The sequence below is a fragment of the Oryzias latipes genome, chromosome 21 (genome assembly GCF_002234675.1).
Source record: "Oryzias latipes chromosome 21, ASM223467v1".
In the NCBI taxonomy this organism is placed as follows: Eukaryota; Metazoa; Chordata; class Actinopteri; order Beloniformes; family Adrianichthyidae; genus Oryzias; species Oryzias latipes.
This window is the reverse complement of record NC_019879.2, coordinates 13,986,198-14,114,809: the sequence shown is the minus strand read 5'-3', so window position 1 is coordinate 14,114,809 and position 128,612 is coordinate 13,986,198. Positions and strand designations below refer to the sequence as shown.

The window sequence follows — 128,612 nt, the reverse complement described above, 5'->3', positions numbered from 1 at the left end:
AATCGACCCATACGTTATAAAATCTTTTAAAATTAAATAAATTGATTATAATGCAACTGGAAAATACTATTTGGATTGAGGCACCGTAGGTTCATTTTACTCTAACGTAAAAACGACCAAGTGCATCATAGCAGACAACACACATGTGAGGTCAGCAAAAACCTGATCAGTCCATCTTTCCAGTTCAATGTGTGGAAACACTTTGAATTAACAAAGACATTTGACCATACAGTGTGCTAGAATGTTCTAAGAATGTTCCCTTAGGATTATTTCGATGTGAAAATACAACAGTGGGCTGAACTTTAGGAAACTAAAATGTGAATGGATTTGACATTCATTCTTGTTTACTTGTTTGTTTGGACACATATTTCATTTACACCTGATTATCCTGAAGAAATCTAAGAATCTGGAAGACTTCAGCTGCAATGTTCAGTACCAGGTATTTCTCTCTGAGCACACTGGTTGAAGTTTTGGATAAAGATGTCCCGGATCCATTTTAGGTCAGTAAATCAGATCATTCAAAATGAACTAATATTGACTATGAATCTGATTGGCAGCACAAATTATGATATGAATCAAATCGTTGTTAAAAAGAACCGTTGCACCCTTAATTCCAGCTAAAATCTAAGGTCAGAAAGTGTCAAAAGTATGAGTCTTGTAATGATGATGAGTGTTCCCCACCCCCACCCACCATTGAAGCACAGTTTACATGACTCATTTAAGTCAGACACTTGAACCTGTTGGTGGGAAATGTAAGAAAAAGTTACATAGCTAAAATGAAGACAGAAGAAATTAAACATGTTGAGATTTCTAGATCCACAAAAAAAGCTCACATCTGGAACTCAAAAAACCTATTGGGTGAAAGTTTTCCTCCTGTCTACTGGGGAAATAGTTTAAGAACCACTGGTGTAAAGACACCAGTCCAGACCTGTATGGAGCTCAGGAGCTAAAGTTACAGCTGAGCCAGAGTTCAAGAGATGAAAAGGAGATCAGAGGAAAAAAAGGAATGCTACAGAAAATTGTAAGTAATAGAAAAAGAGGATTAAAAAATTTGAAGAGTCCACAAAAATGGCTTTTTTTCATGTTAAAGTCAAAAGTAGGAGGGAAACATCCAGTTGACATCCTTAAAGGACTACAGTACAGGATATAGTTCAGCTACCTTCAGTGTGTTTGCATGAGTGTCATCAGCTGTAGTGGCAGAGTAGCAGTCCAACCACTAGAGGGAGCAGGTTGAGCAGAAGAAGCCACAGAGTTGTGGTCAGACCAGAAGAACTGGAGCACGGATCTAAAAACAGAACAGTCTCTTTTATGACATTTTTAAATATACAGTTAACATCAGTGGTTCTCATTTGATTAATCTAAAAACAAACTGGACTATGTGGATCTTGTTTTTCAACAAATCTTATTTTAATGTTTAGCTTGTTTTTGGATGCAGTGAGTAGGGATGGGTACCGAGCCCCGGTATTGAACCCGGGGGATTTTTGATCACCGCGGTGACTCTTGCGACCCCCCCAAAACACAAAGTCCTCCAGCGGGCGGCCGTGTCGCGCACTCAAGAACGCATGCAGCTTGTAATGGAAATAAATACGATGGAAACAGTATGCTTAAATTGCATTCCTGGGCATTTCCTTATTCAAATTGTTGTGAATCAGTAGCATCAGGAGAATTTCTAATGAACTCCTGCCGCTCTGCAGAAACTATGTCCTATAAAACAGAAGTTCTTCACCTTTTTGACACCGGAGCCATTTTTCCCAGTACAAAGTTATTCGAGGCCCATTCTAATTCACATGTTTATTTAAATTGATCTATGTCTTGTTTGATTTGTATTTAATAATTAAATCAAGTCATTTTATGGTTTATCAACATAAAACCTTGTGGGGGGGAAATTTGATAAAATGTAATCATCTCAAAAATATTTATTTTCACACGGAACAGGTAAACCAGGGTCGTTATGCTTAACATAAATCGGAATTCCAAAAATATTTATGAGGCATTTTGATCAATAAAGTGGGTATGGGTACCGAGCCCCGGTATTGAACGCACACCCGGGGGATTTTTGATCACCGCGGTGACTCTTGCGACCCCCCCAAAACACAAAGTCCTCCAGCGGGCGGCCGTGTCGCGCACTCAAGAACGCATGCAGCTTGTAATGGAAATAAATACGATGGAAATTCCCAGAAGCCTTTAAAGTTTGAACACAGGACTCGCAGAAAAAGTAAATTATTAGCAAAGATGATTGTGTTTATCATAGTTCAAATCACGCACCATTTGCAGAACTTTCAAAAAAAAAAAAAAAAGAGGAACGTGCGGCTTTCTGTAATCTACCTGCATACTCCACCACGTTGCCCTATGCAACTGTATTTTATTTTAGAGTGAACAGTTTATTTAATTTGTTTTATATTTACATCATGACAGCAATATGTCAAAACATTGCGGTTTATTTTTCTTTAAATAACTTTTTTTTTACGTATTTTACTTTTCAATTTGGTAAAATGTTAAATTAAAATGTTTTGTTAAAAAAAAGCAATGATGTTGCATAATGAGGAAATAAAACACTTTATGTTCTTAATTTGTTATTTATTTATTTTTCGTCCTCAAAAAGTATCGATAAGAGTATCGTTAAAATACCGGATCAATAAGCAGTATCAATAAGCGTAGTAGTACCGTTAAAACTTTAATGATACCCATCCCTAGCAGTGAGGTGGAATGGTAAGTTGGACTGTCACTGACCAATGGGGTTGCTCCTGGAGGTGTTGATGGGCAAAAGCTGGTGTGGGAGTGGGCAGTTGTCACAGAAGTCGGAGCAGGCGGGGCACATCAGGACGCCGTTGTAAACCCAGTCGCTGACTCGAACGCTGACGCTTAGCAGCTGACCCTTGCGTGTGCACGTAAACGAGCGGTCCTGGACGAACACCGCCAGACCTTGAGGCGTGCATGACACCTGCGCGCAAAGAGTGAGACAATCCTCTAAGCTGTGCCACTGCTTTGATGGTTGTTTAGTTTATTCAATAAGTTCCATAACTTTCAGAATTTCGATTTTTTTTTAACACAGGAGAACTTCACTGGGTCTGGCCTTTTAGAAAACTAACACTAGATGACTCTTTATAAAACTTTTGCTGCCATGGAACCATCCTGGATAAATAGGTTTGGAGCTATCTGGAACTACTCTCAAATAACAAACAACTTTAGGGGGTCAGAAACCTTGTAGCATCCCGATCCCCAGTCTGGGTATGTCATCTTGCGGAAGCATTGTTCCATCACAAAGGCGGACTTCTGGTACAGACACACAGAATCTGGTCCGTACTCTTCCGCTCCATAATTCCTCCACCAGTCTGAACACACACAGGAAGAAACAGTATGCTTAAATTGCATTCCTGGGCATTTCCTTATTCAAATTGTTGTGAATCAGTAGCATCAGGAGAATTTCTAATGAACTCCTGCCGCTCTGCAGAAACTATGTCCTATAAAACAGAAGTTCTTCACCTTTTTGACACCGGAGCCATTTTTCCCAGTACAAAGTTATTCGAGGCCCATTCTAATTCACATGTTGATTTAAATTGATCTATGTCTTGTTTGATTTGTATTTAATAATTAAATCAAGTCATTTTATGGTTTATCAACATAAAACCTTGTGGGGGGGAAATTTGATAAAATGTAATCATCTCAAAAATATTTATTTTCACAGGGAACAGGTAAACCAGGGTCGTTATGCTTAACATAAATCGGAATTCCAAAAATATTTATGAGGCATTTTGATCAATAAAGTTTTGTGGTAATAAAACAAGCACACTTAAAAATACAAGTTTCAAAGTTTCGCCTTCAGCCCCTAAGACTCATGGGAAGTGGGGAATCATGGGTGTAAAACCATGAGTGAGGGGGCTATGAGCAGAAATCAGGTCCATGCTGTTTGGGTAATTATGGGTGTGTTCATATAAATAGCTTAACAACTTGAAGGGAGGGGCACGGACAGCTCTACAATGCAGCCAGGTACTCAGCAGCTTAATATTTGTGTCCCCGCTATAGTGATGAACAAGTTTAATCGTTACAATATTAACACATTTTATAAAGTATCTGCTTGCATGCAGTCAATAGTTAAATTTTAAACCAAAAAAAAATGATGACATTTTTTTTACTGAAGGTCAAAATTTATTTATGCTACACACAACTGAAATGCAATGTATGTAATGTGTTTATTGTGAATATGAATTATTCAGACACCAGAAGGATGCTCTGTCCAGATGTTTGTGTATTTGCTGGTGTAAGTGTCATTGAAAGAGGAATGTTGAGATACAAAGAATTACCAGTTAAATGCTGTTGGATAAATGGTGAAATATTCAGTTATTATCATTGTAAATCGGACTTCATAGAAGTCAGTTTCTCAGCAGCCATCAACCTCACTGCATGTCACTAAGTAGTTGTGTGTGTCAGAGAGAGGAAAGAGAAAAGAGTGAGATAGAGCGAGTGTGTGTGTGTGTGTGTCTGTGGAGGGGGTATCTGACCTCCAGGGTAGTCGCTGTGTTAGCTCTGGCTAAGCTGCATTTGATGTGTGTATTGAGGGTGGACACTTTCCTTGAAATAAACACAAGTAAAATACTTGCTGTTGTATTGTAGTGAAAGGAGCGTTTTATGGGTAAATGATACAGCTTTAATTGCACGTTTGTGTGTGTACGTCTTGGCAGGTCAGTATGTGGTGTGGTTCTTTGTCTCTCACTGTGGAAAAAAAAAATCGGCTCTTGGTGTCAAACTTGTTCGCCACCCCTGACCTAGCGGTTGCCCGGGAAACTGCAGCAGCTGGGTCAGCAATACGAGGGGCACGCATGATGGCGCATCCCCCTTCCCCCATTTCACCTGCTCGATGGGAACTAAGGAACTTATAACAGCAGGCAAAGTGGCATTAAAAAAGTCTTATAAAAAACAAGTGGGGATGGTTTTGATAAAGTTTAATTATATACACTTTGTAGTGCTGTCAGAACACAAAATCAAGTGCCCTAGAAATTTCCCAGAAGTCTGCGAAAAACCAGTGTGCATCAATGCTCACTAGATTGGCGAATATAGACCACAATGCATTGTGTTTGAACGATTTTTGCAAAGAAAATGTATTTAAATGTGTTTTTTAAACCATTAACTTTTTGACTTCAGGACATAGTGGATTCATAAATGATCGTCGCAAAAAGCTCATATCAATGACGTTTTTACTCCGTGAAATCAATGACGTCATATTCACCGAAAAAAAAAAAAAAAGTAATTTTCATGGTGTCCGAATTGCTGTTAAAATCCAGGACACTACATAGTCCCACACTATGTCGTTTTTTAGTAGTTAGGGATTAGGGTGGGAATTCGGACACATATATGTTTTTGACTCAGCTACACTGCGTATTGGGGCATGCCACAACACCTGACTGACGCATCACTGCCACCAAGTGGTGGAATGCTGCATTCAGATCCCACAGCACTCGCGGCCCTCTGATTCAGAACAATTTATATTTGCGCCCCACTATTTGATCCTCACGGACCAAGATTGGGCCACGGCCCCATGATTAAGAATCCCTGCTATAAAACGCCGCAGGTTTTTTGATTTTTTTCTGTCTAGAAACAGCATAACGATAACTAAAAGACCACTGAGAACGCTTTTACAATAGGTCAAAAACTGATAGGTGCGGGACTTTAATCTTTAATAAATAAAAATCTTTAAGCTGCACCAACTTTTTACACGAAGATTGAGGTTCCTACCCATTGAAGCGTTTTACTGCATGTTTTAAGGTCATGGGTTCAAAGCTACACTCAAAGTCATGTACTGTCCTTTGAAGGCACTCAGAGGTGAACATAAGTTTTTGAAGGTTCAAAACATTTTTCTTGCTTTAAGTAGGCTGGATACATGAGGAACATTATTAGCTGAACTATCTGAGGCATTCCAGCCAGTTCCCAGAAAAGGAAATGCATATTTCATGCTTCTGCAAAAAAAAAAAAAAGAGGCCATAAATTCCTTTAGAAGGCAGTTACACAGAAAGACCTTTCATGTTTGAGATTGCCGATGCTGCAGCCAAACAGCATGCCTGTTGTTTTTTTCCTACCTGAGGGCTTGAAGTCATTGACTGTATATTATAACCAGACGAATCGCGAGTGATGTCCCCCAAATGAAGTCAATTCCGTTGCCATTTCTCAGCTATATGTCAGTCATTGTGTTGGAACCAGACCTCCTAGTAAGCCGTGATTGGTCCATCTGCATTTCTGTGGCAACCACTGTCTTCAATCAGGAGTGAGCACAATTAGAAGGCCGCAACCCTTCCACTAAAAATGGGCTTGGGAGAATCTGTCAATCAAATGCTTTGAACGTTTGACGCAAGGCCATCTACTTTTATTGACGCATCTGATTGCTCGGTTTATAACTTGAATAACTTACACTACTGCAAAAGTATATTGAAAAAAAATTAAGATCATTCAGAACATGATAATAAAAGGTATCAGATCAAGAATAGTTATTCTGACCAATAGAATGACTGAGTAACAGCTGTTTATTTCTCAATAGAAGTCTATGGGATTTTGCCTTTTTGGGGCCAGCAGGTACTTCCTATTTGGAGGCGACGGTTAGGGGTTGTTCAGTCCAGTCCCTGCTACTGTTAATGTTTGTAACAGCCATAAATTCTTCTGAATAAAAAGGAACATTTAATTCTGGCTGTTTTTTTAAACTGTTCCATAAATTTTCACCAGGATTCTTCCATGTTGGCTGGTTTTAATTGTGCAGATGTCTGTGACGATGTGGATCAACTGTAGAAAAAAGCTGATTTTGGTGACCATGTTGGTTTAATACGAGTAATCTGAAGAACTGAGATTCAAAACACAAAAAAGAAAAAGCTTGGGCAATGAGCCACAAGGCAGAAGATGTTAACAGTCCAAACTGAAAGAAGTCCCAGTGATTCAAATCAAAATGGTGCCTCAACTATGAGTCTCATCTTACTGCGGAATGTAAGCAGAACACATGGACAGTAAATTGAAATCCAACCAAAGTGCTTCATTAATGTGCCATGAACACTACCTGGCTGGTTCTCAGACACTCTGCAGTAGGAGTTTCTCTGGTATTCTCCACTGAGGTGCCAGCTGAACTCCTGGCTGAAGGGACAGTAGTCTGCGATCTCCACAGCCCCCCCATAAAACGAGAGCTGGTCTGCAGCCACATCCGAGATCTGGTCAAAATACTGAGATCAAAGAGACAGACACAAGCACCTTTGTGTTACAGAAAATACACAAACATGCTAGAAGGTATCAGCGGAAGCCTAAAAGGAAGGCTATAGTTTTTACATTTTAACAAGCATCAAACATTTTCAGGTTCGAGATGACAAAAATGAGTTAAAAAGACCTGTCCTTTAGTTTAGAAGAGCACATCTCTTTTTGTCCCAATATAAAAGAAAACACAAAACTGACTTTTTCATGACACTTTCAGGTGTTGCATCTGACCTTACTGACTGTGAAGATACTTGAACATGATGCTGAACAGCGAGGATCATTTGGATTTTGCGGATCTCGGTCTGAAGTTGAGGACAGGAAGGCCAAGTTCAAAGGAAAGCCCAAGTGCTGACCAGAAAGACAAGAGTCTTCCAAAAGAATAACATGAACCACAATCTGAACGCTGCTATAGTAAACATTCCCATATCTTCCCAGCAATGTCAGGGTGCTCATGTAATGACCACAGAAGAATTCAGAAAGACTCTTCACTGAGCAGGAGGCAGATTGAGCCAAGAGCCACTCAGACACCCGTTTTAGTGCATCGTCCTGAAGGTGAAATCTAAAAGGAGTTAAACAGGAAGGACGCGGTCCCAGCAAAAGACACGCTGCTTCAACATGCAACAAAAAACAAAAAGAATCATTTCTTCAGGCTTTTAATTTTTCTTAAACTGTTTTATCACTTGTTTCTTTCTGCATTGTATGCGGAAGTGGCTCAGATGGTAGAGCAGGTAATCTGCCCCAGGGCAGCTGAGACTACATCAGTAGTTATCATCACCAAGTATGAATGAGGAGTGAATGAATAATGGACACATTGTAAGTGCTTTGAGCAACAAGAAAAAGCGCAGATAAATCTAATCCATTATTATCATTGTTATTATTGTTTATGAAAATGTCAGTTTGGCCCTTACTGCACAGTAGTAATAAGCACAAAAAATTCATTTTCTGAATTTTTTTATTATATATTTAAGTTTTTCGCACCTCTGGTGCAAGAATATCACCACAGAAGTAGAAAAAGCACAGGGATTTCTCAAGTTACTGATAATGTTGAGGGCCAAAAACCATGCAGGCTAAAGTTTGATAGAACTGTCAGCTCTTTGGTCACAGAAGTGAGTGAAAATAAAAGACAGATTTTAAAAACCTATGCAGCTGTGGGTGAAGTGATACAATTAAAGTCATTACTTTGGTTCCCTTTTTTTTAACGGAACACGTCAAGATTTCTGCAAAATATTGTTATTACAAATGGGAGTAAAAAAGTGGTAGAAACTGAATGAAAAAACTAATTGATTCATAAGTTTTCTGTGATCTTCAGTTGACTGCATGAGCACAGATGGGCTTGGGTGGTGTACCTGGTACTCCAAAGGCAGCTTCTCTGGGTATTTTTGTAGGTTGCAAACGGCTACAGCCAGCTGGTCCTGTCTGCAGGTGAGCTGCAGAGGGGAGGAGCGCACTGTGTTGCAGTAAGGGGTCACAGCATGTCGCCTAAAGCAAACAGTAAAAACATACAACCGGTTTTTTATAGTTCATTCCAAGTTATTGTGCTAATTGTTTTCAAGTGTAAAAAAAAGTCTAATTGTTTGTTTTTCATTAAACTCATGGATGATATTGTGTCTCTGGGCTCTTTGAATCACTGACATCAATCTTAGATACCTGTGATTATTAGTTTGGCGGGTGAGTTCAATTAAAGGAAAGACTACTAAAGAAGGACGTTCCACATTATTAAGCAGACCAATATTTTCAAGCAATATGGAAAAGAAAAAGGATCTCTGATGCTGAAAACAAGGTATGAAAACCTTTTGATACTTCAGGAAAACATAAATGTGATCATCGTACAATCAACAGACTTGTGGCTAATTCAGAGCACACACGGGTTGCTGCAGATAAAGGCAGAATGAGGAAGGTTTCTGACAGATAAATACATTTTAGAGACTGCTGGTTTCTCTGGAGTCCCACCAACATCAAGGTGTAGGATCCTCCAGAGGCCTGCAGTTCTACGTAGAAACTCAAGTTCAGTGGATGCAAGAATTGTGAAGTTGCTACAAAATAAGGGGTCCTATGTTCATATGTAACTTGAACTTTTAAGAGGTTTTTAATTAAAATAACTTTTTTGATTTCAGTAAATATGACCTCCCAATGCAGCAAATTCAACAAATGATTATTTTCAGTTCTTTAGAATCTATCAAATGATGTGGAACTGTGTGTAATAATGTGGAACAGTGACTTTGAAAGTTTTCTTAGATTTGAATATTTATGTTTGTTCAATAACATTTCATACACATAGACTCTAATGATTAGACTTAAATTATACTGACATTTAAAACATTATTTGCATAATTTAGAACACGCTGAAAATTTTTGCAGGTTTGAGACTAAACTTTTCTTGAAATAGATGTTAAAAGGACCTCTGGCTCTGTTTGTCCATCCATAGCTTGCAGCTCTTCATGACAAAGTCACAGCCGAGGCCCCGCCCCCAGTCTAGTCTCTGAGCTAGACTGTAGTTGGCCCGGTACCAGCCGCTGTCCTCCATGATGGCCAGCGTGAGCCGGGAAAAGACCCGGTTCTGGGTGTGGGAGCCTGTCATGGCCTCGTTCTGACAGAGGAGAATACATTACTAGTTATGAACTTGTTGTTTTTATTAATTTTTTTAAAGCAGGCAGAGTGAATATGTCACAACCTCCAGGAGTCTTTTCTCCCAGTGATTAAGTTCAGTGCCAGCCCCCCCCTGGTTCTCCAGCTCCATTCCCTCCAGGATGGGGCAATTGAAATGATTTCTGGCTTCCTCCTGGGACACAACAATTTGTTTAAGAGTTTATTTCAAAAGGCAGAAAAAAAACAACTTAACAACAACAACACAGGCATCTTTGGAAACATTACCCCAAAATCTCATTAATACCCAAACACCTGTGCCTTTTTCTCAGACATCTGATTAAATTAAAACTTCCTCTTACCACCACCCGAGGGGTGACCATGACGTGCACATGGTGTCGGACCATCACCCCTCCTCGAATGTCCCACAGCCTGCTGACTCTCCGGATCACTGCCTCACTCCACTGGTACAGCCCGAGGCTGATGGACAACAGGTTGAAGACAACAGGTTAGACCTGCAGCATCTGTGCACAGACACTCTGCCTCTGCTGTTGCAAACAGGAGGTTGGGTCGGCCTCAGCTCTGACTTTGAGGTTGTTGAAGGTGACAGAGGGTTGGGGTTGTGGTGAGGGTACAAAAGTAGCCACAAGCCTTTTTCACACCTGCACCACGTTTATTATTGCTTATTCTGAGAGAGATTTTTGTGTATGAAACCATAAAGACTCTGCAAAGTAACTGAGTTTCAAGAACCTTCTAACCATAAATTAAACCGTCTTAATTCAGATTATTGTTCACAATTATGTGCACATTCTATCCTGAGGATAAAAAACAGCTCATTTCAGAGTCATGTTCACATCAATCTGTGCACAATACACAATGCATGCAGGATGGCACCTTGTTCCAAATCGATGTGTGCAACTAAAGAGCGATTAGCATCAAACTAACATTCTTCAGTAGAGTTAAAGCTACCTTTCGTTGAAGGCGGGCAGGCCGCTGGCAAAGCGAGGAGTCAAAGGTTTGCCCTCGTCGTCATGATAGAAAGCGAAAAGCCCGGCGGAAAAACCCTGGTAGACAGAAACAGAAAAACAGAGGTGAAAATCTCATCCAGTGTTCACACCAAAACCAAAGTATACCTGCAAGTATCACTCTCCTTTGCCTTCTCTCTTTAATCATTTTTGAAAATGGAATCTTTAGATTCCCAGAAGCTCGATGGAATCTACAGTGTTTCAGCAGTATTTGATCAGACCAGCATGGATGAGGAAACTCAGTTTAGTCAAGAAAAGAAATGTAAGTCACTAAATTTTAGCTTCCTTTCACACTGCACCTCTAAGAGGGGACTATACAACATGTATGACATACAAGGGTTAAACTTCCCAGAAAGAAAAATAAGCATTAGGGATGAAGAAAACTCATAATTATAACGGCATGAACCTGCTCAATCCTTCACATCTACACACTAGATACTGATTTTTATGCACTTCTCTGGTGTGCAAGTTAACATTTGCATTTACAGGTGTCAAATTATTGTGCCAATTGTGATTTAAATAATTACAGAAAAATGAGCGCATTTTTTTTTTAATCCCGTAAATCTCACTTTTAATTTATAACGGTTGTCATGTTCTCAAATATAAAAAACAAAGGTCCAACTAGGGGCCAGTGTCTGCTGCATTAACGTTTCATTTGAACTCAGCTGAAAACTCCTTACAGTGCATGTCTGAGTGTATGCAGCACGCATCGCGTTGCTGCTGTGACCTCATTAAGAAGTTAGTGGTCAATATTTTTTGGATTGCTCAGAAAAGTTTTTTTTTTTTACAGTTTTTGTGTTAGATTTGAGCACTCTGTACCTGATGTTCTGTTCGTGTTTTATTTTTACCTTAATTGTTTGAGATGGAAAAAAATCCCCCTTGTTGGTGTAAAAGGTAATATTGCAAGTCTGTGTTATCAGGAAAACTTCACTAAGCCACTTTTTATTGTCACGAATATCTCAATGAGGCTTTTCACACCAATTAAGTTAAAAATAAATGTGATCAAATGTGATAATATCAAAAGTTAATTACAGGATGCAGTAATTAATCGCATACAAAAAATTAATCGCTTGATAGCACTATTTGCATTACTCTGGTAGCATTGGTCTGTGCATGTACGCTGTAGTGAACCTCACCAGAGAAAACCTATAACCCCCCCCTTGTTTGGTCTACAAAGTAAGTTTAGGTGAGTTTTCACACAGCTGTAAAAATCCATAGAAATATCTTCTGTTCAGACCAAAGAATTCTGGTCAAAGATCGAGCAAAGTATGAAAAAAACTGGAGAAGATTTGTTTTTGTTTTTTATAGTATATATGTTATGACCCCTGGCAGTGTCTGCTTGTCTTGTGGTGTGTGTATGTGTTTGAAATTCAGCACCTGCAGCAGAAGTCAGCTCCGGCACAGCTGCTGACTCCGCCCCCCCCTGCATAAGCTGATTGAGGCTGCTTCCAATCGCCTGGCTTGGAGGGAAGCTTTAAAAGCTCCCAGGATCCTTTGCTCCAGTGGCGGCTGCATTCCTGATTGGGAATTTGTTTTCCAGCCTGCCCCTGCTGTCTGCCTGGCCTGAGCTTGAGAAAGCCTCTGGTTTCCCCCTTAGTTTGATTCTGGTTTTGTCCTTTTGTTACATTTACTCTTGTGGTCTTTTGTTTCCATTTGGAGTAATTTTCAGTTTTGCCTTTCTGCCATAATTGTATAGCTACAGAGCCTGAAAATTTAAGTTATACCATCATTTATTCCACCTTTGGTCTTTTGTTGTTTATTTTCCTTTAGTTCCCTTTGATTTCTTTATTTGTCACCGAATAAACGGCTGTGTGGTCAACTTTAACCCTGCCCGGTTATCTCAATTTTCTTTGTTACACATTTTCTCCCTCTTCCCTGAAGAGGGACGTATCAACAGACAGTGCTAAAAATCGAGATTAATGTAAAGCAGGGTTATCCAATCCTGGTCTTCATATTTTTGAAAAGTTTATTTCTATGAGAAACCATTTATTTTGCACTTCAGTTTCAAACAAAGCAATAATTTTTGCACCTTAAGATTAAACTATTTATTTTGCACGTTATTATATGTATTGAAAAATGTAAGTTAAAGTCTTAGTATTTGTTCTGACCATTAAAACGCAGTTTCTCTGTTCACAGATGTATGGCAGACTGAAATGGATAATAAAGTGTTTGTACAAACTGTTGTTCAATATATTTGCAGGTAAAATTAGTTCTGCAAATGTGTTGAATACAAAAGAGCCGTTCGCTGTTACTTTGTACTTACTGATATCTTTTCTTTTATTATTTAAAAAAAATATTGTATGAGTATCTCTATCAGCTACAAGAGGCAGGAAAATATCGGGTATCGGTTGTAAAAAGTCATTATCGTGCGTGCGTCACTATCAGGATCAAAGAGATGTTTCTTCTTTTTTTTTTTTTACCAGGGCGTGAATGATCTCATGTTTGACAGTGGAAAGCATCCCTTCAAACTCTTGAGGCTGGGAGGAGATCATGGTAGGACACAGGTTGGCATAGCCTGCAATGGGCCTGCACAAACACACACACACACACACATTTAGCTTCAGTTGATGCTGACAGAATGTGAAGTTCCTCTGTGATCCTCACACCTGTCCAGCTCCGCCTCCAGCTGGCAGTAAGCAGCATAGGCTACTATGTTCTCCTGTCCGCAGCGCTCCGTGGTTATTCCGCTGACGTAGAGCACAAAGTCCGACCCCTCCACCCCGGGGCCATCTGGAGGTCCTGTGGGGCCACACGACTTTCCAAACTCACTGCATACTTTGCATTGCTAAAGAAAAGAAAAACGAGGCAAACTTACTTTCATCCTATCACTTTGATCTAGATAAGATCCTTTTATTTCTCCTTCTTCCTTCATTCCACATTACACGGAGGTGAATGCCAATAAATGCAGCTAAAATCAAAACTGTGTGGCCAGCGTCTGCTGCCTGGTCGGACCTGAAGGTGGTGATGTGGTACGATGACGGGGCCACAGCGGGTGACGTCTGCACAGGATTCCTGGCAGTATCGATGAGGGTCATTTCTCTTCCTCATGTACTGGTTGGTTGCACATAGTCTGAAAAAGACAACCATGTTATGCAGCGTTGTGTACTTTGATTCTAAATTATTTCAGAAGGAAAAACATTTGAAGAACAAGATTCCACCTAAATCAAGTGTCAGACACAAAAAATGATCACCTGGTAGAGAACAAATTATTGAAATAAATTATTGAAATATTTAAGATTTTGTAAGAGAAAATGGAAACATTATAGAAAGAAAACATGAATTTCAGCCAGTTTAAATGCATAAATAATAGCAAACAGAATTTCAATGTCCATTTTGTAATGTTTTTCTAAAATGCAGTAATGATGATCACTTTATGAGGGCAAACAGTAGAAAAGTGTTGTAGAGAACCACAAACCTGCTGAGCAGTATGGGTCCCACCCTGTGCTTTACACTGAAAGCTCTTTGCAAGAAGTCAATGGCCTGAGGAAACAGCTTATCCTGCAGGGAGCAAAACAGTTTATAACATCTCTAATTTTACCCGTCTTGTTTAATTCAGGTGCCAGTCAATGATGACAGATTTCTTTAAGTTAAAGGCAAGTTAATACTGCTGTAAAAACTCAACGCATGTCATTCCAAGATAAGTTTTTGGGGAAATAATCCTCTGAATTCTACTACATTAAACAATATGTTATGGTCACACCACAAAGTGTGTGAAGTTTAGATCATGAGGTCCAACATCTGTGACACCCCCCCTCCCCCAATTAGACTGCAACTGAGGTGTCCATAAAGAATAATCAGGCAGCGGAAGAAAAGTTCAGAGAAATTGACCAAAAAACTGCTTAACGGTAATAGCAAAGTGTTCCCACACTAAACATACATCAAATTATTTTTCAAATCCAAATTCATTGTGACAAGACAAAAGCTTCAACTAAATTTGTGCTGTGCTTTAAAACCTAAGGTATGCATCTTATACTAAAAATGAAACCACAGTCTTAGTGTTTGAGCCTTTGTTGTCCAACGACGACTTCCAAATGCAAAAGATGAAAATACTGTGATGCTTCTTCAAGAAAAAAGATCTTCAACAATCAGACCTGATCAAACCCAGCAGATGACCCAGCCTGGCCTGTTCTAGTATTTTGATTCCGTCTGCCTATGCAACAATTTCTGCTGAGTTCTTGATGATTCAAACCATCTTTGTGACTTTGGTGACCCTTATGGAGTTATGCATGCAAACTTTCTAATGCAAAACCCTGGCTCTTAAAAGAGGCAGCTTGAAGTTTAGCCATTCTCAGCTGATCAGGGGGGTATTCCAGAAAGCAGGTTATGCTAGCTCCCACAGTAAAATTGAGGCTAAAGCAGTGTACAACCACCGCTTTCGGTTCCAAAAACAGAGGTATGTTTCAGGGTATGCTTAGTTCCCCTGGCAACTCATGCTCTGAACATAACCTGGTCTGGAGCAGGTTTAGTTGAAGGTTAGTTTGTTTTCAGAGAGGTGAAAAAGCATGGCGTGTCCATTTGAAGATGATTTAGTGGATGAAGAAGCTCAGATAATACTTTTTCCACCGTGAGAGGGTGATAAGACCACGTATGGATGTTGGACAGATAAACATTTTTACTTTGATCTAACTTAATTATTTGCTTTAGTTAAGATAAATCGTTTTTTTAGTTAAGTCAGCTTAAAAATAACACGTAGTTTTCAGACAGTTATTTTATTTTCATTCAAATTAATTCATTTAAGTAGATGTAACTTTGGTGCTGCTGTTAGATCGGCACCGCAAGGAATTTTGGGATACCATTCCCATTGCCTGTCTGGACGGATTTGGGTTTAAGTGTGGGTTTTTGACCAAATGTGTTTAGTTGTTTAGCTTTTTTACTGTGTTTTGCCGAGTTATTTTTCCTGTTATGTTTAATTCTTTCTGCAACATGAGTGAGAGGGAGGGAGAGGATGATGAGTTTATTTGGCAGCCCTACTGTACAGTGGTGTGATGATAAATTCAGAGATATGGTAAATGGTTACATGATATAAATCCATTTTGTTTCATTCATTTTAATGTTATAAAAATGAGTATTTCTGCAGGCTCAAATTTAGACGTATGAGAGTTCAAGAATTACAATAAATTAAGATGGAAAAACTTTAATTTAATTGGAGTAATATGACATTTATTTAGATAAATATGTTAATTTGAGTTGTAAAAAAAATATTGAGTTAGATAGACGTAAGAAATTAGGTTGAATAAATTTAACCCAATTACCGGTACTTGTTACTAACTGAATTAATTTAAGTTGGATAAGTTATATGTATGCGCCACAATGAAAATAAGATCAGAAACTCATGCGTTTACTTTGTCCGTTCTTTTTCTCCAAGGAGAATCTCTTTCTTTTGCTGATGCAGGCCTGTTACTTTTTTGATGGACGTATAATCTTTATACGCCGTCATTAAAATCTCCGACTCCGTCTCACTGAAGTATAGCGCTCTCTTTTCTTCTCCATGCGTTTCCATGGTGACTCCGGAAATCGAAGATCAATTGAGAATGTCTTCATGTACCTGCTGTGCACGTGCATTAACCCAGGGCTACCAAGTCGAGTGTAATTACGCCAACTCATTTCCAGTCTTTTGGAACAGACATACCCAGAGTAAGCAAGTTCAGGCGGATTTCAGCCAGAGTTCAGGGTTAAAGTCAGGGTAGTTTAAACATGCTTTCTGGAGTACCCCCCTGAAGCCTTTGTCCTGAGAGATTCTGAATCTTAAGAAAGGAATCATTTTAGGTTAAGTCCTTACAAAATAAAAATAGAGAAAAATAACTATGTAAAGTTATGAGTTCCTCTTTACCTTCACCAGCCTCCTCTTGTCAGCTGGAAGTCTATAAAGACAGAGCACACAAGTATGATATAGAAATCTCCTTTTACTGCGTTTCTAATGTCTGAATCCTTAAAAAAAAACCTTTATCAAAGAAAACTGCTAATTCACAGCTGCTTTATGACAGCTGAAGAAAGAAATATATTTTTACTCAAAGGTTTATAGATCTGTTATAGCGACACTGAAATTAACACTGGCAACACAGGCTCTAGCATTACACATTATTCCAGAAGATTTGAGCAAAAACTATACTGTAGACAAGGGGTTGTCAACCTTTCCAGCTCAAAGAGCCATTTGGATCAATGTCCCACAGAAATTCAAACACACCCTTTGGAAACCCGGTGTTTCCAGTGAACTGCATCGTTTCACTTTTTTTTTATGTTTGTGAAGAGATGTTCCTTTTTTTGGGATCCTCTGTCATTTAATGGGTTCTGATGAGAACTATTTCCAGCACTAGCAAATATGTCATAATTAACTAACAGTGAATCCACTTCTCCAATAGATTTTTGTACACAAACAACTTTTTCTCTCATCTCGATCAGGATGTTTTTGGACTAAAGCTGGGTTTTCTTCTGGAATGTTTCGCCACATTTGAGACTTTGTTGTTTGCTATTTCAGATCGATTAATGAATTTTATCAACCAGCCCTAAATTGTGATTTAACATTGGTATAATATACTTTTGCAATAACATAAGTGTTGCAATGGTGCTTACTGGTCAACACTGCTGTCATAGATGATCTTTATTTTAAGCTGCAGGACATCTGGAGAGCTCCTCTTGGTCAAACGCTCAGGCTTCAAATACACATGATGGATGACCTAAAAAAAAAAGAAACAACCAACCTTAAAAAAAATATGAATGACAATTCCATTTAAATCATGTCAGCAAGTATGTTTAACACTGAAACGGCCATTAATGCAAAATGTTATAAACACACAAGAATAACCTTTAAACAGCTTTTACTTTTACTTTGAAGATAAAAACCAGAAACGTTTTAAATTGACATGAACCACAAAGATATACAAAATATAGCGAGTTTATTTAAAAATGAACAGTAAACAAAAGGCTTTTATTTTGAAGTCGTATTTTGGCTCGTGTAGGTCAAACCTGGGTTAAGGGAGACCCTTCAGTTTCATGCGAATTTAACTCTGAAAGACTCAAATTGAAGCAAAAATGTGGACGAATATTTTTAGCTTAACGCCATTCCTCTACAGAAACGGGCTAGCTTTGGCTTAGCCTGTTAGCTCACATTTTATCCCGCTAATTCTTCACAAAACTGAAGAGTTTGGAGCACAAATACGTTACGTTGGGTTTAATTCACCTACATCCACCAACAGTATTTATACAGCGGACGGGTCGTTTCAACCTCAGCCACCGCGTTAGCTTAGTTCGTCTCAGCTGAGATTAGGGCTTTACCTCCGCGGGAGACGGCACTCGGTGATTACAGGAGGAGCCATAACAAATGGCTAACGCGGCCAGGAGAGACAAGAGGACGCCGGGACCGAGGACAACACGGGGGGAAAGCGACTTGCCATCCCCGCTTAGCCTCGACTCCATCCTGGAGCTCCCCGACAGTCGGGGCTTGGCAGCCCGGAGTCAACTGAAGCTCCGCGGCTCTCCGTCCAATCCACTTGGATCTCGTATCATTCATCGCTTTTTGGGTGGATCACAACACGATAACATCCCTGTAGAAACAAAAATGAAGTAAAATAAAAACGGCATTTTTGAGAACAATCAGAAGTGACTGATAGAAACGCCGGCAAAAATAACCAACCTGGAAGCTGCAGCGGTCCTGGTCTGATCAGCTGAGAAGAGAGCGCCGCAAAGATCGTCGAAATGCAAGATGAGCAACACGAATAACACAGGAAGCGCTGCAAAGATCGTCATTCTACCAAGATGTTGAGAAGTAGTAAAAGTGTGCAGACAGATGGCCCAGTTTTTTTAAGCAAACTTTATTAACAAAACTTAATTTACATATTTAGCGTTAGAAGAACACATAAAAGAATGAACGGGGGACCAAAAATTAAAAAAAAAAGTTTTTTGAAAAGAATGGTACAGTAGATGAGAAATAAAATTATGATTACAGATCACATTTGAGTAAATCTATTCCTCATTACATGTCCCGATCTGTCTTTTGTTGGATGATGCTGTTGGAGCAATCTTCACTGATCCTCAATTTCAATTATGGGCACCCAGTGGATTCAAGACAAAAATATTTAATGAAGGAAAGGTCATACATGAGTCTCCTATATTCAGCATCATGTCTGGTGGTTGATCACTCATACTGGTTGTCTGTGTTCTGAGTTGGTGTGTTAGTTTTTTAGGTCATTAGTGTAACAGTCAATGTTAAAAAACTATATTTCTGTTCATCAGTATGTTCTTGTGACTCATGTTTACAGCATGTAGTGTGGCTCTTACAGTTGTTTTCTTCCCCTCCTCTCTTTGTATAACCAGGTGTGTGCATAGAGAACTGGACTAAGCAGGTGTGACATCACCTGTAGAAAATGCCTTACCTCTGGCTCCAGTGAAATGAAGCCAATTCAGATGCCATTTTTCCGCAATGCGGACGTCGCCATATTGGAGATAGACGACAGTGATTGGTCATAGTTGGTCTAAGTCAACATTTCTATGGCAACGAAATCCACACCCCTTTCACTGACAGCGGGCTCAGGAGAATCTGTTAATCAAGAGTTGGTGGTGGGGGCCAGCGGGCACTGTCGCTCTCCGATATCGCAATCAAGAGAAAATATAATTTTAAAAAATTGGAATTAGCAAGAAGATGTTAAGAAAAAGGTATCAGAGCAATAACAGTTATTCTGATAAATAGAATGACCGAGTAACAGCTACTTATTTTGTCTATAGAAATCTATGGAATTTTGGCTTCTTGGAGCCAAAGTGCAATGCAAAGCGTTGGATGCAGTGATGTAAGGCACAACCACTGGATTCTAAGGCAGTGGAGACACCTTCTCTGGAATGATGAATAACGCTTTTCCATCTCGCAATCTGATGAACGAGTCTGGGTTTGGAGGTTGCCAGGAAAAAGATACATTTCGGACTGCAATGTGCCAAGTGTGAAATTTGGTGGATGAGGAATTATGGTGTCCTTAAAGGTCCATAAAGACATGGATGACAGAGTCTGGTGTGGATGAACTTGACCGGCCTGCACAGAGTCCTGACATGACCCTGATAGAACACCTTTGGGATGAATTAGAGCGGAGACTGAGAGCTAGGCCTTCTCCACCAACATCAGTGTGTGACCTCACCAATGCACCTTTGGAAGACTGGTCAAAAATTCCTAGAAACACACTCCTCAACCTTGCGGACAGCCTTCCCAGAAGGCATTTACATGTGAGCCAAGACGAGCCAAGACTTAGGGTAAAATAGCGTACATTTTGTCTCAGTTGACCACAACACTTTTAACCAGTTCTCCCCTGAATCTTTAGCTATTTCTTTAACTGTTGATATTGCGAAATTGCAGGTAATTCGTTTATTTCACAAACTAAAATTCTATTTGAAGTGTTTTTACACAAACAGAAAAAATTAGTGTTACGCACCAGACAGAAGTATACTAGAATTAAAGTTTAAAGTCCCACTCCAATCATCTTTTGATCTATTGTAGCCCTTGTGCTATCCTAGGCACTTTAACATTGGAAGTTAGGTCATCTCGACCCCACAAGACCTTTTTCTTCAATGATTTGTGATCTTCACTGGTGTCCATTACAGGAAATCCTCTTCACGTTTATCCACCTTTGTCATGGTAGGGATAACACGTCAATGTAAGGGTGGGCACAAGGGTTAAGAGCATTTCTAGTGGCATATTATCATGATTGTGCTGTTTTTGGGCAAATTAAAAAACCTGTGTCATTTTCAAGGACATAGCTTCTGCAGAGCAGCACACTTAGTGGGGATTGAGTCTAAAATACAAGTTGAGGTTTTAGGAGGCTTTAATAACTGATGTTATTTCCGCTTGATCCACAGCAGTGAAGCAGTCTAATGTTACAGAAGTTTCTATGGATGCCTTTATTTCTTCCGCTTCCGCCTGCTCTGGGCTGATAGTAGGAATAACTTGATTCAATTTATGTCTAATATTTGAAATTTTACTATCAGAAAATGTAAGAATTTCATCAGAGCTTAAAGTAGCAGGTCCTGAATGTTGATCCTATATAAAGCGGCCCCTTCATTCTTCAACAGCTTAGATCAGGGGTGGGGAAACTTTTTTAATAATGGGCCACTAAGGGTTCTAAAATTTGAGACAAGGGCCGGACCAGGAAGAGATACGTGGAGTGTTTTGGTAATCCAACTCTTTAGAGAAAGAAATAATATGGAATTTGGACAAAAACATGCTTTAATTTGGATTAAAATGAATATTTTAAAATTGAACATTTTTATTTAAAAACTGTGACTTTTGTTCTCATTTTAGTGCTAATTACACCAATGGGTTGATGTCTTGCAGGGAATAGTGCAAACTTAGAGAAATGCTGCGTTCAATAACCTTCTGCACCTTGACAAAGTTAATGTTTTGTAGTACACCATCTATGGGAAGCCACCAGAATTACAGGGAAAATATAACATAAATAAGGATCATCAATATAATTTATTCCAGTTTGGCAAGCCAGAATAAATAGTTCAACGGGTGGCATATGGACCCCAGGCCGTAGTTTGCCCACCCCTGGTTAAGAAGCTACAGCACAAGAGTCAGCAAAGAGTGTGGAAAGGATTTCCCACACTCTTTGTTCTGACACGCCTTCCTGGACGCATCAGCAGAAACTGTCAACAGAGACGTCAGGATGGATGACTTTTTGCACCATATGCACAAAACGCATCAACTATATTATAGTGGAAATCAATTTCAAAATAATGCAAAATGTCAGGAAAATAAAAAAGGTCGGGTTTGTCACACAGAAGCTTCTCAGAGGTTTATCATGAATTATTTGTAGTAAATACAAGCAAGAAAAACAGGATTTTCCACTTAGAAATGCCTGCCCATTGTTACCAGTATTGGACTTTATATAATAATCAGACAAACTGCTCAAACACTAAACGATGACTGCAGGTTTCCACGATCTTAAAGATCTGCTCACAGAATTACAGCAACTCTCATCTGTTCTCTGAATCTTTTCAAAACATCTTTGTGTTCTCCATCAGCATCAGTTTGTTTTTTAATCTTCTTCACCTGTACTTCCTGTTCCTCCAGGTTAGTTAGGCTTTACCTCCTTCCAAATCCAGTCTCTGTCAGGTGATAAAGTCCAGCATTTCCCTTCCAGACAAACAGGAACAATGTTTTTTTTTTCCTTTTTAGTATTTATCCCTGTCTGGAGCTTTATCACTGGGCTATCAGTGTGAACACAGATAGCTACAGGATGGAGGAGGGCTCAGGGTGTGAGAACCAGACTGAACCTGAGGGTCCATAAATACCTCCCAGGCATTTCCCTTTGTTTTTGGTTGAAGGTTGTGGAAGAAAAAGATGAAGAGAGGAACTGATTTCCTAGATTCTTTCTTCTCTCACTCTTGTCGTCCTCCCCCCAGCCCACCGTCCTCGAGCACCGCCTCCTCCTCACTGTGCTGCATGGCGTTGAATCGCTCCACCACGCAGTGGGCCGTCAGCCTTGCCTCCGGGTCGTGATCCCAGCACTCAGTGATGGTGGAGCAGAAGACACTCATCCCCTGCGGACACAACAGAAGCTCCTCAGCAAACGTGGATCTCAATGAGCTCCGCAGACTGCTGCAGAGACAGACTTCCTGCTGTACAACAGCAGAGGGTTTTAATGTGGACCTTTTTTCAGCTTCTGGAATTTGATTGCTATTTTTGAGGTTTCAACCTCAGTACTCCTAATGCTTCAAATGTTTGCACTTAATGTGTAATTCATTCTGGTTGTATTGTGTTTGTGTGAGATCATATATCTCACTGCACTGACTCTGAAGCTTGATTGTGTCCCATTTTATTTTTGTTCTCTCTTGTGTTTCTAACTTGTAGTTGATGTTCTTTTTCAAATGTTGATTCTTTTTGTAAATGTAAATTGTTTGGCTCTATGCGGTTGTTTTTTTTTCACTCTATAAATCAGTGTTTTTTCAAACTTTTTTTAGCCAAGTTACACTTGATACAATCACAAGGCACAAAACGTAAGCAAATACATGAAACTCTGCAACCTTTATTAGCAATAAACGGTTACATGTACATGGTTTATCTTGACTAAGAATCGAATAAACAGCAACACAAAAAAGTATTTCATAATTTTTCTATCTATTCAGTGTGAAACCTGGGCTTGTTTAGATAAACAAAGACTATTCTGCCAATGGTAAATGTTTTTAAAACCAATTAGGTGAAATTGATATATTTCCCAAGGCACACCTCACAGTACACTGGTGTACCACAGCACACTGGTTAAAAAAAATGGACTATCTCGTTCAGGAGCTCCAGTCTCTCACATCCCGTGTTTTCTGGTGTTGTGGTTTTGAATGTTTTTCTACTAGATTACGTAGATCAGGGGTCTCAAACTCGCGGCCCGCTGGCTATTTGCGGCCCCCAAGATGATATTTTGCGGCCCCCGCCTTTATATGAAAGTTCAATGTTAATGCGGCCCGCCAGTCTGAATGACACCTTTTCAGCATTGTGCGTGGAGCTGACGATCCAACCAATCACAGTGGAGTATATGACTCTTGGGGGCGTGGCATTGACCTGGCTTGAAAGCAGGGAAACATTTAATACGGGACCACATTAAGGAGTTCTTTACTTTCCTTTTTAGAACGTGTTTATTCGCTTGTAATTTTCTAAATACATGCAGCCGGTGCTGAACTTTTCTCTGGGCCGCACAGACCCGGAGGAGGGTTAAGGTTATGGTTACGGTTAGGCGCGTGGCGGCGTATAAACCCCGACCAAACGGGTCTCGTGCGCGGCTATCACTGCAGCACACCGCTCGCGCAGGAGATGGGTCGCTGCGGAGAATAAATATCCCTCACCTACATGCGTGACAGCTAACGGGCTTGAACACGTGCGAGCATCAATAAAATTTAGTCTTAGACACGCTGAAAATACGTGAGGAACATGCAACAATAGACGTTTGAGATGAACCAGCGCCGTGCCTGGATCGTTAGCGAGGCCAGGCCAGCCCAAAAGTCATCTGAAAACCGCCAGACTCAGCCAAAAACCGCCCAACAGGGGGGGTTCACGTGACAAGTTTGTGTGTATCAGTGTATCATATATATATATATATATATATATATATATATATATATATATATATATATATATATATATATATATATATAAAATGAGTAAAGTATTTAATATTTCTTCAGTGGACCGCCTTCCGTTCATTTTCTTAACCCGCTCTATCCCCGCTATAACCTGCGTGCGGCGTTTTCATCTTTGTGCTGTGCTGGAGCGCCCCAACTATCGTGTCAACCTGCTGCTATGATGACCGTATTTTGCGCTCTCTGTGTAGAACAGACTGAGGAGCGCAGGGGAAAACAACTCTCAGCTGCAGAGGGTGTGAACAGGTGAACAGGTAGAGAGGCGGGGGAGGGGCTTTGTACGGTGGCCCAGAAGGGTCACAACACAACACATTAACTTTATACACAACACACTAACTTTACACACAACACATTAACTTTACACACAACACACTAACTTTACACACAACACACTAACTTTACACACAACACACTAACTTTACACACAACAGATTAACTTTACACACAACACATTAACTTTACACACAACACATTAACTTAACACACAACACATTAACTCACAACACAACACAATAACTCACAACACAACACATTAACTCACAACACAACACAATAACTCACAACACAACACATTAACTCACAACACAACACAATAAGTCACAACACAACACATTAACTCACAACACAACACAATAACTCACAACACAACACATTAACTCACAACACAACACATTAACTCATGGCCCAGAAGGGTCACAACACAACACATTAACTTACCTCACAACACATTAACTCACAACGGAAGTAAAGCAGCAATTGAGGTGCTTTTATTCAGAAATTTCTACTGGGCTGAGCAGCTAACTACCTAACAGAAAGTAATGTCACAGTGAGCTGTGGAGGGAGCTGCACGCGCGCTCCTCTCCTCTCCTTTTTTCCGCTCCGTCCTCTCACACAGGCACATGCAGTCCCCAACACACACGCACACTCAGGACGGAGCGGAAAAAAGGAGAGGAGAGGAGCGCGTGTGCAGCGACAGAGGGGGTGTCAGAGCGGAGGGAGGAGTGTGTGTTCATATTGTGTGTGTTTAGAGGAAGGAGAACCGTAGTAAAGACAAAGTTTCTGGCAACACTGCTGCTAGCTTCTCTTGTAGCAATAACATGCTCCCTCCACAGCTCACTGTGACATTACTTTCTGTTAGGTAGTTAGCTGCTCAGCCCAGTAGAAATTTCAGAATAAAAGCACTTCAATTGCTGCTTTACTTCCGTTGTGAGTTAATGTGTTGTGAGGTAAGTTAATGTGTTGTGTTGTGACCCTTCTGGGCCATGAGTTAATGTGTTGTGTTGTGAGTTAATGTGTTGTGTTGTGAGTTATTGTGTTGTGTTGTGAGTTAATGTGTTGTGTTGTGAGTTATTGTGTTGTGTTGTGAGTTAATGTGTTGTGAGTTATTGTGTTGTGTGTTAAGTTAATGTGTTGTGTGTTAAGTTAATGTGTTCTGTGTAAAGTTAATGTGTTGTGTATAAAGTTAATGTGTTGTGTGTAAAGTTGGTGTGTTGTGTATAAAGTTAATGTGTTGTGACCCTTCTGGGCCACCGTAGCTTTGGCTTCAGACTCTGTCAGAGATGGAAACACGGGCGTCAGATTAAGACGCAGCTTTCACTACGGAAGTTGAAGCAGAGACTTTCTCTGTGATGATTTTATGAACTCAAACATGGAAACATGATTACCAAATAGAACTCTTCAAAATAATAAACTTGATCTCTCCACATTCTCTGTGTCTACCATGCATTGATATAAACAGACATCGCTCCATGCAGCGATCAGACCATAACCTTAGCTCCGCCCACACGCGACCGCGATATCATCCTTTAAAGAACACAATTTCTAAGAGGAGGGGCGTTGCACACCCCCAACAGGTTCTAATGACAGAGCCCATTATCGTCTCTGCCTGGTGCGTACACGGAGCTTCAGCACATAAGACTCCAACAGGCACACAGCCTAACGTAGTTCGTTATTATATATTCATGAGGGGAAAAACCCGCCGAACCGACCCTAAAACCGCCCAAATTATGCATACCCGCCCAAAGCCATTTTTACCCGCAAATTTAGAACCAAAACCGCCCAATTGGGCAGAAAACCGCCCAATCTCGCAACACTGCCAGGGGTGTGTGTGTGTAGGGGGGGGTGGGGGCAGGGGATGAAGGCGAAGCTGCAGCGACACTGAAGAAGAACAGGAGGTGGTCCTTAATATTCAATTTAGTTTTAGTATGCCTCTCCCCCTTAGTATGATCTGTGTTTATATATGTTTTATATTTATTTGAATGTTTTGTAATCTATGTAGCCTTTTTTTAATCAATAGGTATTTAAAATTATTTTAATTGATCATCAACTACAGAAACCGTCAGGACCCATTTCCCATAATGCAATATGTTTTGTAGTCATTTGCCGGCTTGCAGTCAGTGCAGTACTAAATTTCCAGCTGTGTTTGCTCAGGTTGGGCCCTTGCTCTGCCCCTTTCTGGTGATACTTTTGTGATGATTGACAGGTGAGCAAAAATGTTGCAGCGTTGCGTCCACCTGGGTGATCTCAAACATGCTTATTGTGCATCTTGGCTGCACTTATTTGGTGTCGCCAACATGAATTTCCATCCGTTTTTGAACTTTTCTCTGATCCCAGGTATTAGTAATGATTGTTTTGACCTCCAATGAACAGCACCCGTTTTTTTACAAACTACGGTTTGAATTCAACTATGAAAATGTAGGAGTTGATTACTGGCTGCTGTACAATAACTGCTGATCGGGGTTTAACTGTGCAAAAAGTCATAAGATAGAAAATCCAAAAATGGTTTCTGAATTTTGTTTCTCCTTTACTGATTTGTGGTTTAAAAAGTAAACTTAAAAATATATATATATATATTCAACACAGACTCAAAGGAGCACATACTCTCTGACTTCTCCACCTTAAATTTCAATAAGTTCAAGTCCAGTCCAGATTTACTGTCAATCATCTTCATCCACACTGAGGGTCTCAGCTGTTTGGGAGGAAGTGCTGCCAAGTGTCCAGCAGTAAGAAGAAGACAAGAGAACCGTGTTCTGATGAACCCATTGATGGAGGTAACAGAACTGTAGAATTTGAGTCTTCTTTGGTGTTTAATAGTTATAACTCAACAGTGTTAACTGAACTGTGTTAATAGGGGCGTTTAAATTAGAAAACAGCAGATATAGAAGACTGAATGAACATTAATGTATTACTGATTTATTTACTCATTGATTTTTTATTTATGTATTTTATTTTATTTGAATTAGAGTTTTATAAGTACATTTTGTACAGAAAACAGTTAATAATAGAGTATAGGTAATAGTATAGTACATGTTCCATACAAATTTATTGGCTCTCAGACACACACACACTAGTTGCGTGTGTGTGTGTGTTGAAGTTGCGGCCCTCGCTCAGCTAGACCCTGCCTTCAGTGGCCCCCAGGTAAGTTGAGTTTGAGACCCCTGACGTAGATGCTTTGTGACAGACATCTATCCTTTAATGTTTATTTTTGTTTTATTTATTACTTTTGGTCTACTTTGTTTGGCTTTGTGGTATAAGTTTTATCTCTCTGGTTTTCTAACTTTTTCTCTTTTAAAGTTGAAAAACTATGATGGGAAACAGTCCTCACAGTGAACATGTTCGAGAATCTCTGAACTCATCCAGAACTTCCCTCCCAGATTGTATCAGACCTGGTGCTGCGTCCATGCTGAGGGGATGTCAGGTCGTCCTCGGTCCCTCAGCACCAGGTCCCTCATGCTGTCCACACAGGGCTGCTCACAGACCTTGGAGCCAAAAGCCGGCTGGTAGGCCTTCACCTCTGCACCGACAAAACAAATATCTGCAAGACCTTTTTGACAATTCCATCTATTATAAAATCTTTAGCGGGTATCTGATGATCTCTTTTTTTTTCATAGCAACTACAGAAAGTGATGAAACTAAGTACCAAAAGAACTCTTTGATGACTGAAGCTAATAACCTGGAATTACGAGTCAGATGGACTCCGAGCATGTAGGCCTGAATCTTCTGTCATCTAAAGTAGACCAAAAATGTTTTCCCTTTCTTTAATTAGAGAAACACATAAGATCTTTTACCTTCAATAACATCACAGCGGGAGGCCATCTCCCAAAGGACCAGAGCCATGGAGTAGATATCCATCTGTTTGAAAGCTTCCAGGTCCTCCAGGTTCACCCTGGACTCCAGCACCTCAGGAGCCATGTAACGAGCTGTTCCCACCTTAAAGAGAAAGTTCACACCAAAAAATGGGAAAAATGTCATGAAGCAAAGACTGTTTATGATCCACATCCACAATTCTTCTTCTTATTTTGTAAGAACAAGTCATACCAGATAAATACCATAAAGTAAACCAACAATCTTTGCTTATAAGGTACATTTGGTGTGCTGTAAAAATGCCAGAGTACTATTCTCTTTAGGCAATTGGAAATGATTGCTGTATTTGGACATGAATTATTGTTCAGGTAGTGGCTAAAAAACGTTGATTTGTTGCATTTTGAACAAAATATATACATATCAGTTATTTCAGTTGAAATGTACTGAGAGGATGGTTCAGATGACATGTGCTGGTTTATTTAGGAAGAAGGCGTTCAGAGGTTTCCTGTCAGTAATGTGAAAAAACCTTTTTAAACTCTAAAATATGTTTTATTCCAAAGCATAGCATATTTTGGGTGTAATCATGGTCTCATGGTTAGAGGTCTAAACCTGTGAGCCTTTCACCCTAGTACACATGAGTCAAACTCAAGGTGAGAGCAATAAAGTTTTTAATTCCTTGAAATAAAAAATAAAAATTGGTGTGTATTTATTCATATCTAGGGGGAATCGTGCTTGAAATATCGGATTGGGCAACTATACATTAGGACTTAAACACTGTCCATATAACCCAGAATCAAATTTAAAAGGATTTATGCTAGAGTAACAAGCAAACATATGTTTTCTATGCAACTGCAATTGTCACTTTAAAAATGTATAATAAATAAATAACAACTTACTTAAAATTAATAATACGGTAGTTACATTTATTTTTCACTATATTTAGTTACATTTATAAGTTATATCCGGCCCTTTGAGGACAGCCACTATGGCTGTCCTCAAAGGGCCGGATATAACTGATGTGGCCCTTGATGAAAATGAGTTTGACACCCCTGCTCTGGTAGATCAGCAGTAGTGGAGCTGCTCAGTAAGCATAGGTGAGTCTGCAGGTTGAGCTTGACGGCTCCACACATTAAAAACCTGATTTCAACTTCCATGCCATGAAATGGGACAGGATGTCAGAGCTGACATGAATAGCTAAGAGATTAATAAAAATTGGAAAGTAAAGTCTAACATTGGGCCATAGGATTATTTTTTATTTAAACTTAAGTTTTTTGGTGAAAAGGGGAACTGGGGTGCAGTTTAACTTAAGTAGAAACAGTAAAGGTTTATAGAGGCACTCCAATGAAAATCATGTTTTGGTGTTTTTAACATGTTCCTGTGGCATTTTCTCATGATGGAGGACATATAAAAAGATAATTAAGCTTAAAATTGGATTTCTAACTATTTCTTTATTGAAATCGTTGCAAAAGCTTGAAGGTGTAACGTAGAAGCAACAAATCACAAGCTCCCTGCTCAGCTCCATTCTGATGTGTTCACTTGCAGACAAATGGGGGCATGCTTACTCTGCACAAATAGTCCCAGTTACAAGTCCGAAGCTAATTTCTATTTACCTACTGCTACTCTGCAGAAACTATGTCCTACAAAACGCCACAGGTTTTATTTTAGCTGAAATGGCGTAATCATAATTAAAAGACCACTGGAAAAGCTTTGAAAATAGATCGAAAGATGATCTGAGTGGGACTTTTAACATCTTGGTTTCTCCTACAACTACCTAGTCCTGTCCTCAAGGTCCACCACCCTGCAGTTTTCCTCTTCTCCCTCCACCTGTACATTAGCTTGAATCAGGAGTTTGTCTGTTTTGTCTAACCGAACACAGTTGATCCAGGTAATAAGGAACAAGGCATGCATGGACAGCTGGAAAACAGGCAGAGAGGTACAGATCTTGAGGACCAGGGTCGGGAAGTCCCGGTTTAGGGTGTGCGGCTTACCTGTCCGCTGTTGGCGTAGTCATCAACTGTGAGGGAGATGTCCAGCCTTAATGCCAGACCAAAGTCACACAGCACACACTGCTTCCTGTTCTTTATCAAAATGTTGCTACTCTTCAGGTCTCTGTGAGCAACAGGAACCTTTGGCGAAGGAAAGTAAAAAAAAAATAAGTATGGAAAATGTATTTGGGATGGAAAAATAAGAAAAGAAAACACTGTTATGTTTGTTCAAACTGACCAAAGAAAAATGGATACAAATACACCATATGCTAAGCTGAGCTTACCTTTGGTGCTCCATTCAGCTTTGTTTCACTGTGTAAGTGAGCTAACCCGTTAGCTATGCTACTTGCTAAGGAAACAAGCTCCTCCCAGCTTAGAGTATTTGCTGTGAGGTGGTCCTGCATATTTCCAAGGCTGTAATGGGCCAAAACTATCCAGTAAGTCCTGAGAGTGTCGCTTGGCAGGCTTCTTTCTTCAGCTGCCAGGAACTGAACCAAGTTTTCGTGTTGAAGTGTAGGGTCAGATAGGATGGAGCACTCATTTCTCCATGAGGCATACTCCACATTGGGAAACACCTTTACTGCCACAGTTTCGTAACTGTTAACTCCACCCATGTCGCTCTGCAGCAGGCGAGCCCTCCAGACCTCAGCAAAGCGCCCCCTGCCCACCACGTCCTCCAGCTTGATGGGGAGCAGCTCAGCTATCCTCTTACCGACGGTGATTTTATTTGGACATCTGCCTTTGGTGTTATTGATCACTGGTTCAACTCCAAGAACCACCACACCACCTCCTGCTTCTCCACGTGGATGATCCAAAACTTGGTAGAGTTCAGGGGAGCGCTTTGTGGGCCAATCAGATCGAGAAGCAGGCCCTGGTTTGTCAGGCCGGCGCATTCTGTAGGAGTAGAAGACAGCAGTGGCGACCATGGCAACCAGAAGAGGAGGCACCAAGCTGACGATGACCACCGGGATCACATCTTTACTGTGCAGCCTGGAGAAACCTGAGGTAGGAAAGGAAATGTGTTCTCTATCCATTTTTACTGAGAAAAAGTGGAAAAACAATTCTCTAAAAGAATCAAAGCATCTGTGGGTGTGCAGATCCATCCAATCCATTACATTTCCCCCCTGCTTCCTTTAGCACACGCTCACCACTGACTCCCTTGTCAAAGATGAGTTTGTCGTTGCATTCCTGTTCGCCCTGACAGCCACAGACCATCATCACACCCTCATCTGCCGGCTGTGGGAGCATGTGACACTCTCTGGAGGTAAAATTCAATAACAGGCGAGGGTTGATGCCTTCCAGCGGCAGATTCGGATGGTGACACATCGTGTGCACTGTCATCGTTTCATTGGTCTTCCTCCTGGAACAGCAGAAATTATCATGATAATCAGGGCAGAGCTCACAGCAGATAAAGTGTTTTTGTGATCTCATTATCACATCAGAGATATGAGAAGATCAGCATTTAAAACAAAAACATTTAAAATGCTATGTTTTGGTTTTTGCCGTGGTTCATTTTTTGTGAGATTTCTCTATATTTAATATTATATTATTTAAAATATACTTTTAAGGTTCTGTCATCATGTCTGTGGTTCTACTGCACTGGGTCTGACCAGAGGCTCTGAGATGCATTGAAAGACACTAAAAATCCCACAAATGTTCCAAAGATTTTGAAAAATTTGGCCATGAATGCCATTTGTAGTGATACTGCTTTAACAGCTCTATTAAACTATTGCTCCATTTGAGTATTCCTTCAAAGCCAGCTAATAGGTTAAGGTTGTAAAAGGAGAACAGCACAGCGACATTTTTAATACCTTCAATTCAATTACCCTCATTTACCACAATTACCCAATTTCCCAAGTTCCACACAAACCGATAGAAACCACACATTTATGTACACATGCAGAGTGTGTATTGCAAGTTGTAGTCTTGACCTACTGGAGAAGATTGATCACCAGGTCATTGTGGATCAGAGGAACAGAAAGCAGGATAAGGTAAAGCAGTGTTTTTTGTTGGTCACTAAACCTTAAGGTTTCTGTTCTTTACATCCAGGAAATGTTTGTCATAAAACAGATGAGACTTCCTCACATTACATAGAAACCACTGAACTTGGATGTCCAAACTTTGGAGATTTCTGTCCGTTAGATCTTTTTGTGTGCAGGTTAGACTACAAAGTGTATTGCATCTCAAAGGACCAAGTGGGTCTGAAGGCACTACAGGATTGCAAAACCAAGAGTAAAGATTCTAAAAGAAACCCTGTAGCATGAGATAAAATATCTGTTTCTGCACATGTTTGCAAATAATGACTACAAAAATGTGGGGGAGGGAAACAAACAAAAAAAAAGATTTCTAGAGAGAAGGATTGGTCTCATTCGAAAACACCAAAATGAGAGAACAAATTGAGTATAAAATAAGTTAAAACAGTTACATTACCAACAAAACACAAGAACCGAGTATAAAAAAATATTTAAGGTTGAATCTTTGTGACATGATGTTTCCTTCAAGATATTAAAGCAGGAAGACATTTGAATAAAGATGGCAGTAAAAACATTCATACAAAGGCAGATTTTTAGTGTTGCCAAAAAGTCTAAAAACCTAAAGTTCCTCTTAAAGATGTGGGTGATTGTGTGTGGGGGTTGCTTGAGAGTAAGATGTCTTTACAGCCCCAGTGGCTGCGTGATGGGATACTGGTGGGCTGCAGGACATACTCCGTGTCTCTGAGTTATGCGGGAGTAAACCACTATTGCCCTCTGTTTTTCTTCCTTTTTATCTCTGGTTTCCTGCAGAAAGTTGGGAGGGTAGGCAGGCTGACATAAACAGGAAATGAGAAGTGGTTGGGGTTTTTTTGGGGGGGGGTCCCAGTCAGGACTGTTGTCCAAACAAAGGAACCAATCAGAAGAAAATCTGCTCTTAAGAATGATATCAAGGCTTCAAATTCTCTCTGAAACATTAGAAATGAAGTGAAGCCTTTCATCCAGCGTGAGTAAAAGGAATATTTTTTTCAAACTTGTCATTTTCTTTTACCAACTGATTAAAGCCAGCTGTCAAAAAGTAAGTAAGAAAATATCATTTTTCATGTTTTATAGCTCTCTTATGTAGAAAAATAAATAGGATTTTTCCTTGTCTTAAGAGAGGGATTATGGCGTAAGCACACTGGAATTGAATGTGTATGCATGCAGTTTAACCACAAAGATACACACACAAAGACACACACATTAAACTTCAGAAGGATGGAAAACAAGAGGAATGTGAAGTCATACAAAAACCACAACTGCACAAAAAAGACTGTAAATGCCACAAAATCAGCCTCAATAAACACAAATACAAAGAGTAACCAAATGAACTATGACAATGATTTCTACATGAAACACTCCCAAATGTGACAAAGAAAGACTCCAAGGAACTTTTGGAGGGTTCGATTATAATAATATTTTAGCATCAGGAACAGAAGTGCTTTGTAAAACATTAGAAGTCCAACCATATGGCGATGCAGATCTCCTCTGTGAAGGAACAGTAGGAGGACAGGTTACAGTTGCTGAGGCAGATGTTGTCTTTGCAAACTGGAGTGGATGGTAAACACCATTTACACACGTTGGCTCTTAGGCTGCCGAAGGGCTCGACAACAACCAGGAGACCTGAAGGATGGGAGACAGAAGAGGCTCACATGAGATACGTGGCTTTGAAAAATCTCCCTCCAAGCATAAAGAAAATTCCTTAAAAAGAGTTAAAAGAAAAACACCATCTGCACTGTGTAAAAATAATGATATGATACAAGTATAACAATGCAGGGTTGTTTTTTTAAGTAGCTTCATTGACTCTGGTATGCTCCAAGCCAAATTTGATGTTTTCTTTGGAGCACATAATCCAAAAACAAATAAGTAGAGGGTAAAATGCTCAAGGCTTGAAAACCAACGAGCCCTTATTTATGTGTGTTTATGTGATGTGAAAAAAGTGTGTGTGTGTTAGTGTGTCAATTCTTGCTCCAAAAAGCTTAATTCCACCCAGATGGAACACAAATCAAAATGAGATCAAAGCACTCATTGAAATATTATAATATTACATATACAGTCAGGACCATAAATATTTGGACAGAGGCACATTCTTTCTAATTTTGTTTCTGTACATTACCACAGTGAATTTTAAATAAAATAACACAGATGCCATTGAAGTGCAGACTTTCAGCTTTTATTCCATGGGTTGGATAAAAAGATTGCATTAAAATGTGAAAAACTAAAGCATCTATTAAACACAATCCCTTAATAAAAACGACACACAAGGGTCCCAAAATAAAAAATAAAAAACACAATCCCTTCATTTCATGGGCTCGCAAGTAATTGGACAATTGACTTCCATGCTATTGCATGGGCAGGTGTGGGCAATTCCCTTGTTATGTCATTATGAGTGAAGCAGATAAAAGGCCTGGAGTTGATTAAAGGACTCGTGCTTGCATTTGGAAGATTTTGCTGTGAACAGACAACGTGCGGTCAAAGGAGCTCTCCATGCAGGTGAAAGGAGCCATCATTAAGCTGAGAAAACACAAAAAAAAAAACATGCCAGAAATTGCTACAGTATTAGGAGTGGCAGAATCAACAGTGTGGTACATCCTGAGAAAGAAAGAAAGCACTGGTGAACTCAGCAACGCAAAAAGACCTGGACGTCCGTGGCAGTGGTGGATGATGGCAGAATCATTTCCATGGTGAAGAGGAACCCGTTCACAACAGCCAAACAAGTGAACAACACTCTCCAGGAGGTAGGCGTATCAATATCCAAGTCTACCATAAAAGAAGACTGCGTGAAAGTAGATACAGAGGGTACACTGCAAGATGCAAGCCACTCATAAGCCTCAAGAATAGGAAGGCTAGATTGGACTTTGCTAAAAAAAAGCATCTAAAAAAGCCAGCACAGAAAAACATTCTTTGGACAGATGAAACCAAAATCAACCTCAACCAGAATGATGGCAAGAGAAAAGTATGGCGAAGGCGTGGAGAAGCTCATGATCCAAAGCACACTACATCATCAGTAAAACACTGTGGAGGCAGTGTGATGGTCTGGGCGTGCATGGCTGCTAGTGGCACTGGGACACTAGTGTTTATTGATGACGTGACACAGGACAGAAGCAGCCGAATTAATTCTGAGGTGTTCAGAGACATACTGTCTGCGCAGATCCAGGTGAATGCAGCCAAACTGATTGGGTGGCATTTCATAATACAGATAGACAACAACCCAAAACATTCAGCCAAAGCAACTCAGGAGTTTATTAAAGCAAAGAAGTGGAATATTCTTGAATGGCCAAGTCAGTCACCCGATCTTAACCCAAGTGAGCATGCATTTCACTTGTTGAAGACTAAACTTCAGACAAAAGGTCCACAGATAAACAGCAACTGAAAGCCGCTGCAGTAAAAGCCTGGCAGAGCATTCAGAAGGAGAAAACCCAGCATCTGGTGATGTCCATGAGTTCAAGACTTCAGGCTGTCATTGCCAACAAAGGGTTTTCAACCAAATATTAGTAATGACCATTTTGTTTTCAGTTATTTCATTTGTCCAATGACATACAAGCCCATGAAATGAAGGGATTGTGTTTGAAAAATGCTTTAGTTTTTCACATTTTATGCAATCTTTTTGTTCAACCCATGGAATAAAAGCTGAAAGTCTGCACTTCAATGGAATCTGAGTTGTTTTATTTAAAATTCACTTTGGTAAAGTACAGAAACAAATTTAGAAAGAATGTGTCTCTGTCCAAATATTTATGGTCCTGACTGTATAATATATTGAGCTACTTGTTTTTTTTTATCAAATAAAATGTTTATAAGAACATTATAGTTCCAATGCAACAAACAAGTTGTATTGTAAGCTAAATGAAAGTGTCTTAAAGTGTCAGAATGGAAAACAATCAATAGTTGTGTACACATGCACTCAGTAACAGGCTCAAACCTAAGCAAACCTCCTAACTGTGTGTGTCTGTGCACAAGTTTAGGACTGCAGACAGAAACTCACAGCCCTTCACCAAGTGTGTCTGTCACACAGGCAGAAGCTGTTCCAGATGTTTCTTTCCTCAAACTGAGCTTATGATTTGAGAAGAAGAAGAAAACTGAAAGAGCAGACTGGGAGATCTGTGGGACATGTGAGAAAAGTGAGGGAACCATCCACAACATATTAAGTTTGTTCATGCATTTTTGAATTATATTACAGATCTGCTGGATATCTATTTTATAAATTAACCGACAATCAAAGACCTTAGGTTTGTGGTTGTAGAGCAGTTGCTGAAAATGATTGACTAAGGTCAAAATTCAAAAAGGCAGAGTTCTTTCTTAATGTGTTGGGTATGACAAAACAAAACCCAACGTCTTTATGTTAGCTATGTGAAGCTGGTATACCACTGTGTTTGCTAAGATTATTTCAATAGAAGGAAATTCAACCATTGTCTGTTGTGCAGGTCTTATCAGTCTGCTGGGTTGTGAAACAGCAGCTGCTTCACTGTAAAATTAAGAGTTTAAGTGTGTATTCAGAATGAAAAAGTACTGAAATTTTCATTTGGTCTGTATTTAAACTGCCAACTACCTGAAATTTCTTATTCGAACCAAAGATTGTACAGTAAACCCTATGACTAAAGATCTCTTCAGTCATTGGCCAGGAATTACGAAGGCGAGGCAAACCTACTAAAAGGCAGAAGTTATGGTTTTGAAATGAATGCAAGTCCTACACTTTGAAGTCCTTGTTGGGATGAACATTATATTTTGTAGACCAACTTTGAACGTCTGTATCAAGGTCAGGTACAACACTTTTTACTGCTTCTTTAGTGCGGTGGAGGCATGCTGCAAGGCGGTTGCCAAGGAGACACTGGCTATGAAGGTAGGCTGATAAGTATTTATAATGTATAGATTGTCAGCAAAACAGTTACAAGCAATGTGCATCACGTTAAAAGTTGTTTTAATGAGCTTGTATTCATCCAACCACATTTCAATGAGTTGCTGTGTCTCATCGTTGCTCCGTTGCTCTGTTTACATTGCGCAATTTCCGGTTACGGTGGCCATTTTGGTCCAGTTGTTCCACTCTGAGCAGGGAGCACGATTTGAAACAAACCATTTGGAAACAAACCGAGACCACCTCGAAAGATGGGCCTGAGATTGGTTTCTGGTCCCGGACCAGGGTCCGCTTGGATGTATTCAGACTGACAATTGTTTCCGAATTTTTGCGGGAAACAAACTCTTTAAGCGAACCAAATGTGTCCAGTCTGAATACATCCTTAATTAATGTATCAGCAAAGTTTGAATAGATTAGTATTTCTCTGTAAAATCCACAAGAATCAAATCTAAGCCAACCTCCTATGCTCACATATACTCACCAAATTCTCTGTATTTGGTGAGTATATGTGATCACCTCTGATGTACATTTTAACACAGAAAAAGGAGTTCAATATCAACAAAAACCATACTTGTATCACTTTCATACTTTACTTGAGTATTCTTAAATAATCAAAAACTACACAAAAGGTAATGACATTTTAGGCACCCATTCCTTATATTAAACAGTTATTTGTTTTATTTTTGTTTTATTTTGTTTAGTTGTGTTACCTTGAAGGAATTTGCAAAACTAAGTCATATCTGCATATTATCAGTTTTGGGGCTGAGGGGCTCTGCCAAAATGTTAAATAGATACAATTTCGACTCACATGTTCATGTCAGGATTTGATCTATAATTCACATACATCATTTTATATTTTGATTTCTATGGTAAACCAGTAAGTCTTAGTCACATGCACTGGTGCAGGCGCTCTGGGTTAATGGGTTTTTGGGTCGTCCCTGCCGTCGTGGAGGGCCATAGAGAAGAGTGGCTGCGTCTTAAGGGGAGCGCAGGTTTGTCTTTAAGTTCTCTTGTGGCTCATATGGCCACCTCACCTGAAAATCGAATGTACCATTGTCCCTGCCTGTCGTAAGTGGATCATGAAGTATTTGGAAAAAACATCTAAGCTGCACACACTTATGAAGAAGTTGTGATGCTATTGTACAGTGTGCTAACGCCACACTCTAGTCCAGGGGTCCCCAAACTACGGCCCGCTTGAGCTGCCCCCCCAAATGATACCGGAGAGAGACCCCTTTCTTAATTTTTTTTCATTATTTTTTTAGGCTGGCAACGTGATCAAGACTCATTGTTTCTTCATGTCAATAAAGCTTATTTGATCATAGTAGTAGGTTTAAGGTTGTCATCTGGACTTGGATTTTAAAGTTGAAGAGGTTTTACCTCTTATCCAAAAGACTTTGTCAATTCTGAAGTAGCTGGTAAAAGAGCTGGTTTATATGTACTCATGGGGGGGAGTCAGACCTGAAACTGGAAAATATTGTTTCCGTAGACTACATTGGTCATTAGGAGTCTTTTGTCCTCAGCTGGAGTTGGGGAGACAGTGGCTACCCTCCCCAACCTGGTCATCTCTTTCAGCTGTTAATGACCCAGGTGAAACTGGTTCGGTTTGTTTGGGTTTCAGAACACTGCTGTAGATGCAGTTTCAGGTCTGACTTCTCCCCATTGAGCACATATAAACCAGCTCTTTTACCAGCTACTTCAGAATTGACAAAGTCTTTTGGATAAGAGGTGAAACGTCTTCAACTTTAAAAACCAAATCCAACAACCTTTAAACCTACTACTACTATAAAATCAACCTGGATGAAGGAGAGTCTTCATCGACATGAAATGTGAGCCAAGCAAAAATGTTGCTACTGCAACCTCACTTTGCCCCAACTTGAACGTGCCCCCCCCCTCAAAACAGAAAAATGACAAAAAAGGTTAGTTAAGGGAAACACTGATTCAGAATGCAAGGTACTTAACCTAGGAAGTTGATCAGAGGGAGCAAACAGTGGTGTCTACTAGGCTAGCCTCCTGAAAACCTCCAAAACTGGATTATAAGGAAAGAACACAAAAACAGACTGCTCATATGAGCCATTTAAGAGATTCTGCTCTGACAACTGAAGTTAAATATGTACCTAAGATTGTGCATGGATAACAGAAGCTTTATTTCTGTGAACAACCCACAGAGAGTTATTTGGTTATTATTGATTTTCTAAAATCTAAAATACTGTTACTATATATTTCCTGACGTTTATGTAAAGAACCCAGAGAGGGTTATTTGTTTTTTACTGATTTCATAAAGAGTGTTATTATATATTTGCTGATTATCATCATTTTCTTTTGTGAAGAACCCAGAGAGGATTATTTGATATCAGATTGGGTTATTAATATTTAGTTATGTGTGGCTTTCAGTTTACATTTAGGCACTCCTGCGATGGTCACACTTTTTCTGTTTCAAACAGACTCTGGCCCCCGATTGGAGATTGTAAACGTCATGTGGCCCTCGCTGGAAAAAGTTTGGGGACCCCTGCTCTAGTCGTTTGTAATGTGCAGGCACTGGCTCCTTATTGACCGTCTGCATATGCTGCGCACACGGGTGTGCACATGATGTGTAAGTGCCTGAGGAATGCCAGTAGGACAAACACACAAACTACACTCTGATTGTATAATTTCCTCATTTCTAACAGTCAGGAGCATGCACTTAAACCCTGTCAGTGAAAGAAGCACTAACAGGCTCTTTGCACAGCACACAGGGTTTGGAGGGTTTAGAAAATATAACATCCATGCGACACACCTGGGTCTCACCTACTTCACCCTTACTTACACCCTTGTGTGTCGTTTAAGTGTTCAACTACGTCCTGTCGCTTTCAGCATGTCCCCACAGAAAAAACATGCATTAACATTTTCTTCTACGAGCACACCAAGAAGTCTACGACTTTGATATTTCCTGCAGGGCACCTGCATGCCTCGTACAGGCTTGTGAGTTTTTTGCCTGCAGACAGCCCATATCCACCCATAAGGGCAGTTGTGGCTAAATCTTTTGTTTAGTTAGGTTTTTGATAGCTAGTGTTTTATAGTGGGGAAGTGTGACCCTTTCATTAGAGAAATTCATAACTCTTACATTAAAAACAAACACAAATGTTATTTTTGTCTTTCAAAATACTGGAAATTGTATAAAAGGGCCAATATCATGCAAAATATTTTTTTTAGTTTTTAAGTGTATTATAATGTCCATTCTTCACTAACAAACTTCAGAAGTATTTTGATCCACTTACGCATCTCTGAGTATTCCTTTTAAAAAAAAGCCCTCTGAGCACGAGCCCCTCGGAATCCACAAAAACGAGCACTTCATAACGTGAGAAATGCCCCTCCCAGGAAGAGTCTGTTCTGCCAGCACTGTCCCCAGACTAACACACACACCCACTTCAAGGGGGGGGCTAACCCTAACTTAACCCTAACCCAACCCTAACCCATAACCCTAACCCTTCGCCCTAACCTTAACCTTAACTTAACCTAACCTAACCCTAAGGGGGTGGTTACCGGTGATCGGCAAAAAGGCTTCTCAAATTGTGACATAGACAAGTGAGGAACAACTCCTCCCAGGAAGAGTCTGTACTCCCAGCACTATCCCCAGACTAACACACACACACCCACTTCAAGGGGGGGCTAACCCTAACCCTAACTTAACCCTAACCCAACACTAACCCCTAACCCCTAACCCTTAACCCTAACCCCTAACCCCTAACCCTAACCTAACCTAACCCTAAGGGGGTGGCTACCGGTGATCGGCAAAAAGGCTTCTCAAATTGTGACATAGACAACTGAGGAAAAACCCCTCCCAGGAAGAGTCTGTACTCCCAGCACTGTCCCCAGACTAACACACACACCCACTTCAAAGGGGGGCTAACCATAACTTAACCCCTAACCCAACCCTAACCCCTAACCCTAACCTTAACCCCTAATCCCTAACCTTAACCTAACCTAATCTAACCCTAAGGGGGTGGCTACCGGTGATCGGCAAAAAGGCTTCTCAAATTGTGACATAGACAAGTGAGGAACAACCCCTCCCAGGAAGAGTCTGTACTCCCAGCACTGTCCCCAGACTAACACACACACACACACTTCAAGGGGGGGCTAACCCTAACCCTAACCCTAACTTAACCCTAACCCAACCCTAACCCCTAACCCTTAACCCTAACCCCTAACCCCTAACCCCTAACCTCACCTAACCTAACCTAACCTTACCTAACCTAACCTAACCTTAAGGGGGTGGCTACCGGTGATCGGCAAAAAGGCTTCTTAAATTGTGAAATAGACAAGTGAGGAACAACCCCTTCCAGGAAGAGTCTGCCCTAACAGGCCCATGCTAACACACAAACACACTTTCTCAGCAGAGCTAGCGCTGATCGGCTAAACTCTTTCCTTTTATCTACAATATAGACATCCATTTTTATAGACGTTCTGATGTTGTTTGCTTTTGGGGTAAAAACGCAGACATGCAGGCAAGGCCGGCTCAAGGATGATGTCATAAGAAGGGCGGCACCCACAGGAGCGAAGGGCGGATCCTCAGAGATCGAGTCGTCTTACATGAAAATAACTCGTACTTCATAAAAAATCATTTAGTATGCCAAATCATATATATGGAAATAGTTTACTCCGAAAGGCTTAAAAAAAGCATGATATAGGCTCTTTAAAGAAACATTGATACACTGAATAAATGAACAGACAGCATCTTTTCAGTGGAAATCCTTTCAAATTAATTATGAATTTTTTAACCCAGCTCCTATCAGTGTCCGGTAATGCAATTCAGATAATATGTAACTGATATTTAATAAAAATCTCTATTCCTCATAATACCATCAAATAAAAAACACTTCTCCTGTTTAGTGATTGAGTTATTTTCATCAGAATGGAACTAAACAATTCAAAGATTCTTGTGGACTTGATGACAACTTTGAGTTTTCCTGCTATAGTTTGTTTTTAGGCAACACAATAATGCAAGAGAAGAAGACCACAGCCAGACCCTGTAACAACCAAAGTCTGTGAAACACTAGGTCCTGGTAAAGTGGAGATTTTTGTCCGAAAATCTCTTTAGACAGGCCACTGTGTAAAGTCTGAGGCTGTGCCAGGATGTTTGTGGGGTTTTTTTTCTTAATGCTTTCAATTTTGAGCTTAATTATCGTTATATATGTCCTACATCATCAGAAAAGTGTCACGAGAACACAATTTTCATGGGAGTGGGTTCAAAGTGACTGACAATAAGCAGAAAATAGAACTCACTTGAAGTATTTTTGATTTCTTTTCATGTCTTTCTGCTTTGAATGATTTAAAATGTTTCTAAAAACTGTTAAAAATGTCTTGCAATACTGCATCACAGCAAAACTGTATGACAGAGAGTAAGGCACGAGTTAAAAAAAAAACAGAACTGGCAGACTTTACATCAACACACTGTTTCCATCAGTTAACAATTTTGAAATGTGAATTATTATCCTTTTAGTCATCATCTTGTCAGTGCTGAAGGGAAACTTTTCACACATGGGAATTCCAATTCTGGTTCAAGTTCAGGTTTAGATGACTGATCTAAAACCTCATTGGACCACAGAGAAAGTAGCAGAAAAGTTTGTGTGTGACTTTGTTTTTCACATGGAATAAATTGAATCCAGAAGTGTGCAGCTTAAAGAGCCAAGTTCAGATCCAGCTCTCTACCCTCAAGAGCTCATGGGAAATCTGGCTGGGAGCTCTTCATGGGACAATCTCCCTCTCAGCTGTTGGTTTGTTTAGCAGCTCTTTCCTCAAACAACTTCCATGTCTACCTTTAATTGAACACTGAAATATACTCCTGATCAATAACTGAACCACATCTTATTTTTTTTTGAAACAGTCCAGGGAGTAATTTTAACTTCAATATTACATATATGAGAATACAGTCTATAATTCATGACATGACAGCTTAGAAAGTAGAAATACATTAACTGTTTTCTGCTGATATGGCCTCTAAAAAGCTGACAGTGCAGAAATGGCTATCTGTGACTGTTAATTGTCTTCAAATGAGTCTGTTAACCATCAATAAAGTGCGGCTATCTAAGCTGTGATGGGTCAACTCTGAGCAGAAAGTTCAGAAACAGACAGATGATTTAGATTCAAATGACAGAATAAGAAGATAAGAAATGTTAAGTCTAAATAGTGATGTTGTTGGACTGAATGTAAGAATAATGATGAAATGTTGGAGCACAGACTCTTCCTTTCAGTGCCAGTCTCTCTTTTCTCCAGTGTCTTAACCAGCGCCAAGAGCCTCTGTGTTTGCAGTTACTATTCAGGCTTTTCTCATACACATGCTCTTTGTTACACATGAGATTATAATCTGCCTTTCAGGAGGAACCATGCAGGGAATGATGCTAATACTAAGTCTTCAAGAACTGCACCTCAACACTGGAGTTTTCCACATGAATATTAATGCGCTGTCACTTTTTCCAAAACACATCTGGCTCAAAAAGACTGCTAGAAAAAATGTTAAATGAAAATATGTATGTAACTGGAGCCAGAACAGTTCCCTAGGTAACCACTAGGCGGTAGCTGAATACATAAAAAGTCTGTAGCTTCCCAACAAAAAACATCATGAATCAACAACAAATCATGAATCAGTGGTTCTGCACGTTTTCTTCACCTGTGATGTTAGATTTATTATCCAATGTCAGTTGAATTGGTGCTGATAAAACCTTTAACACACATACTCCAGTAGTGTAATATTGTTTTATTTGGATTGTTTGGAAAAGCCAATGGCTATGTTGCAACATTTATCTGAAATGCTAATTCTACTCTACACAAGTGCAAGGTGCGCAGGCCTGATGCATGGTTACAGACAAACAAACAAATGAATGTTCTCTGGACTTGTTTACAGTCCCACTCCGATCATCTTTTAATCCATTTTCCAATCTCTCCCAGTGGTCTTTTAATTATGATTATGGTGTTTTTAGCCAAAATAAATTAAACTGTTGTTTTCTAGGACTTAGTTTCTGCAGAGCATCAGGAGTTCATTATAAATTCACCTCTAAGTTGTGGGCAAGATTGTTTGTGCGGAGCAAGCTCTCTCCCTCTTCCCATCATCCCTTTGTTCACACCTCTCTCCTGATAGCTTACAGGCCCTCACAAGCCCAACTCAACATTAGCGGAGCAATATTGGAGCCATGGAGCCGTACAGTTTTGATCCAGATTCCAGCTCACACGAGGAAAACAAAAACGTTCATGGATCTATTTGTTTGCAAGTGGATGAATCAGAATGGAGCGGAGCAGGAAGCTGGTCGCCTGCCACGGTTGCTTCTTCTTCACAGACATAAGCTTTTAAATCTGCATTTTTTTGTCTGATCTTGTTTCAGAATGACTTAAAAAAAGAAATTCTTAAAAATGCAATTGAAAGCCTAATTTTCCTAAAATAAGTCCTCCATCATGAGATGAATACCACAATCGCATGTTAAAAACACAAAAAACATTTGAGTGGGTCTTCAAAGAAATATTTTGTAAAAGAGCCGTTTGATAAATTAGTTTAGTAAACAGAAGCTGCATTTTTTCCCCTCAGAATTGAAATTTGAAATTGGACTTAACAAAAATTAAGTTGACAGAATAACAATAAAAAACTTTAGAGGTGACTGTGCTGAGTCAGTCAGGCACTTTGTGGGCAAACCACAACAACTGAGAAAGTTATATTAAATAATTCTTGTCACTAAAAAATAGCTCTAAATTTCTGCCTTTCAAAATAAAATAAGTTCAAAATCTGTATTGATGAGATTATTTGAGAAGGTGAGTCCCATGTTTGTCTAAAAATAGTTTGTTCACACTGCAAATTCTACTTTTTTAAGGTTTGCCAGTAATTCAAACAGTAGAAATAAGACTTATCTTGCCATATTAGGTTGAAAATTAATCTTCTGAGTTGAAAACATATATTTCTTAATTCTACATATTATTTGGTTTTTGACTAAAATAATTATAATTGTAACAATAACCACAATAATAATAATAATAATTCTTGTCTACATTTTTAATAAATTGGCACAATTTTTGCTGAAAAAAGTGTGTTTATGAATTTTCTTTTCACCTTGTTAGGGCCGTGTTGTAAAATTGTAACTTATAATTAATAATATGCATATCAAGCCTCTGTCAGGTTAACCCGCTCTGATCGGAGTTTAAGAGTTATGACTTACAGATGAACTCAAATGTAACATTTTCTACTGTAAACCAGCAGAAACTGTCGTCATTCGATGGAAAAAAGACGCATATAAACTTTTAAAGTCAAACTTGGTTAACTCATTTGTTGTTTCGGCTCCTTCTTTCCCTGTTTTTAACTCCAATGTTTCCGTTACTGAAACTAGTTAGCGAAAAGTCTGTTCTCTCCAAAACAAAGCGTCTCTCCTCCTCGCAGCCGTTAACGTCCGGAGGGCGGAGACCGGCCGCAGGACTCACTGCAAGCGGCGACGAAAGCCGCGGTTCCGCTCCGCGTCATCCTGGGGAGTCCGCCGGGACCCGCACGCGCTCGGTCGGTCCAGATGCCGGTGTCGGTCGGTGTGCGATGTCAGCAGAACCTGTAGGGATGTTTGGTCAGAGAAGTCCAGATGTTTCTCATCCAGATGTGCTTTGGCCCCGCCCACACGCACACATCCACACTGAGCAGCTGCGAGGGGGAGAACCGGGACAGAAAAAAAGGTTATCTGGAAAAACTGCCTCCATTGTTGAGCTCGGTCTGAGGTTTAGAGCATTTTTTCCTCAATTTGACGCAGACTTTTTTTGGGAATATTTGTTCTGGATTAGGAACGCTTCTCAGAGAGGAGGTGAAAAGTCTTCTATAATAGAAATTCACTGCTTTCCCCCCACTATCTTAATGGAACTGGGATAAATGAGAATCGACACAAACATCATGACTCTATGTAGACACACTGGTTTGCGGATTTAAAAAAGGAAAAATAAAACCTAAAGATTTCACCTTTTAAGACCAATATAGTGCATTTATCCCTTAGATCTAGGTTGAAACTCAACCACTCGGCTCTTTTAATAGAAAAAGAGTTTACCCTTCAGTTAGTGTGAAATCAACACATCATCCTCCAGTTTGTTTGATGTTCAAATGCTGATAACTTTTTGGAATGGAGGCAAATTTACTTTACATGATGTTTGCCTGAAAAGGAGTTCAGAAAAGTCAAATTGAGATGAAAGCAGTGTGATCTGAGAAAACAAAAGCAGAGATCATAACATATATGATCAGTCTCTTTCAAGTTAATAGAGGGAAAAGGTGTTGCCCTAATGAGATTGAAGGAAAACTAAACCAACTAAACTATTTTTTTTTGCTCAAAGAAAAACAAACTGGTAGCAAGGACAAAAATACTAATACAGACTTTAATTTTTTTATTAGAAGAAAATGCAATCCTTTTGGACTATAGGCAAAAGGATGTTGCAGGGGTGACTTTTATTTTGAAAATACAGGCACGAAGAAGAAGAAGACACTAAAGTTTGTTGGTTTGGAAAATTAAAAGGAAAAATAAAAGTGTTATATGCGCTAAACGGTTTTTCAGGCAGTGGTTTTATGAGAAAAATGTAATAGTTAAGGACGTTTTTATTACTGAACTGGAGATGTTATTTTAGATTTTGACAAGCAATGTCAAAATAAAACGGGTTCGTTCCAAATACTCGTGTTTACAAAGTTTCATGTGAGATGTTTGAAAGATTCGCAGATTCGTATCCGGTGTATTTTAGACCGCTTTTATTGTGAAGGGCAGTTTCCCCGTTACTTTTCCGGTTATGAAACCATTTTTTGTTTCTTAATTTGACAACAGCACTAATGGGCGTGCTGCGTCGGCAGACAGATCAAAGTTGAGTTTTAATTGACTGCCGTCGGTTTATGGTCGTCAGAAAACCGCAGTCAGCAGCTAACAGTGACCTTTGTCCCGGACCTTTAAACCCGCAGCTGATGCCTGGCGTTTAGTTCGTCTCTTTGCTAACATTTCTCTGAACGACTGCGATGAAGAGGAGGCTCTTGCTGGTGTCCAATTCCACCCTGCACGGCGGCGGATACCTGGACCACTGTCAGCAACAAATCACCGAATTCTTCGGAAAGTAAGTGAAATCGCGAGGAAGCTGCACGCGCACACCGGAAGTACAAGAACAAAATAAAGTTTAAAAGGCCCACTCCAATGATAATTGTATTTTTTGGTGTTTTAAACATGTTCATTTCATTTTCTTATGGGGACATAAAGAAAATAAAGAAATTCATATTAAAATTGCATTTCTGAGTATTTCTTTATTCAAATCGTGAATCAGGAGCAGATGAAAAAATAGTGTTGGAAAAAAGCTGGTAGCTGTTAATTAAACAAGCTCCCTGCTCTGCTCCATTCCGATGCATTGTCCATGACACTTGTCCAAAATAATATTTTTTTCACTGTTGGTGCATAAATCATGTCTGTAAAAATCGCAAAATAAAGCACAAGATGGCAGTTTTGTAAAATGTCTAAATGAGGTTGGTTTGCTGATGACCTGTGTTGTTTCAGGGATGTGAGGAGAGTGCTGTTTGTTCCTTACGCGCTCCATGACAGAGACGCATACACCAAGACAGCCAGGAACAAGTTCCAAACTCTGGGTATTTCCCCCAGAACAACACTTTAATACATTTAAACATACTCTACTTCATTTTTTGTATTATTTCCCTAATGTATTGTTGCTTTTTACAAACATTAAATTTCTCTTATTTTTAAAAATAAAATCTGTTTTTATTAGCTTTGATTTGATTTTTTTTTTTTTTGTAATTTGATTTTTCATCTAAAGCACACAGGAGTTTATTTTCACTTTAATGTAATTTTTTATAAGTATTTTTTGCTAAACAGTGGTATCACTAGGGGGGGAAAAAACTGGATTAAGTAGTTTTCAGTGCACAGTTTGGTAAACTTTGACTTAAAAGTGGAAGCTGTGTCCCCACAGGAATTTGCTGTGTGTGTTTGCTCCTACAGGCTATGAGGTGGACAGCCTCCATGAGGCTGAAGACCCAGTCCGAGCTGTTCGAAAGGCTGAAGGCATCTTTATCGGTGAGGAGCGGCACTGCAGAGCTGCACTGAGGGGAATAATTCTTACTAGCTTGTGCTCAGCTCTTCTTCTGGTCTGTTCCCTTCGCAGTCCTGCAGCTTTTGGATGTTAACCTAAAATGAATTTTCAGGGGGAGGCAACACTTTCCGCCTGCTGAAGAGCCTTTATGACAGCAAGGTGGTGATGGAGATCAGGAAGAGAGTGATGGAGGTGAAGCAAGTAAACTGCAGCGTCATCTGCTGCAATTTAACTCATACTCAGCTTATGCAGAACCTCTTTGTTTTAGGATGGCGTTCCGTACATGGGCTCCAGCGCTGGTACCAACGTAGCTACCATCAGCATCAGCACCACCAACGACATGCCAATCGTCTACCCCCCTACCTTTGCAGCCATCGGTCTTGTCCCCTTCAACATCAACCCTCATTACCTGGACCACGACTCCAGCAGCCGCCACATGGGGGTGAGTCGCTCAGCATCCTATCAGCTCCGATTTCTCCAGACATCTCTCACCGTTGCTGCAGCAAAAATGCAAGAAAGCAGCAGAGCAATCTTTGTAACGTGAGCAGAAAACATGACGATGACTTTGTTGAAAGTAAGTAGGAAGTGGTGTCTGTCCACTAAACAGAAAAAGGCAATGCAGAGGTGAAAATAAAGAGGCAAATTGCATTCTCTAGTGCTGCAAGATATGGGATATAAGATCCATTTTTCCAGTAGCTAGTTGCTCTAGCTGTCCGCTCTCTCTATCTCTCTATCTTTCTGTCTCTCTGTCTGTGTCTGAAGTTTTGTATTTCCTTACTTCTTCAATCAAGTTTTCATCACCTGCAGTGTTAGAAAGACATTTTTCTGGACAGAGTTTGCTCGGTAAGCCCAAAATTGCTTGAAATAAATTCAGATTAAATGGCGCAATTTGCACACGATTGCATTACGGGCGTTAAATTCTAGTCATGGATGATGTCATCAGCAGGTGTCACATTTCCCGGCCATTCTGCTCCGATGACCGTCCGATTGCAAATCACTTTAAAGTTTAAACTGGGCCTAAAGGGTTTATCTAATCCACATATGTCAAACTCGAGGCCCAAATGTGGCCCGCCATACCATGTTATGTGGCCCGCAAGAGCATAAAAGTTTTCAATTTCTTGACATAAAAATTGGTGTGTATTTATTCATATCTAGGGGGAATCGGACTTGAAATATCAAATTGGGCAACTATACATTAGGACTTAAACACTGTCCATATAACCTAACCTGACAGAATCAAACTTAAAAGGATTTATGCCAAAGTAACAAGCTAATGATGTTTTCTATGCAACTGTAATTGTCACTGTTAAAAGTTATAATAAATAAATAATGAGTTACTTAACATTAAGTAGTAGTTACATTTATTTTTAATTACATTTAGTTACATTTATAAGTTATATCCGGCCCTTTGAGGACAGCCACTATGCTGATGTGGCCCTCGGTTAAAATGAGTTTGACACCCTGATCTAATCTAATCTCAGCTCCAAAGTAACTGTGTGTAGCTTGAGCTTTACTCTTAGATTTGGAGTTAATGAACTTGATGCTTTTTTTAGTGCAGAAATGTGCAAAATTGATAAAGTAAATTCAAAGTAGCAGCCAGCCTTAGCGTTTGAAACTGATACCATGAATAAAAATGACTTTTGGAGCATGTGACTATGTAGTTTTTGTATTTTGTTGTCATAATTTTTGAAAAAAGGAAGGAAAAAAACAGGAAAAAGAAATCCAGTCTTTCATTTTACTCTGGCTTGTAATAGTAGAAAAGCGGGTTCTGTAACATTACAGAACCACAACAGACTTTTTTTTGTAGATTAATCTCTATAATTTAGTAATAAAAAGTAGGCAATGAGCTGCTGTGAAGAATGCAAGTCTGTGCAAAGCAGCATGAACAAAGTGAAGTTGCCTTGACGCTGGTACCAACGTAGCTACCATCAGCATCAGCACCACCAACGACATGCCAATCGTCTACCCCCCTACCTTTGCAGCCATCGGTCTTGTCCCCTTCAACATCAACCCTCATTACCTGGACCACGACTCCAGCAGCCGCCACATGGGGGTGAGTCGCTCAGCATCCTATCAGCTCCGATTTCTCCAGACATCTCTCACCGTTGCTGCAGCAAAAATGCAAGAAAGCAGCAGAGCAATCTTTGTAACGTGAGCAGAAAACATGACGATGACTTTGTTGAAAGTAAGTAGGAAGTGGTGTCTGTCCACTAAACAGAAAAAGGCAATGCAGAGGTGAAAATAAAGAGGCAAATTGCATTCTCTAGTGCTGCAAGATATGGGATATAAGATCCATTTTTCCAGTAGCTAGTTGCTCTAGCTGTCCGCTCTCTCTATCTCTCTATCTTTCTGTCTCTCTGTCTGTGTCTGAAGTTTTGTATTTCCTTACTTCTTCAATCAAGTTTTCATCACCTGCAGTGTTAGAAAGACATTTTTCTGGACAGAGTTTGCTCGGTAAGCCCAAAATTGCTTGAAATAAATTCAGATTAAATGGCGCAATTTGCACACGATTGCATTACGGGCGTTAAATTCTAGTCATGGATGATGTCATCAGCAGGTGTCACATTTCCCGGCCATTCTGCTCCGATGACCGTCCGATTGCAAATCACTTTAAAGTTTAAACTGGGCCTAAAGGGTTTATCTAATCCACATATGTCAAACTCGAGGCCCAAATGTGGCCCGCCATACCATGTTATGTGGCCCGCAAGAGCATAAAAGTTTTCAATTTCTTGACATAAAAATTGGTGTGTATTTATTCATATCTAGGGGGAATCGGACTTGAAATATCAAATTGGGCAACTATACATTAGGACTTAAACACTGTCCATATAACCTAACCTGACAGAATCAAACTTAAAAGGATTTATGCCAAAGTAACAAGCTAATGATGTTTTCTATGCAACTGTAATTGTCACTGTTAAAAGTTATAATAAATAAATAATGAGTTACTTAACATTAAGTAGTAGTTACATTTATTTTTAATTACATTTAGTTACATTTATAAGTTATATCCGGCCCTTTGAGGACAGCCACTATGCTGATGTGGCCCTCGGTTAAAATGAGTTTGACACCCTGATCTAATCTAATCTCAGCTCCAAAGTAACTGTGTGTAGCTTGAGCTTTACTCTTAGATTTGGAGTTAATGAACTTGATGCTTTTTTTAGTGCAGAAATGTGCAAAATTGATAAAGTAAATTCAAAGTAGCAGCCAGCCTTAGCGTTTGAAACTGATACCATGAATAAAAATGACTTTTGGAGCATGTGACTATGTAGTTTTTGTATTTTGTTGTCATAATTTTTGAAAAAAGGAAGGAAAAAAACAGGAAAAAGAAATCCAGTCTTTCATTTTACTCTGGCTTGTAATAGTAGAAAAGCGGGTTCTGTAACATTACAGAACCACAACAGACTTTTTTTTGTAGATTAATCTCTATAATTTAGTAATAAAAAGTAGGCAATGAGCTGCTGTGAAGAATGCAAGTCTGTGCAAAGCAGCATGAACAAAGTGAAGTTGCCTTGACTTCCTGTTGAGCTGTGATGCAAAGTTGGTGAAACTGCTGATCTTCACAAAATAAAAGCACTGTCAGCAAACTGCAAGACTCTGATGTTGAATTATCACTCAGTTCTTATTCAACCTTTTCTTTGTACTTGTAAAAAAAACTGGTTCACCTTATCAAAAAGGAAAACAAAGTCTGTAAATGTGTTTGTTTTTGACCAAGAAAAAAATCTGAAACAAATTTCATTGTTGTTTGAGTGCAAAGCTCCTCCTAGTGGCTCTTCTGGGTTACTGCAGCAACACAAATGCCTGCCTCACACAGTAGATGTTTTTTTCTATAGTCAAACTTTTTTTTTTTATGAACAGCATAAAAAAGTAAAATCTTACCCACTGGAAGTCAGTATAAATGTTTCTGTTTGGCTTTTGCAAAGTCAAGCAGAGTTAAAGACTCACTTAAATGACATTCAATATGTTCTTTTCAGATTATTAAGGTCATTTGTTAAAACTGAGCTGAAAAATTCTTTCCTGAGTATTTCTTTATTCAGATCGTCGTAAATCAGGAGCAGACTATGAAACAACTCATGTCTTTTCTACTGTCTTGCTGTTGTGATAAACTGTGGGATAACGTCTGTCAACTGATGAATTTTGGTATCATTAAGAAGTTTGTGGTCAATATTCTTTGGATTGCTCAGAAAAGTTTTCCATCTGTTTTTTGATGTGTTAAATTAGAAAACTCAAGGCCTTAATCTTTTTTAAGCATTTGAGATTGAAAATCAAATCTCCCTTTGTAGTGTAAAAGTAAAGGTTGAAAGTCTGTTGTAATTTTGTTTTTCAGGGACAGCAGAGGACAAATTATTGAAAAAAAAGTCTATTTATGATAAAAAAAACTTTACAAAGCCAACTTTTAAGTTGTATTTGTATCTTTTACTGAGCCACAATGTCACAAATCTGAATGAAAATACTTTGAAATGGGGCTTTTTACAGCAGTTATTGGTTTGGAATAAGCTGCTCAGTTTACACGGATCCTGCTGATGCGGCTGTTTTCCTGCAGGAGACCAGAGAACAGAGGATCACGCAGTACCACGAAGAAGCAGACACTCCAAGTGTGCTGGTGGGTGGAGCCACGGCATGGAGCCGCCGCCGCCGCCACTGCCGTTTCCTCATGATGTGCGTGTTTTCAGGGTCTGAGAGAGGGCTCCATGCTGCTGGTGGAGGGCAACAAAGCCACGCTGCTGGGAACCACAAAGGCTCGGCTTTTCACTAGGTACCACGTTTATAGAGTTTGGGTTCAAGTCCCAGCTGGGTCCTCTTATGTGGCGTTTGCAATGTTCTCCTTGTGCATGCGTGGGTTTCCTCTGGCTTCCTACCACAATCCAACAAAGTGAAGTTAATTGGTGATTGTAAATGGTCTCTGGGAGTTAATGTGTGTGGATTTGTGTGGCAACAGACTGGCGACCTCGTCTTCACCCAAACCCGCATCCCTGAAAGACATTTCCAGGGTTCAGAAAATGGATGGATGGGTGTTACTGCAGTTCCTTCTCTTAATGATGGAATAATCCACCATGGTCCAACTGGAATCTGACAAAGAGGATTCAGAAAACGATTAGAGATGATTTCCTGATCAAACTGAGAATGTCTTCACATTCTTTGGCTGCTCACACAATGACTTATATCGCTAGAGGAGACACGCCCGCTTGAGAAGCCTGGCCGACGGTGGCGGAACGCGGCGCCATCTTGGTGAGGTCAACGGCCCCCACATGACAATGCTTTCTATTGATTTTAGTGGCATCTAAGTAGCTTTATATAATATATATATTTTTATATTTAAATATATTTATACATATATATAAATATATTATATAGATACATCATTTGTCGTTGTTAAATAATAGAAACAGTCAGCCTTAAAAGCTCAAACATCAATGAAAAATGCATAGTTGCAGGACTTCTTACAAATAAAGATTATTACAAAGAATTTTTAAAAATAATTTCTAAACATTTAGAAGTTTTAGACCTTTTTGACATGTAATTTAAATTATTTAGAAAAACCCAACAATAAGTCAATAATAATAAATCAATAGTAAGTCAATAAAAACAATAAGTCAATAAACAATAAAAAATAGGTCTATTAATAATCATAATAATAAAATAAATAGTCAACAAAAAGTCCAAAAGTGAAAAATAGATTTATACTAGAAAAAAAAGAAAACGACAAAGAAAAACAATAGATTTATACTAATTCATGTGAGTGATTAATTTGTATAACACAGATAGGATGGTGTCGGGTCTCAAGCGAACAGTTTGGCCTGTCTATTCAAAATGTGTTTCCACAAAATGTTTCGAACATAGCCAGACTGTATTACTAGTTGGTAACCACAGTGATCCATCTGGATTAGCTCTTTTGATAACTAAGGGCCACTTTTTCCTTAAGTCTGAATCCAACCTGCAAGAAAAGTTCAGTCACTGAGTCAGAAATGTATAAATCTATATTACTACAATAGCCTAGTATACTGTATATAGGTTTAACAAAATAAAGTTTACATTTATGTCGACATCAAATTATACATACATCATGCAGCATGCTGGTAATAGCCCTGCAGCATCATGCATGTGAACATGTGTACTATTAATGATGACCCTGCAGCATTAAAAGAAAAAAATTATAGTACTTATCTGTCAAATGTTCTGCCTTCCTCCTTCACGGACTCATTCCTCCAATTTTGGCAGTTGAAACCCGCACAATGAACTGGCATTTCACAAAAAATGTGTTCACATGCATATGCACTGCAGCAGTTACTTGACCTCACCAAGATGGCGGTGCTCTCCTCCCATGAGGAACCACGTGATGGCTCTTCTAGCGATATAACTCATTGGGCTCACACAACACTGAGGCTTCCCGCGCTTTGTCACACAGTGGAAAGACCTTTTTAACTTTGTTTCTCCTGACTGTGTTTGGTTTCAGGGGGAAGCAGACAGTGGAGTACGACCCAGGCAGCGACCTCAGCTTCCTCCTCACAGACGCACACTGACCAATCACAGAGCAGAAAGTAGCTGAGCTTTTCATGAGTAAACATTTCCTGCTTCGGATTTCCTCCTTCAGCTGTGATCAGGAAAGCACACAGTCAAATGTGAAGAGATCATTTTATTTCATTTGAAAAGGTGAAATCATTTTTTTGAAGTGAAAGACTACAAACATTGGAAATAGCATTTATTCCAGGCAGACGGACAAAGTGAAGTTAATAAAGCCCTCAGTCAAACTGTTCAAAGCTCAGACCAATTTCAGCAGCTCGTCACACACCAACATTACAAAGAAAACTCCAGAAGTTCCAACAGTGCAGTAAACACTGCCCCCCCCCGTTCTAATAAAACAAGATTTCTCTGGACAGGAAGCAGCGAAAACCAGCAACTCTATAAAACCCACAACCCCAACGTTCCTCCACTAAGGTGTTTGCTGGATTTTCTGAGTTTTTTTCCCCAAGGAGAAGCAGGAAATGATCCCAGGACCATTTGATGGCAATTAGATAAAAAAGAAAGCATTCAAACAACTTTCAAAATAGAAGTGCAGTTGTTTGACAGCTTTAAGTTTACAGGAAATTCTCACGCAAGAACATTTGATACAGTAAATAAATGCTTGTTTAAAAAAAAAAAGGCCTAGATCTTTTTTATTTGACATTTACAAGTTTTTTCTCAAATTCTATATTCAAAACAGGTCAGACTTTATGAAATGTTGAAAAAAATCTGTGAAACTTTGTGGTATAGTGGAGAACAGACAAACACAGCTTGTGGTGTGGCTTAGGAATAAGGATCACTCTAATACAGGCAGGTTTGGCCTCAGCGGAAAATGAACACTTTAAAAGTTTTCACAAGAGTGAAAATAACAGAGCTTGGGACTTTTTCCTTTTTTTTTTCAAAGATTCGGAATGATGAAGGATGTGAACATGTTCCAAACCCAATATGGGCAAATAGATATTTCCTCTCTTTCTATCATTTTATTATAATACAAACAAAGTCAATAAACACAGGAAATCAATTTACTGCTGCTGGTGTTTGTTCTTAGTAAAGCTGCCAGTTAGTTGTACTTGAGGAAAGAGACCCCCCCCCCCCTCTGCCCACTATTTGAAGTGGGATAACGGCCACGGCTGCCAGCATTTTAAGACTTCCCTAAAAAAGAAAAAAAGGATGAGCAGCTGACTGATGAGGTTTAGAAAGTGTAAAATGGGGCTAGTAGATGCTTAAGGAGGCATTACAAAACCATTACAGATCATCCAGCATCGAGGTCCAACTCAGTTTCATTGTCTTCTTGTGATTTTACCCACTTTACCTTTTGAAATGTTGAACATTACCACGATTCTTTATTTGTCGAGCAGCAGAAAAGTCATATCAGGGAAAAAATAACTTTCTGCTCACAAAAAAAGTCCATAAGTTTGACCGTTTACTCCTTATTTTATTGTTCACAAATTCCTTTAACTTTAAAAAAAAAAACATGAATTACCTATTTAATAATATAAATATGTACTGAACAAGGCCAGTGGCAGCAAGGAATCGAGCTCTAATTCAGATTGCATCCACAATTAGAATTTTTATCAACTCTGTTTTAAGCAACAGGTGAAAAAAAAACAATATTAATAATAAAATGACTAAACACGCCCGAATCCATTCCAGTTTTGGTGGGTCATAAATTTTGTCGATTGCTGCAGTTCTTATTGTCCGCCTCTAGATGGCATCACGTCTCCTAATCGTGCTGTAAAAGCCCAGAAATTACTTTCAAGTGAAGTTTAACAAACGACCCATCATTTAGGAGAAAATGATCAACCCATCACATTTGCTGGTTTAATACAAACAAAAAGTGTGCTGAAAAAAGTTGGACTCACTTTTGTAACAAGTGTTTCTGTATAAAATAATAAAATGCTTGATCAGAAACCCAAAGCAAACCTCTTCCATTTCAGTTTCAGTCAGAGACACAAAATGCAGAAAGAAGGAGAAGCATGTTACAGTAACACGCAGAACACGTGATCATAATGCAAATAGACTTTAAACCCATTAGTGAGCCTCTATGCTCCCATGTTTTATCTGTGATCAGCTGCTGCAGAGCAGAGATCTTTACTCCAACTCCCACAATCCCCTGCTCCATTTCTGCACAGACCTGGGGATTGCTTATTCTTTAAATTTAATTTTCATGTATTTTTTTTTTTTTAATTATTTCTGTGACAATGTTTCACTAACCATTAAAGTCATTTTGAAAAAGGTTTTACTAACATTTTCAGCAGTTCTGGACTTTTCAAGGCAACACAGCAGCTCAGGAACCCAACAATGTGCAAAGTGGACGACAGGCCGGACAGCGAGTCTCTGAACCGCTGGCTTTTGGATCAAAGCCCCAAACTCTGCTGGTTAAGAAGCTAAAGTCTGAGGGTGGAAATGATTCCTTTCGGATGTGAAGACCGAATCGGAATGAACGCCGATCTGCTGCCTTCAGCTGGAATTTTGAAGGAAACCTAACCTGAACATCCATCTCCGAGGAAGAAAGCAGACCTCAGACTGGATGTTGTGGGTCGGTCAGAGAAAGATTCTTTTATGGTTCTATTTGAAGCCAGTGTTATCCAGATTCTCTTTTGGCACAGATGTAACCAGACTAATGAAACGGGACAGCTAAACTAAAGCAGTATCAGAACCTGCATCCAGCAGTCTGTACAGTGGATTCTCTCAATGCCTTTTACCCTGATATTTCTACTCTCCCTGTGTGTGGACTTCATCAAAGTTCGGCCGCTAAGCTTCAGTGTTTCCGTTCTCCTCTGGCTGCAGTTGCTCCTTTTCGGTGCAGTCCTCCTGCGGGGGGCGCACTCTCTTAAAGAATCCCAGCTGAGAAGGAAAAAGTTCAGAGGAAATATTCGGTGACTGTTAAGCGGAAGGAGACAGCCACTTCCACTAGACTTCAGGGGACTCACCTTGTACATGATGAAGATGAGCAGCGCCAGCAGCAGCAGGCCTGCCAGCACAGCCAGAGCCACCACCCAGGCCGGGACAGGCTGAGGAGTATCAGCCACCCACGTCACCGACAAACTCACCTGACACAGAACACACAAAGGATATCAGTGATGACCGTACCTTCACTTCATGTCTCTCAACACTTTTTGCAGCTTAAAGACCCATTCCCAGGAAAATCATGGTTTTAGTCTTCTTTTAGCATTTTTCTCATGATTTAATGCATCTATAAAGAAATTAACGCTTAAAATGGCATTTCTGAGTCTTTCTCTATTCAAATTGTCGTGAATCAGGAGCAAACAAACAAAATGCTGTTTGAAAAAGCTTGTAGCAGTGATGTAGATGCGGGCCACGAGCTTCCTGCTCTGCTCCATTCTGATGCATCCACTGTCAGACAAATAGATCCATGAACATTTTGTTTTTCTCGTCTGGCTGGAATCTGGATCTAAACTGTATGGCTGGAAGGCTCTGATAATGCACGCCAAGTTTGTTGCACTGCTAATTTTAGCTTGGGGTTCTGAGAGGCTGTAAGCTAAAGGGAGAGGACGTATACAAAGGAATCATGGGAATTAAGTGGAGGCTTACTTCAACGCAAACAGTTCCGCCCACAACTCAGTGGGGATTTTCTGATGAACTATTGCTGCTCTGCAGAAACTAAAGCAACAAAGTTTTTTTTTTGTTCTTAATTTTGGCTAAAAACAGCAAAATCATACTTAAACCACTGGGAACACTTTTACAATAGATCAAAAGATGATCGGAGCGGGACTTTAAATTCTTACCAACAGCAGGCGTTTCATTTTTAGTCTTTCTCAAGGTGGAACGCAGGAACATTCATTTTTCCCTCTTTAACCCTTGTGCTATCTTAGATGACCCCACCCTTACATTGACGTGTTCTCCCTACCATGACTAAAGGTGGATAAAGGTGAAGAGGATTTCATGTAATCCATGGACACCAGTGAAGATCACAAATCATTGAAGAAAAAAGGTTCAGCGCACCGTCTAGTGGGTCTAGATGACCCAACTCCCAATGTTAAAGTATCTAGGATAGCACAAGGGTTACACTGAAGTTGCTGAAGTGTCAGAATTATATGAACATTTTTCCCTACAGCTGCTGCCCTCAGGTGTCACCACACCCCCAACCTGTCCCACCTGGGGTTTTTCTACAATCCATTTCAGATGGATTGTAGAAAAAAATGGATTTGCTTCTGAAAAACCTCCCTTTACTTGGCAGAGATTGGACACAAAAAGGGCAGAGGTTTCCAGACCATCTTGTGCTAGAAGTCTTGCAGAAACCCCTTTCATCACAGAAACAAAATGGATGTGTGTGTGTATGCGTGTGTGTGTGTGTATGCGTGTGTGTCTGTCTTACGGTGGTGCTGTTGGATGGCAGTTCTGTTGACAAGTGCTTGTACGGCATTTCGAAGACACTGAAGGAAGCTGTGGTTTGAACCACATAAGAACGGTTCTGATTTTCCGGCTGCAAAAAACACAGCATAAAAGAAATAGAAATGAAATATAAAAAAACTAGAAAAACACTCAGACTATTAAGCGAGTGACTAAGACTCTTCATCAGGTCTTCTGATGATCATTTCCTCTGATTGATTCATTATTTACCCTGAGGAAGTTTTTGACATCCAGTCTGGAATAGATGAAGAGGATGGCGTTCTTAGTCTTCTCAAGACGACCCACCTGACATTTCAGCTGGAGGCACTCAGCTGTGGTGCAGTCCTGAACACACCCAAACACAGACATACATGCATCACTTGTTGTTAAAATCAGAGAAAAATGGTTCTGTGGATGCTGGAAAAACAGCAGTCACGACATGTGTACATACGTGTGTGTATGTGTGTGTGTGTGTGTGTGTGTGGGTGTGTGTGTACCAGTGTCTGCAAGTTGTTCTCTGCATCTTTGGACTCCAAGTCCCTCTTGACCCGGTTTGGGCTGCGACCTTCTGTCTCTCTGGATGGGCCGGTGCTGGTGTTCTTTTCATTGGCCACAGGATTCTGACAAACACACACATGCACACACACAGAGTTTGATGTAATGCTGTGAAAGGACTTGTCTGTTCACATGAACCTCTTCCAGCTCAGAGGGAACACCAATGGCAGCTTGCCCGCTGACTGTCAGAGGTTGCTGTTCTTCGTTCTCCCGTTCTATAGAACTGTAGCAGCGTTTTCAAACCACTGTTCTCCACCTCAAATGATTCCAAAAGTGGAATAGAAACAGGAATGATTGATCTCACTAATACTAAGTGCAGTTCTGGATGTTAACTAACCCCAACTCAAACTCAGGGTTTCTCTAGAAAAAAAAAAGTTTAAAAAGTTGTATGCCTTTCCTATGCCATTACAGTCAATGTTAATAATTATAACAGTCATTTTATTTTTATTATTACTTGGCCTTTGAATAACTAATTTTGAGGTTGACTGCATTTGTTCCTGGGTTTTTGATCCAGTTCTAAACTGCTCCAATAGGAAAGTTGACTCATTTGTTTTTAGCATCAGAAACATTAAGCTAAAAGCAAACATCTCAGTTTATCTGAAGCCTTTTTCTCTACTAGAAAAAGAAAGATCTTCAAATACTAATGTTAAAAAACTACAATATGATAGATTTCATAAAACAAACCATTTAATTTAAGGTTTTGGACAGCCTTGATTTTCAGGATATCTACAAAAGGACATTTGATGTCCTGAAGAGACCCTGAAATGACCTGGTAACTTGTGAAGACAATGACTCAGCAATATGAAAAAGACTTGAAAATGACACTGCAGTTTCAGCAAAAATTTTGAAAATACACAAGTGTTTTATCGATCTTTGTTTTCATTCAGCTGCTCTGAAAGATTTTTGTGGAAAACTGTTTTGCCAAGTTTGGAGGCAGGTCTCATGGAGATGGGCCGCTGTCATGTTAGCTCTGGACTCTAACAGTAGTGGTTTAAAGAGAAGTTAGGAGTCAGAGGAGGTGAACATGTCTTACAGAGACGTTGAGCGGGTTGATCATCATGTCTGTGGTGCAGTTGATGGGTCCCTGAGTCTCAAAGCTGGTGATGTAGAGCAGAGAGCCGTTTCTGTAGTGGTACGGCCACTCCACCTTCAGCGAGGCTTTGCTAAAGGTGCTGGGCCCGTGGTTCACGAGCTGGAAGAGCAGAACCCTTTTTAGGATTTATTCACAAACAGATGTAGAGACAAAGAACTAAAAACCACATTTTGCAAAGAGAGCTTCCATATTAACGGAAACGACCACCATAAGATTTGAATAAGAAAGTAATGGATGCAGATAGAAAAAATATTCACAACGACTAATCAATGAATCGATTTCTATTCCTAAAATCCAACTAGATCATCTGTATGAGGCAAGTTGTTCATCGAATTGAACTACCATTATAAACTGTTTCAAATCGAGAAATTGATTATATTGCTATTGGCGGACAACACACGTGATGTCAGCAAAAACTGATCAGTACATCTTTCCAGTCCAATGAAAAACTTTGAATTTAGCAAATACATGTGAGCATACAGTGTGCTAGAATGTTCTAAGAATGTTCCCTTTGTGGAAGAACAACAGTGGGCTGAACTTTAGGAAACTAAAATGTGAATGGATTTGACATTCATTCTTGTTTACTTGTTTGTTTGTACATATATTTCATTTACACTTCATTATCTTGAAGAAAAACTCTGGAATCTGGAAAACTTAAGTAACCAGGTTTTTCTTTCTGAGTCACACTGGTTGAAGTTTTGGTTAAAGATGTTTATTTTAGGTTAGTGAATCGGATCTTTCAACCAATATCACAACCCTGATGTTTTTCTAATAAACATCCCCTTCAGGGCCTTTAAGGTCTAATTTCACTGTCCTGGGGAAGTTGGACCCACAGGGGGGTTGAGTCTGTTACAGTCAGTCAGATAAAAAATAAAAAAATAAAATTACATTTGGAGCTTCTGTGTTCCTAGAAAGACTGTAGGTGCTGCTGGACTGGTTACAGAAAGACTGTGGGTGCAAAAACTTTACATAAAAACTGCACATAAAAATATGCTCAGGGGATTTTTCTTATTCTTTTTTTTAAAATGACATGTTAGGGATGCAGCAAATATGTTGAATAGGTCAGGTGGCTCAGTGTAGGACCGTCATGCAAAACAACAAAAAACTAAAAATCTTTTTTTAATTGGCTGAAAAGCAAGTAACAATGAAGCAAAACTTTTCATTTGGTTTATAATAAGCCTGCTGTAATGTAAAGAAAAAATACAAAAGATCCTTAAGTGTACAAGTGCACAATCAGTTACTTCTAAAAAGTTTTCAACTGTCAACTTAATTTTTCTTTATTTCAAACAAAAAATGAAAATAAACACAAGCATTTAAAATAGACAGAAAAAACACCTGATGATTTGGGGGTTTCTATTTACTGTTTTTTCCAAAACATTCTCATTAACTTCTGCACAGCACCTATGCAGAAGTGGCATTTTTTTGTTTTTATTGATCCTTTCTAGCCTTCAAAAGTTTCATCAGTGACATCTCGTAGGTTATTTTGAATACATGTAAAATTTTGGTTTGTTTTAAACCTTCATCCAACCCGTTCCATAAATCCACACCACAATTTTCTTTCTGTCCTTTCACATTTTCTTTTATTTTCTTTCAGTGTGAATGCAAATGCTTTTTGAGGTTCAGCTGATTTCTTAATTCCAAAACCACATCTCTGTCCTTTAACATTTGTTGTATTTTATTGGAAGTGAGCTATTTCTGGCTTTATACATGATGAGTGCTGTTTTAAGTTTAACTAGTTCCAATAATTTCAATAAACCCGACTTTAAAAATAGTGCATTTGTTTGTGTCCCATAATCCACACCATGAATTATTCAAATTGCTTTTTTGTAAGATTTACAAACCCTGTAGATTTGCTTTATAAGTATTTCCCCAAACTTCTACACTGTAAATGTGGTAGTGTTATCGATGAAACAACGTGCTTTGTGAGTGAGTGTATGAAGCGTTTTTCCCAACACTGCTAAGCTTTTAGCAAGTTTAGCTCTGACTTGCTTTATTTGTGGCTTCCAGCTTATTTTGTGGTTTATTCCGAGGAACTCGATTTCATTCTCTCTTTCCAAACATGACTATTAATTGCAACTTTTATTTCTAAATCTGCAGGAATGTGACAATTTCCAAAATATCTTGAATTCAGTTTTGTTAACATTGAGAGAGTTTATTTTTGCAGAACCATTGTTTTAGTTTCCCTGACTCTGTATTTACTATTTGTACTACTTTACTGAGATTCTCCCCATTACATACTATACTTTTGTTGTTGGCATATAAAAAGTATTTTAGTGTATTTGACTCCATGTGTATGTCATTTAGATATAGGATGAACAGTGTTGGACTTAATATTGACCCTTGTGGTACTCCACAGCTTAAATTTAGCAGGGATGATTTACAGTTTTCCAGACGGCAGTTTAAACCCCACCAGCTTTAACTTTATTTTTAATGTTAATTATTTTTTCCCTCCCCCTGGGGTGGGATGTAACAGCTGACTTTAAGTTTTCCATTACAATGAGTTGCACCTTTCTCTCTACGTCTGCCCTCTGTGCAAAGTTTTGCATAGCTGTGGGTCTACCCCACCCCGCTCTAATTGGCGCATTTGGCGCTAACTCATATTGAGCAGAGACGCTGTCACATGGAGCTTAGAAAGAAAAATAAAGTAAGAAAGGGTGAAATACTAAAGAAAAAAGTTGTTTCATTTCATTCTTCCGAAGCCCCACTTCCTCCACGTCTGAATCAAAGGCGTATGCCTGATTTTCTCACCTCATAGACGTGGATGATGGGCGGCCCGATGTCGTCCCCAATCAGCGGGGGCTCTTTAGACTTCCAGTTGGCGATTGGGAGCAGCACCTGACTGGGAGACGAGGAGCTGAAAAGAACACACACTAGTTCAGACCTATATCTCCCCACAGACTACATCCATCAACAAACAGGTTACGAGTCACACAACTTTACACATTTTTGATCGATGGAAAAATAAAAAAAAGGACAGGAAATCACAGGCGTCTGAACAGAAGGGGTTTGAAAAAGAGTTTTACCCTCTGATGGAAACTTTAGCCAGAACAGCCAGGTTGATGGTGCTGGTGACTTTTGCACTGGTGTTGTTAAACTGGTTAGAACTTAAACACAAACACAGGTTAGATTAGGAACAACAGCAAACCCCCTGCTCATCTCAGAGATCTGCAGCCGATCATCCATTCACCACCAGAAGCTTTGTAGCAACTAAAAGTACGAGAGAAAAGTGGAGATCTCCCAGATTCAACAGGGTGAACTGAAAACATACGCAAACCTATATAAAATAATTGTGATCAGCAAAACAAATCCAACGATTCAGAAAATATGAAAATTTCCAGACTTTAACTGCTAACACTACTGTTCCTGTGATGCACTCATAATGAGAGGAAAGGAGGAGGGCAGAAAGAGCAGCTAAAGGCTTTCATGAAGAACCCACCTGTCCATAGGCTCAGAGGAACATGAGGAGATCAGAGGGGCGCGAGGAGCCTCCACAGGGGATGGATGTTCATTTTTTTAAAAAGTCTCATTGTGTAGTAAACATCAAGACAAATGCAGACAAGCCTGTCCTCTCGTTACAATCAGCAATCTTTCTTCAGGCTTGAAAAACATCAATCAGGTGTGGGTCACAAAATGCAATAAATCTTTGCATTTCAATCCTGTCTTTGGTTGAGAGTTCCTGGTTTGTTAGAGAGGAAGCCCTCACCCCATGCAAACTGCTGCAGAATATCCTGCAGCTCTGCCTGCACATGCAGGATAAATGTGGGGGGTCGATGGTCTCTGCCCCACACGGAGGTGACAGAAAAACAAGTAACTCAAGTTCGATTCAATGACGGACTTCAGGGATGCAGCATGAAACGAACAAGCAGTGAAAGAATTGTTTGCTTCTCCAGAACCAGTGAAAACAGAAAAAGACCACCTTTTTGCTCAATCTGTTTAGTGGGCCCTCTGAAACAGCAGCAGGGGCTCTGGATGCAAGAAAGGTCTCACCTAACTATCTGCAGGTCAAACTTGACTTTAGTATCCTCCTCAGACAGCTGATGCACGCTGAACCTCAGCTCAGCAAGGATCTGTCCAGTGACAAGAAACCAATCAGATAGCAGGGATCCATTCACACTCACATGGTTGTAGCTGTTTCATCAAATTCAGACTCACATTGACCATTGAGAAATGTTAAGTAAACCAAACCTGCACACATCAGATCAAGAGGACCTGCTGTTGTTTACTGACCTTGGTTCCTGCCTTCATGGGGTTTCCCAGATCACACACTACAATCTTGGTCTGGTTCTCCTTCTTGTAAGCACAGGACAGCCTGGAGAGAGTCTAGGAAACCCGACCAGAACACAGAACCTTCATACAACAAATCCAGTCCACATTTTTCTGTGTTTATTCTAAAGAAATTGTTTCTAGCTTCACTGCACTTTTTCATTCTAATTGACAGATAAAAACCTTTTTGTACCACAAACTCAACATTTTGTTGGATCATTTCAATCTTTGTTAGCACATAAGCCTGACAAGGTTGCATTCATTTCTGTCCAAAGTCTCCTGTTGAAGATGTGCATCAGTCTGCAGCAAGAGGTTTTGTCCGTACTGAATAAAAACTCAAGTCTGTGTCGTCCTTCATCTGTCATGCAGAAGGTTATCTGCAGTGCAAATAAACCCCCCAAGTATGTTAAGTACATTTTAGTCATCTATGTATTTAAGCTTTTTATTATACTTTTAATGGACTTGAACCTGAGCAATTAAGGGAAACGCACACCTAGGGCTGTGACGATAACCACATCACTGCACTTTTTTTTTTGGAAAGTTTTTTTTTGTGTGAAAGTTCAGCATATGGTGCGTGATTGGAACTATAATAAACACATTAAACACATTAAACACATTCATCTTTGCTGATAATTTGCTTTTTCTGCTAGTCCTGTGTTCAGACTTCAAGGGTTTCTGGGGGAAAACTTTTTATCACTCTTCTCCTTCACTCCCCGCACCCGCCTGCGCAGCGCGCAGCTGTCACTGCCTCTTCTCACACAGACACTTGTGCGGTTTCAGAAACACGCACACATCCTCTTCTACAAAAGAAGTTTCTGAGGAAATACGACAAATTTACTGCGTTCTAATGATTAATTTCCATTGTATTCATTTCCATTACAAGCTGCGTGCGTTCTTGAGTGTGCGACACGGCCGCCCACCGGAGGATTTTGTGTTGGGGGGGGGGGGGGTGAATTACTTTTCTCCTTCACTCTGTAACACCAAACATGAACGCGCACTGTTAGAGTTCGATGAATTTAATATAATATAATATATGATTGTTTGGGAACTATTTTGCGCAGCGCAACGTTACATGTCCGTATAAAAAAAAAGGAGCCTCCTGCCCCGCGTTCTTCATGGGTGTCAGGCTTCATGGCTACCGGAAAGGTGACAAAGTGTCTGCAGTCTTGTTTATTACTGGGCAATATATAAAATTCTGAGAAGATGTCTGTACCAGAGAGCACAGGTGAAGGCTCGCGCGCAGCTCGAGAGCGGTCAGCTGCAGAAGAATCAACACGAACCCCTAAGACACTTGTGTGCACTCCTTCCTCCCAGTCTTACACATGACGCAGGGCGCTCACACACACACATAGTCATTCTACAACACCCACATAGTTAGTTCATTAGTTAGATAAGTAGTAGTTAGTTGTTACTGTCATTTGTTAATAAAGAATAGTACGTTGTTATTGTATTTATTTCCGATGCAGCCGCGGGGGGATTTTGTGTGTTTTTTTTTTTTGTTTTTTTTTTGGGGGGGCTGCAGTTAACCCCGATACCGCGCCCCCTGCTGGTTCATCACCGCGGTGATCAAAAATCCCACACCGTCACAGCTCTAAACACACCATTATACTGCCACCGCCAGCAGACATTACAGGCTCAATGAGATCCTATTAAGCCCACCGCGACAGAACAGAGTAGATTTGGACTCATCAAACAGCAGTTTTCATGTTAAACACACCCATTTCTCATGATGGAGGACATATACAAACGAAATTTGAGAACAAAATGGTGTTTCGTGTATTTCTTTATTTTAAACTATGCTGAATCAGGAGCAGACAAAATGATTTTGGAAAAAGCTTGTAGTTGTGACGTACAAACTACAATGGGTGGTCTACAAGCTCCCTGCTCCGCTCCTTTCTGATCATCTGCTTGCAGACAAATAGATTCATGTCCGTCTTTGTTTTCCTTGTTTGAGCTGGGATCTGGAACAGAACTGTACGGCTGGATAGCTCTGATTTTGCTATACATTTTTGTTGCACGGTTGGGGTCATTACGGGCTGTAAACTAGCGAAAGATCACGTAAACAAATGAATCATGGGAAATGAGCAGAGGCTTACTTCTGCACAAGCGGTCCCAACTTACAACTCAAAGGCTAATTTCTAAAAAAACTACTGCCGGTCTGCAGAATCTATGTCCCAGAAAACAACACTTATTATTTGGGCTAAAAACAGCATAATCATGATTAAAAGACCACGGGGAAAACTTTTACAATAGATCAAAAGATGACTGTAGTGGTATTTAAGCAGCTGCTAAGTTCTGTTATTCTGCCTGAAAAAAATTCAACAACAAATTTAACAAATTTTACCAATTGTAAACAGATTTTTTTTTTTTACTGGATTTTCAAACACAATGTCTGTCATTACAGTGAAACTCTGTCCCTCTCTCTTGTAGCTCTCCACAGCGAGAAGCATCTCCAAACAGCCGGAAAATGAAGCTGTCAGTTAACTGAAACACATTTATTCTAGTTCCATTACTTCTCTATAGACTTTCACTACTATGCCTGGGTTGTGGCAGATTTTCAAACTTTGTTCTGAATGGAATAAGAACCTGCAGCGCCTGAATCGGATGTTACCTGACTGCGGACCACCTCGATGAAGTCGGCCTGCTGCGGTGGGAAGACGTGAAGCTCGGCTTCGTAGGCTCCCTCCCCGTGATTTTCAGCCACGACCTCCAGAGTGAGAGTGTTATCATCCCCGATGTAGATCTCCTCACGGTCACTGCAGCCAATCAGAAAACAGCAAAGAGGTGCATACAAAGAGCTGGTACTAGAGAAATGTTGCGTGGAGATATGTTGTCATCAGAATCTTTTTTAACACCTAGAATTACTCCTGTTATTGTTGAATGGAAACTATGATGGCATTTCCTACCTTTTTACTGACAGGGTGAGGTTAGGTTTGCAAATGTTGTCATCTCCACAGTCCAGCAAGATATGAGCCTAATTAAGGCAAGAAACAACAAAAAATGAAGGAACAAATAGAAAAACTTCAAATAACAACAAACAAAAACGGATTACAATAAAATTATTATACTACCTTATTTTTTTGAACAATTATTTTGTTTTTACATGATTCTATTTTCTTTTATGATTACAATGGTGCTACTGTAACACACAAATTTCCCACATGTGGGATCAATAAAGTACTTCTGATTCGGATTCTAACCCACAGCTGCAACAGTTTAGAGCTCAAAACTCTCAGGCCTCATAAGCCACAATTGACATCCTACTCAACGTCCTTATCAACACCCCAGGTCTTCCAGAACCAACCTGCTTTGTGACGTTGTTGGGCGTGGATGCATCCAGGATGGGCAGCAGTTTGCTCTGGTCTACAGCAGGCTGGTAGTCCAAATTGTATTCCATGGCAACGGAGATGGGAGTGATCTTATCCCGAAACTCCTGTTCATCCTGAAGCAGAAGAAAGAACACAGTGAGGCTTTGATGTGCTTTTTCCTGAAAGGTTGACCTGACTGTGTTGAAAAGATCTTCTCTAAAAATACAAGGATTGTTTGGTTTTGTTTGTAAATGATTATAACACACATAAACTTGTATCACATAAGGTATTTTATGATTTTTACAGAAAAATGAATTCATTTAAATTATAGAGACAATGAGAAGAAATGAGTTATTTTCTATTTTATAGGCAGACTGTGGAGCTTCAGGTAGACGGATTGAGCAGAAGGTTTGTTGCTTCTTTGATACAGAAATGTTCTATAGCCTTTAACTAGTAGACGGTTTTAAATAGAGCGCAATCCCTGTGATAAACAGGAATCAGTGCATCTTTAAAACCAGCAGTATGGAAAAGTTAATGGAAAAGAGAAACATAGTTTGGTGCTTTAAATGTTGTAGATACTGATGAAACCATACATTTCAGCACATTTAAACATTGTGAAAAAGTTTGCAGATTTCAGTTGAGATGAATTGTTCTACTGCAGAACTATGGAAGTTCTTTGTGAGTATAGGGGCTTTCTTTGTCTTTTAATCGTTTCTCTTAATGGATCTCACCTTCAAGAAGACTTCCAGCTCCTCGCAGGATGGGACTTTGTTGCTGCTCACAGTCATGTTCTTGGAGTACTGGAAGGCCTGACTGTGCAGGAAGCGAACGCGCTTCGTAGCCTCTTTTTGCTTCAGGCGGTCCAGCAGGAGGTCAAGGTGGATAGCTGGGCAAGCAATGACAGAACAAAGACTGGAACATGAAAGAGGCTCAAAAGTGCACCACTCCATGTTGGTGCTTTACGTACTCATGCTGTCTGGAGCTCTGTAGCCGCTGGCCTTCAGGCAGTACTTCACCTTAAAACTGAAGAGGGACAGAGTCAACTCCAGAAATTAGATGATTTTATTTTTATCTTTTGTAAAAAATGGGAAGCAAAAGCACTAGTAACAATTAATGTATTATGCTTATTCAAACATCAAGGATCTGTTTAAATTAGTAAAGAAAAATACACATCTATTTCTACAGAAACAAATCAGATGCCTCTGCACTGAACATAAACACTGAACTTTTTGTCTCTACCGGTATTTAAAAACACTGTGATAACCACCATAAAGAACAGTAAAATGTGAAAGCTGAGCTCACCATGACACTGGTGTGTTGGTGACGGGGTGAGTGCAGGCCTTCTCCTTGGGGTTCAGGATCTGTGGAGTGATGTCCAATGTGGCGTTGACGCTGATGACCGGACGGGCTCTGACACACACAGTCACGGGTCAGACACACAGTACTCACATACACTGAAACATGTCTGGTGCCGTACAACCAAGGACATACACGCTTTCACACAACATTTAAGTTCCAGAAAAAACATTTGGATCTCCAGTCCTCTGTGTTGGGATTTATCGGCCACCTAAATTTAACAATGACTTCCTGCATGACTTTGGAGATCTTCTCTCAATGATTGTTTTAGAATATGATCGTATTTTAATTGTTGGTGATTTTAACATTCATGTGTGTTGTGAGTCCAAGCCTCTAACAAAAGAATTTATGGAATTGATTTGTTCTTTTAACTTGAACCAGTTAGTGCATCCTTTAACTCATGTGAAAAGACACACACTGGACTTGATTTTAGATCTTGGTTTATATGCAGAGGTTAAAGAGGGTCATGATTTCGGAATTTCTGATCATTTACCCGTTCTATTTGAGTTCAAACTTTTGAAGTCTGTTGTTTCTAATTGTGTTTTTCTTTAATGTCTAAATGCATTTATCTCACACTGTTATATTTCATTATCTCTACTTGTAATTGTATTTTATCCTACCTGTGCAGCACTTTGGATCTCTAGTGGATGTTAAAGTGCTTTACAAATAAAGTTTTGATTGATTGATTGATTGATTTGGTTGGAGAGGAAAACCACCACTATGGCAATGCTGCAGACTCAGGTGTTTTCTTCAGCTTTAGTGATGCAATATTTAACCTATTAACATGTTTGCTGGGCTGCAGTGTGACACAGTGGTTAATGCTTTGGCCTCAGTGAGAAGGCCCTGATTCAAATTCCAGTTGGATGTAGAGTTTTCATGTTCTCCTCATGCATATGTGGGTTCCTTCTTCTTACAGTCCAAAAACATGCCTCATGGGTTGACTGATTACTCTAAATTGCCCCTTGGAGTGACTGTGAGTGTGTATGGGTGTGTTATTGTGTGCCCTGCGACAGACTTGCGACCTGTTCAGGGTGAACCCCACCTCCACCCAACAGTAGCCAGGTTAGGCTCTGGCAACCTTGTGACCCCGAAAGGGACACATTGTGTAAAAAATAAATGGATGACTGGAAAACTTTTGCCGTTTGAAAACAAGAACCCCATCATTCAGATGGAGTAATCCAACTGCAATAAAACAACAAAATAATGGAAATCAGACGCAGATATTTTGACATATCCGTTTAACATCTTTGTACACAGTATGTCACGTCAGATTTGGATCAAGCAGTAAAAACAGGCAAACTGTGTATAGAGGATTTGGGCCAAAAAATTTTTTTTGGTATTTAAAATCTTTCAAAATCAGAAAAATCTTAGTTTTAAAATTATGTGAATGGAGATGCACACAGAAAAAAATAACACCCAGTCTATAACAGAAAAGTGGACTCAAATGCTTCCACTGAGCGGCACGATCCAGTCCAGACCAGCATGGCATCTTGAGCGTTTCCATTATAAAAAGGACCCATTAAGCCGGATTGAACCATTTTTGGGCCTCTGTTGGTTGTATGGTCCATTCCATAGAAAAATGAAATGGACGAGTTGAGGCAGAGCTGCTGTTGTCACACGATAAAACCTGTTGATTGGCAGAAGGTCGATACAACAATAGAAAGTGGCAAACTATCGTCCATGTTTTTGCCTGTATTCCTCTTCGCAATCTTCTTTCAAACAACATTAAATGCTTTGTATGTAGGGAGAACCAAAAGCCAAGCAACAAAAAAAGAAAAACTGGATGAGCTCCACTGTAGTTGTTGATATCTTAGCTTTTGCTGTGATCGCACTACTATGATGCAAAGCTGCGCAATCGGTCTCCACCCCGCATGCGCCGTGACGATCCAACTTTGAGTGGAAACACTCACCTGAATTGCCTGGACCGTTCTAAACCGGACAGGACCACTCAGTGGAAACGAGGCAAAAACTGACCAGACATCTTTACTTGTAACAGATAAAGTTCTTTGAAAAACAGCTAATTAATTTGTTAGTTCCTGAATTATTTCTTAATTTATTAGTTCAATTTGTTAAAATTGGTATTGATGGAAATCAGAGACAGATGAGGGCATTCATGATTGCAGATGCATTACGTCGTCTTTAATCCGTCGGCTATGAGTCTGTATGGAATTTAAATCCCTTCTTCTGGTGGATGAAGGGGCTTACAGATGACTCATGTAGAGCTTCTCTTTTCTTTGTTCGTTTCTCACTTCACATGTGGCTGAAGATGCTGATGTGAGAACCATTTGGAAGCATGAAAGACCCACAACTATTTCAACGGACATGACATTTTTTTTTTACATATAGTAAATCTGGTGGCGTGCCTGCTACTCCTTTTTGGACTGTTTTCCACCATTTCTGGGTCTTAAGCGTCTGCAAGTGCATCGTTTACGCGATCAACTGTTGCTGCTCGGCAAAAACAAAATGCCGCCAGAGAAGCGACCAGAAATCGCAGGTGAGGCAGAGGAGACTGGGGCCTTCAGAGTTTGCAGGACTCTAAAAGAGTTTTTTTATGATGGCGTTATTGCATCTGGCCTCTCCTACAGAGAAAGCCGGTGGGGGTGGAAGGGGGTGGATGCTCAGACAGGAAGAGGATGAACAAACTGGTATGGAGATCCGGCTTCGTTCTGGAATGTCCCCTAGAGTCTGTGATTGGGGTGAGAGGAGGATGTTACGGAAACTGGAATCCATCATTGATAATCCTCCTCCTCATCATCATCATCTGCACAAGATCATGGGAGAAGTGAGGAGCTCCTTCAGTCAAAGACTGTGGCCCCTCGCTGCAGGAAGGAGCTCTTGGACAGATTCTATTCTATTCTATTCTATTCTATATATATTACATTACATTTACAGCAATAATATTATTTTTTTACTAGTACCAATACATTTAGACTGATTCTGACAAAATCTATTGTTCAAAATAAATACCGGTAAGTGGAATTTGTTTCTAATGCATGTTTTGCTTTATTAAATCAAAATTCTGCTGAATAATCATTTCTTTCAGCATGTTTCCCTTCTGATTACATTTTTAGACCTTTACACACCCTCCACCACTGTGAGTAACTGATGTTTGACAGATGCATATTTTTAAGTATATTTCTAAGTTGTCTTAAATTTGATGCATTCCAAAAAAAAAAAGTGAATGTGTTACATCCTACTTTAGTATTTTTTTTAACAGAAAGGATTTCAAGAAGTGGAGCTGTCTCATACGTGATGCAATCTTTCAAGTTTAGATTTAAAGGAGTGTTTTTTTGGGGTGGATGCAGACAGTCAATATGAGTTTAACCCTCAGTAGGACCATACCCAGAAGGCTCATCTGCTCTGAACAGGTCACGTGTTCTACCAGCATGTGTGAGTCCCGTAGGAGCAGAATGAATGACAGCCAGCAGCTCTTTGATATCACAGGTGGCCTCGCTTGTTAAGCTCTTCAGCTCCAGTCAGCAACATCACACACGTGTGCCCTGCATACGCATACCACACACACTCAAACGCAGCATGTAGGATTGAACTGATTACCTGTATAAAATGGCCTTGTCTGCTCCAAACACACCAACAATTAAATCTGCAGGATACAAACATTACTCAGTGTTTTCACAGCAGCACTTCACCGGCTCCCTGCAGGGCCTCTTCATACTAATCCTGAATGCATGCTGAGGGCGTGTACCTGGATACCCATTCTGGTCTATGTCAGTATTTCCCGTCATGGAGTATCCAAAGCTTGCAGGCATGTAGCTGGACGCCCATTTGCCCTGCAGAACCTAAGAAACAAAGTAAAAATGAAGAATTTTCTGTTTTTACCTTTTTATTTTCTGTCAGCTTTTTTATATTGTGGGAGGATTTAAGGAGGAAGTGGTTTAGTCACAAACAGACAGTCCACCATGACAAAAAATGAAACTGAAAATTGTCTTTTACATCAATTCTGTCCAGATGGAGGTTTAGAGGATAATTGCTTAAGCAGAAAATGTTAATCCATTAGGGTGATCAATCACTTTCTTAGCAGAGCGTCCAAGTTATAAAACAGTCTCCTTGCACCACATTTGAACAGAAGTAAAAAAGGGAGCAAAGATGTGGAAGTGAAGGCAGAGTTTACCTGGGATGGTGATGGGTTGGGCCCCTCAGAGCGGCCGTTATGGATGTAGACCAGGCCGTAGCGGTCGGTGCCTCCGTAAGGAGCAGAGATGGCCACATCTGGAGGGGATACAGCAACATTACACATGACAGAAGGAGGGGTGGAGGTGTTGCTCCACAGGTGTCTGCCACTCATGACAGACAATCAACTTTACCATTTTTTATCCAAAATCCATGATAAAAGCTTTTGTTTTTTGAATCATATCATCATTTGTTTAGGAGTTCTTGATGATTATAGGCTGTAAAGTACAATTACACACATCTGAAGGTGTGCAGATAATTTGCAGTTTTTTTTTCTCAATTAAACAATTGCACTTAAACAAATATCCTTGTACTGTCAAATCTTTCTGAATGAGCCTCTGATCTGTCCCCACAGACAGCTGGGATTGGCTCCAGCAGCCTTCCTGATACTAATCAGGAATAATAAAGTAGTGATGATGGATCGATAACTGAATATTGCTTTATTGGCCCTCCAGTGTTTTCTGAGTTTGGAAGGATTCCAGAATAAAGGAGGAGAAGGATTTTCTTCCTGTTTTTCCTGTTCTGCTGAATATGTTTGTGAAGCACCAACTGAAAATAAATCACTAAAATGTGTTTTGACAGAAACAGCGCTGGCGCTGGCAGTAACACCAGTTTTATAGAATCATATTTGCAAAATGAGAAAAAAATACGTAAACAATGCTGAATTCCAATCATTTCACGGATGAACATTTGGACGATGATCACTGAAAAGCTCATATTGTTAAATAATCATCACCATTCATATTAATGGATTTTAAACGAATGAATTAGACAGCAAAAAAAAAAAAAAAAAAAAATCACAGATTTATCAAACTCATTACAGAATTATTGAAATGATTAAAAAAAAAGAATAAAAGACACACTTAAGTTAGATTTGATTCATTAAATATAGTGATTATTAAATAGGAACTAGTAGAGCTTGTTGTGTATTTGTATTTGGTGCAGCCTGTTAAAGTCTAACTCCGATCATCTATTGATCTATTTAAAATTGTTCCTAGTGGTCTTTTAGTTATGATTATGATGTTTTTAGCCAAAGCTCGTGGAAGTGCAAACAAGTGGAAGTTTGGCTCACCGTTGTATCCATCTCTGTTCAGATCACCTAGCGCTGCGATGGCAGAACCGTATCGGGCATAAACCTCCACTCCGGTCAGCATCTGGGCAGGGCGGAAGGAAAACCCACCTTTTCCCAGGTACACAGACACCTGAAGAGGACACAATACACACTTCTACAGAGCTGCACCAACTTTTTTCTCTTCACGTGTTTTAACGATTAAATTGTTTCAGAAATTCTCTTCTGACCTCAAAACCTGCACTGATCTAGTTTTTTCCTCTTCCTCATCAGTTTATTTTTGAGATTCCTATTTCTGCATCAAACATGTAAGACGGCGTTTTAGGGCCACCAAAAATAAATAAATAAATAAAATCTAAAAAGAAAATTTACGAGATTTGAACTTATACATTTTTATGACCCCCTGATGAAGCCATCGGTCTCCCTGCAGCTGTCCACTTCAACCCTTCTCCCTCCACCAAAGACAAGATCTTAAAATCGGTGTGACGCTTCCCTTCTGAGGAGGCGCACTTTTTGGCAAGGTGACAAATGGACTTCTGGGTATTTAAATAAACAGGGCTGAATAAAGTAGTGGTCATCTACACCCATATATGTCACTGAGCTCTTTATTTTACATATGAAACTCCGCTTTACCAACAGCGAACCCTGGAAAGCCGGCAACACTAACAATAATTTGATTTTGAGTCACCAAAAGGTTCAGAATTTCTTTGTTTTTAAAACCATATCTGGAAATAAAGCTTCACAAAAAGCTCCACATCTTTCATCTTTAAGCAAGACTCCGATAAACAAACAATTTTGGTGTTTTTTCTTTTTAATTCATGAATTTTTTTCTCTTTAACTTTATTTACGTGATTTAACAGTTATCTCCTTTTTCTCCTAAATTTACGTCTTTAAAAATGAAAAGTTTTTGTTTGTAAACTGGCCCTAAAACTCATTCGTAAACACCTGGAACGTTTCCAGAAGAATTAAACATTAAGAATCCACAATGGCAAGAAACACTTGATTTTATACCTAAATGTAAACATGACACTGATCTCTGCTACATATGTGCTTCATAAATCAGCATCTCACCTGTCCCACCTCCCTAAGGTTTCCATCTGAGCCTCTGTCCATGAAAAGAGGAGCTCCAATCATCAAGTCCATCAAACTGATAAGACAAAAGGAGGACAAAAGACATGAACCATCCAAGGATTAAAAATGCAGTCCATTTTGAATCACCATAGATTACAACTACTGAATCTGAATTGTGAGGGGAAGTGAGTGTATCCAAAGAAACGATGTACCTGAAAACTCCTCAAATAAACAGAAAAACAGACAGATGATTGTCTGTTTTCAAGAAGACAACATTTAAACGTCGAAAATTGAACCACTTCCTCTGTAATAAAGACCTTTAAGCAGCTCACACTTATGGTGTCACCAAAGAACATCCTCAGAAGGTGAATCTGGTTTCACTTAAAGACCTTTAAAGTATATAGGAGGCTGAACGGCCGCATGAGAACGTTTGCACAGTATAAATCATTTCCTGAGGCCATAAAGGTTCAAGAACTTCTCATGTCCCTCAGATTCAAGTAGCCTAGGCACTCAGCAACAGGAAGTACCAACAGACAGAAACACACTTACCCGTCATTATTAAGATCTGACGCTGCCACAGAGTGTCCAAAGTAAGCAGCCATCTACGAGACCAAGAACAGAGACACAACAGAGACTTTTACAAATGACAGTCAAAGTTTATGAAGGTCAGATTCAACTGTAGATGAACCAAGAATATGTAGATGAGCGAGATTAGTGAGACTAAAAGGATTTCTATAAATATAAAGTTACTTTCACAAAGAATAGAGTGAAGACAAATAATGCAGTTCGAAGACACACCTACGATGGATTCAAACCCACAATCAGACTTTGCATCAGTGAAGAATTTCAAAATGAATGAAAAAGTTAAGAGGTAGTGAGAAGGACTGGAATGTTTACAGGATCTTCACAGAGATAAACAGGCTGTTAGGTTCAGAGCCTCAGAGGAATTCCCATTACCCTCACAACTCTTCTGTCAGAGTTATTCGGTGCTGTTAAAAACCCACCCCAATCATCTTTTAATTTGTTGTAAAAGTGTTCCCAGTGGTCTTTAACTATTAATTACTAAGAATTATGATTAGGCCAATTTTGGATAAAATCAAAAAACCTTTGTTTCTAGGACAATTTCTGCAGAGCGGCAGGAGTTCATTAGAATTTCACCTCTGAGTTGTGGGTGGGCTACAAGCTTTTTTAAACAGCATTTTTTGTCTGCTCCCTATTCACAACAATTTGAATAAAGAAGTACCCAGAAATGCAATTTTCATCTTATTTTTTTATTTATGAGAAAGCAGGCAGATGAGAAAGGCTGTAAAAAAGCTTTAAATAACACCAGGTATTCAAGCCCAGCCCATTTCCTGTATCTTTTAGCTGTTAGGAGTCTGTTCAGAGTCTGTTAACTCTTTGACACTGGAGATGTCAGCAACGACACCAAGATAACACACACTCGTTGAAGTACCACAACTCTTTGACCATTTACTTGCGCCACTTTTCTCAGCTTCAGAATCCATTGGAATTGGGTTAATTGTGCAAACGGTTGATGGTACTTCAAAGAACGTCAACACTGTAGCTAAAGCCCCAGTGTTAAAGGGTTAAAAGATGTAGTAGTGGTTATAAACCTTTCCTGCAGTTCTGCAGCTCACCTGTGAACCTGTGAAGTTGATCATGGACGCCATGTTCTGACCATTGAAGATATTCACCTGAAATATCCAACACAACAGAAAAGATGAGCTAATTTGATAGTGCATAGCTGTCCTTAAATGAATCGGTTTTCTGCACATTAAGGTTGGACTGGAAGGGCACCTTGAGTTAGGCTGTATTCTCCCACAGAGGATCTCGCACCTGGAACTCAATTCCCACCACAATATGACAACTGACGACTCTGAGCTCATTCAGCAAACAGATAAAATCATGGCTTTTAGACAAACAAAAAATTGCCACCACACACCTGGTGGCAGTTTTGATTCATTTTTTATTCTTTGTCTACTTTTTCTGAAGTTGTTTCTTTTATGTAAATGAATTTACGTTTCTGTTTTTCTATTGACAACCCCGTCTGTGTTGTTTCTGTATCTTTCTATTCTCCTTTCTTTGTTGATTTAACTTGTCTTTTTACTCAGGGACCATCAACCTGTCTATGGGGACTAAAGATGGAGATTCGCCTAAAAGGCTATGATCTTATTTGCATTTTTCTACATTATACTGTAATATCCCTGACACTGTAATGTCCCTGTTTAAAACAAATCATTTTTAAGACAACTCTATCTTTAAAAGGTGTAATTCAACTCTCACTATAAGACAATTATGGTTCAAAAATAAGAATAGTTGGATTGTTTTTGATTTGATTTTTGATTTGAAATGTTTTTTTCAAGCAATCAAGGAATAATGCACAAAACAATACAATAAGCAATAATACATTCATTCACAGACATGTCAAACTTGGGATAATTAGATATTAAATCAAAGGTTGCTTGAAAGGGAGTGGAAGGAAGTAAACTTATAGAATTCTACCGAAACCATTTTATTACATGATTTATCATTATCCGGTTCATGACTTTTCATCTGATATCAATGCCTTCCCAAAACAGTTTCAGGTCATTACGTATCGTCGGATTGTTGTAGTGCTTAAAATATATAAAAGGAAAAGTGTTTAAATAAACTTATTTTAAAGATGTAAAACTATTTTTTGTCACAATACACTCCTTCTTAAGACACTATTTTCAAATACCGGAGCTATATACCTAAATATAAGTGTCTATAGCTAATTGTAAGAGAAGCCATCACAGTTGTTGCTGCCTGTCGTCACAAAATGCTTCGTTATGCCAACAGATGTGCATCTGAGTTATAGTATCACTGACTTACAAGCAAAATCTGATTCTAAAATATGGCAAAAACGATTAAATACGTCAATATTACACAGCAAACAAAAGTCAAAGTGATTTATTTCCTCCTGCACTGCGTTCCAAGTTATTATGCTAATTGTAATTAAGTGTCAAAAAGATCAAATTATTTGTTTTTCAATTACACCCATGAATTATATTGTGTATCTGAGCTCTTTGGATCACTGGCATCAATCTCAAACATGTGATAATTCGTTTGGCAGGTGAGTTCAACTAAAGAAAAACTGCTAAAGAAAAATGTTCCACATTATTAAGCAGACCAACATTTCAAGCAATATGGGAAAGAAATAGGGTCTCTGCTGCTGAAAAGCATGACTGACTGACCACTTGTTTGTGTGTTACAAAAAGAGGAATTATGCTTTCCGTAACAAAATCATCTTCATGAATGACAATACACCATCTCATGCTGCAAGGAATATCTCTGCATCACTGGCTGCTATGGGCATTAAAAGAGATAAACTGATGGTGTGGCCCCCATCCTACACTGACATCCTGCAAAGAAATGTAAGCAGAAACTCTCCAAAAACTCACAAATTCAATGGATGGAAGAATTGTAAGCTGCTACAGAATAAGGAGCCTATGTTCAAATGGAACTTGGTCTATTAAGATGTTTTTTAATAAAATAACTTGATTTCAGTAAATATGACCTCCTAATGCAGAAAATAACCCGGACCAGACCAGCCCAGACTTTATTAATCCCAAAGGAAATTTCAAGTGGCTAACTGCTCACACTTAAAAAACACAATCATTCCTAAAACAAATAAATACACAATAAGTATGGTAGATAAAAAGATACAAAGCAAATAAGAACAATGACCTAAAATCAAGTTTCCAAGAACATTTCAGTCTGATCACAAAAAAAAAGTAAAAGCTCTCTGGTGCTGAGACAGTGTGTTGCAAAGTCTGATGGCTTGTGGGACAAAAGAATCTAAGTCTGTCCGTGGTGCAACATTTAATATATACTCAAAACGTTAGTGGCTTGAAAATGATGCTGACTGTCATTTGCATTGAGGATTTAGAAAAATCATAGAAAAATGTAATTTGCATAAAAATTTAGAATAGCTGTAAAGTGCATCCTTTAAGCAGCCGGATGGCTCAGTTTGCAGGACTGGTACATGGATAACCAGTGTTCAGTTAGTTTCTCAGATGAGCTAAATCCAGTGTGGGTCCTTGAGCAAGACTCTTCATGCCACTGCCAAACTATGTAGCCACAAGCGAGCCCAAATCTGGATCCCGCTGTGCAGGACCCCAGCCCGGATAAAATACATGGTTGTGTCAGGAAGGGCTACTGGTGGAAAGATCACTGCCAAATGTGCAACTGAGTGACAGCTGATTCGCTGTGCCAATGCCTGATTGGATATAGTGAAAGGTGAACCCCTAAAGTGTGTCCTTTAATTTTAGCTGCGCATGGACAACATGATGCAAAGCTCAAGCTCCGGTTTCCAACAATGTTATAGTTTTATTAAAGCCTTGAAAATCTGCTTTGATACTTAATAAAGACTGGGTGAAACTAAATAAGCATCTTTTAGAGTGGAAATTTAAATCAACAACAAACCAAAAATAATAATAATAATAATAATAATAATAATAATAATAATAATAATAATAATAATCTGGACTCTTTGTATCCAAAAGTATACAGAAGTACCGGTAGTTGGGCTGCTCAGTGCAGATGGATCGACTGACTGGCTGAGGTCAGTTTAATGAGAGTCAACACTTACATAACCCAGAGCTTTCTCCCCTCTGGGTACACCCGTAACATAATCTGTGAAGATGACACAAAACAGACAATGAATATTTCTACAGGGAAGAAGTGTTTGATTACATGCTAAAGAAACAATCTATCAAAAACTAAAATGTTTTAGATAAATTCAACACTAGTAGACAGGAAGGAGTCCTTTTTATTTAGAACATTGCCATATTTGACATTTTTTACCATTTTTATCAAGCTGAGTCTCAAATAAGCAATAAGTGGAAGCAATCTTTAGTTTAGAAAATAACACTGATTCTTATTAAACCAGAAGAAGCATTTAATTAAAAAAAACTGTCTTACCTTCCTTCCCGTCATCATTAAAGTCACCAACTGCCACAGAGTATCCTGGAAAACACAGAGGAATTAACCAGAAGCTGTGACTTTCCTTTGACTTGAAAATGCCGAAGGTCTCTGGGTGGAGTTTCTGGACATGATAGTGACATTCAGTTAGAGTTCACAGGATTCAATAATCCCCAAAAATGCCAATAACGCTTCTTTAAGCGAGAAATTGTCCATTTCCAGAAATCAATGGACGACGCGGAGAACTGAACCGTCTGACGCGAGGGGTGGGGGGGGCAATGCTTCCACAAAGTCTTTTACTTTCTGATAATGGACACCTCAAAGGTGCTAACACTTATAACATGGTCACTTACGAAAGAAGGAACAATTAAATCAAATATTTTTACTTTAATCTCATTTTTTTATGTTTAAACCAAATTTAAAAAAGAATTATTTCAAAGAAACAAGTATGGTCCTTTTATTGTGGTGGCCTTTTTGCCATCAATATCCACTATTAACTCTGATCATTAATTGTCTATCAACAAATAAATAATTTATTTCATTAATAAATAATACAATTATTTATAAACATATATTTACTCAGTTTCAAGCAATAAGAATAGCAAGACAGAAAACGAACGATTCAAAATCAAAGGCCACGTTGCCATTGATGCAGATGATACCGTCACGTCCACCATACAGCCACTTGAGGGACAAGAGATTGTTTCTGTTGTCTTCCTGTTGTGATAAACTGTGGAATAAGGTCTGTCCATCTATGTTCCAAATGTCTGTTTTTCCAGTTCCCAACTGATGTTTAGGTCAGTGCAATAATACAGAACATTCAGGCTATGTGACCGGAATGTCTTTTGTAGGTGTCCATTATCACCTTTTAATGGACATCCTGCACCCAACCAGAATAGAGTACCGGTATTCACCCAGACCATTGTATTAACACACGGCATCAGCGTCTAACTGTATAGAAATATCCGTTGCTAATGCTAACTGTGAAAATTACAGTGTGTGTTTATGTAAGGTTACCGAGGTAACTGTCGTCATACTGGGCACCAGCTGATTTGGTAGCGAGGGTGTTCGTGTAGGAGATGAAGTATTCTGTATTGAAACGAGTGAAAATCTCTGAGACGTCATCAGAAATCAGCTGGCCTGAGTGGAAAAGAAGAGAACATCAAAGAACATTAAAGACCGAGGCAGTGAAGAAGAAAGGAACGTTGATCAGTTCAAACAAAAACCCACTAAATGTTTTAGAAACAACAAAGCATGACATTGCAAAAATGTGTTAACATGCCAACACATTTCTGGCTCAGAAAAAAAACACCGTAATTTAATGAGCCACAGGGACATGGTGCTAACATGTGTAATCAAAAGCAGAGCTGTGTGGGTGCTTGTGGTTCAGAGTGTGCAGTTGTGAGTGTTGACTCAACAGGAAACAATAATTAGGCAAACAGAGCACAGAAGAAGCTGCTCCACCAAGAAAAAAAAACATGCAAGACTGACTCAGAGCTCAGGATACAGTCGGGTTCACACCCCATCACCCAGACCATTCCTGCATTACAACACACAGCTGATACACAAACACCGTCTGCAGCTTATCCATCAGCTTCCCCTGATAATTAAACTCTTAAGTGCTGTGCTGACAACCTGCAATCCACAGATGAGGCACAGAGCTGATGCGTGACACACACTACTACATGCAACACACCACAAGGGGGCACGATACAGTGCCTTAATGTGGTGGTCCTAAATCTATGTAGGGGGTTGTGTCAAGAGGGAATCCATTGTTGAAATGGGGCCGATTCAATCAGATAAACCACAAACAGAACTTCTGAATTGATTATAGCCTTAATAAAAAGACAATCATCTAAAGGGTACTTTTGGAAATTGGACTGTTGTTGGTGTAAAAAGGAGAGGCGGAATGTATGCTCTTATACAGAAAGAGAAAAGGAAAGGCAGAAATGTTGAACTTTCAGTAGGAACTTTAAATGTAAGGTCTTTGACAGAAAAAGCAGAGAGATCGTTGACATGATGGAAAGAAGAAAGGTGGATCTCCTGTGTGTTCAAGAGACAAGATGGAAAGAGTAAAAGCATATTAATTAGGAGGATTTTATAAGGAAGTCTGGAGGGACATGGTTGAGTCGTTTGGGACATGTAAGAGAACTTTGAGACATTGGTGAGATGTGTTGTAGGCGTGACAGAGGAGTGGAGGTGGGACTGCATCACCATGACCTCCTTCTTTTTTGCTGTAGTGGACAGACTGACAGAAAAGGTTAGACAGGAATCTCCATGGGTCATGATGTTTGCAGATGACATTCTGATCTACAATGAGAGAAGGGAGCAGGTGGGGGAACATTTGGAGAGTTGGAGCGCTGCTCTAGAAAGGAGAGGAATGAAGGTCAGCTGCAGAAAGACAGAGTGCCTGTGTGTAAATGAAAGGAACTTGAGAGGAACAGCGAGGTTACAAGGACATTGAAGAAGGTGGAAGACTTGAGGGAAGTGGAGGAAGGTGTCAGGTGGGATATGTGACCAAAGAGTGTCATCAAGAATGAAAGGAAAGGTGAAGAGAGCAGCCATGTTGTTGGTTTGTAGACTCTGATGCAGAGACAGGAAGCAACGCTGGAGGTAGCAGAGAGGAAGATATTGAGGTTCTCTTTGGGAGAGACCAGGATGGATCAGGAATGAATCCAGAGGAACAGATCATGGTAGATGTTTTGGAGTTAAATGCAGGGAAGCAGATGGAGATGGTTTGGACACGTTGAGAGGAGGAACAGTGATGATGTTGGTAAAAAGATGCTGAGACTGGTGAGAGGACTAGAGGAAGACCAAAGAGGATGTTTGTGGATGTGGAGAAGGAGGACATGAGGGTGGTTTGTATGAGTGTGGAGGATGCAGAGGATATAGTTTGATCAACTGTGGCGACCTTTAAGGGGAGCAGCCAAAAGAAAAGAGACTTGCAGGAGTTTAAAACAAAATCCATATTTTAAAAAACGCTTATAAAGTGAGGTTGAACAAAAAGTTTTAATACATTTTATAATTACTACAGTAAATTTAATGAAAGTTGAGCCTGAGGGTTTTATAGTGTTTATGTTTGAGCAGATCTAGCAGATTTTTAGACCAAAGAAAATCTTCAAGCCATAGCAGATGGTCACACTTCAGAGGCTGTAAAATGGGTCCTCATTCTGCTTTGTTTTCCTCTGTGATGTTGAGGAAAACATGAGGTAAATCATGGTAAACCTCACACTGCTGGGGAGAAAACTTGATTTCACATCTCCAATGCAATGGGGTAAATGAATGTTAGCAATTATGATTGCTGGAAATAATCTTTAACATATTTTAAAAGAAAATGTGATCCTTAACAAGCAGAGTTATTTCATATACTTTAGAAGAAAACTTAAGTCAATTTCTATTTGAATAGATCAAACTCCTCAGCAAAACCTGAACCGAAAAGAGTAAAGAAAAACGAAGGGAAAAGGCTGAAGTTTCCATTAAACTAGTAACCCTGAAGTTTGAATGCAAGTCTTTAAAAAACAGTTTACATTGTTGTCTCTGAGTCTTATCAGGGAGATTAGAACTACGAGGATGAACTGACCTTCAAATTGTGTGGGAAACCTTCTAATCCAACAGTAGCTGTGTCTCTGAGAATGCCTGCTGGCACCATGTGTGGCTTCAAGGATTCAATTGAACACACATACACACTCACACATACACACTCACTCACACACAGTCTAACACTCACCCTGCCAGTAGTAGCTGCCAGGTCCTCCAACAACAACTTTGTTGTTCTTCTAAAAACCACAACAAAGGAAAGAGAAATACAGTTCTCACTTTTTGTTACTTTCACTTCCTTTTGTGGTCAGAAATTGAGTTGTTTAACGCTCCCTTTGCCGTGCTCTGAACATTCATCAAACACCTTTAATTCCTCCAGGTTCAACAGAATTAGTTTGATTAGAGAACAGTACCTTCAGAAAGTCCACACTGAAGCCAGCCTGGCAGAAACCCTGTCCTTCTGGGGAGTTAGCATCTGGACACACACAAAAACAACACAATAAAAAGCAATGCAAAACCCTTACAACCCTTGTTTCTAATCCTTCAGCATTGGCAGAATGTTGACCTACTTTATAATTAGAGAGAGAACTTATGGTTATGAAAACATACTTGATCTGCAGGGCGAGTACTCCACTATTCTCGCTCCTTTTTTGAGATAACACGTTCCCACAGGCTCGCGCTCAGAATTCCCAAAGGTTGCCCACTGGTATAGAGGGGCACAAGCCTGGGAAACAAAATTTTTACAAAACATATTTGGGAATTTCTCACACATTTTGTAATAGAATTCAAGATTAAAGAGTAGAAGGTTTCAGTAACATGCAACATAACTTTAAACATGTCATTGTTGAGCCTTGAAGCTTCCTCCTCGCTTATATTGTCTATGTTAATTAAAAAATGTATATATTTATTTATTTTCTAAACAAATTTGGCATAAAAGTTATCTGAAGTTTGTAAACTCACCAACTGAAACTCTGGTACAACGATTGTAATACGAACCATTGAAGAGCCTATATCATGCAAAATGTTTTTTATTTACTTTTAAGTGTATTATTATGTCCCTTCCTCACAAAAACATCGGCAAAAAGGCTTTCCTTTTATATGCCCTATATGCTCATCCATCTTTGCAGAAGTTTGAACATTGTTTGTTTTGTGGGCGACACACAAACACGCTGCAGAGGCCAACTCTAAGTTAATGTCATGGAATGGGCGGCACCCACAAGGAGCGAAAGGCGGAGCCTCAGAGTCGTCTTACTTGGGACGATAACTCATATTTAATCTAAAAAAGTCGTTCTTTTGTGAGCCAAAGGTAATATTATTATCATTTACATGGATTTAGCTTACTATAAAAGAATAGCACGATATAGGCCCTTTTAAGGTAAAACTGTGAAATCTGACTATTAAATTTGACAACAAATAAGTCTTTGACATGCAACTTTAGCAGTTTTTTTTAGAGGTTAGATAAACTTTTTCTTTCATGCACAGAATTTTCCCTCTTGACTCATTTCTGAGTCAGATAAGTATTTTTTTTATTTTAAATCACGTCTAGTTTTACAAAAAACACCAATTCAAGCATATATTTCTCCCAACATAATGTCCTAGTTCTTCCAACAAAATACAGTGGAAGGTCTCTATAAGAATGACCACCAGTAGGAAAATATAAATTAATAATTGGGACAATAGTATATTGCTATTCTGTCCAATTCTGATATTTCAGTCAGTAATTTTTTCTTTAACCTAACTGCCTTCACCTTGTCTTTTTTAACTTTTCTCATAGTTCTTGCAAACTAAAAGTCCTGACAACAATAAAAGCCTTTGTTTGTTTGTTTGTTTGTTTTGCTTGGTGCCACTTTTCTTACCAGGATGTGTTCTCCATCAGATCGCACTGAAGCTCCAAACCACTGCTTGGATTTGAATTCCATCTGAAAACCATCTTGGGAAACTCTGTTGTCTGAGGAAAAAAAAACAATTGTTGTTTAATTTTTTAGCCAAAATGTAATAATAAATATTTTTTTTAAACAGGATCAAAATGGAGGACTACAGCAGGAACATTTCAATGTCAAGCAGAAATGAGCTCTGGAGAGAAAACTGATTCTAGATCAGAGACTCACTCAGAAACCAGTCTACTTCCATGGAGAATCAAAATAATACAAGTATGAATTAAGGCAGGGGTCGGGAACCTTTTTGGCCAAGAGAGCCATAAACGCCACATATTTTTAAATGTAATTTCCAAAGAGCCATACATTTATGTAGTGTCCCTTTCCCACACTGAGGCACGGAGACTTAACCTCTTTTAAGGTTCTTTATTCTGGTTACTGCAGACCGCGACAAACGCCGAACAATTAATTCAGCAACTCCTGAATCTCTCCCGCCGAGACGAGACGAGAGCGCGTCTCCCAACTTTATATTCCCCTGCTCCCGCTGCAGCCCTCCCCTTTCCCTTATTCGGCCCATAGCTGAACCCCATTGGTCCAAACTACCTAACAACAGGCTGAGCGACAGAACTGAGAGCCAATCAGATCTCTGCTTGACGCGTTCAATGAACTCCAGAACTTTTAACGCGGCCCAACAGCCATCCAACTCAGTCCGCGACAATATGTTTAAAACTAAAATACAAGTGAATGTGTGCATTTGATGTAATTTCAACCTTTTTAAAGTACAGTAAGTCTGTGGATTCTTTTTAATAACATTGTTATTCTGTTTCTAATAAATGATGAGTATTTCTCGTGGTAGTTTTGTTGATGGTCTAGTCTGGTTTACGTGGTGAGTTTCTGCTTCATGCAGGCGTTGAGACTTTAAACGTGATCTTAGGTTTGTATGAATGTTTTGTAGATGTGAGACAGACTGCTCACATGCGGACCTGGAGCCAAACACACACTCACACGCTGCAGTGAGTGACGGGCAGCGGGTTTTACGTTATTACAATCCCTGCGCGATTCACCTGCTGCCTGTCCCCACAACACCTCAGCCCCACCCTCTGCTTTCTCCCTCACACATCCCGTCCCCGCAACTGCGCGCTCTTTCTCAGAGACGGGAGCGTGCAGTTTTAGGCACGGCAATTCACAGGTTTCCGGGTGGTACAAACTCTGTGAATTAATAGACAATTTTAAACTTATACTAGTGCTGGCGCAGATTTGTCTCTCTAAGCACCGCTACTACTGCGCGCCTCTGCCATCGCATCGCGCACGAGAAAGACTGGTCTAATGAAGAAAAAAAATTTGAATTAAAGATTTGTCTGCGAGCCACATGTGACCATCAAAAGAGCCATATATGGCTCGCGAGCCTTAGGTTCCCGACCCCTGAATTAAGGTGTAAATTAAGAAACAATATGACCTATGTTTTCTAACCCCTCCTCCTGAAACAACAGAAGTCCTTAATAATAATAATGCATTGGATTTATCTACGCTTTTCCTGACGCTCAAAGCGCTTTATGCATTTGTGCATTATTCATTCACCCTTCATTCATACTTGGAGATGGTACAGGCGTGGCTGCCAGTTTGCGCCTACGGGAACATTCATGCTGGTGGGCGTAGTAGCGTTAAGTCTTGCCCAGGACCCAACGTTTATTGCTTGCCATTATTGCCCCCAGTACCATTGTTTATTCCCCTCCAGGAATCGAACCCTGGATTCCTGCGTGGCAGCCCTTTATCTTACCAACTGAGCTACCCTTAAATGCTCATGCCCCTCATGCCCATCCAAACTACATACAACCAAAACAACAGAAACATTTCTACCTTTCCTTGGTTTAAATTGCAGATTAAAAAAACAACAGCAATCTTGTAAACCAATAAGCATTGGTTTTCAATTCGAAACATGAACATAAATTGGATATCAGATTGAATCAGAATTAATTCAAATCATTTTTTCCAACTAGATTGAATTCCTGATTCAGCTCCAACTGTCATTATTTTAATGTTTCAGAGATTGATGATCAAAGCCACTTAGAGCCTGAGACTCACAATGGGCCGTTTACCATTGTAAAACTTTGAGATATTAATTTTTTTCCTTTAAGCACTAAAAATGACAGACGGCCTCATGACACACACACAGCTGAGGTTATAAATACCTGCAGAGCCTCAGCTGTCTGTGGTAAATATACGAAGAATTGTTGTCAGAGAACCAGGAGACAACTAGACTATAACTTCAAACCAATACTGTGTCTAGAGCATGGGTTGGGGGGGGAATGGTCTCCTTCGCAGCTTAACTGACCATTCAGAGATAACTGTGCTCTGACTTGTTTAAAAACTCAGTGTGTCTATAAAATCTGATAATTAGGGATTTTTAACTCAAAATCTTACAGAATTTCAAGGGAGGTTATTCTGGTATCCAGCAGCTTTTTATGGAACATTTAACCAAAATGACAAAAACTTGCAGAAATGCAAAGCTTTTTGAAAAATTTTAAATCCAAGAATGACGGCAATGTCATGCTGACAGACCCAGCCACATTTCATCTGCAATGCCCTTGCTGATGGAAGGAGGTTTTCACTCAGAATCTGACAATACATAGCTCCATCCATTCTTTCCGTTAGACGGAGCAGTTGTCTCTGTCCGTTTGCTGAAAAACGACCCCAAAGTCGGTATGGTGTTCTTTGGATGCAACTCAGCATCGTTTCTCTTTCAAAACCGATGCGTAGAATTCTTACCAAAAAGTTATATTTCGGTTTCATCTGACCATAAGTCATTCTCCGAATCCTCTTTTGGATCATCCAAATGCTCTCTAGCAAACTTTAGACGGGCCTGCACATGTACTGGCTTTAGTGGGTGGACACGTCTGGCACTGCAGAATGTGAGTCCCTGGCAGTGTAGTGTGTTACTGATGGTACCTTTTGTTACTTTGGTCCCAGCTGGTGCAGGTCAACAATTGGTGGTCTTAGTCATATTGGAGTTTGGAGTGTGACTGTTTAAAGGTTGTGGACAGGTGTCTTTTATACAGATAACCAGATCAAACAGGTGCCATTAATACAGGTAACCAGTGAAGGACAGAGGATCCTCTTACAGAAGAAGTTACGGGTCTGTCAGAGCCAGAAATCTTGCTTGTTTGTAGGTGATTAAATACTAATTTCCCCCCAAAATATACAGATACATTCTTTAAAAATCAGACAATGTGATTTCTGGATTTTTTTCTCACTTTGTCTCTCATAGTTGAGGTATAGCTATAATGAAAATGATAGGCCTCTCTCATCTTTTTAAGTGGGAGAACTTGCACAATTGCTGGCTGACTAAATACTATTTTGTTCCTCTGTATCTGTTGCAAAACAAAACAGATTATCTAGATTATGCTGTGAGCAAAATATAACGTGAAAAATTTGGTGATTGTTTTATGATGTCTTCAGCTGCTGGTATGTACTTCCTGCCTCTGATAATGACGAAACGTATGTGTAAATATATATATATAGATAGATAAGTGGAACGTAGCCTCTCAGAGTGCGACTCATTGGAAAATGTTTCTGTTCCCATTTTACAAGAACAATTGTTTTAAAGACTGAAAATCTGAAATGTGAAGCAAACAGCCTGCTTAGTTTAAAACATGACATCATTAATTGTATTCAGTTCTCTACTGTCTTAAGAGCAGAAACAGCGAATGTGCAGAGAGGTCAATGAGTGAGCAGCAAGGCTCGGTCTAATGAGGGTTCATGTTAGAGGAGACACTAGCTGATCTTCTGCTTTCAGCCTGAAAGGCCAAAGCTGCTCTGAGATCCGAGGCTGCACCACAAACATATGAGTCATGAGTCCTGGCTGGAAAACAGACTGAATCAAACATTAATTCCGCGTGTGCAAAGACGTGGTAACATTTGTTGCCAGGCGGGGGCATGACACAGGGCAGGACGTGAGGAAACAACTGGGATTTTCCCCATCACACTGGGAATTCCAGTATGTGGACTTCTGCAATAGTTGAAAGAATAGTTCTTCTATATCTATTGGTCATCTGTACCCCGCTGGATACTTAACATCTTAAAACATGGTAATGGTGGCAAACGTGGTTTGTCAATTAACAAATGAATTCCACATGCAGACAAATTAATCCATGTTTGGAGCAACATGTGAGGAACTGGAAGAACGCCGGGACTGACAGATAAGTGTTCTGTGGTTGGAACCCAGAAAAAGCACAGATGGGAGTGTTCAGTTCTGTGGGTGAGGCTCCACAAAGGACACTGACACACAGGCTCAACCCACAGTTTCCCTCACAATCGTCAAACTTTAGTCTGACAGCAGCTTTTAGAAAGACAGCCTGGAAAATCCTTCTCCCACATTTGTTTGGAACGGTTTTAAGGCTTTTCACAGCAAGCTTAAACAGTCCTCCCTTCAGCTTAACATGCTGGGGTGAAAGTCTTAAGGGCTTTGCAGACCACTCAGGCACTCAGGTGTTCGGTGCTTTGGGGCAAAATAGAAAACAACTCCGGCCCTCATCCATTCTAAAAATAATACCCTTCTAACCTCAGATGAACAATAAAATGTCTTGAACCACACATCATAATAAAACTGTGTAAAGCCACACTACTGCAGTGCTCACACATCTGCCTGGTTCCTTTTATGGTATCAGTTGTGTCTCTCACAGCACTCAACCTGGTTTCCTGTTTCTCAATTTGCTGGCATATTCTGATGGACAACTCACTGGTCCTGTGTTCACTTCTGGACTTCAGGGTTCCGAAAACACTGATCCAGTTCTTGACTATCAGCTAATATTTCCAGATTTCCTTAAGTTCTAAACCAATTTAAAGTCGCACTCCGATTATTTTTTTAATCTATTTTCAAAGCGTTCCCAGTGGTCTATTAATTATGATGATGCTGTTTTTGGCCAAAATCCATAATTCGTTGCCATTTTTTAGGACATAGTTTCTTCAGAGCGGCAGTTCTGTAGAAATTCACCTCGGAGTTGTGGACAGGACTTTTGGCACGAAAGTAAGCCCACCTCTACTTCCCCACATCCATCTGCTTACATACTAGCTTACATCCCCAGTCTAACATTAGTGGTGCAACAAAAATGGTGACCAATAGCAGAGCTATCCAGCCGTACAGTTTAGATCCAGACTCCAGCTCAGACGAGGGAACCAAAGATGGACATGGACTAATTTGTCTACAAGTGGATGGATCAGAATGGAGCAGAGCAGTGAGCTTGTGGCCTGCTGGTTGTATATTTTACGTAACAAACACAACCTTTATCCAAAGTTTCTTTTTTTTTTAAGTCACAACAATTTGAATAAAGAAATATTCAGAAATGCTATTTTAATCTTAATTTTCTTTAAATATGTCCTCCATCATCAGAAAAATGCCAAAGGGACATGTTAAAAAGACAAAAAACTGTTTTCAAAGGTGTAAATGTTCTGAGTGGTCTTGTTTTGATAAAAAGCTTGGTGCTGTGTTTTATCATCTTAATGGTTTCAGAAGTATAAAGGTTTTGCACACACTGACAAACTATTCATTCTTCTTTTTTTTCTTTTGAAAAGCCTTCTCTACCTGGTCTTTTATGATTCCAGTATAACAACAAGTAAGCTTAGAGGTTACAATAGTAATGAAAATAAATTCTGAGAAGCAGTTTTCCATCATTCAATGTTACTTAAAGATTCTCTACGGAAAATATCAGGAGCTTTCAAAAATAATATAAAGTCCCCCAAAAATGAAACTGTGCTTTGTGAACATGAAAGCACAGAACTCACATGAGTGACGGACATGTTTTCAGCTCACTTTCTGCTTCATTCTTCCAAGAAAAGGAAAAGAAAATCCCCACAACCTCACTTTAAAAAGAAAAACACCCTCAACAGGAATACTTAGAAAAATATATATATCTAGGGCCGCCAGAGTGAGATTGAGTCAGTTATGCAACATGAAACACACAACATAGTATTTCTGGTTCAGTGTCTGTTCACTGGCTCTGCAAATCTTTGGTCACCAACCATGCAGGTCAAATGAACAACAAAGCCCTCTTTTGTACAGGAAAACGCACAGGCCATGCATGACTGTGAGGGGCAGCATCAATGATTTCTGTGCCAGTGCACATGCAGGCTTTCCCTGCTGCTGGTGTCCTGCTCAGAGACACTTCAGCAGAACTTGCTTTCACACCGTCAAACCCACCTTGATTCAGCTCGTCGTCAAGCTGTACAGAGGCAGGAAGGTGCATTTGAAAACATGCAGCTGGAGCATCAGCATGCAGCAAACATCTCACCACGGCAGCCAGAGAAAAAGTCCTTATTTGGGAAAAGCGTGTGGAGTATTAAAAAAGGCATTACAACTAGTGTAATGTATTTTTTAATTTTCTATCCTAAGCCTCAAAACTGAAACATTTGTCAGAGCTTCGTTTAGGACTGGAAGCCAGCGGCAGCTTTATTGAAATCAGCACAAGTTAATGAAACACAACACAGCAGCCTTTTACCTCCTTAACCCCCCATAAGCAACCTGTGTGTGTGAGAAGAAATGGCATGTGTTGTACAGTTTCTCCTCATAACTGACAGAGTGGAGAAACACATTCTTGCTGCAAGTCTCCACATCTAAAACTATGCTTCGCTGAAAGGGTGTGCTGGCTTTCTGAGAAGTAGCAGCTCACGGGTTATCCTCAAATGATGAAGAAGAAATGTCCATGAGGGGATTCACCGCATCCAGATTCTGCCAAGAATGATGGCGTTCTCAAAAGGAGACCATCTTTGTGATGAACTCGACTCTGAACTCAACAGTAGTTTGCCTCAAACTGTAGAAACCTCTGCAGACTCAGAGACAGCACAGATTACGTGTCACTGCGTGAACTTTATTGAGCTTGTTGTGCAGCTGAAGGGGGAAGGGAGACCGTGTTTGGTGGTTGAGGCCTCCCACAGAATACCAAACAGAATCCACTTCACACAAAAACGCACTGCACCCTCTTTGCCAACACGCTCCCCGTCTGCTTGGAACGCTCCAGTGCTGTTCTAAAAAGACGAAAGTCCAACACCTGACAACGACAGAAACACTTCTACATGCTGCTGGGCATTCATGACGTCACATGATAGGGGCGCATTAACTATTTCATTTGAGCCTGGTCAGCTCCACCACTTCCTCTGAACCAGACCTCCTTCCACTGACCGTTTCTGAGGCTCTTTGTCTTCTGTTTGGTCCATTTTTGTCACTTTACTTTGCGACAAAGAGAACTAACATCTTTTAGTATTTTTTTATTTCCAAAACATATGAGAGGAGTCAAAACCCACAAACCTAGGATTTGGAAAACTAGAACTTTGTTTTTATGAAGTATCTTCTCAAACCTTTTTTGTTTGAAACTCCAACTGGCATGATGAAGTAAACCACAGAGGAGACCTGCACCAGTTTCAACAGAACTAAAGCCTGCACCTTTTGGGCATGTCTGAGCATTCCCTTCATAATGATGGGGATTGCTGCACTGGGTGAAGTTGGCCTGGAGGAACATTTTGCATTGCATCAACAGCTGCTTCTCTCCTTCCCCCTTTTTCTGCCTTTTCCACCTTTCAGGATCTAAACTCTGAAATCAGGTTTACAGGCATCTTTTTCGACAAAAACTGAAAAGCATTTACTCATGAGGTGAAATTGCTGCTTATTCTTACATGATCTGGGGTGATGAAACTTTTGACAAGAGCAGCACTTTGACAAAACTGTAGCCGATAGGAAAGTGAGTCAGGAACACGCCCAGACAGATGATAAAAGATAGAAATCACACCTTGTATTTTTCCAGGATAAAATCCTTCATATTGTTCTCTGAATTAGCCACTATGCTGAATGAAAGATGAAGATCTTTCAAACTGTCTGCACCAGTCTGAAGATAAGTTGGCTAAAAAAGCGTATTTTGCTCCACAACATCACTTATCCTCAAACTGTCCCAAAGCTACACACTTCCATCCACCATAAACTACTTCCTGCAACAGCAGAAAGTAGTTTATGGTCACCCAGAGTGTAACTCCTACTTTAATGCTCCACCAGAACACCAAGCATGAGCAGAAAGTTCTGGTACCTGAGCTGTCAAAGGGCACCTCCTTGCAGTCTTTGCTGTTCCAGGGGCAGCTGAATACCGCTCCTCTCTCCACCACGCTGCTGGAGGACGAGGTGTTTGCCCGAGGAGCTCCGACGAGAACGTCTGACCTGGACAGACAGACCAGGCATTAGATTCCACAAAAAGGTCACAGAGAGGCAGCAAGACCAAATATACACACATTCAGGACTTCCATGCACTAGATAAAAAGACAAGTTATCTGAACTTTATCTGAACCCACAACATCTGGAGTTAATGAAGATTGTTTATCTCTAAACAGACCACATTAGTCTGACAGATATCACAAATAAACCTCAGAATTCCATGTTTAAGAGAATCCAAATCAGTCTGAGCGCTGAAGAATTTCTGTGCTCCATAGTACCTAATCCAGAGTGGCTACATGACGTCAAACCACCAGAGAGCTCGTTTTTGTGAATTCAACTTGAATAGTAGTGATGGAAAACAGAGTCTGAACTTTCGAGAAAAAAAATCTCCATTCAGCTAAATGGTTCAAACAAAACAAACCAGAGGTGTGATAGAGCTCCTCTGGTTTTTCATTTTGATGCAAGCTGGAGCAGCTTCCAGTTGTGCAGCAGGAGGAGTTTTCAAACAAAGCGTCTTTGTTTGCGGCAGCTTGCTTTTGTTGCAGATTATCCAGAGGTAACCACTCAATGGATTACAAAATACAAAAGAACATTTCTGTATTTGTGTTTGATGATTCTTTCAGACTGCTGCTTCACGGGGCTGGGATGGACAAATGCTGTTTATGGACTGACGTGTCACTTCAGTTTTGGATAGCAGCGTGAAAACAACAAGTTGTTTAGTCATTCAGGGAACATAGCAGCAGTAGCTCATCTTCATCTAATCCTCTAAAACCTGAGCTTTGGCAGCTCAACTGCAAATAAAAACTACCAAAAATATTGAAAGATTCTGGATTATCTTCTTGCCATCTCACTGTAATCCATTTCTTAATCACTTCCTCTTGACTGAGGTAACAATTTTTATGGTAGAAAATCCAACAACAAATAATCAACTTGTCATTTTTGACCTTAAATATTTGATTTACTTGCAAAGCAATAACTTTAACTCCAAGTTTTTCTGTTTTAGTGATGACAACAACCTTGTGCTATCCAAGGCAGCTATTCGTGGGAGTGGGGTCATCTAGAACCCACAAAACAGCAGGCTGAACTTTTTTTCCCCAATGATTTTTGATTTTCACTGGTGTCCATGGCAGACATGAAATCCTATAACACCTTCGTCATGGAATGTAAGGACGAGGTCATCTGGACCCAACTAGATAGCACAAAGGAAAAAATAAGACTTAGATGACCTTACAAGTCACTTTTTTTAATTTATGATGACACAGCCTTTAAATTTCTGAAAACCATCTTCAGGAAGTGTGTGTGAACTAAGATATGTCAAACTGTCTCCTCAGACAGATTCTGAGGGAAAGCAAGCAGGAAAACTTAAGACCAGACTGTCACAATGTTCCAAAGACTCCAGACTATGTGACTAAATGAGTCACCCACATGAATAATCCACAGTGAAGCAGAAGGTTGTGTTCCACCAAGATTTCAACCAGAAAACATGAGAAAGATCAGATTCTTCACTTTTGTTAAAAGTCTAAGCCAAAATAGAGTACAAACAAGCAAGAAAAACTAATGTTAAGATGCACCCAATGAAAACGAAAAAAGAGCTGAAAGTATTTGACATTCAACAAATCTGTAAGATGATCCACTTCAACAGATGAGTTTCCTTAAGTGTGAGAGACAAAGTTTAAAAAATGTTTTATTTTTAAAGGATTTATTTGTGTAATGGAGCAGATCAGTCATCCAGTGTCCTTTGCAGAAAAGCAGCCTGAAACCATGATGCTTCCACCCCCATGCTTTACAGTGGGGTATGGCACTTTTGGGATTCAGCACTCTTTCTCCTCCAAACACAGTGAGTTCCATTTGGTCTCATCTGACCACGACAATCTCACAATCCTTGTCTAGATCATCCAGATACTCTCTGGAGAACTTTGAATGGTTCTGGACATGTTCTGGGGAACCTCTGGAGCTCTACAAGATTTCAATCCATGACGCCGTAGTGTATTACTTTAGTGAACTTTGTTCCCAGCTCTCTTCCGGTCATTAACCAGTTCCCTCATGTAGTTCTGGGTTCTTTCCTCATCCTTCTCAAAATCCTTTGTACCTCACCAGGTGAAATCTTTCATGGAGTGTCAGGTGGAGGGAGATTGTCAGTGATCTAGTATTTCTTACTTTTTCTAATAATTGCTCCAACAGTTGATCTTGTCTTTCAAAGCTGTTTGTTTATTATAGTTTGGTTCATCCAAGTCTTGTTCCACTCTACAATCTTGTCCCTGGTATCCTTTGACAGCTCTTTCGTCTTGATCATTGTGGAGAGGTTGCAGTCTGGCTGTTTAAGAGTGTGGACACATGTCTTTTATGCAAATAATAGTTCAAACTGGTGACATTAATGCAGGTAACCAGTGGGGAATAGAAGAACTTCTTGTAGAAGTAGTAACAGGTCTGTGAGGAACTGAAGTCTTGTATGTTTGTTTGAAGTTGAATATTTATTTTTTGCACCATTTCTCAGATAACTCCCTTATAAATCAAGCAATGTAATTTCCTGGTTTCTATCTTATATTCTGTCTCACAGCTGAAAGGTTTTAATGATGAACACTACAGACCAAACTCCTCTTAGTGAGAACACTTGCATAATCAGTGACTGATAAATACTTGTTTGCCACACTTTATGACATCATTCAATTAAAACATACACTATACCTCAGAATGTTCTGAATGAAACCGAGTCAGCAGACTTAATACTAAGGTGGGTCCTACTTTAACTGGTATTTCATAAACATTATATTACAATAGTACTGAAAATAAATCTGTGTAGTTAACATTAAATCTGTAACAAACAAATGCTTGGGTTTGAAATACTTAAGCCAGAGTATACATTAATCATTTGAGCAAAGATAACCTGCATGTGAGGCATTTAACTTCTCCAACTGCACCAGATGGAGTGAATTCCAACAAGTATAAAAAGGGTTTGCTGATGCATTCAATGGCTGGAGTACACAGTAATTGAAATATTAGGAAGATGAGGACAAAGTGAAAAAACACCATTTTGAATAACTTTTATTATTTGTTTCTTTGAAATGCTAATAGGTACTGTTTGCGCTGGTTTAAGATATGATAGAGAAACAACAACTTATAAAGGTGATTCTGTAAAAGAGCAGCAAACTGGGTCATTTCCATTGGGACTGAACCATTTTACACACCCAGTATCTGATCAGTGTCTGGTCCCTATTGATCAGATCAAGATATTGACAAATGGCAGCTATCTTGTGACAGTCAGGTTATTACATTGAGATTTATAGCACATCTACTGATTTCTTTCTACATGTAAACACATCAATCTGTTTCCTTTCTGTCTTTTATGTTTGAAAATGTTTTTTTAAAAGCAATTTGGCAGGAAAAAAAGTCAGATGTTTAACCATTTACTTAAAATTTATTTTTTCTTCATTAAGGGTAACAGAAACGTCTGAATTGTTTTACAGATTTATAGTAAAAACATTTTTTAAAAATTGTTTCGTTTATGACTACACATCCACTGAATAGCAGTAGTTCATCAGCAATTTACCTCTGACTTGTGGGTGGGACCATTGGGGCAGAGTAAGTTTCCCATCATCCCTTTATTTACACTCTTCCTGCTAGTTTATAGCCCCTCACAACCCCAACCTAATATTAGCAGTGCAACAAAAATGGTAAGGAATATTGCGGCTATCCATATGTACAGTTTAGATCCAAATTCCACCTCAGACGAGGAAAACAAAGACGTACATGGGTCTTTTTGTCTGCAAGTGGATGCATCAGAATGGAGCAGAGCAGGAAGCTGGTGTGTTTTTTACGTCACAAATACAACTGTATTCAACCTGTATTTTGTCGTCTGCTCCTGATTCCCAAGAACTGCAATTTTGAGCTTAAATAATTTTCTTTATATATATCCATCATGAAAAAAATGCCACAAGAACATGTAAAAAAACACTATTTTCTTTGCATTGGGGTGGGTCTTTAAAGAGGTGTTTAAAATAGGGTCAAATTGATGAAGAGCTTATAGACGTGGCAGATCTGATTCCTATAGTTATCCAAGAACTCCCAGTTTTCAGATTTTTGTTTTTTTGTTTGTAACAAACATGTTACAGACAGGAAAACAGAGTATAAATGTCCTCTTCAGAAACGCTAAAGGTTGTTTCAGTGAGGAGGCCATACCTGGTTGCCACCTCTTTTATTTTTTATCTACCTCAGGCAGAATAATTATTAGGAAACACTACTTACTGTATTACATAGCTTCTAATCTCCATTTTCTTGATTTCACATTTCAGAAAATTATTGACTGGATGTTGTGAGAAACACTGCAAACAAAAGAATGTTACTTTTATTTCGATTTATTTTATTTTTAAATGCTCTGTTATTTTGCCTTGTAAATGCATTACAATTAATTAGAAGAAGGTATACTTATTTTATGTTTAATTTTAGTTGCTTCTGTAGTTTTTACAACTGATTACTTTTTACTCTTAAATTTTCTTTTTTTGAAAATTAATGTTAAGTCAAATGATTTGAGTAAATTAGTAATTCCCGCGTGCTTAAATGTCAGACGCCTTTCGAAAATTCCTAGACTTTATCTTAATCCCGTCATGTTTCGCATGTTCTTCTTAACCCTTACTTGAAGAAGTCCACCGAGAAGCCGAAGTAGCTTCGTTCGGATCCTTCGTACACGGAGGGTTTGTCCACGTCCAGGTTGAAGGAGCTGCTGTGATGGAAGCGTAAACACGCCAGAACCAGAACGGCGACAGCGGTGCGTCCCCCCGCCATGGCTGCTGCTGCTGCTGAAGACCTCCGCGGCTTCACCGAGGACCACTCACTCAGGCGGAGGAGATGCTGCCACTCACCGTGTGCGCAAACTCAACTTCCGGTGCCTTGAAAACATCAAACGGCGTCACTTCAAAACAGCCTGGAAAATCTCAGCCGTCCACCCGAGAGCTCTGCCTCGCAACCGCCGAACAAGTCTTCATGTAAAACAGACACTGATTGTGTTGTCGGCTCGTCCAGGAGGGACCGACTTTTACACACCCAGCGACACGGCCGAACCAAGCTTTGATCCGGTCGGGCTTCTGTAGCCTACAGAACAGCGGGATTCCACGGAGAGGCCACCGCTGCACAGCTCCTGTTCACGGATAAATGTGTGACAGTCAGAGCGAGCTAAAATCAGGCTAATTTACCAAGGGGGGGGGGGGGGGGATCTGCTCAATGACTTCCGGCCCGTCCCTTTCAAATCAAAAGCTCCCCATGCTGACGTAAACTTTGATTTTAGATACATGGTCAGTGAACAAAGAGAGAACTTAAAGACCCACTCCAGTGAATCGTGTTTTTTTAACATGTTATTGTTGTATTTTTCCGATGATGGAGGACATGATATAAAGAATATTAAACATATAATATGTATTTGTGGAACAGGTAATATTAGGCTGGGGGGGTGTGAGAGGCTGGTTGTAAGCCAGCAGGACAGAGTGTAAACAGATGGATGTCGGGAAGTAGAAACGGGCTAACTCTATAAGTCCCGCCCACAACTCAGAGACAAATTTCTGATGAACTCCTGCTGCTCTGCAGAAACCATTTTCCAGAAAATGACACAGGTTTTTTAATTTTGGCTAATAACTCTATAATCATTATTAAAAGACCACTGGGAACACTTTAAAAAAAGAGCAGAGTGGGACTTTAACAGTCATGAACTGTGATGGAAGGAACGCGTTACAAAAAAGTATTAGCAGAGTACCTAATATAACATTACAGTAATGCAGATATATTATAATTGATCTCAGAAATAATTTACTTATTTGGTGAATAATTAAATAAAATTCTTCACTAATTGGGATAATTTAAGAAAACATTTTTACATTATGAGGATCACTTCAAGTTAGTGGAGCAAAATTCAAAGCTCTGTTTTAATCCCGTTTTACCAGTACTCTTGTGTTGTCCATGTATCTATTAAATATAAAATTGGAAATTTACTTAAAAAAATAACTTTGCCACAACTTATTAGTGTTTTAAAACAATAAAGTTAGATTTTACATAACTTTATGTAAGATTTAATACAAAATAAGATAAAATTTACTTTATACCTACCCTGAGAGTTTTTTTCTTATTATTATTTTTCTAACTTGTTCTGTCCAACAACTGAGCAAAAAGATGAGCGCTGAAGGCCTTTTGTGTTGGACAGGTTTTACTATTACAAAAGGGGGTTACGAATCTTCGGATAGACAAGGTGTAAATGGGGGAGACCCTGCACTAGGAGCGTCCGCAGCAACGGGACCCACGCAACCCGATTGTGTGTGTGTGTGTGTGTGTGGGGGGGGGGGGTGGTACTGCCCACCTACCCAGCCAGGTGCAGAGGAAGGCCCCCTACAGGGGCTCCTCCGGCACCGGGAAGTATAGGCGAGCCCAGTGTCAGGACCCACAGGCCACAGGACAGGCGTGCTCCGACATACCGGGCGGCAGCCATTCGGGCCACTGGGCGCTGGACATCGAGACGTGGGCCCAGGAGCCGCCCACCACCCAGCTGGAGCCTGACCCAAGCAGCCCAAAGATTATGATGCAACCACAGCTCCACCCCTACCTCCCCCCACATTACCCTCTACAGCACTCCTCCCTTATCCCCCCGCTGCCCTTCCCACTCTGGAAAAGGGAGGGTGAGCCCCCAGGCCTGTCCCCACCCATGCACTCTCACACACACACACACACATTCTTCTGGTTGCCCCCCGTGGCTGCTCAGTAACCCACTCCAGCCCACCGACCCCCTAGCACCGCACGCCTGGCCACTGCTTCGGCTAACAGGGTCCCCACACGCCCGGCCGCCCAGGGGGACCAGGCCGCCCCTCTCCGATCCCTAAAATATGCGAGTAAAAGTGGAATGGAGGGCGAGTGCCGATGAGGCCCCAAAGAGAGTAACTCCCGGTCAGCCCCACCAGCATATCCCACCCGTCCAATTCCCGGAGCCCTCTGTGCATGTGTGCAAAATTTGTTCGGTGGGAGCGGAAAGGAGGAGGCGGATGGGCACAACCGGGGGAAGAAGGCCCCCCAGCCAGCCGCAGTGGGCGGCTGGGGGGCCGGTCACTGCCAGCCGCAGTGGGCGGCTGGCTGGAAAAGAAGGAGAAAATAAATAAATACATTAATAAAATAATAATAATCATGAAGAAAAGAAAAGAAAAAGGAAATAAATACAAATAAAAAATAAAGGTAAAGTAATTAAATTAAGTAAAAAGCCCTTTTTAAAGCCCTTTGCCCAGAGGAACCCCGAAAGTGCAATAAATTAACCCCTTCACCCCTCTGCTGTTGATGCATCGTTGACCCCAGGGGCCAGGCCAAGCGCCAAGGAATCGGCCACGGGCAAAACACCGGCTGAGGGCAGCCAAGCCCCAGGCCCGAAAATCCTAAGATCCCTCCCAGGCCAAGCCTCAGCGGCCACACCTGTCCAGGAACGTTCCCGGCTGGCAGCCACCGCCCACCCTGTGCCCAGAATGCACAGACCCATGAACCCCCGCCTCAATGCTAGCCAAGTGCGCACCCCCGATCCCCCCCTCCCCCAAGCAGCCAGAGCCCTGAAGCCAGGAGAACACCAGGCCCTGAGAGTTTTTTACAGGCGCCTTGTAAATGTTGTTTACTTTTAGCATATCTCATCAGGGTTCGCCACGGCAAATGATATAAACCTGTACAAATCCGCAGTTTTACACCAGATGCCCTTTCTGACAGAGCCCTTTATTTTTCGGCAGGGGACCAGCTGGCACATGGAGGCCCGAACTTGGGCCCCCTGTGTAGCCCCTTGTGGCTACATAGTTAGGCAGAAACGTGTTGGGTCTTACTCAAGGACCCACAATGGAATAAACTCATCATGCCCCCTGGAAAATAAAACCCTGGTTTCCCATAAACCAGTCCTGCATGTAGCCAACTAAGCCATCAAGCTGGTTGAAAGGCGCCTTATAAATAAAATGTGTTATTAAATAGTATTAAAAAGATTTAATTTAAGCAAGTATTGGCACAAATGTAAAGGATTCAATATTGGTTTGATCTTCTGAGCAGGAGGCTAACGAGGAGGTTCATGGATGAAGTGAAGGAGGAGATGAAGTTGTAGTGAGAGTGAGCAGTATGTAAGGAAGGGGATGGGCTTAGGCGGATGTTTTGCTGAGGGAAAAACAAAGAGGAGAAAAAATTCATATTAAGAATAAAATGTCATTGTTGTAACTATAATGTTGTGTTATTGTTGTATTAATATTCTTCACCAAAGAACAGAAAACAAAAGTAGGACATGATGCCATTCTCTTTTGTAGTGTTTTCAAAAAGTAGTGCAATCTCACAAATTTCCTTTACAATGCTTTGTGTTTTTTAAAATATTTCTAATACAATGAAATTACTTCTAATAACAGTAATAGCAATATGTTTCAGTGCTTTCTGTGTTTTGACCAAATGTCTAACAAGCTTCTTTCTTTCTGAATTGAAGGGTACTAAAATACCTCTGTATACATTATCGCTACATGGGAAACCAGGGTTCTTTTCCAAGGGGGCGCCATGAGCTAAATCCAGTGGGGCCCGAGTCAAGGTCTCCCTGTGCCGGTCCCCAGCCCAGATAAAATACAGGTTTGTGTCAGGAAGGTCATCCAGCATAAAACTCTCTGCCAAACCAAAATGTGCGGATCATTGAAAGCTGATTCACGGTAGCGACCCCTGACAGTATGTGCAGAAAGGTGAACACCAACTTTTCAATATTTTATTCCTACTTAAGTGTTGGTATAAATACCTTATAATTATTTACCAAATTAACACGGATGCTTAGCAATCTGTTGGTCTACCAATGATCATTTTTACAACTTTAGACGTATTCAAATCAGGCGTGTTTGTGTGTCTTTGTCGGCCTGGATTCAGCTTAACACAACACAAAGCTGAGGCCCAACAGGAAGTTCATTCCAGCAATAAACAGAAGGATCACACAGTCAGCAATGATGTTTTTCATGTTGAATTAAATTAATCAGTTCACTTTTACCTTCCTTTTGTACAAATTTCAAATCTTGCATTTGATCCTTGTTTTCCTTTTAGTAGAAATGTAATGTTTTTATCCACATAGACAAATTATTTATTTTATATGTCTGACTCAATTAAATCTGACGTGAAATGTGATTCCCTTAAAGTCAATTGAGAAAAAGAAAACACTAGATCAAATTCCAGACATGGGGTTAAGATCAGGTCATGCGGTTGTCCTAAGAGTGGACAGCTCACTCATTCCTGGCTGCATGTTGGCCTGAATTCATGATACTCAGTAACGGCTTACATCACAATGACCTAAGAATTCACATGGCAACAGTTTGGCAGGATAACTGAGCTTTTGGTCTTATTTGGCCATGAAGCGCTGTGAATCCCTGCTGAGATGAAGTGTGCGTTTAAGAATGTGCAGCAAAAACTAACATAACATTCTTTTGGGGGGGGAGGGTGTTACATGTAAAAGGGAGAAAGATTGGGAAAGAGAGAGGATGTATTTTATGCTCAGCTTTCATGTTCTATTGAAATGATTACAGTGAAATTAGGTTCACAGATTTGGTTCTGGAGTTGTCTTGTGGGGCAGAAGTCTGCAGATCTAAAACCATGGAGAGCACAAGCATGTTTTGTAAAGCTAAAATTCTCTTGAAGGTCTAGTTTTTGAAGACCTGTCCCTCTTTTGAGTGGGTGAAGGTGAGACATTTTTGTAAAGTGAGAGCATTTTGGCTTTTCAGCTCACTTTGGACTGGACCTTTAAAAGGCGGCTTGATTCTTGAGGCATGATATTTCAGGAGCTTTGATCAAGCCTCTTGACCTACATAGTTAAAAATGTGTTCTTCTGGTCTGTCAGTGCGTAGCTGCAACAAAAAATAGCTTAAATCCTGTTGGATGGCTTCGTTGTTTTTGCAGAAGATCTACAGTTAAAGACCAAACACCATGCCAAAAGTGTGTACCTGTGTGTGTGTGTGTGTGGGGGGGGGGGGGTCTTTTAAAAAGTGACTTCTTTCTGAATCACCTTATTTTCAGACCAGCCTTGTCTTTGTGAACATTAGGTTTCAAATGAGAAACAACTACACAGATATGCTGACCTGAAGATTATTCACAACCACAAAAACAGAAGTATTTTTTTAAAAAACGTTTTAAATTAAAAAAAAAAAACAGTAATGAAGCCTCTAAAATTTTTAAAAGCTTTCACTTGGATATTTTGGGGGAAATGTTCATTCTTGAAGACAAACATATATGGTTCAAATTCCTATGAAGTCAGTATGCAGTTTTCAGATGCAATGGCAAAAATGCATTTCATTTCCATCTTTGAATCCCTCTTATTTTGACAATCAGGAAGTGGCCTGGTTGCAAAAAAGCTTCACTATTATCTCACTGTTGGCAGCCTCAACAAAACAAACTTGCTTTGGATGTGTGTGTTCATGCTGAGTCAAAGTCAGAGAAACTTAGACTACCAAATAGTTCCTTAGCACAGCTATAGTGCACTGCTACCCAGGGGATGGGTCAATGCACACAAATAATGAGATTTTATCCTGAATTTAACATTAACACTTTGACCCATAACAAAATAATAATAAAATAAATAAAAAATCAGGAAGTCAGAGTAATCTTAGTATTAATAAACATTGTTGCAATATGTTGCCTAGTTTTGTCTTTGCTTTTTGTATTGTATCAGAACAACTTTTATCATGGAAAATACATTCTTAAAAAAATGTATGCAAAGAGATAAATAGGCAAATAAACGTACTACATATTTAGTTCAAGAGAAAAAGTTGCTTTTAAATCGTTTACGTAAATTACTAATTACTAAAATATTGTAATAATTCCTTTTTTTTACCCTGTAGACATTTTACATCCTTTATGCACTAAAATAACTGCAGCTTGTCCAGTATTTTTAAAATAGTAATCATTGTTTAGATCATTTTGCAAAAACTTTAGAACACAGACTGAAATAACTTTTGCAAAATTTGGCTGTTTTCATCAACATTTTACATCTGTTTATTTAGTAATTTAAGTAAAACAATTTACAAAAAATATTATTACTTTTCTATGAATTATTATTATCCGTGGTTCCAAAAATAATTTAAGATTTTCCTCCTTGGAATAGGCAAAACGTACTTTTTAGCATGATATTCCTTTTGCCACCACTAGGTGACAGTAACTTACAATTTGAGGTAAAGTCTTTATTACGTCATATCCTTTCTGCTTTAGAAACAGGTATGGCGGCGGCAGCAGAGAAGTCAACAAAAGAGCGGCTACTTTCTGTGTTGGATGATTTGGAGGTGTTATCGCGGTAAAGGAAACAGCTCATATTTTGTTTTCCGTGTTGTAGTTAGGTAGCGACACAGTAGGCGGGTTTACGGCTTGGTCTGCACAGTCCTGATTCGAGTCCAGAAGTCCAGTGGAGAGTAAAGGCTCATGAGGCTTAGTTCACGCTTTGAAATTAAAGCCCCCCCCCCGGGGGGGCTTTAAATGGCCTCCGTTGTGCCGCGTACTCCACAGCTCCTCGTGCTGAATCCTCCATGTCTGCTCTTCTGTTTCAGGGAGCTGATCGAGATGCTGGCTCTGGCCAGAAACCAGAAAGTTCCTCAGCCAGGAGAGGACACACAGGTGAAGGACACAACTTTTTTATTCTAGTTCAACACTCCAAAAGAGCCACTCCAAAGAAAATTGTGTTTTTAAAATGTTCTTGTGGCATTTTAAAGATGGTAAAAGACATTTACAAAAAAAAGTATGCTTAAATTGTATTTCTGATTATTTCTTTAGTTAAATAGTTGTCATCAGGAGCAGATCATCTAAAAACATGAAAACAACAGGCTTGGCCTCAGCCATCAGGGCGGCCTCTCTCTTGATATTCCAGCATTTATTTGGATATGGCCATGTTTAAAAAAAATGAAGAAAAAAAACATTTCATGTTTTGGGTTTGAGCTGTGCAGCACTGTCACCTCTAGCCATTTGAAATGATGCTGGTCTCCATGGAAGCAAAGGCCACAGTCGACGTCTGATCAGTGCTGCTTCTTGTGTTTATTGGAGAGCCTGTTTTGTCTTCAGATCCTGGAGCTTCTGGTGCAGAGGGACAAGGAATTCCAAGAGCTGATGGAGGTGGCCCAGCAGCAGGGAAAGATTCATCAGGAGATGCAACTGTTGGAAAAGGAAGTGGAGAAGAGAGACAGTGACATCCAGCAGCTGCAGAAACAGCTGAAGGAGGCAGAGCACATCCTGGTGGGTTGAGGTTGTGTGTATTTTTGCTTCATCTGATACTGCTGTAAGGTGATGTAGTTACATTCACAGGTGCATTAGCAGAAATCCTCATTCTTCTAGCACATAGGCAGATTAAGCCAGTCTAATGCATTCTCCATATAGGCTGCTGTAAGCAGATCTATGGCTGTGCTGGCTTTAGCATTTGTTGAGTAAAAGTATAAAAACTCTAAAAGGCTAAATATCTTTTGCTGTAAAAAATTAACTCAATGTGTTGTAAATCTGGCAGTTTACTACAACTGTAAAAAAAAAAAAAAAAACCTGTGACAAATAATTTTTTTTGTAACATATATGTTGAGAGCTAAGTCAATTAAATAATATAGTTCAAAGTAATCTAAAGATTGCTTAGTCATCTGGGTCATTACAAATTTCACCACTGTCTGAAAGTGTAACAGTTTAAAGCAGTGCTTTTCAAATAGTGGGGTGCGCCCCCCCGATGCGATGCCGGGGGGGGGGGCGCGCTATAGTGGCGGTTTTAGGCACAGGTTATACAGACAATTGTCCGGTGCTCATATTTAACGTGGGGGCGGTGATGACAGCGGCTCAGTGCTTGGGGAAAAAATCTGCGCCTCTATTCGGTTCCTATTGTCTGTAAAATCACAGAGTTTGTGACAACCTGAAACCTGTGAATTCCTGTCCCTGTAGCTGCGCGCTCCCGTCTCCTGTCACACGCGGCTGCGTGTGTGAGAACGAAAGGGGAGGGGTAGTGGGCTCAGTCTGCCAGGTGAAACGGGGCACGCGGAGAACTGCAAGCCCTGTTGCCCAACACTAGGATCATCCCATGCCTTTTGAGGACTCAGCTAATGCTAATAATGTCATTCTTTATCAACTATTGTAGACATTTTGATGATGCTTCTTTTCCAGCACCTAAAACAGAAAGGTGTAGGAATGACGGGGTCACTGGATCCAGATCTAAGATCACACTTGGAAAGCAGCTTCTGTCAATCTAAACTGACTTTTTCTCCTTCAAGGCCACTGCAGTTTACCAGGCCAAGGAGAAACTTGCTTCCATTGAAAAGGCTAAGAAAGGTGAGCAAACACACTTGTCTTTCAGTCTGTGGATTTGGATGTATCATTTTGTGTCTGGTAACATCCAGATACTCAAGCAGCTGTGTGACTTCAGCGTTGACACTCAAAGATTTTAGTTTAAGGTTTTCGTTAAAGAATTCATTCCTTCTTCCATTTTAGGTAGCATCTTCATCTCTGCCAAAAAAAATAATTACTCTCTTGTGCCATCTTTTTGTATCGACTCAAGATTTGGCATAAAAAAACATTGGTTCTCATTAAATGACCTATATCATGCAAAATCAATTTTATTTTTAGCTTTTTATGTATTATATTTGTTAATTCCTCTTGAAAAACGACCCCAGAAGAGTATTTTGATCCTTTAATGCATTTCTGAGTTTTCCTCTAAAAACCTGCTCTCTGAGCACCAGCCCCTCCCAATCCCCAAAAACAGGCGGGTTTTCATATTGCAACAAAAATGAGCTGCTAAGAAAACCGGTATTTCATTTAAAAATTGATGGGGCGGCAGGTGCTTATGCAGGTGCTTAGGCAGTTTAGCAGATCGTCCAATGGTCGAAGAGTCGGCGGTTTGATCCCTGGTCCCACCACTCAACTGTCGTTGTGTCCTTGGGCAAGACACTTCACCCTCCTTGCCTCCAGTGCAGCTCCACTGCTGTGTGAATGTGTATGAATGTCCTGGTGATGGTCAGAGGGACGCGAACTGGCAGCCACAACTGTCAGTCTGCCCCAGGGCAGCTGAGGCTACATCAGTAGCTACCATCAGCAAGTATGAATGAGGAGTGAATGGATAATGGACACATTGTAAGCGCTTTGAGCATAAATCCAATTCATTCTTATAAATATGATTATAGCTTACTCTGAAAGACTTAAGAAAAACATGACATAGGCTTTTCAAAATTGTTTTTTTAACTTTTTTGCAGGAAGTGTCTCATCAGAGGAAATCATAAAGTATGCTCACAGAATCAGCGCCAGTAACGCTGTGTGTGCTCCGCTGAACTGGGTTCCAGGTATTAAACTCTGCACTGCAGCAAAAGCTAACCTTTTGCACAAGTCCTGTTTTAACTGCTATTCGCTATTCGGTTCCCAGGAGATCCACGCCGACCTTATCCAACTGACCTGGAAATGCGCAGTGGGATCCTCGGACACATGGCAAACCTGCCCAGCAATGGTGTGAACGGACACCTGCCAGGAGACGCTCTGGCTGCTGGACGGTTACCAGGTATGACCTCTGACCCTGCAAGACAGCTGATCCTCCGATTAAAATGTTTTAACTTCTGTTTTAATTTCAAACAGGAAGCAATTTTAATTGTTTTCAGGATATTTTTTCTTTATTGCAAATTATTCAATTTCAACAATTCCACTCACGATTATTGAGAGTGGTCACAATAGAAATTTTGACTGGTTCCAACATGGTGGTGTTTGCATCAGGAAAAAAATAGCGACTGGATTGACGTCACTTGGTTGGAACCAGAAGTAAACCATTTTCTATGGGTGATGTCACCCTCGGTCGCTTCAGTTATCATAGACCAGGGGTGTCCAACATTTTGCAAGGAGGGCCAGATTTGGTGAGGTGAAACAGTGTGAGGGTCAAATACATTTGAACTAAAATGACTGAATTCCACATTTGAAGACAAGGAATACAATTAAGAAAAAGTCTGTCTGTAAAATAAAAATTGATCAACATTAAATCATTTTATTCACTATTTAATGCTAACTGTAAAATTTTGAATTTAAGTTGTTTGAATAAGAAAACTTAACACAAACAGTTATCTATTTTAGTACAAAATGCAAAAAAAAAAAAAAACAATGATGATTGGTCAGACTGATGACATCTGATTAAGCCTCCAATGAATGATTGGTGGAGACAGTTAAAGGGGCGGGACTTTTCCGAAAACACGAATGGATGTTGGAAAGATAAACTTTTTTATGTTGATCTAACTTAATTGTTTGCTTCAGTTAAAATAAATCATTTTTTTAAGTTCAGTCAACTTAAAAATAAAACATAGTTATCAGACAGTTATTTTACTTTCGTTCAAACTAATTCAATTAAGTAGGTGTAACTTTGGTCCAGTTGCGCTGCAGCGCAAGGAATTGTGGGATACCATTCCCTTTGCCTGTCTGGATGTATTGGGATTTAAGTGTGGGGATTTGTCTAAATGTATTTTGTTGTCTAGCTGATTTACTCTGTTTTGCCTAGTTATTTTATCCTGGTATGTTTATTTTTTTCTGCACCATGATTGAGAGGGAGGGAGAGGAGAATGACTAAATCCATTGTGCTGAATATCGTTGTAAGATCAAAAATGAAAGTTGGTGTACATAATAACTGAATTCAGGCTTCATAGTGTGAATCCACACTAGATAATTCATGTTAATGTTCTTCAAATGAGAATATCTGGAGGCTCAAACTTAGACATATAAGAATTCAAGAAATACAATAAATCAGGATGGAAAAACATTAAATTGAAATAAATAAATAAATAAACGCCCCTCTCACCCTCCGGGTGGTTTCTCCTCCAATTTCAGGTCCTCTACCAGAGGCCTGGGAGCTTGGGGGTCCTGCCCAGTATCTTAGCTGTTCCTAGCACTGCGCTTTTCTGAACTGAAAGGTCTGAGGTCTTTCCAGGTATCTGTGGTAGCCACTCCTCCAGCTTGGGGGTTACTGCCCCGAGTGCTCCAATTACCACAGGCACTCACTTTTCTATCCATTGAAAATACCTTGTTCTCGCTTTGTACGCGCGTTAACTCAGGGTTACCGGGAGGAGGTTAATTAACCAAACTCATACCTGGTGTTTTGGAACCGACAAACCCAAAGTAAGCAAGTTTAGGCCTACTTAAGCGAGAGTTCAGGGTCAAAGTCAGGTTAAGTTAACATTGCTTTCAGGAATACCTCTCTGAGGTGGTCCTTTACAGGCTTGACATTTGGAAAAACAATCCTTTTGTGTTGTGTTTCTTCAGACATCTTGACCCCTCACTACCCCTGGCAGTCCTCGGACGTCTCTGCAGGGATGCTGCCTCCTCACCACGGCAACGATTTCAGCCTGGAGCCTCCAGGCCACAACAAGGAGAACGAAGATGATGTTGAAGCCATGTCAACAGATTCCTCCAGCAGCAGTAGCGATTCAGACTGAAACACTGTTTTCCTGAGTACTGGCATTACACAAACATTGACAGACCCAGCGAGATGTGTTTGTTGATAATCTGAGTAAAAACTTGCTTCAGTTCCCTTTTTCCTGTTCGAACTGGTATTTCCTCTGGTTTGTCAGACCTGGAAGAAATCAGTTTGCTTTCATGCCTTTTTAGCTTTTTATTTTTGTCAAGCACCTGTATCTGATAGATGGAGATGGTGTGAGCCATTTCCTGTGTTTTGCATGAATTACTAACTGGGCAAATGGAAAAAAAAGCTTTAAAATTCTTGGTTTGCTCTTCTGTGGCAGAAAACAGTCATTGAAGTATAAAGTAAAACTTTCAGTTGATGTTGTGTAAATACTTTTGTATATACTTAACATTGTAAATAAATACTTTTGGTTAAAACTTGTCTTTGCTTTTTGTGTTTTGTTTTGGAAAAAGTAAAAATGTTACAGCATCAATTGCTACATTTTATTTGAGGACAATTTTATCTTTATTTAGATGTTAATTCAGATGTAAGGAGTACTTCTGTGCTTCAGACAGAAGCACTGTGATTCAAAACAAGCTTAATGACAAAGGTTTCATTTAAAGGGTATTAACCATCAACCTCCCCAAAAAGTGCAGCAGCATTTTATGAAATAATTAAAATACAAGTATTTTTTTAGATCATTGGTATAAAAAATATTTCCATGATAAATCATAACTATTTTAAAAAAAATGTATGAAGGGTAAATGGTCACACTAGCAGTGACGCTGTTTGCAATACGATGCTGCCTTCAAGAACTCCTTGTAAATCAGAAACATTAGTATGTCAGACAAAGATTTGTCTGAAGCTATTTGAGTTAGTTAAACTAACCAAATGTATTAATGGGAAAATGATCAATGTTTATACACATGCTAACTTTTGAATTAACTAATTTACCAAAAACGTCTTGTTCCTTACTTGTGGTGCTTGTTAAAGTACGTCTCTGTCATAAACACAAAACTATCTTAACGATGTGTATTTTTTACCTACTTTCGTATTCGTTAAACTGTTGTATTTCGCTAATACTAGTGTTTTAATTATTTGATTTCTAAATTCCGACGGACTTTAAAGTTCCACGGGGAAAGGCGACGAACATCCTCCACGCGCAAGCGCATTCGCTACTCCTCTGCAGTGCAGGGAAACATGGCGACGTCCCTGATTTGCGGCTGCTTGACAGCTAGCCTTAGAAGTTCTGGGACTAGGAACACTATCAGCACCGCGTCCAAGGTGAGTGTGTGTCCAAATTAAGGGGCAGTTTTATGGGTTTAAGGAAAAGTGTATATGGCGCTGCAAAGCTTAAGCAAAGCGTTGCAATATTCCCCCAGCCGACGGTCAAATGTGACATTACCCATAACCATCGAGTTTCCGTTGGTTTTGCTAACTGGCTAAGTTGTAGCGACAAATAATAGCCGTTCTGTAGCCGGCGGTCACCGCTGCAGGTATTAGAGCGTCCACCTACATTAGCCGTTCAGCCTCAGTTATCACAAGCACAGGATTTAGTGTTGTTCTCCAAGGGCTTTGTGAGTTTCAGTTTGCTCAGTCAGTGACCTCCAGCAGCCGCTGCTATGCTATCCTTGGATTTAGCGGCTCTGCGCCATTGAATCTGTCCCGCTGAGTCCTTTTGGAAAGTGATCCGTGTGCATCGTTTCAGTATCAGCGATGACAAACAGCAGCTTTAACTGCACATTAAAACTGTCTAAACGCGCGGAGGAAACTAGTCCAGAGTAAAGAATGGATGGATCACTACCCGGAAATGCTGTTCAAGGTTTTTGAACACATTATTCATGAATACACGAATTAACATGAATACATATTCATGTCTGTTTAGAAAACAGACATGAATAATCATTTCTAGAAACCCTTTCATATTTCTACTTAGTTGTTAAATTTGTTATTTTAATTTTAATGTTTGTGCATTACACACAAACAAAAACGTTTGTAATTGTTTTTTGTATCCTTTTATAAAGAAGTTTGCCAGCTCAGTGTTCAATTTGTAAATGCAGAACTATAATGCTGTCTAAAGATGAGGGAATGGAAATGATGTAAATGTATAGTTTTTTTTATCAGTTTAAAATGATCTGATTAACTTGGTTTTTGATTGTTTTTGATAATTAGCCAACAATAAATATCTCGCTTACTTCATTTGACTACAATCAGTATTACAAAAATATTTCACGCTGTGATCTGTCTGCAACAATAACACAATGCATGAGGTCAAAATGAAATATTCTTTTTGTTGTGAGAACTGCACCTGATAACTACTGAGCTGCTTTATTCTCTTGAAAATTGAGTTTCACATGTTAGTCCTTATGTTCTTCTCTGGTGATCCATAGGTTTCTTACAAACACTGGGAAATGGGGCAGCAATGTTTCAATTTCACATCCATAAAATTTCTGTTTTCTCATTTGATTAATACCCAGAATTAAACTGTCCTTTAGTTAAAAGAGTTGTAAAACAGACATATTTGCTTTCTGTGATGAGACTACAGAGGAGCTGTAACTATGCTCACATTTATTTTATTTTGAATCACTATGCCAGGTTGCCTCATTGATGAGAAAAGGAACAAAAGTTATGTGTTGGTAGATTATTTCAGGGTCGATTGATTTTTATTTTCCAACATGCCAATAACAAGTCGGCAAGGAAGCATGATTGAAAACAAAGAACATTTGACAACATAACAAAAACAGAAGAATGAGAGCATTTCTAACAAATTTGGGCGTGCTGGTCAAGGAGCAGGCAGAAGCTGAGCTTATTCAAGCCTGCCCACCCCTTTTTACTTTACTTACAGGTTTTGCAACACTTTCTCATGATTTATCTGTCAGCATGTCATTGTGAACTTTAAAAAGTCAATAATAATGAATAATAAATTAACATTTTTGTTATCACCACCATTCTTAACATTGCCGCAAATCTCGCACTTCCACACATCTTTCTCATAGATTGTTTCTAAATTCCATTCAAACTATAATTTGACCAAACCATTCTTTTGTTGAGTAGTAGGGCTGCACGATATGAGGAAAACTTGCGATATTAGAGATTAATATTGCTATAACGATATAGTTTGCGGTGAATAAACAAATAGCAAAATAACCAAAAACATCATTCCCATTTCACTGCAACAGTTTAAAAATTGTACTCTAAATGACCCTCCCCCACATAGGTGACAAAGATCAAACATAATAGGCCTCCATCCAATTGGTCTACAACTTGAAGGCGTCCATCCGATTGGTCAAATCCATAAAGAGATTTATTTGATTCGTTAAATGCTTCAAGCTGCCATAAGATTGTTTGAACACATTTAAGGTTTACAATTTATTGCAATTTTCGCCTTCTTTTGCACATTGCAGATCTGGATATTGCAATAATGATAAATTTGTGGAATATTGTGCAGGCCTATTAAGTGATGTGAAGATATGAAGGTTTTGACTGTTTGTGTTCACTACACACACTGTTCCATAACTTTACCCCTGACATAGATGCACAAATCAGCATCAAGCCAGATTTCTAGCTCAATTTCTATTTAGGTTCCTCTGTGGGGGTTGGGGTTCTTTCATTTTCCTTTTTAAAAAGTGTTTCTCAATAAAGTTTTTTTTTATTCTTAATCTTCCAGTTTGATTTTTTTCTCTCTGACTTCAGTTCTCATATTCATCAGAAAGTAAGGAACAGAGGAAGATCCTCCTGCATAGTTTTGACATTATTGATACAAGTAGCATTGATGCCAATACACTGTCTTCCATTTGTATGTAGGTTTTTTTTCTCTCCAAATAATTAACACAGAGAAGAAGAAAAATCTGCAGAACGCATGTTTCCTTCCCTTTTTACAAATGCAGCCCAGTAAGAACACAGCCTTCAAATTTGGAGAAGTTTACAAAAGAATTAGTAATTGGGGTAGAAATCTGGCTTGATGCTGAAGTGAATCTAGAAGAGTGGCAGCACAGCATGTCTCAAATGATAAAAAAAAACAGTTTCTGATTGGAGAGGAACGTGTGTGTGATGAAGTTTTGTAAAAACAATCTTCTGTTGACTATGACTTAATGATGTTCGATAACTTTGGCAGGTTCAGGCTGGAAGGAAACTCAGAAGGGCTTGTTATTCCAATGCAGGTTCAGACTTGAGCAGTTGTCCTCTTTACAGCAGTGGAGGCTGTCTTCAGAGTGGGACTGTGGTGTCATCCCAACTGATAAGCCAGGAGTCAGTAATTTAGAATTGTATACTTCGCTCATTTCCGTAAAAGTCTTTGTACTGAAAGTCCTTTTTAAATCATCTTTTGATCTATTTTAAAAATATTCCCAGTGGTCCTTTAGTTATGGTTATGCTTTTAACAAAAAAAGAAAAGAAAAACGAAACAGTGTTTAGGACACACACTCACTGGCCTCTTTATTAGGTCCAACTTGCTAGTACTGGGTCGGACCCCCTTTTACCTTCAGAACTGCCTTAATCCTTGGTGGCATCATCAGTTCAACAAGGTACTGGAAACATTCCTCAGAGAGTTTGGTCCATATTGACATGATAGGATCACACAGTTGCTGCAGATTTGTCGGCTGCACATCCATGATGCCAATCTCCATTTCCACCACATCTCAAAGGTTCTCTATTGGGTTGAGATCTGGTGACTGTGGACGCCATTTGAGTCCAGTTAACTCAGTCATGTTCAAGAAACCAGTCTGAGATGATTCCAGCTTTATAACTTGGAGCCTTATCCTGCTGGAAGTAGCCATCAGAAGATGGTACACTGTGGTCATGAAGGGATGGACGTGGTCAGGAACAAAACTAAGGTAGGCTGTGGTGTTGGAACCATGCTCAATTGGTACTAAGGGGCCTAAAGTGTGACGCTGCCATCCGAGTGTGGCAGCAGAAATGGAGACTTATCAGACCAGACAATGTTTTTCCCAATCTATTATCCATTTTTGTTGAGTCTGTGTGAATTGTAGCCTCAGTTTCTTGTTTTTAGCTGACAGGAGTGACACCCGGTGTGGTCTTCTGCTGCTGTAGTCCATCTGCCGCAAGGTTGGACTTGTTGTGTGTTCAGAAATGCTCTTCTGCAGATCTCGGTTGTAACCAGCGGTTCTTTCAGTTCCTGTTGTCTTTCTATCAGCTGGAACCAGTCTGGCTTTTCTTCTCTGACTTCTGGCATTAACAAGGCATTTCTGCCCACAGAAGCTCACTGGATATTTTCTCTTTTTTGGGACCATTCTCTGTAAACCCTAGAGATGGTTGTGGGTGAAAGTCCCAGTAGATCAGCAGTTTCTGAAATACTGAGGTGAGTCTGTCTGTCTGAAGAGCAGCTGACTCGGGTTTAGAAAAAACATGAATCTTCTTGTTTTACATCCTCTTCTCTGTTTCTGCCACTCAAACCTATCACTGAATGTTTTTTTAGAGCTCTTTGTCTTGTCTAGTGTTGCTGATTAAGTGATGCTGTGACACTTTAGTGAGCAGCTACATTGATCAAACTTCTCTGCTGCCTCCCTCAGGTTCTCGGTGGATCTGCGGGTCTGTTTGGTAGCCATGGGTCCCAGCTGCAGCCCCCCCACCTCCAGCAGCAGCAGAGGAACCTCTCCCTACACGAGTACATGAGCATTGGCCTCCTCAAAGAGGCCGGCATCTCTGTGCCCAGCGGCATGGTGGCCAGCTCCGCAGAAGAAGCTTACAATGTGGCAAAACAGATTGGTGAGCAAACTTCAAGACTCACTGACTGAATGTTCGCCCTGAGGCTCTCAGTTCAGTTCAGGCTGGAAAAAGGAAAAACATCAAATAGTCTGAAATGTTTATCATCCAATTCTTTCCAGTCAAAGATAGATTTTTTTAACTCCACTAGAATATCCTGGAGGGCTAAGTGAGAGGAAGTTTGGTGAATTTGTTAAAAAGCTGTATGTTTTTTGAAAACAGCTTTTTATTTTTACATTGCCTGTAGAAACCCACTAAAAACATACATTTTAGAACAAATCTGGGTAAGAGTTTGCACATGGAACTTAAACCTTTGCTTCACTTGGATTCTACCTTCTCTGTTCGGGAAGGTTTTTTCTTTTATTCCACATAAAAACACATTCAAAGCAACAAAACAAAAAATAAACAGTTTAAGAAAAGCTCCGTCTGAGACACATTTCTGGTTTTAAAATAGTTGAGACTGTTTAGTTTGCAAGTACATATTTATTCAAGTATCTTCCAAAACAAAAGCCTGGTAGGAGTTGTGATGAGAACATGAGCTCTTGTGACATAAATGGTGCTCAAACAGCTGCAGTCTGGCCCACACTGTAAGAACACAGAGTTGGTCCAAATATAACCTCCTCAGGTTTCACTGGTGTTGGTTGACATGCAGCTTAGCTCCAGCTGTTCAGACACACAGCCTACTTCATTGTTTGTTTCTGATCTAACCCCTGTTTTCATTCGACAGGAACGATAAGTAAAAAGCACAATGAGTGTATGTTGCACATTTAAATGATATTTGGTCCATACAGCAACAGAAATGCAGCTTGTTTTGGGATAGAAACACTTAAATGTGTTCAACAGATCCATCATGTTGTTAATTACAGTATCCTTAGTCTAATTTATCACAAAACTAGTTAAGTTTATTAAAAAGACACTTACTTTAGCACAGCTGAAACTGGACTGGTATAATTAAATGGAAACATCTTTTCTGAATATGGTAAAATATGAATATAGCATCTCGGAGACAAGCCTGTTCATCCAGTTAATGCAGGATTTCAACGACATGCCTACATTGTACATAGAATGTGAAGATGCATCTCTTTATGTTTTTTTAGAAAGCAAGCTATATCTGATAAAGAAGTCAAGGGATGGAAAAATTAGATTAAAAAATGTAGCGTTTGGTCAGAAAGGAATGTTTTGGAAAAATATTCAGGTTAGTAAATGAAACACAATTGATTCAAATACAAAAAGAGATGTGAAGGTATGAGTTTATTTCCATAACAATATTCCCTGTTTTTAGCTAAAGGATTTGTTTGATAGCAAGAAACTTGAATAATCAGCCTAAATCCTGGAGATGTTCAGTGCAGAATGAAAGCTAAAAGACTTGAAAGTGATCACCCAGACAAATATGTGACTATAGCTGATTGATATTAGGTCTGTAGCACGTTTAGTGTGGTTAAAGGGATGGCTTAGAGAAGCAGAATGTCAGCTGTTTCTCACCAATCACTGAAGTAATCCCCCGAAAGATGGTGGAATACTTCAACAATAATCTTAGTCATTTGCTGTTAACTTTTGCAGATCTCATCATTCAAAGAAACATTGTTTGAAAGTATTACATCCAAAGAATCTCAGGTTATGTAATGGATGGAAGGGTCCTTTCTGAGTTTTGTGTCTGTTTTGGTTTTAGGTACGAAGGATTTGGTGGTGAAAGCTCAGGTGCTGGCTGGTGGCAGAGGGAAGGGGACATTTGAGGGTGGGCTGAAGGGCGGAGTCAGGATCGTCTACTCGTAAGTCACTTTTCTCAAAAGACAAAAATGTAAAAAAAAACGTTCCCATTACTGCAAAATAATTACAGAAAAAAATGAAGTGTAGTTTTTACAGACACTTGTCCATCTTTAATCCTTCATCTCCAGGCCGGAGGAGGTCCGAGATATTTCATCCCAGATGATCGGGCGAAAGCTGTTCACCAAGCAGACCGGAGAGGCAGGCCGAATCTGCAACCAGGTGTTTGTGTGCGAGCGCAGGTATCCACGCAGAGAGTACTACTTCGCCATCACCATGGAGAGATCCTTTCAGGTGAGGAGATCATCCTGCAGCTTCTAAAAACCATCTAAGAACAGCACATACAGTTTAAAAAGTGCACATTTCTACCCCCCCCATTTATCTGACAAAAAGAAGAAACCCTCCAGATGTCCATGGAAGATGAGACGAGTTTGAGTTCTTTATTTTATACTCATATTTTATCACTTAGTTAAAGCTGAAATACCTACCGGGTTTCCTTTTTCTGCTGATGACACACAACTGCGTCTGTTTTTAACAGTGATGAAAGGGAGAGCAGGCTTTTACTGCCTTTTAAATCCTTTAAAGGCACATTTTTAGTGATGAGCTTTTAGGAGTTTAAAGAAAGATCTGCACCAAAACGATTAAATACTTTTTTTGTTTGTTTCACTTCTTTAGTTTTACTTCTTTATTTTCAATTAAAACAATTTTAAGCAGATTTGTAAAGTGCAAAAACAAATACATTACAAATAATGGAATAAAATACTGATTGGATTCCTTCTTTGGTAAAAAAATAAATTTACTGTTGTCATTTCTGTTTACTATATGAATCTGTAACTCTTAAAGTTGTTCAACTTGTCCTAAAAACGATTTTACAAAGTTCATCGTAAGGGAAAATGGTACTTGCAGTAAAACAATATTTTTAGGATGTAATTTTTGAAATATCTAATAAGTTCATGAAATTAGTTCTAAAATGAAAAAGTAGTTCAGGTTTCTGTTTTTAAACCCCCCAAATCTCTGGTATCAAGATCTGATTTGTATTGGAGTTCTCTTATTAACCCTCATTTTTCTTCCACAGGGTCCTGTGCTGATTGGCAGCTCGCAAGGGGGGGTCAACATTGAAGACGTTGCTGCAGAAAATCCAGACGCTATCGTCAAAGAGCCTGTTGACATTGTGGAGGGCATAAAGATGGAGCAGGCTGTTAAGGTACCATCAAACAAAGGCCAACGCTGGCTGGAGGAGTTCCAGGTGTGAGCAGTGAGCTGCAGGAGATGCTGAAGAGGAAGGACAGGAAAGCAGAGGGGGCGTGGCTTCTTAGTGCTCATCTTTCACTGTGGTGACTACAAGGAACAAAACAGAAGAGACTCAGAGATTTTCTAACAATAAAAGTTTGATCTCGAGAGTTTGTTTCAAATTAAAGTTTTTACAATGAAACATAAATAAAAACTGCTTTGTAGGCCGAAAATCTGTGGTTCCTGTAGTTGAATTTGAGAGGAGTAAAAAAAAAAAATACAAAGTAAAAAATGTGCAGATGGAAGAAGTGACAATGAATTAGAAGTAAACAATTCTAATAAACATAATTGGAGAATTATAACCACACTTAACTAAATGAATTCATGCTGCAGACATGTCTGAGACATTGGGTTAATTTATTATTTTCACAAAGCATAAGCGGTAACAGCTCCTGTTGGTCTTAATTATTTACTAACTTTAATTTATATTGCTGTCGGCAGCATTCTTTCTTTAAAGTTTTCTAACCGCACAGAACCTTGATGTGCTCTGGTTCTAGACCTTAACAGAGTTAGGTTTTCATCTGCATTCAGTCAATCTAAGGGTGTTCTTTTTTTGAGCCAGATGGTTAAAGTTGTACATTAGTAACTTCATGAAGCTCAAAGGCTCATCAGCTGTTCTGGTGTTTTGCCGATGCAGGTGGCCCAGAAGATGGGCTTCCCTCCTGCGCTGGTCAACGAGGCAGCGGAGAACATGATCAAACTCTACAATCTGTTCATCAAGTACGACGCCTCCATGGTGGAGATTAACCCCATGGTGGAGGACTCCTCCGGCACTGGTACACAAAGATCTCTCACACACTCACTCTGACCAATCAGACATGCAGACCTGAACAGCATGAGGTTACGATAAATAAATCCAATGTTCACATTTTCACCGTTTTACTTGCTGAAGCTGAAAAAAACTTTAGTCTCTGATAAAATGTTGAAACGTGCTGGTGTCATTGAGTTTGATTTCTGACACTCTTAAGAGCTCTACTAATCCTGACAATGTTTATTTTTTATCAGTACAATGAAAAAAAATTGGTGTTTTAGCATAGTTTCAGTAAAAATGTAAAGATTTTTGTCATGACTTTTTAATTGTACATTTTTTCTTTTTCTTATTTTTTGTTAAACTTGTCCTGTGCAACAGCTGAGCAAACAGATGAGAGCTGTAGGCCTCTTCTGTTGGACATATTTTACTTTAACAACAGGGGTTATGAATCTTCTGACACACCAGAGGTATGTCTGAATAAACCCCTTTTGTAATCTAGGCCAAACTTTATTCATCGTAATCATATTTGTAACATTTTTGTGAAGGACCGGACGGAAAAGGAAAGGAGGGAAGAAGAGAGAGGGATGTTAGAGGGAGGGGGCCAGTAGGATGATTATGTGTGTGTGTGTGTGGGGGGGGGGGGGGGGGGGTAAAACCATGAAGCAGCATAAAGCAACAAGTTTCTGGATGGTTATACTCATCACGGTCAGGTTCAGATGTAATACAAGTCTAAGAGGGGCGGGGCCTGTCCATACACACTCAAATATTAACATACCTGTTGGCTCCAAAAATGTTCACATGTCAACATGTACACAATACAACTAATGTTCACACATGCATACTTCTGCATTCAGACTAACACGTGTGAGACATTTTATTCAGTTACGCAAACTACTTGTGCAAAGGTGAGCTAACATCTGTGCTCGAGTGAGTATTTATGTTCTTTTAAGGTGAATGATGGAATGTAAAAAGAAAGGGGGAGATTGCCCAGTCCTCCCCACACCAAGACCCCCGCCGCAGCAGCAGCTAGGACCCCCCAACACCCACACGGTAACAGATAGAAAGCAACCGCTCGCCGGGCAATCACATCTGCCTCCCAGGCCAGGGCCAGCAGGGCCGCTACAAGGGACCCCAAAGCCAGGGAGCAGGGAGGCACCGGGGGACAGAGAGTGCAAGCTCCAGCCCAACAAGGGAGGGCCCAACGCTGGGCCCCACCTCAGGAGAGCACCCCACCACCACCCAGGAGTTCTGAGCATTGCCCCACCCCAACCCTAGGCATGAGCCAGGCCCCCCAAGGGAGACCCACCCCACGCTCCAGGCAGCCACCCACCCAGCCCACGGTTGATCCAAGAGAGATCAAGGCAAGGGCCGGCCCTGGAAGAGGACGCCCAAGGACGTCCACAAGGAGTGTTGTAAACATGGCCAGACCGGGCTCCCCCACAGTTTGAATTTTGGAGAAGGCCGGTGTACGAGGGCAAGGACCAGGGGCCTCATTTATAAACGTTGTGTACGCACAAAAGAAGGCGTACGCCACTCTCTACGCAATAATTGATATTTATAAAAAGCAAACTTGACTGGAAAATGTGCGGTCCTTTACGCAAGCTCTGACCCAGGCATACGCACAAAAACGGGTGAAATGAGAAATGGCGACACCGTCTGCAGATGGAAGAAACACGTGAAAGTGAAAATGACAATACTGCCTCTCATAAATAACATGAAGACTTCACAAAGCAAGTCTTACAATTAACAGCCTACACGAACACCCGTTTGATCGATCAGCAGTGAGACAAACAAAAAAAATCAAACAAAAATTACAACAGAAATTCAAATTAACACATATTTGCAAAAAGAAAAGTGAAATATGTTCTGCAATATTGGCATGTTGTGCAATTCATGCTCATAAATAATATAGTTAACACAACGAAATAATGTACAAAACTGATATTCTCGTCAGTGTGTCCGTCTGTTGGAGCAGATATAGGTGCAATTAGATAGATAGATAGATAGATAGATAGATAGATAGATGTATTAATTGTCCACTGGGGAAAGTTGTTTTCATAGTAAAACATTTCTTCATAAGCTACGGAATTATGGTATTCATGCATATGCCTTTAGTTTGTTTTATTTTTGATAAAACAATGTATGGCGTATGTCTCAACCATTCCGAAAGCAACAAGAAATTACATTTGCGCTGAACAATTTCCCATTTCCACATCGATTATTACCGACATCTGTAGCTTGTCAGATGCAATTAAATGGATGGAAATAAAATGCCCCATCACAATGCGTAATGACGCACAATGGCTGATCTTGCGCTCTTAGAAGATGTGGCAAATGGAAGAATTCGGAGTGAACGCATCTTTAGACAGCAACAAGACTTGCTGGCAAACGAGGACGAGTGGCTAATGAGCCGGTTCCGACTTCCTCGAGCCGTCCTGTTGGAGGAGGTTGTTAGGCTACAGCCGTCTGCCACCGTTTGCCACTCAAGTGCCTTCTTGGCATTAGTAATGCCCACACTGTGCCCTCCAAACAACATTTTTCTCCTCTTTTCCACTTCACCAACGATAACTTCTACTTCACATTGAGTGAAGTTAAGTTTTTTTGATTTCCTCTCTGTTTTTGCCATGATTTTGCAATCCATGAATATTAACTTGTGGGCGTTTCACGGACTATCTATGGGCAACTATGGGCGTGTCATGAAGCCCCAAAAGCTGCGCTACATTTAGAATTGATTTTGATTTATTAAGGGAAACATCCGTAGGATGTGCGTGCGCACGGTTTTATAAATCCGAATATTTCTGTGCGTACGCACGTCCTATGTTTCATCCGTACACCACTTCTGACGCAAATCCTACGCAAAGTTTTATATATGAGGCCCCAGAACCCACACCACAGGGACACGGACGCCCCCAGGCTCAGATGTGATGTGGTCCCCGGCTTTAAATGAACATTTTAAACACGAGCATGTGGATTGAACAAGTGCGAGTACATGTAGAATCCAAACTTCTGGGTTTACGAAAACAGTTTTGTTTTTATATTTAGAAAAAAAAAAAAGAATTTGAAACCAAATAGAAAACAAACTCCACTGTGTGTTTACTATACTACAGAAGGAAAACTTCCTATAAAACAACACTCATACTCTGATCCTGGGACATGGAGAGCTTTGACCATGCTCTGCACCAATACTCTCCAAAGCCCTCTGTGTCAGGGTCCTCATCTTCTGTATCTAAAATGAACAGTTGGGCTAAATTTCTATCAAATACACCAGATTCCCTTTTCATCACTATCAGAGTATGTCTCGTTGCCGTGCGGCTCCTCGTGAATAATGCCGGCCTTTGTGAAAGCTTGAAGAACAGTGAAAGCAGACAAGTTAGCTTAAGCATCCACAATCCATTCACAAACTGACGTAACACGCCTGGCGCTGCCTCCCAGTCTTAGTGAAAGACTAAGACTAGGTAAAGGAGGGGAAGATGAAAAGTTTTTCATTGTAATCTGCTTGAAGTTGCGGCGCCACCGTAGTCCTTGCCCTGATGGAAAGATGGCATCGTTTTATAAAACGAAAGCACCAATACTGACCTCCTTGAAAATATTCAATTTTCATTTCCTCTGCAAGCATTACTGTCTTCAGTCATATGGTGACTGTAAAGAGGCTTCCTCCAGCTGGCTTGACTGTTCTCTGATCGTTAATCCATCGCTCGAGTCGGTCTTCCAACCCAGGCCACCTGGCCTTGTTTCTGCCGAAAGTCTTCCTGACTTGTCGGAGTTCGTTTTCCATCTTCAGACATGCAGACATGCTCAAGTTCACGTCAGGTTTAAGTCAAACTCTGTTTTGTTCAAAATAAATTAAACAAAGAATTCCTGTAAGGTCTTCCTGCAGAAAGCAATCTTTTAGAAAAGTGAAAAATGGTCAAAGGTTGAATTTGTTTTTGAGCTCTTTGTGCGACTCGGATGGCGAAGCTGTTAGTTGATGAGTGAAAAGCCCAAAAGTCTCATAAAACACTGCTGGATCCATCTTAACTGAGGCTGAAGCTTTTATCCCATCAGTTACCCAAATAGTTAAAGTCATTGACTTATATGGCTGTCTAATGATCATTCTAAAATTATTAGCAGAGGTGGACATGCGTCTGTTTCTGGAGTTTATTCTGCATTTTTGCATCTAGAAAATGAAGGGAATTTAGCATGCCAACGTGCCTTTAGGCAAAGCTGATCTGGTTTTGTTGTTACCAAACTGCAGCAGCAACCGAAAGAAATGGAATTGTTTTCCCTTTTCACTCCAGGTTAGAGCGTTTTTTAGAAGAGACCACTGCTGAGGAGGCATGAATATTTTTCAATCTAAAAGAAGACGTGTGACGTTAAAACAAACTGAGTGTTTTAGTTCTCATTTGTTAAGCAACAGAAACCAATGCTGTGACTTTTAGGTCTGAAACTGCCCACATCCACAAACACTCAGACTGTGGAGTTTATTTGTCTTCTCCGTTTTTGTCTGCCCATCATCTTAAGAGCTTAGTCTGTCTGATCAAACATCATATTTTTTTCTAACAGTGATGTGCATGGATGCAAAGATCAACTTTGACTCCAACGCAGCATATCGACAGAAAAAGGTCTTTGAGATGAGGGACTGGTCTCAGGAGGACCCCCGAGACCATCAGGCCGCCACAGCTGACCTTAACTACATCGGATTGGATGGAACCATCGGCTGTCTGGGTCAGTTCCATGATCATGAAACCTGAGACTGGTCTTGATCAGCTAGGAGAAAAAGATGAATAATCTTGTTTGTGGGATTTGTTCTCTTTAGTAAACGGGGCAGGTCTGGCCATGGCGACTATGGACATCATCAAGCTGCACGGTGGCACTCCAGCCAACTTCTTAGACGTCGGGGGCGGAGCCACAGCACATCAGGTGACCGAGGCTTTCAAACTCATCACCTCTGACAAGAAGGTAAGACGTGTTGTCTTTGTCTGTGAGTCTTCTTTCTGCTTCTATGTCAAAGGGACTCCTTTTAGAAATTCCAGTTTCTTAGTTTCTCTTCATCATATTTTACAAATGTAAGTACATCTAGAAATCTCTAAAACAGATTTGTAAACATGTTTGTTTTCGGCTGTGGTTTTGCTCTTCAGGTTCAGGCCATCCTGGTCAACATTTTTGGAGGCATCATGAGGTGTGACGTCATTGCCCAGGGTATCATCATGGCCGTGAGAGACCTGGACCTCAAGATCCCCATAGTTGTACGGTTACAGGGTACGGCACACCTGAACAAAGAAAGTGACGAGCTTTGTGCCCCTGATCATGGATATATTGGAGAAGGGAGCTGAGGAATGTTCTCACTCCCTTTTTTGGTTGTGAAATAAAAAAAGGTTCACGGTTCTTTTCAAGCTGCTGATAATAAAAGTTCTTTTGTCTTCAGGCACAAGAGTGGATGATGCCAAAGCTCTGATCGCTTCCAGTCCTTTAAAGATCTTGGCCTGTGATGACTTAGATGAAGCTGCCAAAATGGTACTTAAAACAAGAACACAGACATCTTTTCCATTTTAAGAAGCACTTAAGCACCATGGCATGTGTGTACTTACACTGACATAGCACAGCATGAGTATTTATAATGTCAAAGACCCACTCCAATGAAAATGTTGTCTATAACTTGTTCTTCTGGCATCTCATGATGGAGGAAATATTTGAAGACAATTAACTTAAAAAGTTTTTTACTTGAGTATTTATTCAAATTGTTGTGAATCAGGAGCAGACAAAAAATGTAGTTTGAAAGAGTTTGTAATTTTGACGGGCCACAAGCTCCCTGTTCCACTCCATTCTGATCATCCACTTACAAATAGATCCATGAACGTCTACGTTTTCCATGTCTGAGCTTGGGGGTTGTGGGGGGCTGTAAGCTAGTGGGAGAGAGTGCAAACAGATGGATGATGGGAAGTGGGGACGGGCTTGCTCCACACCAACAGTTTTACCCACAACTCAGAGGTGAATTTCTATTGAACTCCTGCTGCTCTGCAGAAACTATGTCCTAGAAAACAACAGGTTTTTTATTTTGGCTAAAATTGGCATCATAATAATTAAATGATCACTGGGAACACTTTTACAATAGATCAAAAGATGAATGAAGCTGACATGTTTCAGGTGCAACAAAAAATACATCTTTATGTGGTTTCTTCTTGTTAAGTCTGATATCTGTTGTTGCCTTTGATATTCTTTAATGAAGGTGCACTCTTCCTCCTATGTTCTCTCCAGGTTGTAAAACTTTCAGAAATCGTCTCTTTGGCTAAAGAAGCTCAGGTGGACATCACCTTCCAGCTGCCCATCTAAGAACCTGACCACCTCTCTTCCAAACACCGTTCCCCAGATCGCTCTTCTCTGCTCACTAGCAGCAGGACTGAACTCCTTAGAAGACAAATTCACCTTCCTCTTCATCATCTGTTAAGGATTTTCAACATCTTAAACTCAAACAAACACCCTTCTTTATTTATGTTTATAAATTTGTTTCAACCCCTCATCTCCTTCTACATGACGCTCCCACAGGCTGTGTTGCACTTGAGCCGATACGCACAAACATTTCACCTCCTCTTCATCCTTAGAGCAGGACTCGTGATCAGTCTGTTTACTTCTGCACCTATTTGGTTAAAAAACAAAACATTCTCAAAAGTCTAATAAAGAACAACACAGCAGTCGTCTCCTCAGTGTGGTTCTTGAGCGCCGTAATGATTGAAAAACAATAAATGTGTATCAGCAAGGAGATGAAGACGAATATGCTGCAGCCTGTTCCTATGCTTCAGCTGTGAGTTATTTTTCATGTTTCTCAGCAAACAACAGCTGATTTATCAATCTGACTGAAAGGTCTGGAGAAGAGTAATATTTACCACAGCAATGTGAAGGTTCTGTGTGTTATCCTCCTGATTTTACTTATTTAACTGAACACAAGAAAAAAACATATTTTGTATATGTGGCAAACTGAATCCTCTTTAAGTGCTTTCCCAACACGAACCTGGATTTTTATCACTGATCTTGACTTAACGTTGTTTGATCAGAAGTTCAGACTTAGGATCACGAGTCTCGCATTTGAACATTTATCTCCTGACATCCTTTAAAAAGCAAATGTATTTCAACTTGATACTGGAGTCCAGACTAGAAGTCTGTTCTTTCTGACTTCACTTCTGTTTCCACTTCTTAAAGAAAGATCATTGGCTGTTTCTCTTTGCTGTCCTGCCACAGAACAAAAGACTTTTAGCTTTCTATTTGTAGGTTTGAGTCTTGTTAGACGGCCAGACTATAAAGCAGTTCGTCATTTTCTTCTCCTCTTTCTCCTGCTGAGCTTCGAACACAAGCAGACAATGTGAGATGTACGTCACTAATTTTACCATGTAAATAACAAATGTTGTTCTGTACCATATTTATGCACCTCACACAGAGGACAAACCGGTAAGAAAAAGAAATAAATGCTGGGAACACCAGTACTACAGTGTGGAGGCCTTTCTTTCAATGAAGATAAATTTTAACTTTTTTCACATCAATGCTTAATGCTGTGGTCTTGAGATCATCCCATAATTGTGGCTTAGAATGCAAAAATATCACTTTTGGTTTCATAAGGTTAAATAAAAATATACATTTATTACTATTTGGTTCATAAAGTGAAAACAGGGCTGCAAACTTTTCAGAAAAGCTTGGAGTGAGACTCAGACAAATGAAGTCAGTCTTTACGGCAGTAAGTCGTAAAACAAGGCAAGTTTAGTTATGGGAAAGTGTAATTATGAAATAAAGCACCTTTAGGTAAAAAAAAAAGACTTTAAAGAGCAACAAATTATTCACCTTAACATGAGAAACAAAGAAACTAAACTACATACTAAGACCAGACACAAGGCATTTTGAAAAAAATTAAAAACTGTCGCTTGTAGAAATTATTTGTGGCCTTTTTTGATGGTTTGAGAATTTCAGTGGATGGCTCCCACTTGAACCATGGCTTAAGGCCTGCTTTCGTAACCCTTGTGCTATTCTAGGCACTTTAACATTGGGAGTTGGGTCATCTAGACCGACTAGACAGTGCTCTGAACCTTTTTTCTTCAATGATTTGTGGTCTTCGCTGGTGTCCATGGATTACATGAAATCTTTCCACCTTTATCCACCTTTGTCATGGTAGGAATAACACGTCAATGGAAGGGTGGGGTCATCTAAGATAGCACAAGGGTTAAAAAAGGAATCACCTTGTCTGGAGTTCCAAAAGTGGGGGTGGACCGAAACACAATAGTCAGCAATGCTCCAGGGGGTATTCCAGAAAGCAAGAGTAAACTACCCTGACTTTAACCCTGAACTCGCCTGAACTTGCTTACTCTGAGTGCTTAACATGAAATATACCCCCATTTCAGGGAACACAAAGCTGAGGCTATCTACTTCCTTAGCCTCAAACTTACCGTGGGAGCTAGCATAACCTGCTTTCTGGAATACCCCCCAGGTTTTGGATAGTTGTTTGTAAACATCTGTTAGTTATTTAGTTTCGAAGAATTCAGAA

At 39.9% G+C, this 128,612-nt stretch overlaps 6 protein-coding genes across 7 annotated transcripts in view; 3 read left to right on the top strand and 3 right to left on the bottom strand.

Annotated features, from left to right (window-relative positions):
- lmln (leishmanolysin like peptidase) overlaps positions 1-18,562 on the bottom strand; it is a 20,388-nt gene extending 1,826 nt beyond the window's left edge. Inside the window, exons 1-17 of the mRNA XM_004081659.4 lie at positions 18,460-18,562; positions 18,102-18,370; positions 17,400-17,503; positions 16,660-16,690; positions 14,245-14,327; positions 13,782-13,899; positions 13,436-13,614; positions 13,250-13,355; positions 10,774-10,868; positions 10,167-10,284; positions 9,893-10,000; positions 9,621-9,808; positions 8,568-8,700; positions 7,034-7,193; positions 3,202-3,332; positions 2,731-2,941; positions 1-1,285 (exon numbers count right to left, since the gene is read on the bottom strand). The exon at positions 1-1,285 is cut by the window's left edge and continues 1,826 nt beyond it. Of these exons, the coding sequence (XP_004081707.1) occupies positions 1,185-1,285; positions 2,731-2,941; positions 3,202-3,332; positions 7,034-7,193; positions 8,568-8,700; positions 9,621-9,808; positions 9,893-10,000; positions 10,167-10,284; positions 10,774-10,868; positions 13,250-13,355; positions 13,436-13,614; positions 13,782-13,899; positions 14,245-14,327; positions 16,660-16,690; positions 17,400-17,503; positions 18,102-18,242 (2,007 nt within the window). The 5' untranslated portion in view covers positions 18,243-18,370; positions 18,460-18,562 and the 3' untranslated portion in view covers positions 1-1,184. The remainder of the gene's footprint in view (positions 1,286-2,730; positions 2,942-3,201; positions 3,333-7,033; positions 7,194-8,567; positions 8,701-9,620; positions 9,809-9,892; positions 10,001-10,166; positions 10,285-10,773; positions 10,869-13,249; positions 13,356-13,435; positions 13,615-13,781; positions 13,900-14,244; positions 14,328-16,659; positions 16,691-17,399; positions 17,504-18,101; positions 18,371-18,459) is intronic.
- A 2,698-nt stretch (positions 18,563-21,260) lies between these two features.
- On the bottom strand, positions 21,261-46,130 carry LOC101174785 (TGF-beta receptor type-2). The gene is made up of 8 exons (XM_004081658.4): positions 45,296-46,130; positions 33,480-33,636; positions 31,153-31,364; positions 30,289-31,004; positions 30,008-30,145; positions 28,004-28,145; positions 27,602-27,729; positions 21,261-22,349 (listed from the first exon to the last, which is right to left on the bottom strand). Exons 1-8 carry the CDS (start codon positions 45,333-45,335, stop codon positions 22,188-22,190), a joined length of 1,695 nt encoding a protein of 564 aa, XP_004081706.1. The 5' UTR covers positions 45,336-46,130; the 3' UTR covers positions 21,261-22,187.
- Positions 46,131-46,618: 488 nt separating this feature from the next.
- LOC101174545 (alpha-aspartyl dipeptidase) lies at positions 46,619-55,054 on the top strand. Of its 2 annotated transcripts, XM_023950651.1 has the most exons (9): positions 46,619-46,936; positions 47,368-47,456; positions 47,824-47,898; positions 48,027-48,106; positions 48,183-48,213; positions 49,825-49,967; positions 52,458-52,517; positions 52,588-52,670; positions 54,369-55,054. In XM_023950651.1, exons 1-9 carry the CDS (start codon positions 46,842-46,844, stop codon positions 54,433-54,435), a joined length of 723 nt encoding a protein of 240 aa, XP_023806419.1. In that variant the 5' UTR covers positions 46,619-46,841; the 3' UTR covers positions 54,436-55,054. The 2 variants fall into 2 exon arrangements, with proteins under 2 accessions (XP_023806419.1, XP_023806418.1); XM_023950650.1 differs by lacking the exon at positions 49,825-49,967 and having other exon boundaries at positions 46,621-46,936; positions 48,183-48,356.
- Positions 54,534-99,404, bottom strand: itgav (integrin subunit alpha V). Its single transcript, XM_023950649.1, has 33 exons — positions 99,252-99,404; positions 98,845-99,097; positions 94,093-94,220; positions 86,009-86,100; positions 84,762-84,876; positions 84,566-84,627; positions 84,343-84,391; positions 81,633-81,755; positions 80,616-80,660; positions 80,284-80,327; positions 77,309-77,365; positions 76,221-76,273; positions 75,672-75,747; positions 74,604-74,733; positions 73,473-73,570; positions 73,047-73,140; positions 72,899-72,944; positions 69,290-69,397; positions 68,955-69,010; positions 68,719-68,873; positions 67,984-68,121; positions 67,586-67,653; positions 67,291-67,435; positions 64,644-64,736; positions 64,404-64,483; positions 63,440-63,520; positions 63,165-63,270; positions 60,357-60,515; positions 59,266-59,388; positions 59,000-59,113; positions 58,755-58,862; positions 57,349-57,468; positions 54,534-57,262 (listed from the first exon to the last, which is right to left on the bottom strand). The coding sequence occupies exons 2-33, from the start codon at positions 98,991-98,993 to the stop codon at positions 57,170-57,172; spliced, it is 3,108 nt and encodes a 1,035-aa protein (XP_023806417.1). The 5' UTR covers positions 98,994-99,097; positions 99,252-99,404; the 3' UTR covers positions 54,534-57,169.
- A 5,980-nt stretch (positions 99,405-105,384) lies between these two features.
- med4 (mediator complex subunit 4) lies at positions 105,385-111,024 on the top strand. The gene is made up of 7 exons (XM_011489511.3): positions 105,385-105,498; positions 105,749-105,815; positions 106,257-106,427; positions 107,435-107,492; positions 108,410-108,496; positions 108,577-108,708; positions 110,445-111,024. The coding sequence occupies exons 1-7, from the start codon at positions 105,425-105,427 to the stop codon at positions 110,615-110,617; spliced, it is 762 nt and encodes a 253-aa protein (XP_011487813.1). The 5' UTR covers positions 105,385-105,424; the 3' UTR covers positions 110,618-111,024.
- A 714-nt stretch (positions 111,025-111,738) lies between these two features.
- On the top strand, positions 111,739-127,563 carry sucla2 (succinate-CoA ligase ADP-forming beta subunit). Its single transcript, XM_004081612.4, has 11 exons — positions 111,739-111,867; positions 116,112-116,307; positions 117,974-118,073; positions 118,200-118,362; positions 119,144-119,272; positions 119,996-120,134; positions 124,652-124,813; positions 124,905-125,047; positions 125,227-125,347; positions 125,514-125,602; positions 126,344-127,563. The coding sequence occupies exons 1-11, from the start codon at positions 111,784-111,786 to the stop codon at positions 126,416-126,418; spliced, it is 1,401 nt and encodes a 466-aa protein (XP_004081660.1). The 5' UTR covers positions 111,739-111,783; the 3' UTR covers positions 126,419-127,563.
- The last annotated feature ends 1,049 nt before the right edge of the window (positions 127,564-128,612 follow it).

Coding starts and splice junctions, on each gene's coding strand:
- LOC101174785 (XM_004081658.4), bottom strand. CDS start 45,335: ATGACGCGGAGCGGAACCGCGGCTTTCGTCGCCGCTTGCA. Junction 31,005..31,152: donor CTTTGACAAGGGAGTCAGTG/GTGAGCGTGTGC, acceptor TTCCTACCTCAG/GTTTCTCCAGGCTGCACAGT. Junction 27,730..28,003: donor CCGCTGTGATGTTATTGAAG/GTAAAAGATCTT, acceptor TTGTCGGTGCAG/AGGTGAAGGCCTACCAGCCG.
- LOC101174545 (XM_023950651.1), top strand. CDS start 46,842: ATGAAGAGGAGGCTCTTGCTGGTGTCCAATTCCACCCTGCACGGCGGC. Junction 49,968..52,457: donor CCAGCAGCCGCCACATGGGG/GTGAGTCGCTCA, acceptor GTTTTCCTGCAG/GAGACCAGAGAACAGAGGAT. Junction 52,671..54,368: donor AAGGCTCGGCTTTTCACTAG/GTACCACGTTTA, acceptor GTTTGGTTTCAG/GGGGAAGCAGACAGTGGAGT.
- itgav (XM_023950649.1), bottom strand. CDS start 98,993: ATGGCGGGGGGACGCACCGCTGTCGCCGTTCTGGTTCTGGCGTGTTTA. Junction 73,571..74,603: donor GAACAGAGATGGATACAACG/GTGAGCCAAACT, acceptor TATCCCCTCCAG/ATGTGGCCATCTCTGCTCCT. Junction 57,263..57,348: donor TCATCTTCATCATGTACAAG/GTGAGTCCCCTG, acceptor TTTCCTTCTCAG/CTGGGATTCTTTAAGAGAGT.
- med4 (XM_011489511.3), top strand. CDS start 105,425: ATGGCGGCGGCAGCAGAGAAGTCAACAAAAGAGCGGCTACTTTCTGTG. Junction 105,499..105,748: donor GATTTGGAGGTGTTATCGCG/GTAAAGGAAACA, acceptor CTTCTGTTTCAG/GGAGCTGATCGAGATGCTGG. Junction 107,493..108,409: donor CATTGAAAAGGCTAAGAAAG/GTGAGCAAACAC, acceptor ACTTTTTTGCAG/GAAGTGTCTCATCAGAGGAA.
- sucla2 (XM_004081612.4), top strand. CDS start 111,784: ATGGCGACGTCCCTGATTTGCGGCTGCTTGACAGCTAGCCTTAGAAGT. Junction 111,868..116,111: donor CTATCAGCACCGCGTCCAAG/GTGAGTGTGTGT, acceptor TGCCTCCCTCAG/GTTCTCGGTGGATCTGCGGG. Junction 118,363..119,143: donor CCATGGAGAGATCCTTTCAG/GTGAGGAGATCA, acceptor TTTCTTCCACAG/GGTCCTGTGCTGATTGGCAG.